Raw genomic sequence first — 144,179 nt, 5'->3', positions numbered from 1 at the left:
AAAATGCCACTGGTTAGGTTCACACCTGGTTCTTCCCCGATCATGGCGACAGTAAGGTTATCTCCCCAAGTTCTTGAGGTCAATCGCAGGATCTATCAGGAGTCTAGCCAGTGCTATCCCTACTCCAAGTTTGCTACCATCTAAGTCATCTTTTTTGCCCTGTTCAGCTTTGATGCTTGGTTTAGCCCTTTTCCTCATCATCACTGTCTTGCAGCTGCAGATCAAAGAAGATCTCGAACTCAGGGACATGCTGCTTCGAAGAATTCACCCAAGGCTCGGGAAAGCTGCAAAAAGGGAAGTCTTTTCCCTCCCGAACAAAGCGGTCATTCAGTGTCCCTCGGATTGGCCTATGGATGAGCTTATAGTGTTTCCCGACTTGCTTAGCCTTAGCTCTGCCTCTCATTTCATTTTTTTTCCTTATCCAGTCCGCTTTGGTTAGCACATAGTCCAGCCCAAAGGCATGTGGGTTGTGTGGCACATCTGTCAGTGTAGCAACACCTTTCCAACCACTTCTTTTGAGCCCTATTCCAGGAACGTGTTGCAATTTATCCATGAAATAAATGGATTGGGCGCTGACGTACAAGCCTTCGTTTGCAGCCAGAATGGTCTGCACTACCCGGGCTTCAGCTAGAGTGAATCCCGAGAGGAATACATCCTCCTCGCCATGGTTGATCTCTAGCACTGCTGTAGTTACCTCTGGCGGTGGATGGAGGATGAAGTCCCAAAAACAATCGCCACTCCTTCCCTATGAGGGTACTTCAACATCTGATGGAGAGTGAAGGAGATGACCCTTACATGATGCAACCAGGGCCTCCCTAACAGCAAATTGAAGGTAGCCAGCACATCTAAGATATGAAACTCAACCTCTTGCTTAGCTAGGCTCACATGGACTCTGACTTACACTGTGCCCATGACCTCTCTGCTTGTGTTATCATATGCCCAAATTACTTGGGATGTGGGAACAAAGTCCACTGGTTTAAGGCCAATTGCATAGGCAGTGTGAGAAGGACAAACATTGATGGCCGAACCAGTATCTACCAACGCCACCGGCACCCATTTCTCCCTGCATTCCATAGATATGTACAATGGTTTGTTGTGAGCAGAGCCTTCCGATGGCAGCTCTTTGTCGGAGAAGGTAAGTGTTGGCCTAGCACCGCTTGGAAAGACCAATCCTACTAGCTGTTCAGGCATGGTCTCAATGGATAAATTTAGCCTTGTCCATTGCCGACAACACTGCTTTTCGGTGTCCCCAGGAGGCCATGAGAAGACCCCAGAATGAGATGTTAGCTTGGATTTTCTTGAGTTGTTTCAATACTGCCTCTTCTAGTTGTTTCTCTTTCTATTTCTCGGCCTCTCTGTCTTTTCCAGACGCCTCTGCTTGATCCAAGTGCGACGACTTGAAATACCGCCCACTTCTTGTCAGATGGTCTACTTCCTCAGCATACCACATATTGTCCGGAAGGCACTCACCCCAGTCTTCGTCGGTGTGGACCAGGTGCAGATTGTCATCATCCCACTATTCGCCCACAGTGGCCGACAAACAGTTGTCTGACTTTGCTTGTATCACCTTCACATCATAAGTTCCCCCCACAAGGTGTTGTGAAATTACAATTTCCTGACCGTCTTCAACCCTTTCTCGTTCAAACTGCCATAGTGTAGCTTCTTGTTCAGCATCCACATTATTCACAGCGCCCACTTTCTGGGCTGGGTTTTCCACACCAGCACTCTCCAGCAGCTTTCCTTTCTCATCAGCCTTTCTGGCTACTACAGGGATCTTTGCTTCTTTTCCCTCTGGTTTCATTCCAATTTTTCTTCCTTGTCTGGCTCATCACTTAGCCATCCAGTGTTGTCCGTTGAACCATTCAGGTCAAACCACCCAATCTACACATCTCCCTGACCCTGCTCATCAAAGAGCTATAGTTTGTTCAAATCCTCCTCGAGTTTTGCCAAATCATCCAACCCCTAGCTTGGGCCATCTTCCTTGACCACATTGATGTCTACCAAGGTTGGCAGCCCCAATTCATGATTGTTTTGACCAGTTGACACAATATAGCAACTTGAATCATACACCCTATCAGGTAAGGTCTCAGAACATTCGGCAACAGACTAGTACCTTTCTCCAAGGTTGACTCTCCTTCCACTATAAGTCCTATCACCACAGGCTTGGGTTAAGGGTTGGACGTGTCCATCATGCACAAATCTGCACTTTTCAAAATGAACAACCTCAATTTTGGTAGGCGGGAGGGAGTAATATATATGCTAGGGCCATAAGGGGTGGCCAATGTATGGATCAGGTTGAGATTTTGAGGGGGGGGACTTGGTTATGGGCTAGGAGTGGATTTGTGGTCATGTTTGGTTTCTAAGGTCGAGCGATCACCTTGTTGTCAATGAGATCCTGAATCTCATGACACAATCCGAAGGAGTGCTTGATGTCATGACCATGCTGTTGGTGAAACGCGTAGTCTTTTGTGGGGTTGTGTTTGGGTAGAAGATGATCAGGCAATAGGTGGGGTTCTAAGGGTTTGAGGTGCCCTTTTTTGACTAGTACCTTCATATATTGAGAGAGAGTCATGTACAGTTGGTTGAAAGTTCTCTGGGATCGGGTAGGGTTGGATGGTGTTTGTGAGCTTGTGTTGGCAAAGGGGTCAGCAGTCTTGGTTGTGGTGACAACACTTACATCTGACTATATCACAGTTGTGCTACCACTGGCAACATTGGAACAGTAAACAAACGGCCTTTTTGCTGGCTCCTTCTCATCTCTAATAAACCCTTGCTTCATGGCGTCTTTGATTTGCACTCCCATTTCATTTAGCTATGTCAATGTGAATAGAGGTATCATTTTTTGAAGCAGCTTCCTCTATAGATTCCGAATGACCATCCTGATCTAGTCCGTCTCAGAAGGCCTCGTGGTCATCATCGAGGCTTTAGCTCTCCACTTTGTCACAAATTTAGAGAAGCCCTCCTTCAGTTTTTGGCATGTTGCCTCGAGATCACGAGTTTTGACCTCAATTTGAGTATTGTACAAATACTACACAATGAAGGCCTCGGCCATCTCCTCCTAATTCTGTTTGACAGAGTCTTCTAACTTAGCATACCATATGACCGCTATACCTGACATGGTATGGCCAAAGGGAGACAACTTCTGTAATCTAGTCAGGCCCATTAGTCATAAGATGTCTGAAAATAGCCATAGGTGAACCATCGGCTCTACGGAACCGTCAAAATGGTCAATGTGCAGCATTTTACACCGATCTGGTAATGTCACTGCAGAATCATTATATCCGTCCTCCATGTCCAGGATGGAGTTAACCCCTTATGCTCTCTTTTCTAGTTTATTGACCTTGAGTACAGTAGGGTCAACCTCAAACTCAAACAGAGCCTTAGTCTGATAAACAGGTGCTTTGGAGGCTTGTGTTGGGATTGGCTCTGCTGGATTGCCCGGTTTTTTTTTGAACATTGGCAGTATAAGTGGTGGCTTCGGGTACTGGGATACCTGTGGTAGGTGTATGGAATGCAGAGGCTGTAGCCAGCTGTTGATGCTATTATTGTAGCCTGGTTATAACCTCGGCTTGACGGGCCATGACCTCGGCCTGGCGGGCCATATCTTGCTGTAGGGTTTCAACTATCTGCTATAGATGATGTATTAATTCTTCTATACTGACTGGGGATATTGTGTCATTGGAATGGGCAAGTGATCTCATGCTGGGTTACAAGTAAATGATTGTCCCTGAACCAGACTGAACACAGGTGAGCTGAGAGTTGACTCCTGCAAAAACTGAACCAGTGAACTATGTCTGATTCTCCTCTGTCTTGTAACCGGTGGGAGTGAGATAAACACGGGTTGTCCCCGAACAAGATCCCCAGCTTTGCAAAATCTTCTGACTAGGGTCCAGAGTACTTGGGGGATATCTGAACTTTCTGAAGCTATGGTTTTAGACTACCTAGAAAAAAAAAAAATAAAGCAAAAGAAAATCAGTAATTAGAAACTGCACAGGACCTCAGCTAAGACGTTTATTAACACAGACATGATCGAAACTGTAGGACTGTACTCGACACTGAATTCTGCCCCCCAAAACAGATACCAAATTTGCAACTGCTATGCACATTCCTGTACAGTTTCACTGTAAGCACATACTAGTTAAGAGAGAGCGAAAACACCCCTATGGTGGGGCAGGGTTACCTTATCCTAGTTTTGTCAGGAATAAGGGTTTCACTAGTCAATCAAGCAGTTGTTACACAATCCTGTATTTTGGGTGAGCATCATGTCCTAGTTTGGATCAGTCACTAAGGCTTTACTATATGTAGCTAGGCCAAATGGTCAAAGAGGGTACCTCAGCAAGACTACCTAATATACCTTTCACACCTAACACTAAAAAGTGAAAGGAGGATCAAACGGTACAGTAGTAGTCCAGATCCGAGGGTTGTATTCCTATCATGGCAGAGCCCAAGACCGGTCAGCCTTTTAGCAAGATTTTGGGCAAGCCACCAGCAAACCATGCGGGAATAGCAGATGGCAAACACAGTGACTTAAACGCACCAATGCAAATGCAAATACAAAGAAACATATAAGTGTAGATAAAATTTCACATCATGAAGTTTGAGTCAAGTTCTCTAAATTTCCCACCAGAGTCTCCAGAAATTGTAGCTCGACTTGTCGTGCTCCTTTTGGAAGACAATAAGCCCTACAATATTGGACTTCCGCAGTTATAAATCTAATTTCGCAAGTTCAATGTGAAATAGGTAAACACCAAAGAGTCCAAATCTAGCAAATCTTTTGGAAAATCAATTTTGAATCAAAATGCCAAAAATGGACTACTTTGCTAAATATAGAGTCGCCACCTAAATATTTTTGGAAAATTTATGAAACCCATGACTCGTGCCAAAGGCCATGTGTCCATCCTCACCAAGATTGTCTCGGCTTAGGAACTTGGGTACGAGAGGGGAAGGTCATGAATTTAGCACCCCCTTGCCTGATCAAAGATCGGCCTCTACTAATCATCATGTGAATCTTATTTACATTATATGTTCTTGTTCTGATTTATTAGACTAACTTACTATGTGATGCGCACACAAGTATAGACTATTTTTCCAAAATTGGAACATTTGATTTCATGTTTGTTTTGAAAATTGTTTGGAATATGTACCACTTGAAAAAGTGACCGCATATGTACATCACTCAAATTATTCCAATTTAAGCAATTAGCCTTTATCCACAGGCATTCAAACAGTTTATCACTTAAGCACTTAGCCTCATCGTATCATGCTTGATATGACATGGAAACAATCACACACATGCAACACGCTAAAGCAGATAAAAGCTCACCTAGTAATCCAAGCAAAAAAAGATGACAAAGTTAGAATAATGCATGATCCTAGCTATGCAATATGACTAATGAAATGCATGTGATATGCAATTACTAGGCTCGGCTACTAATATGACATATGAATCAATTTGATAGCATACGGTCTAAGCACATATTCAAAGAAGTATTTAACGACAATGCTTGTTACAACGATGCTTCGAGCTCAATGCATACAAGACAATGGATGCAAGGCATGAGAGATGCTAAACAAAACATGATACCCTAAACTAACCATCATAACTAGTTAAATAAAAGGGAGAAAGACTTGGGGTTGGAAGACATGCACATTATTACAACTGTGCCCTCATGCAGGAGAGTCCTATTAAACTAACTAGCTAAGCTAATTAACTAGCTATTACAAAAATGAATTAATTAATTATTACAAACCAAATAAACTAACTATGATAGCTAGTTCTTACAAAACCAAGTAATTAATTAACTATTCTACGGGACTAACTAATTAATTACACTGATTAATTAATTACAAATTAGAATTAACTAATTAATTACAACATGAATACAACATGAAAGAAGTAATTAAGTTAACTAATTAGCCTCGGGAAGCGAGGAATGCTCATGCATGCGCGGATTTCCACGTGAAAAGCCTACTGTTATGTTGCCAGAATGCCTCTGTTGCACAGTTAGAATATCTTTTCACCTCAGCCTCTACTCTGTTCTGTTCTAAAAAGTTGTTACTCAATTTGACAAAAGTGGTCGGCAGGCCAGAAGTAGTGGCCAGCCAGCCGCAAATGGTAGCCTGCCATGCAACAAAAGTGGCCTGTCGGCCAGAAAAAGTGGCCTGCTGACCACTAAAGCCTGGTTTCTCCTGTTGCAACAAAAAGCATACAGAGCACAAACAGAGTATTCTTAAGGTATGTTTGTGCACCTTACCCGTCCTTGTCATCGAACGGCTCAAAGGAGTAGCAAGCTCAATTCACAACCCATCTATTGATGCAATTTCATTGCATGATGGCCTATGAACCAATGTGTACAATTTCAATAAATGCACAATAAAAGACTCTCAAACCTTCTCCCTATCATGAATTGATCAAGGGAAGTGGTTGACATTGACTCTTGAATCGTTTACATCACCAACAAGTATGAAACAACTCAAGACTCAATGGATTCAATTAACATCCGATTGAATACCAAATTGCTTATTATCTTGCATGAGTTTTAGTCCCAATTTTATTACTCCATTTTAAGTACCAATCATTCCTTAACCAATTGAGTCCAAAAGTGAGCTTTAAGTCCTCTATTGGAAAGGAGTACCAAACCAAGTGTTATTTTAGGCATGAAAGAAGTGTCATGCCGTTGGTAATGAACCCCCTAAAGGGATTATACCATTAAGCGCAAGACCTTAATCTCAAGCTTAAACAAGCAATTCAAAGCAAAGAAAAATCCAAGAAAGGAGGGAGGTTGCAGAGGTGATTAAAGATGAAAACAAGTATGGAAAGCTTGAAATAAACACTATCAACTAAAATAGGTTGGTGGCTAAGCCCTAAACCACCAAGCCTATGAGGACCAGTACACTACAAGCATGCTATACAAAGCTCAAATGCAATGAACAACCAAAAACAGTCCTAAAACATGCTAGAATTATGACAAAAATAGCTAAAATGATAAGCTACAACATGGAACAAGTTATGCTAGTAAACAAGCATAAGGAGGGGAGGCTACCCCCTCCATTTTTGGGACTTTAAAACATGGTTTTAGCCATTGAAAAACCTCTAAGATTCAGTATTAAAAAGCTAAAAAAAAGTTGACAAAAAGGTGCGAAACACAAGGGCAAAGGCTTGAGAAGTGAGGTGCAAAAAAGGGTAATCCACCCCTCCACCCCTAATGGCCTTAAACTACAAGTTTCAGCCCAAAAGTACAGAGTATAAACATCCCAAAAAAAGTCTAAAAACAGTAGGCAAAATAGCAAATAAAGCAAAGAAATAAGCCAAGCCTTATACCTCTTGAAGAGGAGAACCCTTTCTAATTGACAAACCAACACTTACACACCCTCAAGAGCTCAAAGTAAGCTCAAAAGAACCTCAGTTCAGATACCACAAGGTTTGGTTTAGAGTGTATAGAGAGATAATTTTGCTCCAAATTTTCCAACTCTAAAAAATGGAAGAGGAGGTCTTCTATATATAGAAGAAATGAAACTTCCTCAAAAATATCCTTATATACACATGTAGACAGGTGCATGCATATGTGAAAAGAGCTAGCACAGCTGGCCAAAATATCTGGAGAAACACACAAGTGGCCGGCAGGCCACTAATGTTGGCCGGCAAGCCACACAAATGGTCGGCAACCCACAAGGTTTTTAGGCTTGAAAAACCATGTTTTTAGTCCAAAATAAGGCAAAAAGGTATATAGGTTTTAAAGGCTCAAAGCTGTGGTATTCGGTTGAGGACTTCGAGCACTTGACATATACAAATTCATCATTAGGTGCGCAAGCGGTGGCGCCCAAGTCATGAGGGCGGCCAAGAATGGGGTGTCTACAGAACTGATCTAAGAACTCATGAAAGACTCAATTTATCAAGTCCATAAATGAAGCCAATGCATTGGTTAGCCCAAAAGGCATTACTAAGAACTCGTAATGGCCATACGATGTATGAAATGTTATTTTCTAAATATCCTCCTCCTTCGCTCTTAACTAGTGATACCCCAATCTCAAATCTATCTTCCAAAAATAACAAGATCCCTTCAACTGATCAAATAGATTATCTATTCTTAGCAGTAGGTATTTGTTCTCAATAGTTACCTCGTTCAACTTACGGTAATCAATACACAACTGCAATGTGTCATCCTTCTTCTTTGCAACGAGAGCTGGTACTCCCCAAAGCGAGGTGCTAGGGTAAATGAAGCCCTTATCTAATAAGTCCTACAGTTGCACATTTAACTCACACAACTCGACTCATGCAAACCTATAAGGTGCCATGGAAATCGAAGCTGTGTTTGGCGCAAAATTGATAGAGAACTTAATCTCCCTATGTAGTGGTAAGTAGGTAAGATCCTCCAGAAAGACATTTGGATACTCTCGAACTACTTTCTGCTAGTCACCCTGAACCATACTACCCTTAACAGCTACTGAGATGGAAAACAATGAAGCTCAACTATCCTCGACCCTTAAAGTCATACAATGAAGGAATAGAACTATCATCTCGGTCACACAAAAAGTAAAAACACTCTCGTGATGGTGTACACACTAACACCCTCCTATAATGGCAATCTATCGAAGCCTGAAAATAAGTCAACCAATCTATACCCAGAATTACATCAAAAGCATACATATCAAGAACAACAAAATCAAAAGAGAGTCGACGATCTGCAACCACAATCTCACAAGAGTGGCATACTTGACCCAATGCCACTCTACACATAATAGGTGTCTCAACAAGTAGAGAAGACTCTAATTGATCAAATTTCAATCCCAAAAAGATGCAAAAGAATATGAAATGAATGAATGAGATGCACCCGTATCAATCAACATATTGGCTAAGCAATCGAATAACATAAAGTTACCTCTTGCCATAGGAGGTACTGCTCTGGCATGGTAACAGCACACCCAAGCCCTAGAGGCCTCTGATCAACTTGCTTAGTCCTCGGAGCATATGCCTGAAGAACTGACTGAGCTGAAGTGGCTTCTTGATTGGTCGTCGAGGCCTGAGCTAACTATGTTGTCTAATGGTTCTAAGTTTGCCTTCTTCCAGACGTACTATATGTGCCACCCAACTGAGGGTAAAACCTCCTTAGATGCCCAGATTGCCCACACTGATAACAAGTAGGTGGTTACCCTCTCCCTTGGTTCTAGCTCTGAGAATGAGTCGAAGACTGTGCTAGTTGTTGCCCTCCTTCCCTCTGCGGGCATGCTAGAGACTTGTGGCCTAACTGACCATAGTTGAAGCACATGAAACCATCTTGGTTGCCTTTTCCCAAACTAAAACTCGACACGAGAAAGGTGGATCTAGACTACAAAGCTTGGGACTATTGCGAGGTAGAATCCCTCTTCCTTTCGTTGTGTCTCGCATACCCTTGAGACTTATGCCCTCTCTGGTTAGAGCCCTCATCCTTTCCTCCTTCGTCTAAATCACCACCTCCAAATGGGCCACCAATTCAACAAGGCGTCCATAGTCCCGAATCATAGACTAGGCCACCTTGAAAAGGAGCCTAGTCCTCAATATTTTCTTGAACTCGATACAACGGCGTTCCTTCGTCGTTATGAGTTTCAGTGCAAACCTCAACAGGCTAGTGAAGGTCACCTCAAACTCGATCACTAGTGTGTTTAACCGCTTGAGTTTCAAAAATTACTCTCTTAATTTCTCCATCGCTATAGGTAGTAGAAGCTTATCCTAGAAGGTATTAACGAAAGCCTCTCAAGTCACCACAATACAGCCCCTCACAAACTTCCACCATTGACCCGCGTCGCCTTTACACTGAATGGCTGCTAAGGTCACCCTCAAACCATCGTCGTCAATGCCAAACATCTTAAATGTCTTCACCATCTGCTTGAGCCACTCATGAACCTTCAGTAGCTTCTTTAGATTGCCCACAAACTTATCTGGATTCAACCCGAAGAACTCCATTTTTAGAAAAAATGGACTTTTCTCTGCAACATGGGCTCGAACTTGATTCTTAGGTCTGAGAACGTTCATGGATTCCCGTAATGCTCCTACCATTTCATGAGCTAAGGCATCCATGGTTTACTGGCCTATTAGCTCAGCCATGTTTGATTGACCAACACCCTCCTCTTGTGCCAGAATTTCATCCAGAATCGGAACTTCCTACCATCTAGCCTTACCACGCCTACCACCGCCACATCCGCATCTTGACATACTAATAAGGTAACACAAAATTTAGTACATTCAGAATGTTCCATAACTAATTCACACATGTCCCAATACAGTGGACAATGCACAATTCACTCTACGTAAGCACCGAATCACATACTCACATGAATTTCATTTCTAGATAACAACCGTTTCGCGACATTGCTAGAGTTCCTATTAGAATTAGTAGTGATCAAGTCCTCTTCTAACAAGACTTTTAGAAATTCATAGACATAATCAATATCTTAGAAACTAAATTCTATACTCACTTCATCACATAAGCATGTTATCACATAGCATACCAGATATACATTTATTACTTATCAAGCGAGACAAACTCATTATGGTAAGAACAACGTCCCATAAGCCCAAAGTATTCACTCCCGATAAGCTCTGATACTAAGTTGTAATGCCCCAAAATTATAACAATAGATAATCTCATAACCCATCAACAGATATACCGATGCTCATCAAATTCAATCATTCATTAAGACAATATTACCTGAACATTCTCTCTATCATTAATTTCTTTAATGTGGAACAAAGATGTCATCACATGAATTAATACATTCATTAGCCCTAAGCTATGAATCTATAGCATGTGACAGATATACATAGAACAAAAGAAGAAAAGAGAAGTTTCTTTCCCTCAAGGCTACATATTTCAAAGACAATACTTGGTTACAACGAAAGTAGGTCAAGCCCAATACAAATAAAAAGCCCAAGGCTTGTACAAAACATATTTTACAACACAAAAGTATATGAGCTTTCAGCTTCAAGATCTTCCAAGCTAAGGTGAGCTAAAGCCCAGTAAAGATTACTTTAATATACTGCATAATGCTTAACAAAGTCATATGGTGATTGCACATTAATGCTATTTAGCAAAACATTACATTTTCCTCTTTCAAAACAATGCAATGCCATGCTTATAAATTAGTTCATAAACTGATGCTTTCAAATCATAAAACAGGGCAGTGGATACACAACGCTGAGAATCTCTAAGTACGTATCTGCTAGTAGGCTATACAAGCACTACCAATGCCATTTTACCAGTACTAATCGGAATGATCGGCACCTAATTGTACGGATTTTCTGGACTTTCACCAAAGACACATAAACCAACATAGATAATACCACAACCACAGCCCCTAACCAGATTCACCAAGGTGTAGCTTGACTTTTTCGTGCCCCCTTTCGGAAAAAAGAATAAGCCCTACAGTATCGGACTCCCACGATTCTGAATCTGATCTCATAAGTGCAATGTGAAATAGATAATTACCAAAGATTCCAAATCCAACAAATGTTTTGGAAAATTGATTTGGAATAAAATTGCCAAAAATAGACTGCTTTGCTAGATATAGAGTCGCCACCTAAGTATTTTTGGAAAATTTGGGAAACCTATGACTCGTGCCAAAGGCCACATATCCGTCATCACCAAGATTGTCTCAGCTCGGGAACTTAGGTACAAGAGGGGAAGGTCATGAATTGAGCACCCCCGCTCACCCGATCAAAGATTGACCTCTACTAATCATGATATGAATCTTATATACATTATACGCTCTTGTTCCAGTTTATTAGGCTAGCATTATTATGTGATGAGCACACACACAAGTACAGACTAACTTACAATAATTGGAACACTTGATTCTTGTTTGTTCTGAAAATTGTTTCAAATATGTGCCACTTGAAAAAGTGATTGCATATAAACATTACTGAAATTATTCCAATTCAAGCAGCTAGCCTTCATCCGTAGGCATTCAAACAGTTATAGCAATTAAACATTTGGCCTCACGGAAAGCATGCTAGACATGGCAACAATCACACTCATGCAATTATGCTAAAGATAATAAAAGCTTACCTAGTACTCCAAGCCAAAAAAGATGATAAAGTTGGAGAGCTGCATGATCCTAACTAGGCAATATGACAAATACAATACATACGATATGCAACTCATAGGCTCGGCTACTAATATGGCATATGAATCGACTTAATAGCATGCGATCTAAGCACCTATTCAAAGAAGTATTTAAAACGACAATGCAGGTTAGAATGATAAACTGAGCCTCGATGCATGCAAAACAAGTGGATGTAAACATGAATTATGCTAAACAAAGCATGATGCCTTAATCTAACAATCATAAGCTAGTCAATAAAAGGGAGAAAGACACAGGGTTGGAAGACATACACATTATTACAACATTGCACCCTCGCACAAGAGGGTCCAAATAAACTATACTAACTAACTAGCTAAAGCAAAGCTAATTAACTAACTATTACAAACCCAAATGAATAACTTAGCTAAGCTACTTGACTAATTATTACAACAAATTAATTAACTAATTGAACTACCTATTTACATGAATACAACATGAAAAGAGTGCTAAGCTAGCTGTTCTAATTACTCCGCCTAAGGAAACAAAGAATACTCATGCATGCACGGATTTTCCACCCAAAAAAGTCATTGTTTCTGCTGCTAGATGCCTCTATTGCACAGTTGAACACTTACACTGTTTTTCACCTCTAGACCAACTATGTTCTGCTTCAAAAGTACACTGCTGGATTTTGCACTGGTGGTCGGCAGAGGGCCTGCCGTACACTGATGATGGCTTGCAGGCCACAAAAGATGGCCTACCGGCCACCAATTGTGGCCTGCCGGCCACTGCTGACTGGATTGTCCTGCTGCAACAGAGAGCAAACAAAGCAGGAACATGGTATTCTCAATGGTTGTTTGCACAACTTACCCCTCCTTATCATCAAACAACTCAAAGGAGTAGTAAACTTGATTCACAAACCATCAATCGATGCAATTTCATTGTATGATGGCTTATGAACCAAGTGTGCAAGTTCAATAACTGCAACAAATAAAGACTCTCAAACCCCCTCCCTATCATGGATTGATCAAGGGAAATGGTCGACAATGAATCTTCAACCGTTTTCATTACTAATGAGTATGAAACAAGTCAAGACTCAAGGGTTCAATTAACGTCCGATTGAACACAAAACCAAATTATTATCTTGCACCTTTTTATTCACCAATTTTATTACTCCATTTTAATTATCTCTCAATTCTTTAATCAATTAAGTCCGAATGTGAATTTAAGTCCTCTATTGGAAAGAGGGCCCAAACCAAGTGTCGCTTTAAGCATGAAAGCGACATCATACCATTGGTAATGAACCACCAAATTGATTAAATCATTAAGCATGACATCCCAGTCTCATGCTTAAACAAACAAATAATTTGAAACCATTTTCAAAGCAAAGAAAAAGCCAAGAAAGGTGGGAGGTTGCAGAGGTGATTAAAGGTGAGAACAAGTAAGAAAAGCACTAAATAAATGCAATCAACTCAAATAAGGTGGTGTCAAAGGCCTAAAACGCCAAACTCATGAGGACAATTACACTACAAGCATGCAATATAAGGCTCAAATGCAACAAACACTTAAAAATAACCTTAAAACAGTCTTAAATAAGTCCTAAAACATACTGGAATTAAGACAAAAATAGCTAGAATAATAAGCTAAAACATTGAGCATGCTAGGCTAGTGAACATGACACAAGGAGAGGAGGCTAACCCCTCTAATTTTGGACTTCAAAAAGTATTTTTAGCCACTGAAAAAACTCTGAAAATCAGTGTTTAAAAGCTCAAAAAAAGATAATGTAAGGGTGGGAAACACGAGGCTAAAGGCCTTAAAAGCAAGGTGTAAAGAAGGATGAGCCACCCCTCAACCTTTATTGGCCTTAAAACCCAAGTTCCGGCCCAAAAATACAGAGTTTTTATAGCCTAAAAATAGTTGGAAAATAGTAAGAAAAAGAGTAAATACAAGAAGTAAAGAGGCAAAGCTTTATATCTCTTGAAGAGGAGATCACTTTCAAGTAATAAAACAAGTCAAACACACCCTCAAGAGCTCAAACAAGGCTCAAAGATACCTCAACTCAAAGGTGGAGAGGTTTGGTTAAGAGTGTATAGGCAAAGGTGAAGAAATTTGCAAGCGAGAGAGAGAATTGTAGAGCGAGAGAGAGAGAAAACAAAAATTTGCTCCAAAATTTTTCTAACCTCTAAAGCAAGAGGGGAGGTCCTTTATATATAGAAAACATGAACCTCCCTCAGAAACATCCATCCATACACGCGGGGGCAGATGCAAGCATCTGTGCAAACAATTGGCACAGCTGTCACAAAATATCTACACAACACATTGGTGGCCGGCAGGCCACATCAGTGGTCGGAAGCCCACAGAAGTAGCCGGTAGGTGTAGACACCCCATTTTTGACCGTCCTCATGACTTGGACGTCATCGTTTGAACACCCGGTAATCATCCATGTTTGTGTTTGTTTGGAGTTCCCTGAGGCCTCGGCTACGCGCCTTGCCTCGGGATCTCCGAACTCGCTTGTTTAGTGTCTGGTTTTATACCAAACACTTGTGTTTTGCCTTGGAGGGGCAGGGAATGCCTTGTGAGGCATCCCCACACATCACCGGCGGTTCAGGGGTGCAACCAGCCTTGGTTTCTTAAAATCAATGGCCGGTCGGCATAATATAATGCCGATCGACAATTTTCTTTGCCGGTGACATCTTTTGCTAGCCGGTGTGACTCCTTTGCACCCTTGAGGCACGGTGCATGCCAGCTGTGCCAGCTGGAATGCACCATCACTCCTCCCCGTGCAGTTTTGACTGGTTTGAGCATTTGAACCCCTTGGTTCCTTCTAGAAGGATGAACCCTTGGCTAAGCTTCTTGGAGAAGCTTTGGTAGCTGTTTTAGCTTCTCCAAGAAGCCTAGACTCCTTTGCACCCTTTGCCCCTTTCACTTGGCTTCTTGGAGAAGCCAAGAACCATTTGCTTAGGCTATATATAGAGCCCTCCTCCTCCATTGTTGAAGGTTAGAGTTTTAAACCTAAAAAACCAGAGCTTATATACATATATGTGCTAAATATATCATCTCTCTTTATATTTCCCTCTCTCTCCTCCCTTAGTGTGTGTTTGGTAGCCCAAAAGTGCATTTTGGCCTTACTTTTGCACTAAAACACACACCATTACACCTTGCTCCGAGATTGAGAGGCTTGGAGGGTTGATTCTTGAGTTTTTGGACTGATTTTGATCAAAAGAAGAGGGCTGCATTGGCAGTTTTTGAGGTGTTCTTCAAGGGTAATCACTTTGCTTTAGTTTCCCCAAACTTGCACTAGTTTTTTACCTATCTTGCTTGCTGATTTAGGCTTTGTGCATAACATAAAAAAGGCTTATATTTTCATGATTAAGAACATTTATTGAGGTTGTTTTGTGGTTTGAATTCAAACTCACCCTCTTAGGCCTTATTTGGCCTTTTTGGTGCCTCCTTTGTGAGGCCTTGTTTGCTTGAGTATCTTGGTCTTCTCACCACTGAAAACCAGTGGATTTTCAGTGGTGAGGAAGGTGGTTTGAAGTCTTGTATAGGGGAGGGACACCCCTCTCCCTTCATTGCCTCATTTCCTTGCCTTTTGGCTTAAAGGGTAACATGCATGCTTGATCATTTTTAGCCTTATTTCAGAGGTTTTTGGGTGTCTCTAGGTCATATGCCATCTCTTTTTTTGGTCGGATTTGTGCCCTTTTGCATGCTTAACATACTTGCTTTACATTCCTCTATTTGGCCTAGAAATGCATCTTATGTTTAAGCCATGATTCTTGCATGTATTAGCCTAATTTCATGAAGGTATTGGCATCACTTTACCATGTTTAAGGGCTGTTGGCCATCTGTTTCAGTCATGCTTGCCATGTTTGGGGTCATTCTTTTGTGTTTTGGCCTCTAAGCCTTGAGTATATTGGCCTCTAGCATGTGTAGCTTAGACCATCCTCATGATTTGGCATCATTTGGGGTCGTATTTCAGTCCATAAATCATGTTTGTATGCCTGCATATGTGACCTCTTTCATGCTTTGAGGGTGTGCCCTTTTATGCCTAGAAATGAGTTTTGGTGCATGCATCTCATTGGAGCCACTTAAGCTGCCATATTAGTGGGTTTCGGAGTCCATTTTTGCATGCTAAAATTTTGTTTTTTTATTTGTCTAATTCATGCCATGAATGGTCATATTGGTGGAAGTAAAGTGCCTCTTTTTGTGCCTTAGCCTTAGGTCCATTGGCTTGCGTGTTGGTATGATTGTTTGTCCATCATCTTGGGCACTTTTGGCCGTTGTTTTGGGGTGGATTGAGGTCTGCCCCTTTATGGTTTAAGTCCACCATTGCATGCTTATCATATGCTTGTTGCTTATTTGGTTCATTAAGGTGTTGTCCCATGCTAGCCTTATGGCATATTGGTTCATATTTGTATCACATTTGCCTCTTGCATGCCTAGCATTGTATGTTTGCCATAGTAGTTGCATGGCATTTGGCCTGCCTTGCATAATTAGTATCATGTTGCATTTTGAGCCATGTTTGCATAACATGCATTGCATTACTTGGTTTGGGGTGTTAAACCAAGTGTGAGGGTTAAGGAGCGTTCATACTATGAGTGATGTAACGCGTCTTAACTCTCGGTCACCGGGCCCCTTGACTTTGGCATGATAGGGTCTTGGTCCTCATTTGTGTGTTGCATTCATTTTTATATCAAGTGGCAACCTTGATCTCTTAGGCTATTCATGCACAATTGATGGCTCGAGGATCGAGGGCCATGCTTTCCTGAGTTCAACACATGATGGGAAACATGACCATGCTCACATGTGCCTGAAACCCCATGCCATATACTGTCTGTCCTCTACTGTTGTCAAAACTGTCTTCTGCAGGAAGTCTCTGCCGACCGGCAGTGTTCAGTGCCGACCGGCAATCCTTATGGGCCGATAACTCCAAAAGCAGCCGATGAAAATTACATACGGCCGGTGGAAGTTTCCTCCAGCCGATGGTATTCTACAGTGTGCAAGGAACCTGTCCCAGCACTGTGGCATTTTTCAGAGAAGCAGGGCAGTGTAAACAGAGGCGGCAGTGGTATGGTATGGACCTTCCGGGCAAGACGGGTTCAAGCATGCATCATTCGCACATCCCAAGGTGGGGGCTGTGGCCACCCTTCTTTTTTTTTTTGCATTCATTCTGTTAATTAATTAGAAATTCTGTAATAATTTATGCGTTCATTATGCGGACTGTAATATTTATTTGGACCCTCCGAGCGAGGGCAATTATGTAATAAGCGCGCGTGAGTGTGTGTATGTCTTCCAACCCCACTTCTTTCTTCCCTTTTATTTACCTGCTTATGATGGTAGACTATGGCATATTTAAATTAGCATACCTTGTGCTATGCATGCGTGCATCCATACATTTGTCCTACATGCACCGGGCTCAGTACATCATGCTAACTGCATTTGTATTTCAATTCCAAATTGAATACATGCTACTTGTGCATTTTCACATACCATATTTAGGTTAGCCGAGCCTATTCTAATTGCATCCCGTATGTGTTGCATTAGTCAAATTGACATGAACTAGGACCATGCATGTTGGCTAACTAGTTTATTGTTTTGGCTCGGAGTACTCGGTAAGCATTTACGCTTTAGAATATCGCATGCGTGTGAATGCTATCATAACAGCATGTTTACCATGTGGCTAGATGCTTATGTGATAAACTGTTCGAGTGCCAATGGGTGAAGGTTGGATTGCCTGAGTTGGAAACACTCGTTGAAATCCGTGTTTTAGCCTACTTGCGGGTAGCAAATTCCAAAACATTTTCCCAAAACAAACGGATATGCAATACTTATTTCCAAATTGGGCGATCTAGTCTATACTTGTTTGTTGTGCGCATAACATAGTAATTCTAGGCTAATAAATGGAATAAGAACACATAAAGTTTTCAAAACAAGATATCACGGTTAGTAGAGGCCGATCTTCGGATCGGGCGAGAGGGGGTACTCGTAGCTGACCTTCCCCAATCGTACCCAAGCTCCCGAGCCGAGGCAACTTTGGTAATGACGGACACGTGGTCTTTGGCACCGAGTCAGGGTTTCCTAGATTCCCCCATAAAAAATATTTAGGTGGCGACTCTGTATCTGGAAAAGCAGTCCATGTTTGGCACTTCTTTTCAAAAATCTGTTTCTCAAAACGATTTGCCGGATTTGGACTCTTTGGTTTAGATTAAGAACCGTGACACAAATCGAGTCCGAACTGTAGCAGCGGGGCCCCCCACGCGGGCGCGTCTACAGTTTCTGGCGACTCTGCTGGGGATATTTAGAGAGCTTGACTCGAACTCGTGATATCCTGTTTTGATTTCATTTTTGTGTCTCTTTGCATTGCATGTGCATTGGTGCGCCTAGCAACACAGGGTTTGCCATCTGCCATTCCTGAACGGTTTGCCGGAGGCTTGTCTTGTCAAGGCATGACCATAAGGCTGACCGGTTATGGGATCTGACAATATGGGAACACAAACCCCGATTCTACCAAGGCACCCTTTTCGACCATTCGACCTAGTGCATATTCGGATCCATAGTGACCATTCCAAACTAGGACAGGCTGCTTACCCGATGTTAGGTTGTTTGAAAACTGCTACGTGCATAGTGAAACCCTAGCTCCTGACAAAATAGGACAGGGAAACCCTACCCCAACATAGGGGTGTTTTGGCTCTCTTTACTTGCTATGTGCTTTTTAGAGTGTATCTCTACAGGAACGTACATATCGGTTTACAAGTTTGAGTAACAGGCCCGAGGGCACCAGTATCAGTGTTACTGAGAATCAGTTATCTGCGGGTATCAGGGTTCAGTTTTGGGGACAGTGATTTCTGGGAAACAGTGATCAGCAGTAGAGTACAGTTGTTCCGCTACACCTGTGTTTGATCCATTTGGGCTGAAATGCTGCTTGTTGTTTCTTTCAAGGTTCGGACAGCTGGTACAGAATAGCTAGTGCTCCCCCTTGCTGAGGCAGGACTTATGATGACGCAGAATTCGGAAGAGATCGTGGTTATGACAGCTGCATTAGATCAAGGGATCACTCTGCAAAGTGAGACCGACATTGATATGTCACATCCACCCAGGTCGCCTATCGCGCACCCGGTCTGGGACCCCCAGCTATACCAGGCTCGCGAGCCTACTACATTTGAACTAATGGGGATGATAGGGGATCTCCAGAGGTCTGTGGCGGATCTCGCCTACAGAATGTCAGCCTCACCTCCAGCCGCACCATATGCCGGGAGTTTTGTACCCCAGGAGCCCCCACTGTTGGGGCGAATTGTGATTGAACTTAGCCAACCGGAGATGGCCTCTAGCTACGGTAATGACATATCAACATCAAACCAAACCCTTGACCAGGATGAGGCCAGAGGCAAGAACAAAGTGAAGGCAGATGCCGACCCTAGTGAACAACTGCTGTGGGCAGTCGAGGCTTTGAAAGCCGGGGGGATGAACAAGCAACAGATATCCGCAGTTGTGGCAAAAACTGTGGAGGATGCTTTCTCCACTCCACTGCATATTTCAATAACAGTAGATAACGGATTGTATGTCACTTTCAGATCACTTGACAGCCTTGGGCTCCGTTGCCGGCGACGATTCGGGACCGATTTGACGGTGCTGTGGAGACCTCGTGTTTCCGGATCTTATTGGAGGGCCCGGCCTGTCGGGCTTGGTACCTGGGTGAGCGTTTCCTACGCCAGACCCTAGGGTTACTGGAGCAGATAGTCCCGGTTCACCCTCCTGAGGATATGAGGGAGACCGAGAGGCTCATTACCAAGCAGATGGCCGATTATACTATCGGCTGGGAGTCAACCCGCTTCAGAGGCATCGGCGACTAGAGAGAGTACGTACAGACGTACATTATGCGGTCTCTGAGCGGCGGCCGTCGAGCTGAGGGAGCCAGGCCCATGGCACCAGCAGTTAGGGCAGGAGCGAGAGCTGGAGCAGGAGCTTCGAGGAGGGCTCGAGTCCGTGGCAGGGGCGGAGTTCAGGGAGGACGGGGGACCGGTTGGCCTGTTCTGCCCACTTCATTGACTTTCCGAGGGCAGGGTGGGGCGACCTATCAGTTCCCCTTCGCCCCTCCGCCGGCTGATCACGAGTTTGTCGGTGTCCCCGACTTGCCTCCGGTATGTATTACTGCATTTTTGTACAGTCATTTTATTTCAGTTTATTTGATATTCCACAGAATATTGATGCATCCGATACTTTTGCAGGCTTCTTCTGAGTACACCCGACAGTCATTGGAGATGAATGCCTCCATGATGGGGATGCTACAGCGGACCTTTGATCTCCTGGCCCTCTACAGCATTCCGGTATGTTCTTCTGATCACGGCCTCAAATCACTCACAAGCTGATTCACGTAATCTGATGCATGGCACGACACCTGATACACTGATCTCACAGCGTGTGATACACTGCATACACTGCATTCTACACTGTACTCTGCACTGATAAACTGCTCACGGCATTCATACATTGTACTCATACACTGCATTCTACATTGATAGATTGTCCACGGCATTCACACACTGTACTCATACACTGCATTCTGCACTGATAAACTGTCCACAGTATACTGATGCATTTGCCTTTTATGTACGTTTTCAGCCTCCCTTCCAGATTCCCGTGGTAGGAGGTGCTCCAGCTGGACCTTCCGTCCCCGCCTGAGGGAGAGATGAGGAGGGCAGAGTATTCCCCCGCACCAAGGCGGGGCGTACTCATGTCGGGAGTAGTTCGCGGGCTCCAGTCCCTGATGATGATGATGACGAGGAGTCGGAGGCGGAGGCAAAGTCGGAGGCGGAGTCATCGGAGGAGGAGACCGGAGGCAGCACTGGCTCGGGCTCTGATGACGATGTTGATGATGCTCCTGGACCTTCGTCCAGGAAGAGGACTAGGACAGACCGATAGCCCTCGGAGCCGCTTGACATGGATACAGATTTTTGTTATTTTTCTTCTTTCTTGTACTTTTCCCTTTTGTTGGTAGTCAGGATACTTTGTACTGCCGCGGGCAGATTTTTGTTTTCCTTGAAACTTTGTACTAAAAAAAGATTATGAAATGAACAAATTTTTTGCTTAAAAAGTGTTACATTTACATATCTCATGTATTGCATCGCATCACACCATATTATACCTCAATGTAAATGAAATTGATTGGTTGTCTGAGGATTGAACACTTGCACTGTAATAATCAGATAACTAAACAACCAACAGCAAAAATAACCCAAGCAATCCACTGCCTGATTCTGGACACACAGCCCTTACTCTACTGGGGATTAATTTGCATACAGCCCGTAACACAGCATTTGGCTCATTTTGCACACGGCAAACTTTGAACAAAACAGCCCAATCTGACAAGACGGCCTTTAAAGGTGAAACCGGCTAGGTTTGAAACATACTCGGATGCCCCAAATTTTCCCTTCCTTCTTTTAGTTCGCCCAGATGTAGAGAATGGCACAGCACTCTGAGCATAAATGATTTTTGAACTTAAATAAGGGTTTTCAACCGGGGTATCGAGCTTACAACTGGGCACAGCGGGGAGGACTCAACAAAGGTACACGACCTAAACACAACGAGACACTCTCGGAAGAAACCTAAAGCAAAGGTTGAGGTAAACAAAACAAAAGATACGACATACAGACACGTTAACGAAGGTGGGGGACCTCGGATCACGAGGAGCCAGTTCAATCTGGGTATAGTTTCCCACCCTTTTGTCATTTGTGATTCTCACATCACTCTGACACTCAAGCTCGGTTTTTCTCTCAAAACCCTTTGGCTCGCTTTTTCTCTCAACTTACACCTCTCTATTCTTTATTCTCTCATTTTTTGTCCCTCCCCAAGGTGATTAATGAATGAATAGGAAGTTGCGGGTTCATGTCCGATGCCGTTAGCTCACAGCTATTTCTTCTGGCGGGTAGAGTGCCCTCCTGGCAAGTATGTTGACGACCGGGGAAAGACAGAATGCCTGACTCAACTGTGCCCCTAGTTCATCATTTTGACCATTTTTTGTTTTGCTTTCTACTAAAACAGTTTTGATCAAGATAAGAGACAGATTAACGTACTTGTTCGATTTTTGATTTGAAAATCATGCAAGTCAGGCTGTAAGCACTAAAAATTTTCCTTTTTTGGTCTAAGAAAATGGTCCAGTTTTGGAAAGTGGAACAGTTTTCGAGAAAATAGTCAACCTTAGTAAAAATTTTCAACAACTTTTTTACAAACAGTCAATTCTCAACGAGCATGGAACTTACTCTTTGAGATGCGCAACCTCGGCTCGGAGGCAATGGAAAATTGCCCCTGGCTTAAAGGGGGTGGATGGCAACGGAAAGTTGCCCCTGGTTTGAATGGCGGCTCGCGACGGCTTGTGGCAACGGAAAGTTGCCCCCTGTTTGGATGGTGCCGCAGCGATCCGCAAGCAGTCTTCATTGGTGGTGGTCGAATTCTTGGAAACAGAGACGACGAAGACGGTCACAACAAATATATGGACATAGTCACATTGGAGGCGTCGGCGACTGGACTTTGGGATGAAATCGGAACCATTACATGGACTGAGACGCTATGAAAGCGTTGGGGGCTAGACTTCATGATGAAGTTGCCTACGTATCCCAAACATGGGAATCAAGCCTTACGTAGTTCCGGTTAAGGTACACTCGGGTATTTTAACCTTCACTTTTCAGGCTCTAACTTTTGCCAAGGTGCCCGATGCGGGTTTTCGACCTTGCGAGCTTCTTTTTATTTTCTCCTTTTTTGTTCATTTCTTTTTCTTTTCTTTTCCGCATTTTTTTTATTTTATTTTCTTTTCTTTTCTTTTCTTTTTTGCTTCTTTTTTTTTGTATTTTTCTCTTGCTCTAACTTTTGCCTGGGTCGCCCTTCCGGGTTTTCGGCCCAGCGAGCCTCTCAAAGAGTAAAAGTGTAACAAGTCCATGCCAAATGGTTTTTTTTTTTGAAGTTGAAGTCTCTCTGTATTTAGGAGAACGGCTGTTGTAATGATTTGTAGCAGACTCCGTCATGGTTGCCCCACAAACTTCTTCTGATGATATCTAATCTTCTTGATTGGCTTCCGGTGCCTCTTGCTCGAGGGCTGCTCCTGATCTGGCCATACAGACCTTGCATGACATTTGACCGTTGAACTTTCTGAACGGGCTCAAGGTTCGAAAACGAACGGGTTGAATCTTGAGGCTGAGAGCGATCCTAGGCTGCGCGATCTCAAGAGCGGTTCCACACAGGTCTTCACAGGGCCGTATAAACATTTGTTTTTGACAGTTTTTAAGAAAACGACAAATCGCTCGCGCCGAAGATAGTGTGGAACCAATCTGGATCAAGCCAGGGTCCTTCCCAGTACTCACGCTGACAAGCATGATTTCATTCATTAAGAGCTTAGCGCGTCTCTCTTTCTCTTAAAATGATCAAAATTTCACAAAACCCGAGGAATTGCTTCCTCTTCGTTTTTATCACCGCAGTGTTCAAAAGGGGTTTTTGAAAAACTTAGGTTAATGCAATGAGCTTGGCGCGCAGGAGAGCAGGCGAGATGTACTGTCAGCCCATTCAAATCCTCTGGCACTTATACTGAAAGCAAGCACGAAAGTGAGATAGCAACAGCTGTTTCATTCAGATTTGTTGGTGTAACTGGCCCCTCGGCAGAAACAGACTCAAAAACAAAAACAGGTAATTACAAGACAAAACGGTGTTCGGGACAAGAACCCCAGAATCACCTGGTATTCTATACAAAGGGGACTGACTCGCTACAACAAGACAAACCTTTAAGCGAAAAGACTGACTCAAGACAAAGAGACAGACTCAAAACAAAAGACTGACTCGATACCCAAGCCAGAATTTACAAAGCTAGCATTCACAAATGCTCAAAAATGCGTGCCGGACGCCACATTCAAAATATACTAGATGCCGCCCGCAGGTGGTTCACTTTCTGATTACATACTTGCAGTATTTGTGTCCTCAAAATCCAATAACTGGGTAGTAACGGACTTGGCTGAGGTGGGCGGGAGGATAACCTCGTTGTCAATCAAATCTTGCACCTCATGACGGAGGCGGAAACAATTGTCGGTAGCATGGCCTGTCTGCTGGTGGTACGCGCAGTACTAAGCAGCATCATGCATAGCAGGGAGATTCTTCGGGAGAGGACGAGGCTCCAAGGGTTTAAGGTGCCCCCTCTCGGCAAGGATCTGAAGTGCCTTGGACAGAGGCATATAGAGAGCATGAAAGGTCCTGCGCCCCCGGGGCAGGTACTTTGGAGTCTGAGCGCTCTTACTAGCCGCACAAGCGAAAGGGTCGGCAGGCGCCGCCTTAGCTTTCTGATCTTTCCCAGGTGCAGGGGCGGGAATAAGAGGAACTGTTCCGGCATGACGGGGCCCATCCTGATTTTCCGACTGACTTGAACTACCCTCAGGTGGAGTGGGGAAAGCATCCTCCACAGTTTTTGCCACAACTACGGATACCCGTTGCTTGTTCATCCCTCGGCTTTCAAAGCCTCGACTGCCCACAGTAGTTGTTCAATGGGATCGGCATCTGCCTTCATTTTGTCTTTTCCTCTGGCCTCAGCCTGATCGAGGGTTTGGGTTGATGTTAATATGTCATTACCATAGCTGGAAGCCATCTCCGGTTGGCTAAGTTCAATCACAATTCGCCCCAACAACGGGGGTTCCTGGGGTACAAAACTCCCAGCATACGGTGCGGCTGGAGGTGAAGCTGACATTCCGTAGGCGAGATCCGCCACAGACCTCTGGAGATCACCTATCATCCCCATTAGTTCGAATGTAGTAGGCTCGCGAGCCTGGTATAGTTGGGGGGGCCCAAACCGGGTGTGCAACGGGCGACCTGGGTGGATGTGGCATATCAGTATTGGTCTCACCTTGCAGAGTGATCCCCTGCTCTAATGCAGCCGCCATAATCACGATCTCTTCTGAATTCTGCGTCATCATAAGTCCTGCCTCAGCAGGGGGGAGCACTAGCTATTCTGTACCAGCTGTCTGAACCCCTTGAAAGAGACAACAAACAGCATTTCAGCCCAAACAGATCAAACAAGGGTGTAGCTGAACAACTACACTCTACTACTGATCACTGTTCCCCAGAAATCACTGTTCTCAAAAACTGAACCTGATGCCCGCAGATAACTGGTTTCCCAACAACACTAATACTAGTGCCCTCGGGCCCGGTATTCAAACTTGCAAACTGATATGTACGTTCCTGTAGAGATACACTCTAAAAGCACATAGCAAGTAAAGAGAGCCAAAACACCCCTATGTTGGGGTAGGGTTTCCCTGTCCTATTTTGTCAGGAACTAGGGTTTCATTATGCACGCAGCAGTTTTCAAACAACCTAACATCGGGTAAGCAACCTGTCCTAACTTGGAATGGTCACTATGGATTTCGATATGCACTAGGTTGAATGGTTGAAAAGGGTGCCCCGGTAAAACCGGGGTTTGTGTTCCCATACTGTCAGAGCCCATAACCGGTCAGCCTTATGGTCATGCCTTGACAAGACAAGCCTCCGGCAAACCGTTCAGGAATGGCAGATGGCAAACACGGTGTCCTAGGCGCACCAATGCAAATGCAATGCAAAGAGACACATAAATGAAATCAAAATAGGATATCACGAGTTCGAGTCAAGCCCTCTAAATCCCCAGCAGAGTCGCCAGAAACTGTAGACGTCCCCAACGCCCCGGGAGGGTGAGTCCCGTTCTGTTCATTTGGGGTCACTACAGCTCGGACTCTCAAATCGTTGCAGTTCTTAATCTTGAACCAAAGAGTCCAACTCCGGAAAATCGTTTTGAGGAACAGATTTTTGAAAAGAAGTGCCAAACATGGACTGCTTTGCCAGATACAGAGTCGCCACCTAAATATTTTTTATGGGGGAATTTAGGAAACCTTGACTCGGTGCCGAAGGCCACATGTCCGTCATCACCGGAGTTGTCTCGGCTCGGGAGCTAGGGTACGATTGGGGAAGGTCAGCTATGAGCACCCCCTCTCGCCTGATCCAAAGATCGGCCTCTACTAACCGTGATATCCGTTTTTGAAAACGTTATGTGTTCTTATTCCAGTTATTAGCCTAGAATTACTATATTATGCGCACAGCAAACAAGTATAGACTAGGTTGCCTAATTTGGAAATAAGCATTGCATATCCGTTTGTTTTGGAAAATGTTTTGGAATTTGCTACTCACAAGTAGGCTAAAATACGGATTTCAACGAGCTATTCCAACTCAAGCAATCCAGCCTTCATCCACAGGCATTCAAACAATTTATTATACATAAGCATCTAGCCACATGGTAAGCATGCTGTCATGATAGCATTCACACGCATGCGATATGCTAAAGCATAAATACTTACATCGTACTCCGTGCTAAAAAACAGGAACATGTTAGCAATCAATGCATGATCCAAGTCCATGTCAAGTTGACTAATGCAACACATCTAGGATGCAATTAGATAGGCTCGGCTAACCTAAACATGGCATGTGAAATGCAACCAATTGCTGCACGTATTCAATTTGGAATTGAAGTACAAATGCAGTTAGCATGATGTACCGAGCCCGACGCATGCAGGACAAATGAAAGAATGCACGCATGCATTGCATGAGGTATGCCAATTTAAACGTGCCCTAATACTAACCATCAAAGCAGGTAAATAAGAGGGAAGAAAGAAGTGGAGATTGGAAGATATACACACCACTCACACACACTTATTACAGATTTGCCCTCGCCCGGAGGGACCAAATAAGTAATACAAATTAATTAACTACGCAAGCTAATTAAATATTACAAATTGCCTAATCAGTTAACAAACTAATTTATACTAAGAAAAGCAGTAAACCGCCTCGGGAAGAGAATCCAATGCAATGTGTGCTCGGGTCTTGCTCGGAAGTGCACCGCCATGCATAGTCTGCCTCTGTTTTCCCTGCTCTGCCTCTCTGAAGACTGCCAAAGTCTCGAGGATGCTTCTCTGGATACTGGGAATCACCACCGGCTGAGTAGAATTACCACCGGCAGTGAATTGTGGTCACCGGCACAAAATGAATCCATCGGCTGGTGATTTACTGCCGGTCGGCAATGTATACTGCCGGTCGGCAAAGAATGCCTGCAGAACCTGCAACTCACAGCAGCAGAGGACAGAACTTGCATGGCAATACAATTCAAGCAATGTATGCACCAATCATGTCCCCTATCATGTTTGTGACTCAAACGGGCATGTGTCTCGATTCTCGGACCGCCAATCACGCATTTCCATGCATGATGGCCCAAAGAATCAAGTGTGCAACTTTCATGTCAAATGAAATGCAAACCAAACAAACGAACCAAGGCCCAATTCCTATCACCAAGTCAAGGACCAAGGCATGCATGCAAGATGCAATGCAACCTAGGCATGCAAGCTAAGGATGCAACATGGCATGGCAAGACACTTATGCAAGCATACAAGCAAACATGAGGCAATGCAAACTGATGAAAGGGTGGACTTAGACATGATTTAGGCAACTCTAAATAGGCCTAAAACAGTGGCCAAAAACCAAGGAATTGGGATCAAACATACATACACACATGCAAGTAAGTTGGACCAACACTTAGGCATTAAATAAGCAACTCTAAGGCACACTTGAAAAGGGATATCATGGACAATTAGCATGCAACATAAGCTCTGAAAATCATGTTAAAACATGGTGCCAAACCAAGCAACAAGGCAAGTTAAACATGCAACAATGGTCCAAGCATTCAAGGCTCACCAAAGAGGCAATGAACTACACTTAGTACAACCACACATGGCAGGACTTAGGCAACAAAAAACAGAGTTTTAACACATGAAACTAAGCCCAAAAGACCAACTAGATAGCATCTAGATGGTTTGAATTTAAAGGCATGCATAAATGCTAAAACATGGAGCATGCAAGGCAAGCTTCCAAAGCTTCAAAGAGGCATCCAAGGCAAACATATGAGCATGTCAAAGGGACTGAAATAACATGTAGGGTGGTTCCAAACCACCGAAATGATGCAAGCAACACATACTACACATTCACATACTTGAAGCATACAAGCTCAAATACAAAGGAGCTATACTACGCATGCCAAGATCAACCCAAACAACTATGGACAGACCTAAAACATGGCAAAATGAGCACAAAATCTTCACAAGGCTAAACCTAAAACATGCTAGAGCAAAGGCTAACAACCTAAGGCATATTAAGGCAATAACAAGGCATTACATGGTAGGTATGCTATGTATGCATGGTGTACCAAAACCAACAATAAGCAGAGGCATATTATGATATAATAGGCACAAAAAACAGCCAAGGCATGGTCAACATGAAGCTTAGCTAGATGCTCCCTTAAGAGGCCAAAAATGGTCCATTTCAAGGACAATAAGGAGAGGGGGTGGCCCTCTCCTTCTTGGGACCTCAAGGCACCATCCTCACCTCTGAAATCTCTCAAGATTTCAGTGGTGAGGAGGGCCAAACATCAAGGTCTCGGAGCTCACTCAAAATAGCACAAAATGGGGCCTTTCAAGGTCTAAGAGGGGTCAAACACCTCCAAACCGCAAAACACTCTAAACAAACTATTTAGAGGGCCTAAAAACAGAACTTTTTTATGTTATACACTAAGCACAAAAACAGTTCTAAGATAGGTAAAAATACAATGCAAAAATGGGGAATAAAGGGATTAGTTTCTTACCCTTGAAGACTCCTTCAACAATGGTGGACCAGCAGCCTCTTTTAGGTTGAAACCAGCTCCAAAACCTCAAAAACAACCTCTTAGAACCTCAGTAGCTAAGTGAAGGTGAAACACTATGTGTTTGTGTGCAATAGTAAGACACAAACACACTTTAACACACACAAGAGGGAGATATAGAGATAGGATATGTATCAATCCTAACCCTAGAACTCAAAACCCTAATATGGCTGTCCAAAATCTCTAAAGTGTCTAACCTTATAGCCAAGAGAGAAGACTCTCTCTTATAGAGCTTTTTGTCTTGTAAAGCTTACAAGACAAGCTTCTAAAGAGGGAGATCCCTCCATACACGTGTATGGAGGGGAGCCAAATGCAAGACAGCTGTAATAAAATATCTGCCAAAGCAGATGAACAGTAGTCGGCTGCTCAAAAATGCCATTTTGGCAAAAGTGAGTGCCGACCGGCAATATACATTTCCGATGGAAGCAAAACACTAGCCGGTGGCCTCTGGCCATGGCCGGTGATATGTGGGGATGCCTCACAAGGCATTCCCTACCCCTCCAAGGCAAAATGCAAGTGTTTGGTGCAAAACCAGACACTGAACAGTCAAGTTCGAAGATCTTGAGGCAAGGCGCGTAGCCGAGACCTCCGGGAACTCCAAACGAACACAAACATGGATGATCACCGGGTGTTCAAACGGTGACGTCCAAGTCTTGAGGACGGTCAAAAATGGGGTGTCTACACCTCCGATCCGGGGTTGTGCATCTCAAAGAGTAAGTTCCATGCTCGTTGAGCATCGACTGTTTGCAAAATAGTTTTTGAAAATTTTTACTGAGGTTGACTATTTTCTCAAAAACTATTCCATTTTCCAAAACTGGACCATTTTCTTGGACCCAAAAAGGAAAATTTTCAGTGCTTACAATCTGACTTGCATGGTTTTCAAATCAAAATCGAACAAGTGTGTTAATCTAACTCTCATTTTGATCAAAACTGTTTTAGTAGAAAGCAAAAACAAAAAATGGTCAAAATGATGAACTAGGGGCGCAGTTGGGTCAGGCGTTCTGTCCTTCCCCCGTCGCTAACATACTTGCCAGTTGGGCACTCTACCCACCAGAAGAAATAGCTGTGAGCTAACGACATTGGGCATTAACCCGCAACTTCCTATTCATTCATCGACCACCTCGGGGAGGGACGAAAAATGAGAGAATAAAGAATAGAGAGGTGTAAGTTGAGAGAAAAGTGAGCCGAACGATTTTGAGAGAAAAACCGAGCCTGAGGGCCGAGTGATGTCAGAATCACATATGAGAAAAGGGTGGGAAACAATACCCAGAGAAACTGGCTCCTCGAGATCTGAGGTCCCCTGTCTCCGTTAACGCGTCTGTGTGTCGTGTCTTTTGTTTTTGTTTGCCTCAATCTTTGTTTTGAGTCTTTTCCGAGTGTTACTCGATGTGCTTAGGTCGTGTACTCTTTTGTTCGAGTCCTCCTCACTATGTTCAGTTGTAGGCTCGATACCACGGTTGAAAACCCTTATTTAACTTCAAAAATCATTTATGCTCAGAGTGCTGTGCCATTCTCTACATCTGGGCGAACCAAAAGAAGGAAGGGAAAATTTGGGGCATCCGTGTATGTTTCAAACCTAGCCGGTTTCACCTTTGAAGGCCGTCTTGTCAGATTGGGCTGTTTTGTTCAAAGTTTGCCGTGTGCAAAATGAGCCAAATGCTGTGTTACGGGCTGTATGCAAATTAATCCCCAGTGGAGTAAGGGCTGTGTGTCCAGAATCAGGCAGTGGATTGCTTGGGTTATTTTTGTTGTTGGTTATTTAGTTATTTGATTATTACAGTGCAAGTGTTCAATCCTCAGACAACCAATCAATTTCATTTACATTGAGGTGTAATATGGTATGATGCAATGCGAAGCATGAAATGTAAAGATATACGGATGTAAACACTTTTTCAGATAAAAAGCCTGTTTCATTTCATCATCGTTTCAAGTACACAAGTTTTGGAAACAAAAATCTGCCTGCTGCAGTACAAAGTATCCTAACTACCAACAAAAAGGAAAAAGTACAAGAAAGAAGAAAAACAATAAAAATCTGTATCCGTGTCAAGCGGCTCCGAGGGCTATCAGTCTGTCCTAGTCCTCTTTCTGGATGAAGGTCCAGGAGCATCATCAGCATCGTCATCAGGGCCCGAGCTAGAACCGCCTCCGGTCTCCTCCTCCGATGACTCCGCCTCTGACTCTACCTCTACCTCGGACCCGTCATCGTCATCATCATCATCATCATCATCGGGGGTCGGCGCCCGAGAACTACTCCCGCCATGAGTACGCCCTCCCCTGGTACGGGGACGTGCAGTGTCTCCACGCCCTCCTCGAGCAGGAATAGAAGGCCCAGCCGGAGCGCCACCCACCGGAGGGATCTGGAAGGGAGGCAGAAAAGCACAAAGAGCAAATACATCAGAATACCGTGAGCAGTATATCAGTGCAGAATGCAGTATACAATGTATGAATGCCGTGGGCAGTTTATCAAGTGTAGAACGCCGTGTATGAATGCAGGGTATGCAGTGTATCAGATACTGTGAGATTAGTGTGTTAGGTGTTGCGTCGTGCATCAGATAATGTGAAGCAGTGTGTGAATGGTTTGAGGCCATTGTCAGAAAAACATACCGGAATACTGTAGAGGGCCAGGAGGTCAAAGGTCCGCTGCAGCATCCCCATCATGGAGGCATTTAACTCCACGGACTGTCGAGTATACTCGGAGGACGCCTGCAAGAGTATAAGATACATCAGTATTCTGCGGGATATCAAATAAACTAAAATCAAATGCAGATGCAAGATGCAAAATGAAGTAATACATACCAGAGGCAAGTCGGGGATACCGGCTAACTCATAACCAGCCGGGGGAGGAGCAAAGGGGATCTGGTATGTCGCCCCATCCTGCCCTCTATATGACAGTACAGTGGGCAAGGCGGGCCAGCCAGTCCCCCGTCCCCCCTGAGCTCTGCTCCTGCCATGCACTCGAGCCCTCCTCGATGTGCCCGCTCCAGCCCCAGCTCCCGCTCCAGCTGCCGGCGCCGCTGGCCTCTCCCCTTCAGCTTGGCGACCACCGCTCAAGGGTCGCATAATATAGGTCTGGACGTACTTTGCGTAGTCGCCCTCACCTCTGTGATGCTCCTCGCTCCAACCGACGGTGAAGTCCCTCATCTGCTGAAGAGAGAACCTCTCTGTATGCCTCATATGCGTAGGAGGCGGACCTGGAACTATCTGCTCTGGTAAACCTAGGGTCTGACGTAAGAAATGCTCGCCCAGGTACCAAGCCTGACAGACCGGGCCCTCCAACAGAATTTGGCAACGGGCAGTCTCCACCGCGCCCTCATAGTGATCCCTCACCACAGCCGGTAACGGAGCCCAGGGCTACCAGGTGATCTGAAAATGAAATGCAGTTTATTATCTACCGTTATTGAAAATATACGGTGCGAAGCAAAGCCAAAATAATAAACTCTAAAGTTGAACATACCTCCGCGGCGGTGATGGTGTCGAAGTATCGGCGGAAGAAAATAAGAGACTCCCGTGGCCTCCGCACGCATCGCACATCGAAGCGATGAGAGAAGGGGACGCCAAGCGGGATCTCCTCATCGGTTACTGGGGCAAGCCTAGGAAAGTAGGCATACACCCATAACTGCAGAACAGATATCAGTATGACTGTCAGATAAGGCAGAATACAGAATAAAGCAGAAATGGCAAAACCGTGTGTTGTGCAGTGTATTGTGCAGAGTGTACAGTGTGAGCAGTGTGCAGACAGTGTAAAGTAGAGTATATGTGTGTTGGGTGTGCAGTATACAGTCAGTGTGGGGCAGAGTGTACAGTGTGAGCAGTGTGCAGACAGTGTAAAGCAAAGTATATGTGTGTCGGGTGTGCAGTATACAGTCAGTGTGGGGCAGTGTACAGTATATGTGTAGTGTGTAGAATACAGAAAGCAGAAAGCAGAACTGTAAAAAGGGAAGAGAACGTACCTCCCAGGCTTGCCAATAGCCACCAAGGAGCTGTCCGTTGAGGCGGGAAGAAGAGCTCATATAACCGTACAAAGTGGCCAGAGCGGCGTCACCCCAGTCGTAGTGGTGGATCTGCCTGACGTCCACCAGTGCGCTCAACAAGCATAAGGGCACGGTGTTCGCCCAATCGGTGAAGAGAGTCGTCCCAAAGAGGAACATGATGAAGCCCCGCGCATACTGGTCCACCTCCTTCGGGGACATCTGCGCCTCCTCTTCCAAGGTCGGCTGGATCCGGAAGTGGCTCTCAAACCACGAGTACCTAACAAACCCCGATCGAGCGAGGGGAGGCTATGTACCGAGCAAGTATAGCTGGGCAGCGTCCCACTCGTCTATATCTGTGTCAAAGGGGATCGGATCACCCCCTACCCCAATGCCAGTAAGCATTGAGAAGTCGTAAGGGGTCATCGTCATATCCCCTGCGACGGAGAAGTGGAAGGAGTCGGTGGTATCCCACCACCTCTCTGCTAGAGCAGCGAGCAAGGGCTTGCAGGTAGTCAGTCGAGAGAGCCCCCTGCAGAAGATGCCAAAGCTGGCCTCGTCGACGATGACATGAACCGCATCTGGCAGCTCGAGGTACCAGTCCCGAGCACCGGTGTTCCCATACCCACGAATGGTATGGGAATCCCCCTGTAATCAAAAACAATAATTGCAAGGCAATATTCAAAATGCAGTTCTAAAAAGCATGTAGGTATACAGCATGTGTGCATGTTTTCGGATTCAAGCAAATACCGGGTGCCGGTGTGCTTACAGTGAACTACAGCGTGTGATGTGTCAGCGTGTTTGGGTGGTTCAGGGCAGATGTAGCATGCGTGCAAGTTTTAACAGATTCAAGCAAATACCGGGTGCCGGTGTGCTTACAGTGAACTACAGCGTGTGATGTGTCAGCGTGTTTGGGTGGTTCAGAGCAGATGTAGCATGCCTGCAAGTTTTAACAGATTCAAACAAATACTGGGTGCCGGTGTGCCTACAGCGAACTACAACGTGTGACGTGTCAGCGTGTTGGGGTAGTTCAGTACAGTGTAGCATGCGTGCATATTTTCAGACCCAAGCCAATACCCGGTAACAGTGTGTGTGCAGTGAAATACAGTGTGCGCCGTGTGTTTGGGTGATTTGAAGCTAGTGCAGTGTGTGCGCATGTGTCAATCTCAAGCAGATATCAGTTGCGCGTATGTTTACAATCAACTACAGTATACAACATATCAAAATTAAGCAGTTAAAGAGCATAACCAGCTACCGCAGTTTTGCATCCTACATTGCAGAAAGTAAAGCAGAGAAGGAAAGTTACCTCGGAAGCGCCGAAGGACAGGTGGGAGGTAGGCTCGCAAAGTAGTAGCTCGCGTGGCACGTGCCTCTCGAAGCTCCGGAACTGGCGTAGTCCGTCGGGGATCATCTCGTGAACTGCAGGCCTGTAGGTCTCCGGATCGAACGGCCGGATACGGAGTGGCAAGGGCTCAACCTTAGGGTCCATCTCGAGCTCTGGAGGAGCCCCGCCCTGTGGAAGATCATCTGCCATCTCGAAGGGGGTGTGAAAATGGCCGGAAGGCAGAAAGTCGGGCGAGAAGATGAAAAGTTAACAAAAAGTCAAACCCCGAGAGGGTCGGAAAAGGTCGAAAAAGTCGGAGTACGGAAAAGGTACGGATATTGAGAAAAACTCAAGGGAAACAAGCCCCGAGTGGCGAAAATCAAGAAAGAAACACCGAAACGAAGTTTCGTTTGGTTGAAAATGTCCGAAACGCGAAGGAGATCGCGAATCGAACGACGAAATGGGAGCTAGCATGCAAGAAAATGAGAGAATCAAGGGAGGAAAATGCTCTAAAGAGAGATAGAGGGGATTTTTGACCAAGGAGGCGTGAGGAAAATAGGGTTAGAAACCCTATTTTAAAAGACCCGTGCCGAAATGACAGTACTGCCCCAATACAGGAATTATTTGCCAGTCGGCCACGCTCTTTGCCGGTCGGCAAAATATTGTGCCGATGGAATTGTATGATGGCCGGTGGATGGCCGGTGATGCATTTTTATGGGCGGTGGACATCCGGTGGTCTCCTACAGTGATTTTGGAGCCTCCTACACCCTTTTTTGAGTTATTTGTGGGGTTCAGGGCCTTCATTTCTCAAAACAGTGCAAAACAGTGCATCCCCGACACTCAACCGGCCTCCGTTGTGACCTAGGGTCGTGTCTTCTGTGCGTGGCACTCGAATTCGTGCAAGGTGTATCCTTTCCATATCCTTTTGGCTTTTACGAAACTCAAAAGTTGCCTCCCTGTGCATCACATATCAATCGCACTGTCTTGTGCATTTCAAATCTATCGCACTGTCTTGTGCACTCGCGTTGTCTAACGCATCGCGCGGTTTTGCGCATCTTGTTGCATTCTGCATGCTTTCAAATCAATTTCATTACCTGCGTAGACCGCATGTTTTGCTTGCGTAGACCGCATATTTGTTCAAATTTCATTACCTGCGTAGACCGCATATTTGTTCAAATTTCATTACCTGCGTAGACCGCATGTTTTGCTTGCGTAGACCGCATATTTGTTCAAATCCATTACCTGCGTAGACCGCATGTTTTGCTTGCGTAGACCGCATATTTGTTCAAATTTCATTACCTGCGTAGACCGCATGTTTTGCTTGCGTAGACCGCATATTTGTTCAAATCCATTACCTGCGTAGACCGCATGTTTTGCTTGCGTAGACCGTATATTTGTTCAAAATCCATTACCTGCGTAGACCGCATGTTTTACTTGCGTAGACCGTATGTTAGTTACGTTACTTGCGTAGACCGCATGTTAATTTCATTACCTGCGTAGACCGCATGTTTTACTTGCGTAGACCGCATGTTAGTTACGTTACTTGCGTAGACCGCATGTTTGTAATTAATTTCATTACTTGCGTAGACCGCATGTTAATTTCATTACCTGCGTAGACCGCATGTTTTACTTGCGTAGACCGCATGTTAGTTACGTTACTTGAGTAGACCGCATGTTTGTAATTAATTTCATTACTTCCGTAGACCGCATGTTAATTTCATTACCTGCGTAGACCGCATGTTTTACTTGCGTAGACCGCATGTTAATTTCATTACCTACGTAGACCGCATGTTTTGCTTGCGTAGACCGCATGTTAATTACGTTACTTGCGTAGACTGCATGTTTGTAATTAATTTCATTACTTGCGTAGACCGCATGTTAATTTCATTACTTGCGTAGACCGCATGTTTTGCTTGCGTAGACCGCATGATTGTTCAATTTCATTACTTTGCGTAGACCGCATGTTTTGCTTGCGTAGACCGCATGTTTGTTCAATTTCATTACTTGCGTAGACCGCATGTTTTACTTGCGTGGACCGCGTTCTTATGTTCAATTTCATTACCTGCGTAGACCGCATGTTTGTAATCAATTTCGTTACCGGCATAGACCGCGTGCTCCACTTACATATCTGTGCCTTCACAGCATTGTTGTGCTTCCCACTTGCTTTACGTTGTCACGCATTACGAATACACCATTATGCATGTTGCTAACGATATTGTACCTATTAAGTTTGCTCTCTTTTCAGGCACGATATTGTATGTACGATTCATTTGAGGCTGGTGCAACCAGACGAGCCGCACAGGTATTGTATCCCCCGAGTGAGACGTATCGAGAACTGCATAATTCTCTTACATCCTTTCTGCATTATAGTGTAGTTTGGTGTATGCTAGCTTAAAACTGTTGCATGTGTGCTCCGTTACAGCTTTTCTTCGCATGATCATAAGTTATACTCGGCTTCGTGCATTGTCTTGCATTTTGCCCCTGCCTTCGGGCGCATATCTTGATTGTCTTGCATGTTTGTCTGAGTCTTCAGCCTTGTCAAAAATGGGTCGTCTCTGGGCTTTGACATTCACTCCCGTCATTGTTATGACTTTCGAGTTCTGTCAAAGAGGGGCAACTGTAGACACCCCATTTTTGACCGTCCTCAAGACTTGGACGTCATCGTTTGAACACCCGGTGATCATCCATGTTTGTGTTTGTTTGGAGTTCCCAGAGGCCTCGGCTACGCGCCTTGCCTAGGGATCTCCGAACTCGCTTGTTTAGTGTCTGGTTTTATACCAAACACTTGTGTTTTTCCTTGGAGGGGCAGGGAATGCCTTGTGAGGCATCCCCACACATCACCGGCTGTTCAGGGGTGCCACCGGCCTTGGTTTCTTAAAATCAATGGCCGGTCGGCATAATATAATGCCGATCGGCAATTTTCTTTGCCGGTGACATCTTTTGCTGGCCGGTGTGACTCCTTTGCACCCTTGAGGCATGGTGTATGCCAGCTGGAATGCACCATCACTCCTCCCCGTGCAGTTTTGACTGGTTTGAGCATTTGAACCCCTTGGTTCCTTCTAGAAGGATGAACCCTTGGCTAAGCTTCTTGGAGAAGCTTTGCCAGTTGTTTTAGCTTCTCCAAGAAGCCTAGACTCCTTTGCACCCTCTGCCCCTTTCACTTGGCTTCGTGGAGAAGCCAAGAACCATTTGCTTAGGCTATATATAGAGCCCTCCTCCTCCATTGTTGAAGGTTAGAGTTTTAAACCTAAAAAACCAGAGCTTATATACATATATCTGCTAGATATATCATCTCTCTCTCTATATTTCCCTCTCTCTCCTCCCTTAGTGTGTGTTTGGTAGCCCAAAAGTGCATTTTGCCCTTACTTTTGCACTAAAACACACACCATTATACCTTGCTCCGAGATTGAGAGGCTTGGAGGGTTGATTCTTGAGTTTTTGGACTGATTTTGATCAAAAGAAAAGGGCTGCATTGGCTGTTCTTGAGGTGTTCTTCAAGGGTAATCACTTTGCTTTAGTTTTCCCAAACTTGCACTAGTTTTTTACCTATCTTGCTTGCTTTTATTAAGGTTGTTTTGTGGTTTGAATTCAAACTCACCCTCTTAGGCCTTATTTGGCCTTTTTGGTGCCTCCTTTGTGAGGCCTTGTTTGCTTGAGTATCTTGGTCTTCTCACCACTGAAAACCAGTGGATTTTCAGTGGTGAGGAAGGTGGTTTGAAGTCTTGTATAGGGGAGGGACACCCCTCTCCCTTCATTGCCTCATTTCCTTGCCTTTTGGCTTAAAGGGTAACATGCATGCTTGATCATTTTTGGCCCTATTTCAGAGGTTTTTGGGTGTCTCTAGGTCATATGTCATCTCTGTTTTTGGTCGGATTTGTGCCCTTTTGCATGCTTAACATACTTGCTTTACATTCCTCTATTTGGCCTAGAAATGCATCTTATGTTTAAGCCATGATTCTTGCATGTATTAGCCTAATTTCATGAAGGTATTGGCATCACTTTGCCATGTTTAAGGGCTGTTGGCCATCTGTTTTAGTCATGCTTGCCATGTTTGGTGTCATTCTTTTGTGTTTTGGCTTCTAAGCCTTGAGTATATTGGCCTCTAGCATGTGTAGCTTAGACCATCCTCATGATTTGGCATCATTTGGGGTCGTATTTCAGTCCATAAATCATGTTTGTATGCCTGCATATGTGACCTCTTTCATGCTTTGAGGGTGTGCCCTTTTATGCCTAGAAATGAGTTTTGGTGCATGCATCTCATTGGAGCCACTTAAGCTGCCATATTAGTGGGTTTTTGAGTCCATTTTTGCATGCTAAAATTCTGTTTTTTTTATTTGTCTAATTCATGCCATGAATGGTCATATTGGTGGAAGTAAAGTGCCTTTTTTTGTGCCTTAGCCTTAGGTCCATTGGCTTGCGTGTTGGTATGATTGTTTGTCCATCATCTTGGGCACTTTTGGCCGTTGTTTTGGGGTAGATTGAGGTCTGCCCCTTTATGGTTTAAGTCCACAATTGCATGCTTATCATATGCTTGTTGCTTATTTGGTTCATTAAGGTGTTGTCCCATGCTAGCCTTATGGCATATTGGTTCACATTTGCATCACATTTGCATCTTGAATGCCTAGCATTGTATGTTTGCCATAGTAGTTGCATGGCATTTGGCATGCCTTGCATAATTAGTATCATGTTGCATTTTGAGCCATGTTTGCATAACATGCATTGCATTACTTGGTTTGGGGTGTCAAACCAAGTGTGAGGGTTAAGGAGCGTTCATACTATGAGTGATGTAACGCGTCTTAACTCTCGGTCACCGGGCCCCTTGACTTTGGCATGATAGGGTCTTGGTCCTCATTTGTGTGTTGCATGCATTTTTATATCAAGTGGCAAAAGATATAATTTGACAAAATGAATAAAATGATATATGGTACCAACCTCCGATTTACCTCTCAGAGGAGTTACAACATGTTCAAAAGGATACACCTCGTTCATAGTAGCAAGTGGGACACGTTCACACACTAGAATGTAGCTGTAAGCTTTCAAAATAGAACCTTCCATACACTAATCAGGAAGCAAAAGCACAGAATAGCACCTGAACCCACCTCAGAGCCACTAGCCACCTACCGGCCACTAGGAGAAGCAATCGGCCACCTACCAGCCACCAGAGGGCCTTACCAGCAACGGTTGGTGGCCTGCCGGCCACGGATGGCAGATTTGGGGTAACTTTGTCTTTTTGCTTTGGTTCTTTAAATATAGGACTCAAGGCTTCATTTCCTCACACCCACAAGACCAAAATAGCTCTCTCTCTCTCTCTCTAGACACTTTCTCTCTCTGGATATGTGCTTTGCACGTGTTTTCCAACGCCCCACGCACATTTTTTTCGTAAAACCCTCTTAGTTCTCTACATTTTGAACCGATCATATTTTGATTTCGTCTCTTTTTCTACATTTTCACCACTTTAGGCTTGTTCCCCTCAAGTTTCTTTCGGGTTTCGTGAACTTTCCTGGGTTTTGGCTTTTTTCTCTCATTTTCTCTCTCCTAGGGTTAATTTTTTTCCAAGTTTACCCTCTTTTCTTCATTTTTCTTCACTTTTCACCAACATTTCAACCATTTTGCAGGTGGCTGACGACATTGAGGTTGACCTTGAGGCAGAGTTTACACCAGAGTTTGAGACTGAGTCGCTACCATTGAGAGTGCAGCCCTTTGATTCGGCGAGATATCATCCCCGCACATACATATTACCGCCTGGAGAGATCAGGCGTCTCAGCAACTTTGCTCGCGGCGTTCCAAAGGACCTCCTACTGAGAGAGCCGGCCTCCCACCTTTCTTTCAACGCTACTGAGGTATGAACTCTATTTTTATGCATTCCTGCCTTTCCTTTAACTGGATTTCTTGCACTGCCTTTCATCTGATTTACCTATTCTTTGCCACAGTGAGACTCTCGTGCCTATAGGGGGTACGGAGCGATGACAGTGAAAGATTGGTACGACGAGCTCCCTGCCGGGGTCTGTGACATCGTCGATGAGGTTGGCTTCCACCTTTTCTACTCTGGACTGACACGCGTCATAGCGAGCCGTCCCCTTCTAGGAGTGCTAGTGGAGAGGTGGTGGGACACCACCAACTCCTTCCACCTCTCTACTACCGGGGAGATGACGATGACTCCCTACGACTTTGCCATGATCATAGGCTTTGGAGTAGGGCCGATCCAATCCCTTTTAACACAGACATGGGTGAGTAGGAGGCTATTTTGATCGATCTATTAGGAGCACGCCCACCTCTGTACCAGCCATCCATAGTGAGATACAGTTGGTTAGCCGAGCATTTTTGTGGGAGCAAGCCTGAGACGCTAGAGGAGATAGAGTAGTAAGCCTGAGGATTCCTTATGTTTGTCCTCAGTACCACCTTGTTTTCGAACAGGTGGAACACCTTGGGTTTATATTTGTTGAGCGCCCTGGTGACCCTCCCCGGGTGAGGTTCTATGACTGAGGCGGAGCTGGCCTTGCCAGCCTATACGGTTATATGAGCTCTACCTCCTCATGAGGGAAGACCGGATCAGAGGCTACTAGTGAGCTAGGGAGGTATGCATTTCAGACCCCTCTTTGCACTTTACACTTTCTATTTCAAATTTTTTGCTTTATATCTGTTCAACACATGTGCTTTCTGCTTTGTACTTTCTGTATTTGTTCATGCTCTGTGCTTTCTGCTTTGCACTTTATGTATTTGTTCATGCCCTGTTGATAACATCGTTGCCCTTTCCATACAGCTGTGGGTTTATGTAGATTTTCCAGCCCTCACTCTAGAGCCTATGAAGGAGCTCCCTCTTGCGGTTCCCTACTCGAGACAATACGATGGTCGGTGTCATCGCCGGAGTCGCGAGACCTTTGCCTTCTTCTGCCATTACTTTGATACAGTGTTCGCTGCTGAGGTAACACAAAACTCATAGTCATTTTTGCTTAAATACTGCTATGATTCACATATTGGCAACAGACGAGAACTAACAATCTATACATTTTCTATTTATAGATCGCGTGGCAGCCCTGGGCCATGATGCCGGCCGAGGTGAGAGACTAGTACGCCAGAGCTTGGGGTACATCGCGCTTTTGGATTCTGGTGGAGGGCCCTGTCTACCAGGCTTAGTTTTTGAACGAGAGATTCGTTTACCAGACTGTAGGGCTGCCTGATCTAGTTGTCCTGATGCCACCCCGGAGTCTTTGAGGACAATAGATGGCCTATCTATTAACATAGTCACACAATTCATGGTGGGCTTGGACACTTATTTCTTTAAAGGAGAGGGCAATTACACAACGTTTATTCAGACCCACCTTATGCCTTCTCTGACAGGCGCTCACGCAGGCGAGGCGGCAAGGGCTCCTGCGGCAGGTGAGACGACTCGGGTGACTAGGGCCCATACTAGAGGGGCTCCCCCTATTGAGTAGGCTATCCAATGGCCGGAGCTTTCCACTGCGCTTACGTATTGGTGGCCGACTGGGACTTCTTATCAGATTTTGATCAAGCTAGCCGAGGTAGGGCACGAGTTTGTCGGAGTTCGAGGCTCGTCCTAGGTATGGACCATTCTTTACAATTTGCACCCCACATTTCCATTTCAAATATGTTTATTCCAGACATTGATCATCCGAACGCACTTGCAGGCATCTATAGAGTATACCAGGAGCCTTCTCTAACTGGTGGCTTCTCTGATGGTATGGTGCAGAGGAGGGAGATGCTGCTTGGTTTCCACAGTATCCAGGTAATTTCCTTCAGTTCAGCATGCATTTCATTACTAACTCTGTTGTGCATCATGCTATCATATTTCCACTGATACACTAGCATTCCAACTGTAATATTTCCCAAACTGCACTGATACACTACATTGGCACGCTGTGCTCACACATTGTACTCATACTATATCTGATTTCTGCATGATACTTATTCTGCATTCTATGTTTGTATCAGATATACACACTGTAGCTGATATGTTGATAACTATTTCTTTTTAGATTTCATTTGCACCGATGGCACCAGCGGCAGCAGCAGCACCAGCAGCATTGACAGCACCTCCTCCAGTTGCAGGGAGGAGAGAGAGACAGGCCCCAACTCGTGGCTAAGATGTGAGCCGTAGCCGAGGCAGAGGTAGGAACACCCGAGGTCAGAGCAGTCCTTCAGATCCCATTTTGAGCCACGATGACGCTGAGACTAGTGACTCTGAGTAGGCAGTGAGTCGACATGCAGAGTCGTCTGAGAGTGGAGATGAGGATGCTGGCTCGGGGTCCGAGAGTGGAGGCGAGGCTGATACGGGCTCTAAGGTAGTGAGCGGAGATGTGTAGACACACCATTTTTGACGGTCCTCAAGACTTGGACGTCACCGCTTGAACACTCGGTGATCATCCATGTTTGTGTTCGTCTTAAGTTCCTAGAGGTCTCGGCTACGCGCCTTGCCTCAGGATCTCTCGACTCGACTGTTTTGTGTCTGGTTTTGCACCAAACACTTGTGCTTTGCCTTGGAGGGGCAGGGGATGGCTTGTGAACCATCCCCACACTCCACCAGCCATGGCTTGAGGCCACCGACTGTGTTTTGTTTCCACCGGCCAAATTCTTGGCCGGCCGGCACTATAGATGGCCGGCCGGCACTATAGATGGCCGGCCGGCTATCTTTTATTGGTCAATTTCATTTTTGGCCGGCCAACTACTGTGCATCTGCTTTTGCAGATATTTTCATGCAGCTGGCATGCACTTGGCTAGCTTGTCTTATAAGCTTACAAGATTGAAGCTCTATAAGAGGAGGCCTCCTCTCCCTCTTTTAGAGGTTAGACAACTTAGAGAACATGGTTAGAGAGCTCTGATTTTAGGTTAGGATTTGTATCTATCCTATATCCATATCTCTCTTCCTTTTGTGTTTTGTGTGTGTATTTAGCCTTAGTTTTACACACAAACACCCACCATCACACCTTCTCTTGGAGCTGAGGCCCTTGAGGGTGGTTTTGAAGTCTTGGAGCTGGTTTTGAGCTCAAAGAACCAGCTGGTCCACCATTTTTGAAGGAGGTCTACAAGGGTAAGACTTTTGTCCCTTTCTCCCGTATTTTTGCATAGCTTATTTACCTATCTTGCATCTGTTTTTGAGCTTAGTGTATAACATATAAAAGTTGTGCTTTTTTCTGCTCTAAATAGTTTGTTAAGGGTGTTTTAAGCTTTGGGGTCGTTTGACCCCTCTTAAGTCTTGTTTGGCCATTGTTTTGTGCCATTTTGGTTGAGCTCGGGAACCATTGTCTGTGGGCCTTCTCACCACTGAAATCTTGAGGGATTTCAGAGGTGAGGATGGTGCCTTGAGGTCCTAGGAAGGAGAGGGCCACCCCCTCTCCTTGTTGTCCTTGAAAAGGGCCCCTTTTTGCCTCCTGAGGGAGCATCTAGTCTAAGTGTGTGTTGGCCATGCCTGAGCTGATTTTCATGCTTATTATGTCATAACATGCCTCTATTTTTAGTTGGTTTGGACACACCTTACTTGTTTAGCATACATGTCTTGTAATGCCATATTGTAGCCTTAACATGCTTCTAGGTTTTAACCCTTGTTCAAGTATGCTTTTGGCCTAGCTTTGTGAAACTTTTGTACTTGTTTTAGCATGCTTAAGTTCTATTTTTGATTGCTTTGGTCGACCATGACATGCTTGGTATAGCCACCTTGCATTTTGGCTTGTTAGCCTTGGGTGTGTGAGGGTGGAGCATGCTTTACTTGCTTTGACTTAGTAAGTTGGAACCATTTTCCATGTCAATTCAGTCCACTTAGCATGCTTGTATGCTTGCATTTCATGGCCCCTCTGATGCTCCAAGAGGTTGTGTCCTATGCTCCATGTTTGGTCATTGGGTATGCTTCCATGTGTAAGTCATTAAGATGCCATCTAAGTGGTCTTTTGGCTTTGTTTTAGCATGCTAAAACTCTAGTTTTGGTCATTTAATTCATGCCATGTGTGGTTGCATTAAGTGTAGTTCAATCCCCCTTGGGCTTGCCTTGAATCTTGGACCATTGTTGCATGCCATGCTTACCTTGTTTCCTTGTTTTGGCACCATCATTAACATGATATTCAGAGCTTACATTACATGTCATATGCCCATGTTGTTCCTCTTTTAAGTGTGCTTAAAATTTGTCTCTATGTGCCTAAGTGTTGGACCTTACATGCATGCTTATTTGTATGTGTTTTGGCATCCATTCTTGAGCGTGTTAGCCATTGTTTTGGGCCTAGTTGAGAGCTGCCTAATTCAGTTTAAGTCCATCTTTTGCATGCTATTCAAATGTTGTTGCATTAATCCACGTTTGCATGTTTTGGTTGCATGTGTTGCATGCTTGAAATCACTTGCATTTGGCATGCATTCCCTTGGTCAAGTTGCTAGCATGTTTGCATGTCTTGCACACTTGCATGATTAGATCACATCTCGCATGCGTCATTAGCTTACATAGTTGTGACACGCTTGTTTGCCTTGTTTGCTTAGGTTGCGTACCTAGTGTACATTACATGTTTGCATGCTCCCCTCCATACCATATAGCATACTAGTTTGCATGCCCAGGTTGCATTCCATCTAGCATGCATGCCTTGTCCCTTGATCTAGTGATAGGGATTAGGCCTTTGTTTGTGTGTATGCATTGTATTTGAAATCAAAATGCATACTTGGTCTCTTGGGCCATCATGCATGGAAATGCGTGATTGGTGGCCCAAGAATCGAGGCCCATCCTCCTTTGAGTCACAAATATGACAAGGAGTGTGGTCGGTGCAAACATTGCCTGAAACGTGTTGCCATTGCCATGCCTGCCCTCTGCTGCTGTCAAACAGGTTTCTGCAGGAAGTTTTGGCCAGCCGGTCATATATACTGCCGACCGACCAAATATATTTGGCTGAGAGCTCAATGGATGGTCGATGACCACTTCAAAATGGCCGGTGATGATCCCACTCAGCCGGTGGTGTTCCACTACACTCGGAGAAGCAACCTTGGGAGTTGTGCAATTTTCAGAGAAGCAGAACAGTCAAAGCAGAGGCAACTTGTGCATGGCAGTGACTTTTCGAGCAGAGCCGAGCGCGCATTGCATTGGGCCCTCTTCCTGAGGCTGTTTACTGCTTTCATTAGATTAGTCAATTTGTTAATTAATTAATTGATTTGTAATATTTAATTAGCTTGTAGGTCAATTAACTTGTATTATTCTTTCGGTCCCTCCGAGCGAGGGCAAATCTGTAATAAGTGTGGGTGCGTGTGTGCATGTCTTCCAACCCCCACTTCTTTCTCCCTTTTACTTACATGCTTTTGATGGTTAGCATTAGGACATGTTTACTTTAGCATACCTTATGCTATGCATGCGTGCATCATTCATTAGTCTTGCATGCACCGGGCTCGGCGCATCATACTAACTGCATTTGTATTTCAAATCCAAAGTTGAATACATGTTAGTTGTAGCATCATCACATGCCATCTTAGAATAGCCGAGCCTATTGTAGTTGTATCTTGTATGTGTTGCATTAGCCATCTTAACATGAGCTAGGATCATGCATTGATTACTAACTAGCTTTTGTTTTGGCTTGGAGTACTAGGTAAGCATTTATGCATTAGCATACCGCATGCGTGTGAGTGTTGCCATAATAGCATGATTACCATGAGGCTAGTTGCTTATGTGATACAACTGCTTGAGTGCCTATGGGTGAAGGTCGAATTACCTAAATTGGAATAATGCATTAAAAACTATAAGTTCTAAAGCCCACTTGAAGGTGGCCAAACCTGCATTTTAGCCTACTTACGAGTAGCAAACCATTTTCGAAACAAGCATGAAATGCTTTGTTCCAATTTAGGCTATTTGGTCTATACTTGTTTGCTGTGCGCATAACATAGTAATTCTAGGCTAATAACCGGAATAAGAACATATAACGTTTTCAACAACGGATATCACGGTTAGTAGAGGCCGATCTTCGGATCGGGCGAGAGGGGGTGCTCATAGCTGACCTTCCCCAATCGTACCTAAGCTCCCGAGCCGAGCCAACTTTGGTGATGACGGACACGTGGCCTTTGTCACCGAGTCAGGGTTTCCTAAATTTTCCAAAATAAAAATGTTTAGGTGGCGACTCTGTATCTGGCAAAGCAGTCCATGTTTGGCACTTCTTTTCTAAAAATTTGTTTTTCTCAAAATGATTTGCCGGATTTGGACTCTTTGGTTCAGATTTAGAATCGTGACAATTTGAGAGTCCTGAACTGTAGTGAACCCAATAACGAACAGAACGGGACTCGTCCTCCCGGGGCGTTCGGGGACGTCTACAGTTTCTGGTGACTCTGCTGGGGAGTTAGATAGCTTGACTCGAACTCATGATATCTTGTTTTGATTTCATTTATGTGTCTCTTTGCATTGCATGTGCATTTGTGCGCGTAGGACACCGTGTTTGCCATCTGCCATTCCTGAACGGTTTGCCGAAGGCTTGACTTTGTCAAAGCATGCCATAAGGCTGACCGGTTGTGGACTCTGACAGTATGGGAACACAAACCCCGGTTTTACCGGGGCACCCTTTTCGACCATTCGACCTAGTGCATATCGAAATCCATAGTGACTATTCCAAACTAGGACAGGTTGCTTACCTGATGTTAGGTTGTTTGAAACTGCTGCGTGCATAGTGAAATCCTAGCTCCTGACAAAAATAGGACAGGGAAACCCTACCCCTCCATAGGGGTGTTTTGACTCTCTTTACTTGCTATGTGCTTTTATAGTGCATCTCTACAGGGAACGTACATATCAGTTTGCAAGTTTGAGTATTAGGCCTAAGGGCACCAGTATCGGTTTATAAGAATCAGTTATATCTGTGGGTATCCGATTCAGTATTTTGGTGGCAGTGATTTCGGGCAATAATGGTCAGCAGTAGAGTAAAGTTGTTCGGCTACATCTGTGTTTGATCCATTTGGGCTGAAACGCTACTTGTTTTTCCTTTCAGTTCAGAGAGTTGATACAGAATAACTAGTGTTCCCCCTTGCTGAGGCAAGACAGATATCTGATCTGTCAGTCACCGTTCAGTACAGCGGACTTATCATGACGCAGAATTCAGAGGAGATTGTGGTTATGACGGCCGCATTAGATCAAGGAATCACTCTGCAAAGCGAGACCAATGTCGATGTACCGTATCCACCCAACGCGCCTGTCGCGCACCCGGTCTGGACCCCCATGTTGTATCAGGCTCGTGAGCCCACCACATTCGAATTGATGGGAATGATAGGTGACCTCCAGAGGTCCGTGGCGGATCTCGCTTACGGAATGTCAGCTTCACCACCAGCCGCACCGTATGCCGGGAATTTTGTACCACAGGAGCCCCTACAGTTGGGACGGATTGTGATCAACCTTAGCCAACCTGAGATGGCCTCCAACAATAACAATGACTTATCAACATCAACCCAAACCCTTGATTAGGATGAGGCCAGAGGCAAGAACAAAATGAAGGCAGATGCCGATCCCATTGAACAACTGCTGTGGGCAGTCGAGGCTTTGAAAGCCGAGGGGATGAGTAAACAACAGGTATTCACAGTCGTAGCTAAGGATGTGGATGATGTTTTCCCCACTCCAACCGAAGGCAGTACAAGCCAGTTAGAAAATCGAGATAGGTCCCGTCATGCCAGAACAGTTCGTTCCACTCCTTACCCTGCACCTGGGAAAGATCAGAAAGCCAAGGCGGCGCCTGCCGACCCTTTCGCTAGTGCGTCTAGCAAGAATACTCAACCTTCAAAGTACCTACCCCGAGGGCGTAGGGTCTTTCATGCTCTCTATATGCCGCTGTCAAAGGCACTTCAGATCCTTGCCGAAAGGGGGCATCTTAAACCCTTGGAGCCTCGGCCTCTCCCAAAGAATCTCCCTACTACACATGATGCTGCCTTGTACTGTGCGTACCACCAGCAAACCGGTCATGTTACCGACAATTGTTTTCGCTTCCGTCATGAGGTGCAAGACTTGATCGACAACGAAGTTATCCTCCCGCCCACCTTAGCCAAGTCCGTTACTACCCAGTTATTGGATTTTGAGGATACTGATATTGCGAGTATGTAATCAGGAAGTGAACCACCTGCGGGCGGCGCTCGGCGTATTTTGGATGTGGCGTCTGGCACGCATTTTTGGAGCATATGCGAATGCTAGTTTTGTAAATTCTGGTTTGGGTGCCGAGTCAGTCTTTTGTTTTGTTTTGAGTCTGTCTCATTGTCTTGAGTCAGTTCTTTTACTTATGGGTCTGTCTTGTTGTAGCGAGTCAGTCCCCATTGTATAGAATGTCGGGTGATTCCGGAGCTGTTGCCTCGAACACCATTTTGTTTTGTAATTACCCTTTTGCTTTCTTTTGAGTCTATCTCTGTCGTGGAGCCAGTTGCAACCAGGGAATCTAAATGAAACAGATGGGGCTATCATGTTTCCTTGCTTACTACTGTTCTGAATTAGTTGTGCCAGGGGACTTGAATGGAACAGCAGTACATCCCACCTGTTCTCTTGTGCCCTGAAAATCATTGCATTGACCTAAGTTTTTCAAAACTTTTTGAACACTGCGGTGAAAACAAAGAGGAAGGAATTCCTCGGGTTTTGCAAACTTTGATCAAATTGAGAGAAAGAGAGGCATGCTAAGCCCTTAATGATTGAAATCATGCTTGTCAGCGTGAGTACTGAGAAGGACCCTGGCTTGATCCAGACTGGTTCCACACTATCTTCAGCGCGAGCGATTTGTCGCTTCTTTAAAAACTTTCAAAAATAAAATGTTTTGCGCGGTCTTGCGAAAACCTGTGTGGAGTCACTCTTGAGATTGTGCAGCTTAGGATCGCTCTCAGCCTCAAGACTCGAGCCCTTGTTTTAAAACCTTGAACCACAATTCGGAGTGTTCAACGATCGACCATCAAGAGAGGCATGTGTGGCCAGATTGGAAGCAGCCCTCGAACAAGAGGCACCAAAGTCAGATCAAGAAGATCAGATCTCATCAGAAGAAGCCTGTAAAGCTAGAATAGAAGCACCCCTCCAAACTAGGGGTAAAAATGTCCGATTTCCCCAAAGAGCCGAAGATGGGTCCTTCAGTAAGTCAATGCAACAGCCACTCTCCTGAATACGGATGGCTTCAAAACCCTAAAACCATTTGGCATGGACTTGTTACACTTTTACCCTTTGAGCGGCTCGCTGGGCCGAAAACCCGGAAGGGCGACCCAGGCAAAAGTTAGGGCAAAAGAAAATATATAAAGAAAAAAAGAGGAAAAACTATACAAAAGAAAAAAAAAGGGAAAAATATACAAAAGAGAGAAAAAAAAAAGAAAAAATATACAAAAGAGAGAAAAATACAAAAAAAGAAAAAATAATAATATACAAAAGAGAGAAAAAAGAAAGGGAAGAAAGAAAAAGGAAAGGAAAGCTCACAAGGTCGAAAACCCGCATCGGGCGCCTTGGCAAAAGTTAGAGCCTAAAAAGGTGAAGGTTAAAATACCCGAGTGTACCTTAACCGGAACTACGTAAGGCTTGATTCCCATGTTTGGGATATGTAGGCAACTTCGACCTGAAGTCCAGCCCCCAATGCTCTCATAGCGCCTCAGTCCATGTAATGGTTTTGATTATTCTTGCCCTCCCCGAATCCAATAGTTCGGTTGCGACAACCGGATATGTAGGCAACTTCATCCCGAAGTCCAGCCCCCAACACCTTCAAAGTGACTGTGTCCATATATTGGTTTTGACCATCTTCGTCTTCTCTGTATCCGAGAAAGTTCGGTCGGGATCATCACTAGTGAGGACTGTCTACAATGTGCTACGGCATCATCCAGACAAGGGGCAACTTTCCGTTGCCATGAGTCGCCGTTCAAACTAGGGGCAACTTTTCGTTGCCGTGCAGCGTCCTTCAAACAAGGGGCAATTTTCCATTGCCTCCGATCCGAGGTTGTGCATCTCGAGAGTGAGTTCCGTGCTCGTTGGGCAGCGGCCGTTTGCCAAAAAAAAATATAGTTTTTGAGAATTTTTACTGAGGATGACTAGTTTTTTTCGAAAATTGTTTTATTTTTCAAAACTGGACCATTTTCTGGGACCCAAAAAAAAAGGAAAATTTTCAGTGCTCATAGCCTGACTTGCATGATTTTAAATCAGAAAATTGAACAAGTATGTTAATCTGACTCTCATCTTGGTCAAAATTGTTTTAGTAGAAAACCAAAACAAAAATGGTCATAATGATGAACTAGGGGCACGGTTAAGTCAGGCTTCCTGTTTTTCCCCCATCGCCAACATACTTGCCAAGAAGGGCACAACTCAAGCTGTTATTAAAGGGCTGAAAGCTCTCTCAACCTCCGAGCAACGAGGTATCGAACCAAGTGCGAAGCACGAATCTGAAGGGATCAAGGTACTCCGTTCCCTTACCTAGGGCATCGACCAAGCACCACTGGAAGAAACAGCCGTGAGCTAACCATGTCGGGCGTGAACCCACAACTTCCTATTCATCCATTAAACATCCTAGGGAGGGATAAAAATGAGAGAATAAAGAATAGAGATGTGTAAGTTGAGAGAATGAGTGAGCAAAAAGGGTTTTGAGAGAAAAACCGAGCTTGAGTGCCAGAGTGATGTAAGAATCACAAATGAGAAAAGGGTGGGAAACAATACCCAGAGAAACTGGCTCCTTGTGATCTGAGGTCCCCCGTCTTCGTTAACGCGTCTGTATGTCGTATCTTTTGTTTTGTTTACCTCAACCTTTGTCTTGAGTCTTTTCCGAGTGTGTCTCATTGTGTTTAGGTTGTTTACCCTTTTGTCTCCACTGTTGAGTCATTCTTGTTATGTCCAGTTGTAGGTTCACTACCCTGGTTTAAAAAAAAAAACTTTTTCAATTTCAAAATTAATCATTTTGTGCTCAGAATGCTGTGCTATTCTCCACATTTGTGCAAAAACATGATTTGGTTCTTTCATACAACTGCAGGGTCCACTCCTGATAAGTGTGAACAGGAAAACCTGGGCCTCTTTGAAGCTTCTGCATTTGAGATCGCATCTGAGTGTGCTTCAACTTCAGTACATTCAACCTTCATGGTCCGTCTTGTCAGATTTGTGCTGATTGTTCAGGATTCGCTGTGTACAAAACGAACCAAGCGCTGTGTTATGAGTTGTATGCAGATTAATCCCCAGTAGAGTATGAGCCGAGTGTTCAGAATGTGCAGTGGTTGGTATGGGTTCTTTTGCTGTTGGCTGGTTCGTTATCTGATTATTACAATGCAAGTGTTCAATTTTCTGACAACAAATCAATTTCATTTACATTGAGGTGCAACATGATGCAATGCAATGCAATATATGAAATGTACAAATGCAACACTTTTTCAGACAAAAAGTTTGTTTCATTTCATCATCTTTTTCAAGTACATGGTTTTGGAAATAAAAATCTGCCTGCGGCAGTACAAGGTACTCTAGCTACCAGCAAAAGGTACAAAAGAAAAAGAAAAAGAAAAACTGCAAAAATCTGGATCAATGACAACGGATCTCAGGCCTGGGAGTCCGTCCTAGTCCTTTTCCTGGACGAAGGTCCAGGAGCATCATCAGCGCTGTCATCTGAGCCCGAGTCCGAGCCGTCTCCGGTCTCCTCCGACGACGACTCTACCTCCGCCTCCGCCTCCGACTCCTCGTCATCGTCATCAGGGACTGGAGCCCGCGAGCTACTCCTGACGTGAGTGCGCCCCGCCTTGGTGCGGGGGAATACTCTGCCCTCTCCATCTCCTCTGGCAGGAATAGAAGGCCTGGCTGGAACACCTCCCACAGTGGGAATCTGGAAAGGAGGCTGAAAAGTATAAGAGGCAAACGCATCAGTATGCCGTGAGCAGTTTATCAGTGCAGAATACAGTGTATGAGTACAGTGTGCGAATGCCGTGAGTAGTTTCTCAGTGCAGAATGCAGTGTATGAGTACAGTGTGCGAATGCCGTGAGCAGTTTATCAGTGCAGAATGCAGTGTATGAGTACAGTGTATGAATGCCGTGAGCAGCTCATCAAGTGTTGTGTTGTGCACCAGATTATGTGAAGCGGCTTATGTGTATGGTTTGAGACCGTGATCAGAAGAACATACCGGAATACTGTAGAGGGCCAGGAGGTCAAAAGTCCGCTGCAACATCCCCATCATGGAGGCATTCAGCTCCAAGGACTGTCGGGTATACTCGGAAGAAGCCTGTGAAAGTATCAAATGCATCAGTATTCTGCGGAATATCAAATAAACTGAAATGAAATACAAGATGCATAAAATGTAGTAATACAGACCGGAGGCAAGTCATGGAAACCAACCAACTCATGGTCAGCCGGAGGAGGAGCAAAGGGGATCTGGTAGGTCACCCCACCCTGCCCTCTGTATGTCAATGAAGCGGGCAGTGCAGGCCAGCCACCCCCCCGCCCACTCTGAACTCCACCCCTGCCGCGGACCCGAGCTCTCCTCGATGATCCTGTCCTAGCCGCCGGCGTCGCGGGCCTCTCTCTCTCAGCTCGGCGGCCACTACTCAGAGGCCGCATAATGTACGTCCGAACATACTCTGAGTAGTCTCCCTCACCCCTAAAGCCCTCCGCGTCCCAGCCAATTGTGTAATCAGCCATCTCCTCAGCAGTGCATCTCTCAGTGTCCCTCATGTGGGTAGAAGGCGAACCCAGAACTATCTGCTCTGGCAAGCCCAGGGTCTGGCGTAGGAAACGCTCACCCAGGTACCAAGCCCGACAGACCGGGCCCTCCAGCAAAATCCTGAAACGTGCAGTCTCCTCTACATCAGCAAATTCGATCTCGAATCATCGCAGGCAATGGAGCCCAAGGCTGCCAAGTGATCTGTAAATGACATGCAGTTTGTTATCTACTGATATTGAAAATATAGTGTAAAGCGAAGCTTAAATGAAACTCTAAAAGTTGAACATACCTCTGTGGGGGTAATAGTGTCAAAGTAGCGGCGGAAAAAGATAAACGTCTCCCGGGGCCTCCGCACGCACCTCACGTCAAAGCGGCGCGAAAATGGAACGACGAGAGGGGTCTCCACATCTGGCACGAGGGCGAGTCTCAGAAAGTAGGTGTAGACCCACAACTGCAGAGCAAATACCATAAGGGTTATCAGATAAAGCAGAACACAAAATAAAGCAGAAATTGCAGGACCGTGTATTGTGCAGTGTATTGAGAAGAGTGTACAGGGTGTGCAGTGTACAGTCAGTGTAAAGTAGAGTATATGTGTGCCATGTGTGCAGTATACAATCAGTGTGAAGCAGACCACAGTGTGTGCAGTGTACAGAGTACAGAAAATGTAAAGCAGAAATGAAAAGCAGAGGAGAAAACATACCTCCCAAGCTCGCCAGTAGCCCCCGAGCAGTTGTCCGCTACAACGAGAGGCTGAGCTCATGTACCCGTACAGAGTGGCCAAGGCAGGGCCACCCCAGTCATAGCGCAAGACCCGGGTGACGTCCACGAGAGCGCTAAGCAGGTAGAGGGGCACAGTGTTCACCCCGTCGGTGAAAATAGTCATCCCCAGCAGGAACATGAGAAAGTCGCGCGCGTATCGCTCCACCGCCTCCTGAGTCATTGGAGCCCCCTCGACTAAGGTTGGCTGAACTCTAAATTGGACCTAGAACCATGAATATCGAACGAAGCCGGGACATGCGAGAGGCAGCACCTCACCGAGCAGGTAGATTTGAGTAGCCTCCCACTCGTCCATGTCAGTGTCGAAGGGGATCGGATCACCCCCTACCCCGACGCCGGTGAGCATCGAGAAATCATAGGGAGTGTCATCGTCATGTCTCCCGTAGTAGAAAAGTGGAAAGAGTCGGTGGTGTCCCACCACCTCTCCACTAAAGCAGCAAGGAGAGGCCTGCTCGCAGTAAGGCGCGAGAGTCCCCTGTAGAATGCGCCAAATCCGGCCTGGTCAACAATGCGACAGACTGCGTCCGGTAACTCCATGTACCAATCCCTGGCGGCAACATTTCCATACCCGCGGACAGTATAGGAATCTCCCTGTTCAAAAGCAAATAGTTGCGAAGAATATAAAATGTACAGTTTTGAAGAGTATACAGAAGTGGTGGCAATATAGCGTGTGTGCACGTTTTCAGGTTCAAACAAACATCGGGTGCCGGTGTGCTAGCAGAGAACTACAGTATATAATGTGTCAATGTGTTTGAGTGGTTCAGTACAGATATAGCGTGTGTGCACGTGTTCAGATTCAAATAGGTACCGAGTGCCGGTATGCTCGCAGTAAACTACAACATGTGATGTGCCAGTGTGTTTGAGTGGTTCAGTACAGATATAGCGTGTGTGCACGTGTTCAGATTCAAATAGGTACCGAGTGCCGGTATGCTTACAGTGAACTACAACATGTGATGTACAAGTGTGTTTGAGTGGTTCAGGGCAAATGTAGTGTGTGTGCACGTGTTCAGATTCAAACGGATATCGAGTGCAAGTGTATTCACAGTCAACTACAACATATAGTGTATCGGTTTATTCAGGCTAAGCAATTAAAGAGCAGAATCAACTATGGCAGTTAAGTGTTCTACATTGCGGAAAATGAAACAGGGGAGAATATACCTCCGAGGCACCGTATGAAAAGTGCGTCTCGGGCTCATGCAAAAGAAGCTTTGGTGGCACACCTCTCGCAAAATCCCGAAACTGGCGAAGTCCGTCGGGAGAAAGCACGTGAATCGCCGGCCGGTAGGTCGCCGGGTCGAATGGGCGGACGTTGAAGGGGAGGAGCTCGGCCTCTGGGTTCGTCTCGTGATCTGGGGGAGTCCCACCCCATGGAATATCATCCGCCATGTCAAAGGTGGTGTGAAAATGACCGGGAAAGTGGAAACCGGATGGGAATACGAAAGGTCAACTAAAAATAGTCAACCCCGAGAGGGCGGAAGATGGCCGGAAAAGCTGGAATGTGGAAAAAGCACAGAAATCAAGGAAAACTTGGGGGAAACAAACCCCAAAAGACGGAAATCAAAAAAACTACACCGAAACGAAGTTTTGATCGGATGAAAGTGTTCGAAACGCGATAAACTTCGCGAATCAAACAACTAAATGGGCCCTAAAACCGAGGAAAGCAGCGAATGGGAGAGAAGAAAATACTCTGGAGAGAGGGAGAAGGAATTTCGGCCAAGTGGAAGTGAAAAGAATAGGGCTAAAGGCCCTATTTTATAAGACCCAAGGCGAAAGGACAAAACTGCCCCGATTCAACAACATTTGTCCGGTCGGCTACATTTTTTGCTGGTCGGCCAAATATTTGGCCAGTGAGATGTTTTGATGGTCGGTGGATGGCCGGTGACCTCCCCTAATGGCCGGTGAGCCTCCTATAACCTTTTTTGGGTCAGATGTATAGTTTGGGGCATTTATTTCTCAAGATAGTGCAAGACAATGCATTTTCGAAGCTCAACCGGCCTCCGTTTTGACCTCGGACCATGTCTTCTGTGCGTGGCACTCGAATACGTGCAAGGTGTATCCTTTTTGTATCCTTTTGTCTCTTTTAAGATTCGAAAGTTACCCCACACGCATTGTTTTGCGAACACATGTTGAGTTATATGTCATTATGCTTGCATTGTTATGCATTCGCTACGGTCTGGCAAGACCTTAAATACGCTCGGTCTAGGAGACCTTAAATCCTCTGAAGGTGCAAGTCCTTCGGTGTTTGTCGTGCCCGAATGACTTTTGATAAGTTGCATTGTACATGTATTTCAAGCGACTCGCGTCATCGCATATTCAAGTTCACATGCATTATCATGCATTTCAAGCGATGCGCGTCGTCGCGCATTCGAGTTCATAAGCATTTCGAGTGACACACGTGGTCGCACATTCAAGATCATTTGCATTATCATGCATATCAAAAGACGTGCATTGTCACGCATTTGCATCAGCATGCGTCAACATGCATCATTTGCATTACAAAAAAAAAAAAGCACAATCATGCATTATCATGCATTTTCAAAAGAAAAACAAAAAAAGAGAGCAACGTGCATTGCCATGCATTTTGTCTTTCATGCATCAACATGCATTTCAATCAAAACTCAAAAAAAAAAAAAAAAACAAAACAAAACAAAACAAAAACAAAAAACAAAAAACAAAAAAAAAAAACAAAACAACAACAACATGCATATGTCATGCATTCATTGTAGATAGTGCATATGTCATGCATCCCTTGTATACATTGCATATGTCATGCATTTCATTACCAATAGTGCATATGTCATGCATCACTGTAAATATCGCATTTACACCCATCCATTGCATATTGTAGATATTGCATTGTAGCTTGCATGCATTGATTGCATCACTTCCATCTAGGGTTTGCACCTTTCCTTGTTGAGCTTGGTCTGGAATGTGCCCATACTTTTCACGTCTATACACTCATAGTTCTGTATGACCATTCTATGTTTGACATGGCTTGTTTGTGTCCATGCCTTTCCTAGGCAAGATACGGTTTGGCCGTAGGCCTTATCCATTGAATATATTCCATTGCATATTGTAGATGTTGCATTGTAGCTTGCATGCATTCATTGCATCACCTCCATCAGGGGTTTGCACCTTTCCTTGTTGAGCTTGGTCTGGTATGTGCCCATACTTTTCACGTCTATACACTCATAGTTCTATATGACCGTTCTATGTTAGACGTGGTTTGTTTGTGTCTATGCCTTTCTTAGGCAAGATTTGGTTTGGCCCGCGTGCCTCATCCATTGTATATATTCCATTCCAGTGCATGTTGCATTGTAGCTTCCATGTATTCATTGCATCACTTCCATCCAGGGTTTGCGCCTTTCTTTGTTGAGCTTGGTCTGGTATGTGCCCATACTTTTCACGTCTATACACTCATAGTTCTGTATGACTGTTCTATGTTAGATGTAGTTTGTTTGTGTCCATGCCTTTCCTAGGCAAGATTTGGTTTGGCCCGCGCACCATATCCATCATACATATTACATTGTAGTGTAATTTTGGCATCCTGCATTAGGATCATGTTCTTTCGTTAGCGGATCATTCCCCACTTGTGTCATTCCACCCAATTACTTGTTCTTGTGTCCGTCTACATCACTCATAGTTTTGTGTGACCTTTTCTATGGTAGACGGACTTGTTACCTCCATCAATCTATTTGACATTTGTGTGGTTTTGAACCGCTCAGGATTTGATCATAACTCAATTGCATTGCATTTTCATTTGCATTGTTTATACATAGTTTTGTATATATTGCATATCATTTTGCATTCATTTTGCGTGTTATGCATGTTTCTAACGATATCGTACCTGTTAAGTTGCTTTCTTTGCAGGCACGATATTGTATGTACGGTTCATTTGAGGTTGGCGCAACCAGACGAACCGGACAGTTATTGCATCCTCCGAGTGAGACGTATCGAGAATTGCATAATTCTCTTACATCATTTCTGCATTGTAGTGTAGTTTGGTGTATGCTAGCTTAAAACTGTCGCATGTTATGCTTCGTTACAGCTTTCTTTGCATGATCATAAGTTATTTTCGGCCTTGTGCATTGTCTTGCATTTTGCCCTTGCCTTCGGGCGCATATCTTTATTGTCTTGCATGTTTGTCTAAGTCTTCGGCCTTGTCAAAAATGGGTCGTCTCTGGGCTTTGACATTCACTCCCGTCATTGTTATGACTTTCAAGTTCTGTCAAAGAGAGGCCACTGTAGACACCCCATTTTTGACCGTCCTCAAGACTTGGACGTCACAGCTTGAACACTCGGTGATCATCCATGTTTGTGTTCGTCTTGAGTTCCCGGAGGTCTCGGCTACGCGCCTTGCCTCAGGATCTCTCGACTCGACTGTTTTGTGTCTGGTTTTGCACCAAACACTTATGCTTTGCCTTGGAGGGGCAGGGAATGGCTTGTGAGCCATCCCCACACTCCACTGGCCATGGCTTGAGGCCACCGGCTGTGTTTTGTTTCCACTGGAAAAATTCTTGGCCAGCCGGCACTATAGATGGCCTGCCGGCTATCTTTTTTTGGTCAATTGCATTTTTGGCCGGCCGACTATTGTGCATCTGCTTTTGCAGATATTTTCATGCAGCTGGCATGCACTTGGCTCCCCTCCATACACGTGTATGGAGGTATTTCCCTCTTAGCTAGCTTGTCTTGTAAGCTTACAAGATTGAAGCTCTATAAGAAGAGGCCTCCTCTCCCTCTTTTAGAGGTTAGACAACTTAGAGAACATGGTTAGAGAGCTCTGGTTTTAGGTCAGGATTTGTATCTATCCTATATCTATATCTCTCTTCCTTTTGTGTTTTGTGTGCGTATTTAGCCTTAGTTTTACACACAAACACCCACCATCACACCTTCTCTTGGAGCTGAGGCCCTTGAGGGTTGTTTTGAAGTCTTGGAGCTGGTTTTGAGCTCAAAGAACCAGCTGGTCCATCATTTTTTAAGGAGGTCTACAAGGGTAAGACTTTTGTCCCTTTTTCCCCCATTTTTGCATAGCTTATTTACCTACCTTGCATCTGTTTTTGAGCTTAGTGTATAACATATAAAAGTTGTGTTTTTGTTTTCTCTAAATAGTTTGTTAAGGGTGTTTTAAGCTTTGGGGTCGTTTGACCCCTCTTAAGGCTTGTTTGGCCTTTGTTTTGTGCCATTTTGGTTGAGTTCCGGGACCATTGTGTGTGGGCCTCCTCACCACTGAAATCTTGAGGGATTTCAGAGGTGAGGATGGTGCGTTGAGGTCCTAGGAAGGAGAGGGCCATCCCCTCTCCTTGTCGTCCTTGAAGAGGGCCCCTTTTTGCCTCTTGAGGGAGCATCTAGTCTAAGTGTGTGTTGGCCATGCCTTAACTGATTTTCATGCTTATTATGTCATAATATGCCTCTGATTTTAGGTGGTTTGGACACACCTTACTTGTTTAGCATACATGTCTTGTAATGCCATATTGTAGCCTTAACATGCATCTAGGTTTTAACCCTTGTTCAAGCATGCTTTTGGCCTAGCTTTGTGAAGCTTTTGTACTTGGTTTAGCATGCTTAAGTTCTGTTTTTGATTGTTTTGGTCGACCATGACATGCTTGGTATAGCCACCTTGCATTTTGGCTTGTTAGCCTTGGGTGTGTGAGTGTGGAGCATGCTTTACTTGCTTTGACTTAGTGAGTTGGAACAATTTTCCATCTCATTTCAGTCCACTTAGCATGCTTGTATGCTTGCATTTCATGGCCCCTTTGATGCTCCAAGGGGTTGTGTCCTATGCTCCATGTTTGGTCATTGTGTATGCTTCCATGTGTAAGTCATTTAGATGCCATCTAAGTGGTCTTTTGGCTTTGTTTTAGCATGCTAAAACTCTGGTTTTGGTCATTTAATTCATGCCATGTGTGGTTGCATTAAGTGTAGTTCAATCCCCCTTGGGCTTGCCTTGAATCTTGGACCATTATTGCATGCCATGCTTACCTTGTTTGCTTGTTTTGGCACCATCATCAACATGATTTTCAGAGCTTACATTGTATGCCATATGCCCATGTTGTTCCTCTTTTAAGTGTGCTTAAAATTTGTCTCTATGAGCCTAAGTGTTGGACCTTACATGCATGCCTATTTGTATGTGTTTTGGCTTCCATTCTTGAGCGTGTTAGCCATTGTTTTGGGCCTAGTTGAGAGCTGCCTAACTCAGTTTAAGTCCATCTTTTGCATGCTATTCAAATGTTGTTGCATTAATCCATGTTTGCATGTTTTGGTTCCATGTGTTGCATGCTTGAAATCACTTGCATTTGGCATGCATTCCCTTGGTCAAGTTGCTAGCATGTTTGCATGTCTTGCACACTTGCATGATTAGATCACATCTCGCATGCTTCATTAGCTTGCGTAGTTGTGACATGCTTGTTTGCCTTGTTTTCTTAGGTTGCATACCTAGTGTACATCGCATGTTTGCATGCTCCCCTCCATACCATATAGCATACTAGTTTGCATACCCAGGTTGCATTCCATCGAACATGCATGCCTTGTCCCTTGATCTAGTGATAGGGATTGGGCCTTTGTTTGTGTATGTGCATTGTATTTGAAATCAAAATGCATACTTGGTCTCTTGGGCCATCATGCATGGAAATGCGTGATTGGTGGCCCAAGAATCGAGGCCCATCCTCCTTTGAGTCATAAATATGATAAGGAGTGTGGTTGGTACATACATTGCTTGAAATGCGTTGCCATGGCCTTGCCTACCCTCTGCTGTTGTCAAACAGGTTTCTGCAGGAAGTTTTGGCCGGCCGGCCATATATACTGCCGACCGACCAAATATATTTGGCCGAGAGCTTAATGGATGGTCGATGACCACTTCAAAATGGCCGGTGATGATCCCACTCAGCCGGTGGTGTTCCACAACACTCAGAGAAGCAACCTTGGGAGTTGTGCAATTTTCAGAGAAGCAGAATAGTCAAAGCAGAGGCAACTTGTGCATGGCAGTGACTTTCTGAGCGGAGCCGAGCACGTATTGCATTGGGCCCTCTTCCCGAGGTTGTTTACTGCTTTCATTAGATTAGTCAATTTGTTAATTAATTAATTGATTTGTAATATTTAATTAGCTTGTAGGTTAATTAACTTGTATTATTCTTTCGGTCCCTCCGAGCGAGGGCAAATCTATAATAAGTGTGGGTGCGTGTGTGCATGTCTTCCAACCCCCACTTCTTTCTCCCTTTTACTTACCTGCTTTTGATAGTTAGCATTAGGACATGTTTACTTTAGCATACCTTATGCTATGCATGCGTGCATCATTCATTAGTCTTGCATGCACCGGGCTCGGCGCATCATACTAACAGCATTTGTATTTCAAATCCAAAGTTGAATACATGTTAGTTGTAGCATCATCACATGCCATCTTAGAATAGCCGAGCCTATTGTAATTGCATCTTGTATGTGTTGCATTAGCCATCTTAACATGAGCTAGGATCATGCATTGATTACTAACTAGCTTTTGTTTTGGCTCAGAGTACTAGGTAAGCATTTATGCTTTAGCATACCGCATGCGTGTGAGTGTTGCCATAATAGCATGATTACCATGAGGCTAGCTGCTTATGTGATATAATTGCTTGAGTGCCTGTGGGTGAAGGTCGAATTACCTAAATTGGAATAATGCATTAAAAACTGTGTGTTCTAAAGCCCACTTGAAGGTGACCAAACCTGCATTTTAGCCTACTTATGACTAGCAAACCATTTTCGAAACAAGCATGAAATGTTTTGTTCCCATTTAGGCGATTTGGTCTATACTTGTTTGCTGTGCGCATAACATAGTAATTCTAGGCTAATAACCGGAATAAGAACATATAATGTTTTCAAATGGATATCACGGTTAGTAGAGGCCGATCTTCGGATCGGGCGAGAGGGGGTGCTCATAGCTGACCTTCCCCAATCGTACCCAAGCTCCCGAGCCGAGGCCACTTTGGTGATGACCGAGACGTGGCCTTTGGCACCGAGTCAGGGTTTCCTAAATTTTCCAAAATAAAATATTTAGGTGGCGACTCTGTATCTGGCAAAGCAGTCCATGTTTGGCACTTCTTTTCTAAGAATCTGTTTTTCTCAAAATGATTTGCTGGATTTGGACTTTTTGGTTCAGATTTAGAACCGTGACAATTTGAGAGTCCTGAACTGTAGTGAACCCAATAACGAACAGAACGGGACTCATCCTCCCGGGGCGTTCGGGGACGTCTACAAGATGATACAGGCTCCAGTTCAGAGTCTGATTCCGACAGTGTTGTTGGTGGAGACAGTGCTCTCGAGTCCCCTCTAAGGGAGAGAATGAAGAGGACCCGCTGATTTTTTTGTACTTTTTGCTTATTTTTTTTTCCCTTTCTTTGGTAGCATTAGCACATGTATAGCTTCAGATAGGTTTTATTTTTACTTTTGAAACTTGTACACCTCTTTTGTAAAAACCATGATCGGAATAAAACGTCGCAGTTTTTATGAAAAGTGTTGTCATTTTTTCATCAAGAGTACCACATTTGCATGAAATGGACATGGAATTGAATTGGCCAAGAGAGCGCTTGATTGAAACAATGTTCTTAATCGGGTAATGAGACGACCAACAACTGAAATACAACATACAACTCGATAAACAAAGCAAAGACAGCTCAAATACAAATAGACACACTTGCTAAAACCAAAAAGACTCAAAACAAGACCTTAAAACACTCAAAGATCGAAACAAAACACATGCTTCTAGAACTATCCAGCACACAGGTAGATGGCAAGCCAGAAAGGAAAGCTATCAGCCAGAGACAGAGGTTGCCAGCCACAAGAGGTGGCCCTACCAGCCACCACTAGTGGCCTACCGGCCACTAGTGTAAGTAACCTCCAAATTGTTAATAGTTGGCTTCCGTTCACAGCCTTATCTGCAGCAAAAGGTTCAGCTTCGTGATTTCTCCTCCAGAACCTCATTTTAGCAGCAATTTCTTCCACAAATGGAGATATTCCTTGCCGAGAAGCTCACGAATTGGATAGCTACTTTAGACGGCACGGAAAAGGTAAATTTTTGGGGTTTTGGCATAAATGCACTTTTTTCGTTAAGCCATACTCCACTTTGCTTTTCATTCCTCCATGTCGCGGCCCAATGCTGGGACCCAATTACACATGTCTTTCGCTTCGGGGGACAAGAAATATGCCCGAACCTTGAAGAATTTCAGGTGCTCATGGAATCCGGGCGAGGCGAGGAAATCATGCCTCAGCCCCATTTTGGTCACGCCTAAGCTTTGGGAGGGATGTGCGGGCTTAGTTTACACAAGGCTCGGTCATTGGCCCACAACGGAGAGCTAGACATACCAGCTTGATTCATCGATTTTCCCATATCGGTGACAGAGGGGACCTTCTCGAGCGGGGTTTTCGGCAACATGCCCTCTGCATATGTATGCTTGCACATTTCCTTCTTGCCCCTAGTTTTGGTGGATCCAACATTTGTTTGATCGAAGTGGCCCAAGGTCTGAAAGAAGGCAAGAGTTGCATTGGTTTGGCGTAGGTCGAGACCTTGATGGGCTTAGATGCCTTTCATTGGCAAGAGACTACCAGATTCACGGGGAGTCCACTACTTCTTCAGGTATTGCTTCCCACCCTTTCTCATCTGTGTTTCTCACATCACTGGGCACTCATGCTCTATTTTTCTCTCAAAGCCCTTTCCTTACTCTTCTCTCAACATGCATCTCTTTATTCTTTAATCTCTCTTTTCTTTCATCCCCTCCCGGGTGTGGCTTATGGATAAGTTGAAGGTAGTGGACTCTTTCCCTAAGTACTCAGCTCGAGGTTATTTCTTCTGCCACTGACTAGTGGATTTCCCGAATGAGGGATGGTGGTGCAACTAGATGTGCAACAGGTCTACTGCTGACATAGCTTGGTGTTACCCCTGGCTTAATCTGACCAAGATGAGTTACAACATGGCTCAGCAACTTGGCAAGCAATTGATTGGCCTCACACATTGTGTGTTCTATTTTCCTTTCAAGTTCAAACGTCAGTTCAGACATGATCAGACCCGCCTAAAGGAGGGGGTAGAGTTCCCAGTTTCATTCACCATCCGTGGTTCACGCATGGCTAGGTACCTCACTGCATGGAGGATGAGAGAGCTTCTGGCACCTTCCCCTAGTTTCAGTTATGCTCTTTCTGGCGAGTGTTTGGCTTAGCTCGAGGATAAGGCACAAACCGGGCCTACTTTGGCTTCAGAAGCTTCCGCAAGCATGAGTGGAGGACGCAGGACCTAGTTTATTGCTTTGACCTTTCTTTTAAAGTTTTTTCGATGTAATAAAAGTAACTTTGATTTGTATCAGAGTGTTGGAGAACTTTATGTTGAAATCAATGAAATTAAAGTTGTGAGCACTAAAAATTTTCCTTTCGATCAAAAAACAGTCTAAGTTGTAAAATGTAAAATTTTGAACAAAATCAACTTTTATTAAAAATTTTCAAAACCATTTTCGAAAAGGATCACCACCTGACATGCACAGAATCAATCCTTAAGATGTACAACCCTGAATCAAAAGATTAGAAATACCCCCGATTAAACATGACTGCTTTGCATTATAATCAGCTCTTCTTCTCAGAGTAAAGATCACAACTGAACTCTCAGATAAAGAACAAACAAAGATGACCTGATCAGACACATGAACAGAATAGTTGAGTTATAGATGATTACAGCCAAACTTCAGGATGAAGTTGCCTACGTATCCTAAAGATGAGAATCGAGCCTGACGTAGTTCGGTTCTGGTTCACTCGAGTATTAACTCTTTCCTTTTGCGCTCTAACTTTTGCCAAAGTCGCCCTTTAAGGTTTTCAACCTTGCGAGCTCAGTTTTTCTTTATTTCTAATTTTCATGCTCTAACTTTTGCCTAGGTCGCTCTTCCGGGCTTTCGGCCTAGCGAGCCTCTCAGGGATAGTATTTCTTCAACTTGTCCATGTTGATCAATTGTGAAAATTTCAGGCCATCTAAGTCTATGATAATAATAGCTCCACTGAACCAGATAGCCTTGATGATGTAAGGATAGTCCAATTGGGTATGGACTTGCCCCTAGGGTCATGAATGGGAGCTTGGTTGTCTTTCAGCACTATATCCCCCTAATTGAGATTCCGGGACTTAACTTTCTTGTTAAAAGCCCTGGTAATTCTGCGTTGGTAGCCCTGAACATGATACAATGCCTTTAGCCTTCTCTCATCAAGCAGCATCAACTCCTTAAATCTGCTTTATTGCTAGTTCACCTCTACTATCAGAGACTCAGCCATAACTTGTAATAACGTGACTTTTATTTCAATTGGAAAAACGACTTCCATCCCATAAAGAAGAGAATATTGAGTTGCCCTTGTAGAAGTCCAAATTGAAGTTCTGTAACCCCAGAGTGTGAGTGGCAATTTATCTGGCCAGTCCCTATAGGTCTCAACCATCTTCTGCAAGATATTCTTGATGTTCTTGTTGGTGGCTTCAACAGCTCCATTGGTTTGCGGCCTATATGTAGATGACTTATGAAAAGCCATATTGCATTTGTCCAACAAGTTTATCACCTCTTTCTTGAAGTGAGAGCCATTATTTGATATGATGTCGTTTGGGACTCCGTACTGGAAAGTGATATTGTTTCTGATAAACTTGGCCACATGCAATGCTTTCAACACTACATAAGACTGAGCTCCCACCCACTTTGTAAAGTAATCAATTGCCACCAAGATGTATTCATGCTCATTCAACCCTTTTGGTGTGACTGCACCAATAGCATCGATTCCCCAGACTAAGAAAGGCCATGGTGAAGTCATGTTGTACAGTTTTGACGGCGGGATGTTCATGCGATTAGCATGAATTTGGCATTTGTGGCATCGCTGAACAAAACCAATGCAATCCTCCTCCATAGCGGACCAATAGCAACCTTGTCTTAGAATCTTTCGGGCTAACATCACACCGTTTCTGTGCGCTCCGCATTCTCCTTCATGGATGGCCTCCATAAGCTGCTTTGATTCCTCTTCTTCAACACACAACTTATGCATTCCCAGATGACCTCTCTTATACAATTTTCCTCCGCAGATGATAAATTGGACGGCTATTCACCGTATTCCCCTTTATTCCTTGGCATTTTCCCTTGGTGGATAAATCTTCTATTCTAAGAAGTTCCAAATATCGTAGTTCCAAGGGTTTTCGTCTTGCGCTTCATCTATTGTGACAATAGTTTCATAAGCCAGTGTGTATTTCTTCCCAACGATAATCGGATGCATCCGGACTCCACGTCGGATATTGTAGACTCAAATTTCTTCGCGCGCCCCCTTTTCGAAGAAGCGCAAATTGGTCCTACAGTTTGGATTCCTGTCACGGTTTTGAATCAAATCTGATAAAGTGCAATGTGAGACTAATAAACACCAAAAAGTCCAATACGACAAATCATTTTGGAAAGTAAGATTTTAGATCAAATAATGCCAAAACGGGACTAATTTTCCCGATTACAGAGTCACCACCAAAATATTTTATTTTTAGAAAATTTAGGAAACCATGACTCGTGCCAAAGGCCACGTGTTCGTCATCACCAAAGTTGCCTCAGCTTAGAAAGTTGCGTACGAGAGGGGTAGGTCCTGAAATGAGCACCCCCGCTCGCTCGATCAAAGATCAGCCTCTACTACGCATGATATATTGTTTTATAAACACATGTGTTCTTATTCCAGTTATTAACTAACTTACTATGTGATGCACACAACATACAAGTATAGACAAAATCGCAAGATTTGGAACAAATCAACTCATGTTTGTTTTCAAAAATGGTTTGCAAATGCCACTCTCAAGTGGGCTAAAACGTGGATTTGCCATCAAACATGATGGGCTTAAAACAAGATTTGACACTTTGTAAAGTGGGCTTAAAACTCACAATTATCGAATTGTCCCAATTCAAGCAACAAAGCCTTCATCCACGGGCATTCATGCAGTTAAGCATTTAAGCAAACAACCTCATGGCAAGCATGTTGTCATGGCAACACTCACACTCATGCAAGTATGGTAAAGCGTAAAGACTTACAGTGTACTCCAAGCCAAAACAAAAGCTAGTTAGAAATATGCATGATCCTAACTATACAAAATGCCTAATGCAACATATGCAATAATGCAACTAAGCAGCCTCGGCTGTCTAATCATGGCATATGAATACAACAATTCGATAACATGCTTTGAAACACGTATTCAAACAAGTATTGAAATACAATGCAGTTTGAATGATGCGCCGAGCCCGGTGCATGCAAGACAGATGAATGATGCACGCATGCGTGCATAAGGTATGCTAATCAAAACATGCCATAAACTAACCATCGTAAGCGGTTAAATAAAATGGAGAAAGACGTGGGGTTGGAGGACATGCAAACACGCACGTACACTTATTACAACATTACGCCCTCGCGAAGGAGGGTCCGAATGAATAAGCTAAGTTAATATGAGCTAAGCTAATTATTACAAAACAACTAATTAACTATTTAGCTAATTAATTATATTACAAAACAAATTAAACTAATTAATTACAACACATGTATTATTAGCTACAACTAGCTAAGAAAGCAATAAAGTGGCCTCGCGGGCGAGGGAGACAAGCATGCTCGGTTGGCTTCTTCTCGAAAATCCATCGCCTTGCCATCGGTTGCCTCTATTTGCACTTGCTATGATTACTGAACATTGTACAAACTTCCAGATCACCTCTACTCCAACACATGAAGACATTGGAAAACCTTGGAACTGGTGGCCGGTCGGCTAGTGCAAATGTCCGGATGGCTACTGCCACTGGCCGGTCGGCCACCTCCTTTCCCAAACTCCTGGTTTTGCTGCAACAGAGAACAACAGAGGCAAGGCAATGTATTTGCAAGGAAATGTAGGTACTGCCACTCTTCTCATCATTTCTCAAGCTCAAATGAGTGTGGCGCTTGGCTCTCAAGCCACCAATCAAGCATCTCAATGCATGATGGCGAAAGGACCAAGCTTGTACAAGCTTAATAGATGCGCACATAAGACTCGAAGGACCACCACCCTATCATGCATGATGAAGGGTGACAGCGACCAGGAAACGTGGCACGTTTCATCACTTTGAGTATGAAACGTCCCTCATCTCTCGTGTTTGGATTAACGTCCAATCCAAGCACATGCAATGCAACACAAATGCTTATCTTGTCATGTTTTACTTGATTCAATTTTGTTTACACATTTTAGCATTACCAAGCCATTCTTTAGTTGGTTAAGTCGAATGTGAAAATCCTCAAATGAGAGAGGGGTCAACCAAAAGATGATTTAAGACATAAGAGAGCTCATGCCTTTGGCTAGGAGGAACCCTCAAAAGAGAGTTAAAGCCATTGAGCACAAGCTCCATCTCAAGCTTAAACACAAGCATAATGTCAACCAACCCTCAAAACAAATAGAAAAATGAAGAAATGATGGAGGTTGAAGACTTTTTAGTGCTGAAATGGCATGAGAAATAATGCTAAAACATGCAAGCAACAAATGCACAGCATGGTAAAAGCCAAAACCATTAAAGCTAGTGAAGAGCACTACACTAGGGGCATGCAATATCAAGCTTAAATGACCAAACCAGCTCTGGATAGAGCTTAAACATACCAAAATAGTGTGCAAAGCATGCTGAAATTTAGGCACAAAAGGCAAGAAAATCATGCACACATGTTGGCTCGCAAGCAAGACACAAAGCACAACTCTCAAAAGCAATGAAAGAGTAGTATATGTGAGAGTGTGACAAAGGTTTATGCACTTAAATCACATGTGAAATGATGCTATGGAATGCAACCTTCTCATGCAAAACACATTAGAGGTCTCAAAACAATGAGCTAATGAAGGCATTTGCACTATAGCTATACAATACAAGGCTCATAAGGGATAAATTGCCCAAAACAGTCCTAAAACAACTTAAATGAAATTCTAAAACATGCTTGAAGTAGGCTAGAAAGAGCTAGAATGAGAGGCTAACACATAGCACAAACTAGACCCTTAAGCACAATTGCACAACAAGCATACAAAGCAAGACTCAAAGGACCAAACCAACCCAAAACAGTCCCAAAACATGCCAAATCAGAGGCAAAAATATGCTGGAAAGAAGCTAGCTTAAGCCACAAAAACATGCTACCATGTGATGCTAGCTAAGTATGGAAACAAGAAACAAGGAGGGGAGGCCAGCCCCTCTATTTGTTGACTTCAAAACATACTTTCCACCAATGAAATACCTCTGAATTTAAGTGGTTTAAAGGCCCAAAAAGTTTGACTTTAATATGCTAGAAGACGATGCAAAGGCTCATACAAATAAGCAATAAGAAAGGGAGACAACCCCTTAACACAAAACGACCTTATACCACCATTTTTAGGACTGAAAAATAGAGGTTTTTGTAGTTGAAAACTAGGCCAAAAACAGTTTGAAAATGTGGCAAAAGAAGCATGCAAAACAAGCTTAAATAGGGTAAGTCTTATACCTTTGAAGCAATGCACACAATTGGCACAAATCTGAGATTAAATCACCATCTACAGCTCGAAGGAAGCTCCAAGAGAGCTTCAAGCAACCTCAACCCAAAGATCAACCACTTTCATCAAGGATGTCTAGGCAAAAGAGAGTTGCTTCTCTACTTGCATGCACAAAAGGCAAGAGAGAGAGAGAAGTCTAGAGAGAGAGAATTAGAGAGAGAGAGAGGCTCCCAAACTTTCTAACTTTCCAATAAGTGAGATATGGCCTCCATATATAGCAAAATAGAAGCCTTGGTCGAAATATCTGCAAAACAAGACAACTAGAGGTTGTGTAGAACAGCTGGAGGGAAAAGATCTGCAAATTATCTGAGTTTGGGACATTAGTGGCCGATCAGCTACTTTTGGTGGCCGACCGTCCACTATAGTAGCCGACAAGCCACTCTTCAGGCCGGTCGTCCACTTGTGGTGGCCGGTCGGCCACTAAAAATCTGCTTCCAGGCCCGACTTCAAACGGGCATAACGCTTTCATCTGGACTCCTTTTCAGGTCATTCTTGTGTCTAAATTAAAGCCCCGAAAGTAAGATTTTCAATGATGGTAGCCTCACATCAAAATTACAAGTGTGTAGAAAGTTGAGCCTCTTTTAGTGAAGACTGCTCAGTTTCGGTTCAACCAGATTGATGCCTAACTTCAATAAGCCATATCTCCCTCATCTGGCCTCGGCTTAAGGAGATTCTTGAGGCAAAATGAAGCCCCAGAAGTCTTATTTCCAATGGTGGTGGCCTCATAGCTGAAATCCAAGTGTATGAAAGGATAGGCCTGATTTAGCGAGGGCAGCTCAACTCTCTCTTAACGATTCGTGCCCAACTTCTTCCCCAACTTGGTTTCTTCTCTCCTCTCCTCTCTGATTCAAACCCAAACCCCTAAATAAGGTGTTTTAAAGATTTTCTTCCAAAGAGTTCACCTCTCTTTCATTCATTCTCACTTTGTCCTTGCTCGGTTTACCGAAAAGGGCAACATTTAACGAAATGCGAGCCTCGAAACATCATAGGAACTCTTTTTCAAAAATATTTAGAAAGAGAGGGTTTTAAGGTCTAAAATCTTTTTGGTCAAAATCATTTTGGTCCAAAAATGGGGTGTGAGGTCTGGATTTGACGCTCTCCTTGCCGAAGAAATCGAACCTTTGCATAGCATAGCCTGCACACCTTTCATCACCAAGTAAGCAATTAGTGGTGCCCAAGTCTTAAGGGCAGTCAAAAATGGAGTGTCTACAGTTGCCCCTCTTTGACAGATCTTAGAGTCATGAAATGACGTGAGTGAATGTCAAAGCCCAGAGACGACCCATTTTTGACAAGGACGATGACTTAGAAAAACAAATAAAATGAAGATGCAAAAACAAATGGTTGCGCCCGCAGGTTGACTACATATCCCTTTGCAAGGAATCAAACCAACGTAGGTCAGGGGCAGGATGCAAAATGATACACAATACAACGAAATATTGTAATGATATACAATGCAATTGAATTATCAAACCACAAGCAGTGCAATACCACACAAATATCATAAAGCGATGGAGATGAAAAATCAAACTACGTTTAACATAGAAAAGGTGCCGGAACCCTCAACCCACAATTCTCTTAGTGGAGCAGGCGTGTATACATGCAGAACTATGTGTTTCACAGAAAGACCACAAAATACAAGTAATTGGGTGGCATGATATAAGTAAGGAATGATCTACTGAGGAAAGATCATGATCCTAAATGCAGAATGCAACAAAACAAAGTATGATACAATGCAATGGATGCAATGGACGCGGTGAACAAGGCGCAGGCCAAACCACATTTTACCTAGAAAAGGGATGGACACAAAACATACCACGTCTAACATAGAAAAGGTGCCGACACCCTCAGACCACAATTCTCTTAGTGGAATAGACGCGTACACATTACCACAGAACCACGCTTCAACAAAGGAAATGTATGAGCACATGCCAAACTGAGCTTAACATGGAAATGATGCAAGTAAAATGGACAATGCAGTAAATGCATGTGGTAGATGCTCTATGCAATGCAATAGACATAATGCAATACTTATGATAGATATGATGATGTAGCTAAGAAGTGATGCTCTCGAAAGTACCTTACAGGGGCAATTGGTGATGACTCACCTTATGCTGTAGGGGATCTTCCTCTTTTGCATCTTGCATTTCCGAACCATAGGTATTACTTTTCTCCCTGGCTATGGTCGCAGCTTTCCCTATTTCTGCAACAGGGTGATAGACTAGGTTGGTGCAGTATCCAAAATCGAGGCGCATACACACTACCGCAAGCTATGGGGCAGCCGTACAGATTTCAAGATAAGGATACACCCCTGGGTATTTAAACCAGACTTTATTCTCGGAAATTCCAAACCTTTGCATTCTAAGCATCGGCCGTTCGAACTCTAGTTTCCATCGTCTCAATTGATCTCCTAGGAACTCACCGCAAACACAGACAGGTGGCTATACTAGACCACCGGAAGTCGTTCGGGCACGATAAATACCAAAGGAATTGCACCTTCAAAGGATTTAAGGTCTCCTAGACCAGGGAGGATGCACAAGACAGTGTGATGCAGAGTAAATGCACAAAACAGTGCGATGCAGGTGTGCACAACGTAGTGCAAGATAGTGCGATGCACAAGAAAGCGCGAGTGTAATGCACAAAAGAGTGTGAATGCACAAGACAGTGCGACGCAAGTGAATGCACAAAACAGATGTGAATGCACAAGATAGTGCAATATGCAAAGTGCACAAAACAGATGTTAATGCACAAGACAGTGCAAGTTTAAATTGCACAAGAAAGTGCGACGCACAAGAAAGCGTGAGTGTAAACTGCACAAGAAAGTGCGATGCGCAAGAAGGCGCGAGTGTAAATTGCACAAAAAAAGTGCGATGCGCAAGAAAGCGCGAGTGTAAATGCAGGATTTTAAGGTCTCCCAGACCAAAGAATGCACAAGACAGTGTGTGTGGCACACAACCACAAAGTGCACAAGAAAGTGCGAGTACATCCAAACGCGCCATACGTGAGTGGAGAAAGGTTGCGCAAGAAAGCGCGATGCAAGATGAAATGCACAAGACAGTGCGAGTACATCCAAATGCGCCACACGCGAGTGGAGAAAGGTAGTGGCATCGGAGCACGCCCCAATGTTCCTAACCAAAACAAGGTGCGGTGTAAACACTAGGCGTACCAGAGTGTTTCTAACCAAAGGGTGTGGTGTAAACACCAGCCGTACCCGAATGTTTCTACCAAAGCAAGGTGTTCGAGGGATTCGAATGATCTCACCCGGGATTCCTCTAAATGAACCGTACATAAAATATCGTGTATGTAAAGAAATACACTTAACAAGTGTGATATAGGAAGCATATTCCATGCATGACAAACAACCGAGATATAAAGGCAACGACACATTCTATGCGAGAATGAAAGCATGTTATGTGCAAAATAACAAGAGCATTTTCTATGCAATATTGAAAGCATATTCTATGCAAGAATCATAAACGATGAGCGGCGCATGCAACAAAAGTGTATATGAAAGTGTACATTCTATGCAAGAAGGGAGGCAAATATGTTCTTCAGTGCCTCCAATTTGCCTCTCGAAGGACTTTGCAATGTGCTTTACTCAAAAAGGACACACCCTGTTCATATTGGTGAGGGGTAACATCCACATGTGAAAACCACGAGTGCTGCTTGGACAGCGATTCTGACTTGAAGGAGGCTTAAACTTGGGATCGAGATACACTCATACTCCAGAGAAATGGCGAGGCCTGAGAACATGCACCTGGAATGTAGTCTTGTCATGTTTTACTTGATTCAATTTGGTTTACACATTTTAGCATTATCAAGCCATTCTTTAGTTGGTTAAGTCCAATGTGAAAATCCTCTAATGAGAGAGGGGTCAACCAAAAGATGATTTAAGACATGAGAGAGCTCATGCCTTCGGCTAGGAGGAACCCTCAAAAGAGAGTTCAAGACATTGAGCACAAGCTCTATCTCAAGATTAAACATAAGCATAAGGTCAACCAACCCTCAAAACAAATAGAAAAATGAAGAAATGAGGGAGGTGGCAGACTTTTTAGTGCTGAAATGGCATGAGAAATAATGCTAAAACATGCAAGCAACACATGCACAACATAGTAAAAGCCAAAAGCATTAAAGCTAGTGATGGACAATACACTAGAGGCATGCAATATCAAGCTTAAATGACCAAACCAGCTCTGGACAGAGCTTAGACATACCAAATTTGTGGCTAAAGCATGCTGAAATTTAGGCACAAAAGGCAAGAAAATCATGCGCACATGTTGGCTCGCAAGCAAGACACAAAGCACAACTCTCAAAAGCAATGAAAGAGTGGTATATGTGAGAGTGTGATAGAGGTTTATGCACTTAAATCACATGTGAAATGATGCTATGGCATGCAACCATCTTATGCAAAACACATTAGAGGCCTCAAAACAATGAGCTAATGAAGGCATTTGCACTATAGCTATACAATACAAGGCTCATAAGGGACAAACAGCCCAAAATAGTCCTAAAAAAACTTAAATGAAGCTCTAAAACATGCTTGAAATAGGCTAGAAAGAGCTAGAATGAGAGGCTAACACATAGCACAAACTAGACGATTAAGCACAATTGCACAACAAGCATACAAAGCAAGACTCAAAGGACCAAACCAGCCCAGAATAGTCCTAAAACATGCCAAATCAGAGGCAAAAATATGCAGGAAAGAGGCTAGGTAAAGCCACAAAAAGATGCTACCATGTGATGCTAACTAAGCATGGAAACAAGACACAAGGAGGGGAGGCCAACCCCGCCATTTTTGGACTTCAAAGCATACTTTCCACCACTAAAATACCTCTGAATTTTAGTGGTTTAAAGGCCCAAAAGTTTGATTTTTATATGCTAGAAGATGAGGCAAAGGCTCAAGCAAATAAGCAATAAGAAGGGGAGACAACCCCTTAACACAAAATGACATTAAACCACCATTTTTAGTACTGAAAAATAGAGGTTTTGTAGTTGAAAACTAGGCCAAAAATAGTTTGAAAAGGTGGCAAAACAAGCATACGAAACACGTTTAAATAGGGTAAGTCTTATACCTTTGAAGCAATGCGCACAATAGGCACAAATCTGAGCTTCAATCGCCATCTAGAGCTCAAAGGAAGCACCAAGAGAGCTTTAAGCAACCTCAACCCAAAGATCAACCACTTTCATCAAGGATGTCTAGGCAAAAGAGAGGTGTTTCTCTACTTGCATGCACAAAAGGCAAGAGAGAGAGAAGTCTAGAAAGAGGGAATTTTAGGGAGAGAGAGAGAGAGGTTTTAGAGAAAGAGGCTCCCAAACTTTCTAACCTTCCAATATGTGAGATATGGCCTCTATATATAGCAAAATAGAAGCATTGGTCGAAATATCTGCAAAACAGGACAGCTAGAGGTTGTGTAGAACAGTTGGAGGGAAAAGATCTACAAATTATCTGAGTTTGGGGCATTAGTGGCCGATCAGCTACTTTTGGTGGCCGACCGTCCACTTTAGTAGCCAAAAAGCCACTCTTCTGGCCGGTCGTCCACTTGTGGTGGCCGGCCGGCCACTAAAAATCTGCTTCCAGGCCCGACTTCAAATGGGCATAACTCCTTCATCTGGACTCCTGTTCAGGTCATTCTTGTTTCTAAATTGAAGCCATGGAAGTAATATTTCCAAGGGTGGCAGCTTCACATCAAAATTCCAAGTTTGCAAAAAGTTATGCCTCTTTTAGTGAAGACTGCTCAGTTTCGGTCCAACCGGATTGATGCCTAACTTCAACCAGCCATATCTCCCTCATCTGGCCTCGGCTTGAGGAGATTCTTGAGTGAAAAATGAAGCCCCAGAAGTCTTATTTCCAACGGCGGTGGCCTCATATCTGAAATCCAAGTTTATGAAAGGATAGGCCAGTTTTAGCGAGGGTTGCTCGACTCTCTCTTAACGATTCATGCCCAACTTCTTCCCCAACTTGGTTTCTTCTCTCCTCTCCTTTCCTCTCTTCTTCAAACCCAAACCCCTAAATAAGGTGTTTTAAAGATTTTTTCCAAAGATTTCATCTCTCTTTCATTCATTCTCACTTTGTCCTTGCTTAGTTTACCGAAAAGCGCAACATTTAACGAAATGCGAGTCTCGAAGCATCGTAGGAACTCTTTTTCAAAAATATTTTGAAAGAGAGGGTTTTAAGGTCTAAAATCTTTTTGGTCAAAATCATTTTGGTCCAAAAATGGGGTGTGAGGTTTGGATTTGACGCTCTCCTTGCCGAAGAAATTGAACCTTTGCATAGCATAGCCTACACACCTTCCATCACCAAGTAAGCAATTAGTGGCGCCAAAGTCCTAAGGGCGGTCAAAAATGGGGTGTCTATAGTTGCCCTTCTTTGACAAGGCCGAAGACTTGGACAAACAAATAAAGTGAAGATGCAGAAACAAATGGTACACCAGCAGGTTGCCTACGTATCCCTAAGCAATTAGTGGCGCCCATGTCTTAAGGGCGGTCAAAAATGGGATGTCTAGAGGTATCTACCATGGAAGATAGAGTTACTAAAGCATCAACGAACCTGTTATTCTCTCTTAGTAGATGTGTGAAAGTCATCTTTTCAAACTTAGGAATCAGAACATTCAGGGTCTGGTGGTGAACATTCATCTTTTCTTCTTTGACTTTCCAATTTCCATTCGTTGGAGAAACAACTAAGTTCGAGTCCCCGATAACATCTAATCTTTTTGCCCCTAGTTCCAGGTCAGCTTCTAAACCGGCGATACAAGCTTCATATTCTGCTTCATTATTGGACACCTTGAACTGGAGTTTGAAGGTTAAAGGTATATGGGAGTCGTCGGGTGATATCAGCAACACACCTATCCCATAACCATACTGATTAGCTACTCCGTCAAAGAACATCGTCCAAGTCTCCTCCTTAACATGTAGAATGGCTTCATCTAGGAACAAGTATTCCACCACCTCATCCCCTTCAACTCTTTCCTTGACAGATTTGCAGGTAACATATTTGAGATCAAATTCGGAGAGGACAAGCAACCAACGAGCTAGCCTACCTGTAAGTGATAGTTTCTCAAAGAGATACTTGATGGGGTCTAATCTTGAAACCAAGATTACAGAGTGAGCTAACAAATAGTACCTCAACTTCTGGGTGGCCTATACCAAGGCTAGGCTATGACGCCCTAAATTTGGATAATATAATACAATGATACACCGGGGTTTCCCTAGCGGATACACATCATTTTTAAGCACAAAATATAAATAATTACACTAAAAGAAAATATTAGTAATAGTTACAGATAAAATTCTTTAAGTCTTTAAATAAAGATTAGTTCCTTGATACAAAAAGATTATCAAAAATACAGGAATTATAAAATCTAATCTCTAAGGCATCCATGGTTCCGTAAAGCTTTTAAGGGTTCCATTCTTGGTGTAAAACTCGCCTTCACCTGGCATAAAACTCCATGAGCATGGAATGCCCAGTAAACACACACCCCGACCCCTTTCCCATTCCAAATACACAAGTAACATAACGGCACAATCATAACATATAGCGAAAGTAATAATTAAGCAGAGCTTATAATTAAATTTCAGTTCTCATGAATAAAAGTTAATTTTAGTTAGTTCTAGGCAACTCCCCGCAGAATGTCGTTCCTACCCAACCACTAACACTGCCCACGGGCAATTATGACTCCCCCTTGGTTAATAAAATACCAATGCGTCACTTACCGCACAATTACCAATGATGCACATGCACCTAGGTTACATACTCGAGTGGTGACATCACGGTCTGCCGCAAGGGAATGGGCTACCAGGGATACTCTCCCTGTGTGAGACCCTCACTACCACCCTTATGCCTTCCATTTCCGTTAAGCAGCCGGAATACCTCCCGTGCCAAGTTAGGGTTCGAAAACACACTTGCGCAAGACTTCAAAAAAATAGAACACATTCCACTATATCATACTCTTGAATCCATTTTTTCATTATCTCATAAAATTTAATACAATGATCGCAACCCATTACCATCCCATTTGATTTCCCCCTTTATTAAGTGCATTATGTTCTTAGTTATAGCAAAGCATTGTCAATATAATTATGAATCCAAACTAAACGACAAGTAATTTTTTCATGGTAAAGCAAGTTCACAATTTATCATAGATTACATATCAAGACTAAAACATTCAAGAAACATAGAATATAAGAGTTGTAAACCAAATAAGAGCATATTAACACAAATTTCCAGATTTTCAGATTTGAACCTGTTTGAAAATAATTATGAAAAAACTAATTTTATTGGCCCTAAGTACCTGGCCTCAAATGAGTTTGTAGATAAACAAGTCTAGTTTCAAACTCAATTTACCAAAGTAGGATCGGTATTTTAGATTTTAAGATAATTCAGAATTACCAAGATCTATCCAAATTCGTTGACCGTTACGCAAATCGGTTTTTCTCTCAAATCCCTCACTCACTTGAGTTCAAACAAATTTTAGTTAAAATATAACACTCAGATTAAGATTTTGACATAAAATTGGACTCAAGATTATTTTTCTGGAATTTTATAAAAATAGAGAAATTTGACTATTTTTCTGGTTCTGTGAGTAACAAACTCAGAAAAATTGTTTAGGTTATAAAAATGCATCCTTAGGTCCTACCAAAATTATCGCACACTCTAGACATACCAAATATTACACCATAAAAACAAATTTTGAGTTTATAGAGTTTTGACAGGAAAATAAATTCAAGAGAGGGAAAACATTTGCTGGTGGAAATTTAAGAAAGAAAGAGAAGCATACCATTTCTTGATTAATACACATTTATACAAGAGTGTAGGCCTAGACTACAACATATATATACAAAGATCATGTATTAGGAGGAGAAAAACAAGTGGTAAAAGAGCTTGAGAGAAGAGGTGATGTATATTTACCTTTGTTGTACAAGACTCAACAAAATTCTTTTTTTTTCTTCTTCTCCTCTTTCTCTCTCTCTCTCCCTCTCTCTCTATTTTTTTTCCAAGATCACTCTCTCTCACTCCTCTAGTGCATGGCTGAAAATGTGTAAAATGAGGGGGAGAAGTTTGCATATATAGAGAAACGTTTGGAAGGTTTCTTAGGGACCAAGGTCCATAGGTGTAATTGGTCAAAGTTCCCATCAATGCCATCAAGGCCATTTCCACCCTCACATGACTAGCTACTTGGGCTCCAAGAAATACATATATATATATATATATATATGAGATTTTTGTATGACAAATTTGTATTCATGAACATAATATAATAGGCACAAGTACCTTAATTATTAAAATATCACAATTAAGGATGGGAATGAAATAAAATAAAAGTATATAGGGACCAAGTCTAAATTTATGAAACCTTGATATATGTTATTAATGTACTAACATTAGAAAATAGTTAAAATAATAAATTTGGGTCCTGTTAAATTAAAGCGCAAAGAAGGGCGAGAAACCAAGCGAAAATGGCGTTATCTGGAATTAAGATTTTAGAGTGATTAATATATAATTATAGGGTCTAATAATTAATAATATGGTTTTAAAGGTGACTATTAATCTACCGGGATCGATTAGGGTTTACTCGAATTAATCCGTGATGCTTCTTGATTCGAGGGTTTAAAATGCAATTAAGCGAAAATTCAAGGGCTTTGAAATAAACTCAAGGTTAGAGATTTAATGGTAATTACAAAAATTAGGGCCTTTACAACCTATCCCCCTTAAACAAATTTCGTTCTCGAAATTTTAAGCCGTCGAAAAGTTGTGGATAATTTACCCGCATTGCATCATTGTGCTTCCAAGTAGATTCTGTCAACGTATCTTAATAAATTTTTTTTCCCAAAAATTATAAACTACCCGTTGTTTAGGTAATGATGTCGTTGCTTCCTTGTGAAAACCCCTGTTTCCATATTCTAATGTGGTAGTACACGTACTCACTGTGAATCTGATGATCGTTCTCTAGGTTTTTGATGTCGTTACGTTCGTTGATTTGTGGTAACCAGGGAAGTTGGTCTATCCCCCTTAAATAATAAAAGCGTCCCAATGAATGTGTAACTCGTCTCATTCTTCTAGTTACCATTGATCACGATTGGTATACAAATGATCAATCTGTGTCCAAGATGATTTTAGAGTTGGAGATTGAAAATCAAATGCACAAACAATTCTTAAAGGTTTGCATCCACACAGCAGATACGAAAGAATATGATGAAATAAGCATGTACTCAAAAGTTCTAAAACTATATTAACAAAAGGAAATTTACATCGTCTATATTCACTTTACAAAAGGTCATCCAAAAGAGTTATAACTAATGTCCTAGTTACATATTTCCTAAGTTATCCATGGCTCGTACTGCGGCTCCTTTGGTTCCTATGTGTTGTACTGCTCTTCCTCAAGATATTGCTTAGTGAGATGCTCATTTTCTTCTCCTTGAAGTGCAAATATTCTTCTTGTTGGCCTCTGATTGTTAACCTGTCCAGATTTCTGATTGCTCTCCACCTTGTAATTTTGTTGCCTAGTAGCACCCGACTTAGTTACCCATGGTTGCTGACCGCCAATAACATGCGCATTTGTTCCCGAGCGCTCTCCTCGATTCACGGCCAGGTGGGGGCATTCAAACCTCCTGCGTCCCATCTGTTGACAATGATAGCACTTGATCAACCCTGCTGGTCTTGCTTGAAAACTCTTCTTCAGATTTTGCTGCTGTGATTGTTGGGGTTGTTGGGGTTCCCTAGAATACGGCTTTTGTGCTACATGTTTTCGACTATTTCTTTCTAGTCCCATATTGGATTGATTGTTTTCTTTCCTTAAACTCCAAATCCTCTTGGAATCTGCCACTTCCCGTTCTGAATCTAGTGTCAAACACATCTGCAAAAGTGGAAAGTCGCATGGGCAAAACTCTTCCTCGAATTGTAGGGTCTAGACCCCATTCAAATTTTCGTGCTTTGTCTTCATCATTTTCTATGTATCGAGTCGCATAACGTGCCAACTCCTCGAACGTTGCCACGTATTGGGTCACTGTCATCGTTCCTTGTTCTAGGTTCAAAAATTCGCAAATTCTTTCTTGTTTGACCGTGCTCGAAAAGTGTTTCCTCAAAAATAGCTCCTTAAACTGCGCCCATGTCATTGCGGCGATGTCCCTAGATTCCCGAATCAGATCCCACCAATGATCTGCTTCCTCTTCAAGTTGGTAAACTGCTAGATCAATCCTATCAATGTGTTCAGTTATTCCCATTGTGTTGAACATCTTTTCAATTTGTCGGATCCAATTTTCAGAAATTTTAGGATCGGGCTCGCCAATGATGATCGGCGGTCTCTATTTGCGAAACTCAGAGAATAGATGTACCCTCTCATTCTAACGCATTCTCCTCAGCCTTCCTAATTCTTCCAAAATTTGATTTCTGACATTCCCCTATAAGTCGGCAGCGGATGTAGGGGCATGATTGTGATTGTTGACCCTAGGTGCCCCATTCCTGTTTATATTGACGTCGTCGTTGTGGTTGGTGGCATTGTTGTTGCTTACGTATTTGTTTGCTCTTGTATGGTTCACCATCTGCCAAACGTGCAGTTGAGTACAGGTTAGGGTTTTGTTAATGCGGTTAGTGAAGAGAATTAATAAAGTGAAATGCTCTACTGGAAACACAATCCAAGTAACACTTAATAAGTACCTAAGTTATCGACTCCATCACCACTCTCGGTCGCTCTGGGCAACTGCATGTTTCGGTTCGCTGATTGAACCTAACCTTTCCTTTCTTTATTATGAAATTCTAGTTCCACTGCTCTTATCTAAAAGGCTTTCTTCAGCACCTGGTACCAATACTAGAATCGTTGGCTCACGACTGTATACTTTCACGAATCGACATTGCCATGCCCGAAATTTGATGAAACGTCCTAAGGTTGGTCAGGAAAATTTTAATTTTTGACATCTTCTAGTTTCTAGACTAAGTAGTGTTATCATAATGTAATATAGTCAGTGGCAAGGTTGTTTCTAATTGCAAGTCGAAAAGCGTGTGTAAGGGTTGAACCTAAGAACTGATACCAAGTTGTGATGCCCCAAATTTTGATAATATAATACAACGATACAACCGGGGTTTAACTAGCGGATACACATCATTTTTAAGCACAAAATACAAATAATTACACTAAAAGAAAATATTAGTAATAGTTACAGATAAAAATTTTCAAGTCTTTCAATACAGATTAGTTCCTTGATACAAAAAGATTATCAAAAATACAGGAATTATAAAATCTAATCTCTAAGGTAGCCATGGTTCTGCAAAGCTTTTAGGGGTTCCGTTCTTGGTGTAAAACTCGTCTTCACCTGGCATAAAACGCCATGAGCTTGGAATGTCAGGTAAACACACACATCTCGACCCCTTTCCCATTCCAAATACACAAGTGACATAACAGCACAATCATAACATATAGCGAAAGCAATAATTTAGCAGAGCGTATAGTTAAATTTCAGTTCTCATTAATAATAGTCAATTTTAGTTAGTTCTAGACAACTCCCCGCGGAATGTCGTTCCTACCCAACTACTAACACTGGCCATGAGCAATTCTGACTCCCCTTTGGTTAATGCAATACCAATGCGTCGCTGACTGCATAACCACCAGTGAGTCGCTTACCACATAATTACCAATGATGCCCACGCGCCTAGGTTACATACCTGAGTTGTGACATCACAGTCTACCCCAAAGGAATGGGCTTCCAGGGATACTCTCCCCATGTGAGACCCTCACTGCCACCCATATGCCTCCCTCTTCGTTAAGCAGCCAGAATACCTCCTGTGCCATGTTATGGTTCGAAAACACACCTCCACAAGACTTCACAAAAATAGAACACATTCCACTATATCATACTCTTGAATCCATCGTTCATTATCTCATAAAATTTAATACAATGATCGCAACCCACTACCATCCCATTTGATTTCCCCCTTTATTAAGTGCATTATGTTCTCAGTTATAGCAAAGCATGGTCAATATAATTACGAATCCAAACTAAACAAAAAGTAGTTTATTGATGGTAAAGCAAATTCACAATTCATCATAGATTACATATCAAGACTAGAACATTCAAGAAACATTGAATATAAGAGTTGTAAACCAAATAAAAGCATATTAACACAAATTTCCAGATTTTTAGATTTGAACCAGTTTGAAAATAATTATGAAAAAAATACTTTTATTGGCCCTAAGCATCTGGCCTCATGTGAGTTTCTAGATAAACAAGTCTAGTTTCAAACTCAATTTACGAAAGTAGAATAGGTATTTTAGATTTTAAGATAATTCAGAATTACCAAGATCTATCCAGATTTGTTGACCGTTACACAAATCGGTTTTTCTCTCAAATCCCTAACTCTCTTGAGTTCAAACAAATTTTAGTTAAAATATAACACCCAGATTAAGATTTTGACATAAAATTGGACTCAAGATTATTTTTCTGGAATTTTATAAAAACAGAGAAATTGACTATTTTTCTAGTTCTATGAGTAACAAACTTAGAAAAATTGTTTAGGTTATAAAAATACATCCTTAGGTCCTACCCAAATTATCACATACTCTAGACATACCAAATATTACACCATAAAAATAGATTTTGAGTTTATAGAGTTTTGATAGGAAAATAAATTCAAGAGAGGGAAAAGATTTGCTGCTGGAAATTTAAGAAAGAAAGAGAAGCATACCATTTTTTGATTAATACACATTTACACAAGAGTGTAGGCCTAGACTACAACATATATATACAAACAGCATGTATTAGGAGGGTAAAAAGAAGTGGCAAAAGAACTTGAGAGAAGAGGTGATGTATGTTTACCTTCGTTGTACAAAACTCAACAAAATTCATCTTTTTCTTCTTCTCCTCTTTCTCTCTCTCTCCCTCTCTCTCTGTTTTTTTTCTCCCAAGATCACTCTCTCTTACTCCTCTAGTGCATGGCTAAAAATGAGTAAAATGTGGGGGAGAAGTGTGCATATATAGAGAAAGGTTTGGAAGGTTTCTTAGGGACCAAGTTCCATAGGTGTAATTGGTCAAAGTTGCCATTAATGCCATCAAGGCCATTTCAACCATCACATGACTAGCTACTTGGGCTCCAAGATATATATATATATATATATATATATGAGATATTTGTATGAGATATTTGTATTCATAAACATAATATATTAGGCACAAGTACATTAATTATTAAAATATTACAATTAAGGGTTGGAATGAAATAAAATAAAACTATATGGAGACCAAGTCTAAATTTATAAAACCTTTATATATGTTATTAATATACTAACATTAGAAAATAGTCAGAATAATGAATTCGGGTCCTGTTAAATTAAAGCGCAAAGAAGGGTGAGAAACCGAGCGAAAACGACGTTATTTGGAATTAAGATTTTAGAGTGATTAATATGTAATGATAGGGTCTAATAATTAATAATATGGTTTTAAAGGTTACTATTAATCTACCGGGATCGATTAGGGTTTACTCGAATTAATCCGTGATGCTTCCCGATTTGAGGGTTTAAAAAGCAATTAAGCGAAAATTCAAGGGCTTTATTGAAATAAACTCAAGGTTAGGGATTTAATGGTTATTACAAAAATTAGGGTCTCCACAACGGCAAGCTTTCTCCAACGGAATATAGCGGGTCTTATAATCCAGCATTTTCTTGCTCAAATAGTAGATGGCTCTCTCCACCCTATCGTCAGGTTCCTGAATGAGCATGCATCCCATAGTCGTGTCTGTCACTAATAGGTACAGAATCAAAGGCTTTCCCGACTCTAGCAATGATAACACAGGCAGATTCTGGTGGTACTATTTAACCTGCTTAAAGGCAAATTGACATCGATCATCCCATCGAAATTTCTTCCGTTTCTTTAGGAGACCAAATAGTGGTTCACAAGTCAAGGTTAATTTGAAAATAAATGGTTTTATGAATTGCAGTTTACCGAGAAAGCCTCACACCTCCTTTTCAGTCCTTGGTGGTGGCATTTCTAGGATGGCCTTGATTTTGGAAGGATCTACTTCGATGCCCCTCTATGTGATCAAAAAGCCTAGCATTTTCCATGTTATTACACCGAAGGCGCATTTCTGTGTGTTTAAACTCAATCTATATTCTCTAATCCGTTGAAAAAATTTCTTCAAGGTGGTGTAGTGGCCCTCTCTTTCTTTGGACTTGATAGTCATGTCGTCTACATATACTTCGAGCTCTTGGTGGATCATATCATGCAGAATAGTGGTCGCAGCCCTCTAATAGATAGCCCCGGCATTCTTCAGCCCAAACAACATAACCCAGTAGTAGTAGGTACCCCACGGCGTAGTGAATGCGGTTTTCTCTCTGTCCTCGGGCGCCATCAGAATCTGGTTATACCCGAAAAATCTGTCCATCAAGGATAGTAATGCATGGCCCGCTGTGAAGTCCACTAACTCATTAATGTATGGTACAGGAAAGTCATCATTTGTACTAGCTCTGTTCAAGTCCCAGAAGTCTACACACACCCGAATTCTACCATCCTTTTTCGGCACTAGGACGATGATGGCCAACCAAGTCGGATACTTAGATACTAGCAAGAAACCTGCCTCGATTTGTTTGGTGACCTCTACCTTGATTTTCAACGCCCAATCTGGACAGATTCTACGCAACTTCTGCTTAACAGGTTGGGCCTCAAGGTCAAGAGGGACCCAATGTTGTACAATCTCAGGATCAATTCCAGGCACGTCTTCACAGAACCATGTGAAAACATCTTCGAAATCTTTTAATAAAGCGACTAAGCGCTCGCGCTCCTCCAAAGACAACATGGGCCCAATCTGGACCAGAGGTGGATCCTTTTTAGTACCCACATTAATAGCCATAATTTCATCAGAACAGGGTTTTGCAAAACCTCTCCTCATCTCAATCAATCAAGTTTTTCAAAGCCAGAGGAATTCCTTCCTTATCATTTTCATTAAAATTCTTAAAATCTTGGTCAATACAATAAATAAGCGGCACAGAGAAATACTCAAAATCGGTAGCGTTCTCATTCATAAGTTTCGGCTCCTCGGTTATAACTGACTCAAAAGAAAAATAAAAAGAGGACCTAGACAAGACCTTGGTGTGGACACCCCATTTTTAACAGCCCTTACGACTTGGACGTCCTCACATGTACACCGGATGATGAGTCCGTTTTCTCGAAGTCCTCAGCGGAATGCCATAACTTTGAGCCTTTCAAACCCTACATCCTTTTTGTCTCATTTTTGGACCATGCCTTGGTCTTTCCAGCCTGCAACCTCTGGTGGCCAGCCAGCCATCCCTAAAGGCTGCCGACCATCACTTTTGGGCTACCGGCCACCACTGGTGGCCAGTCAGCCACCAGTGTTTTCTGCAGATATTTTATGCCAACTGCGTCAGCTGCTTACGTAGATGCATGCATTTGTCCACATGTGTAGGGCCGGATCTCCTTGAGGGAATTTCATGTTTTCTATATATAGGAGACCCCTCACTCTTGCAGAAAGGTTAGAAAATTTTGAACTCAAAAATTTTTCTCTCTCTCTACAAATTCTCTACACTTTAGCCTCCAATTCCTTAACCTTTGCCTATACACCCTTAACCAAATCTTCTCAACTTTGAGCTAAGGTGTTCTTGAGCTTGGTTTGAGCTCTTGAGGGCGTACTTGCCTGGTTTTATCGCTTGGAATTACTCTTCTATTGAAGAGGTTTAATACTTGTTTGTTTAGCTTGCTTTACATACTTGTTTTCCTATCTTTTTTCCACTAATTTTGGGTTGTTTTGGGGCTATAAAAACTCTTTCTTTGTGGGCTGAAATTTGTGGTTATAGGCCATTTAAAGGTAGAGGGTGATTCACCCTTCTTTGTACCTTGCTCGTAAGGCCATTCCACCTTTGTTTCCCACTTTCAAACTATCTTTTTCCAAGCTTTTAAAAACTAAATTTAAGAGTAATTTCAATGGTGGAAATCATGTTTTGAAGTCCAAATTTGGAGGGGTTAACCTCCCCTCCTTGTGTCTTGCTTGCTAGCCTAGATAGCTCTATTTGTTAGCTTATTTTTCTAGCCATTTGTAGCTTAATACCAGCATGTTTTAGCCTCTGATTTAGACTATTTTGCCTCTATTTTGGGCTGGTTGTGGCATTTGAGTCTTGTTTTGAATGTTTATAGTGTAATAGTCCTCATGAGTTTGGTGTTCTAAGCCTTAGACATCATCTCCTTTGAGTTGATAGCATTTATTTATGTTTTTCATGCTTCATTTCAACATTAATAATCTCTGCAACCTCCTTCCTTTCTTGGATTTTAATTTTTCTTTGAAAGTGGTTTCAAGTAATTTGTTTGCCCAAGTATGAAATTGAGGTTTCATACTTAATGGTTTAATCCCCTAGGGGGTTCATTACCAATGGTATGATGTTTTTTTCATACCCAGAGCAACTTGTGTTTTGAGCCCTCTTTCCATTAGAGGACTTTAATTCACCTTTTGGACCTAATTGGATTAAAGAATGGATGGTAAATTAAAATGAGTAACTAAAACTTCGAACTAAAAGTGAGAAAGATAATAATTGGTTGTGTTCAATCAGACGTTAATTGAACACATGGAACTTGGACCATTTCATACTTGTTACTGTTGAAATGATCCAAGTCTCCAAGGTCAACCACTTCTCTTGTTCTTTCATGAAAGGAAGGAGGTTTGTGTCTTGTTTTCCATTTATTAAACTTGCACTCTTGGGTTCACAAGCCATCGTGCAATGAAATTGCTTGAGTTGGTGGTTTGTGGCTTAAGTTCACAACTCCTTGGATTTGACCATAAAAAGAAGAGGTGAATTGTGCAGACAATCTTTGAAAATACCTTGTATATGCTCTGTTTGTCCTCTATTGCAACAAGATGAAACCGTGCATCAGTGGCCAGTAGACAGCCATCTATGGCTGGCATGTGGCCGACAGTTTTTACCAGTGGCCGGTTGGCCGCCAATGCAAATCTCAACAGAATGTTGGTAAGGTGGAGCAAAATGGTTCTGGAAATGTTCAACTACGGAAAAAGAGGCATTCGACAGCAAAACAGTGGTCTTTTCGGTTGGAATTCGAGCACACGCATGCACATCCCTCATTTCCTGAGTCGGAATCGTTAATTGCTTAGTTTAATTATTAGTTGCAATTGTGTTGTAATTATTTAATTAGTTAGTTAACTAATTAGTTCATTTGTTGTTGTAATAATTAGTTAAATAGTTTAGCTAGTTATTTGTTTCATTATGGTTTGTAATAATTAGCTTAATTAGTTAGTTTCTTGTTAGCTTAGTTTATTTATTCGGACTCTCCTGCATGAGAGAATAATGTAATAATGTGTATGTCTTCCAACCCCACATTTTTCTGCCTTTTATTTACTAGCTTTTGATGGTTAGATTAGGGACACCATGTTTTGTTTAGCATATTTCATGCTTTCATTCATTTGTATTGCATGCAGCGAGGCTCGGTTCATCATTCTAACTTCATTGTCATTTCAATACCTTGTTGAATACATGTTTAAACGCATTCTATGAAATTGTTACGAATAACATGTTAAATAGTCGAGCCTATTTTAGTTGCACACTGCATGTGTTGCATTAGACATTTTGTATAGTTAGAAATCATGCATTTTTTTTTTAACTCTTTTGTTATATCTTAGCTTGGAGTACTAGGTGAGTATTTTACTGCTTTAGCATACTTGCATGAGTGTGAGTGACTAGCATGACTAGCATGCTTGCCATAAGGCTAAATGCTTACTTGATAAACTGTTTGAGTGCCTGTGGATGAAAGCTTGTTGCTTGACTTGGAAAAATTCAACAAATGTACGTTTAAGCCCACTTTGTCAAGTGGCAAATCCACAAACTTTAAGCCCACTTTGTTAAGTGGCAAATTCATGAGCTTTAAGCCCACTTTGTTAAGTGACAAAATTAAACCCTTTTCGAAAAACAAACATGAAATTGAATTGCTCCAAATTTAGGCAAACTAGTCTATACCTTGTGTGTGTGCATCACATAGTAAATCCTAGCCTAATAAACTGGAACAAGAGCATTTAATGTACATAAAAATCATATCATGATTAGTAGAGGCCGATCTTTGATCGGGCGAGTGGGGGTGGTCAAATGTATTTATGACCTTCCCCTCTCATGCCTAAGTTCCCAAACGGAGGCAACTTTGGTGATGACGAACACGTGACCTTTGGCACGAGTCATGGGTTTCCTAGATTTTTTAGAAATATTTAAGTGGCGACTCTGTATGTAGCAAAGCAGTCCATTTTTGGCAATTTGATTCAAATTTGATTTTCCAAAAGATTTGTTGGGTTTGGACTCTTTGGTGTTTATCAATTTCACATTGCACTTGTGAGATTAGATTCAGAACTGCGGGAGTCCGAACTGTAGGGCTCTTTTCAAACTTCCGAAAGGGGCTGTGAAAAAGTCGAGCTACAGTTTCTTGAAACTCTACTAGGGATTTAGAGAACTTAACTCGAACTCATGATATGTAATTTTATTTACACTTATGTGTTTCTTTGCATTGCGTTTGCATTGGTGCGCCTAAGTCACTATGTTTTCCATCTATTATTCCTGAACGGTTTGCCTGAGGCTTGCCTAAAAGCTTGCCAAAAGGCTGATCGGTCACGAGCTCTACCACAATGGGAACACAACCCTTGGATCTGGACTACCACTGTACCGTTTGATCCTTCTTTCACTTCTCAGTGTTAGGTGTGAGAGGTATATTAGGTTGCCTTGCTGTGGTACCCTTTTTGACCAATCGACCTAGTTGCATATTGAAAGCCATAGAGGTTGTTCCAAACTATGACAAGATGCTTGCCCGACTACAGGATTGTGTGAAACCACTTTGCTTGAATAGCCAACCCTAGTTCTTGATGAAATTAGGACTGGGTAACCCTATCCCCTCATAAGGGTGTTTTGGCTCTCACTTACTTGGTATGTGCTTTTAGAATGAAACTCTACAGGAATGTACGTATCAGTTGCAAGTTTGGGTATCAGATTTGGAGGCAAAAATCAGTGTTGAGTGCAATTTTGTAGCTTTTGATTACAACTGTGTGTTGTTAACATCTGAGCTGAGGTACTGTGTGGTTTCTGATTATTGTTTTCCTTTTTGCTTTATTTCTTTTTGCAAGGTAGTTTATTACAATTGCTTTGGACAGTTCAGTTACCCCCCAAGCACTTTGGACCTATGTTAAGAGGCTTTACCGATCCAGAGATCTTGTTAGGGGACAGCCTGAGTTTGCTTCACTCCCATCGGTTACCAGAAGGAGAAGAGTTAGGCATAATTCACCAGTCTAGCAGTCACCCTTTACTTCACCTGCATCTAGCCAGGTTTAATCTTCTACATCTAAGCCAGCAAGAGGTCATTCACCAATTCAGATGACTCCGTACCCTACAGTTAGTATAGGGGACTTGATTCATCATCTCCAACAAACAGTGGAAACCATGCAACAAGATGCTGCCCGCCAAGCTGAAGTTGCAGCCTATCAAGCCGAAGTGATAAACAAGTTGTAGCAACAGCAACCACAGTTGGCAGCAGCTTTTGCTTCCCCTGCACCTCCTGTGGGTATCCCAGCACCCGGAATTACTACTAATGTCCAAGAGAATTTCGACAATCCGATAGACCCCATCCACCGCAAGCCTTCAAGGCACCAGTGTACCAAACCGAGCCTCCATTTGAATTCGATGTTAACCCAACTGTTCTGAAGGTCAATAAGCTGGAGAAGCATCTTAAACGAGCACAAGGTGTGAACTCAATCCCCGACATCGAAGATGGATATATCGACTTTGCGGTGACTTTGCTGGATCGGTTCGACGGCTCTGGGGATCCCATGGTCCATTTGCGGTTATTCTCAGACATCCTACGGCTAATGGGCCTTACTAGACTCCAAAAGCTGTCACTTTTCAACTAGACCTTGTCAGGAATAGCGGCTATCTGGTATGCAAAGCTGTAGGACTCCTTAAAACGAAATTGTGAGGAAATGGCTAAGGCCTTCATCGCATAATACTCATATAACACACAGATCGAGGTCACTACCTGTGACCTTGAGGTAACCTGTTAGGAGCCAAAGGAGGGCTTCTCAGACTTTGTAATGAAGTGGAGGGCCAAGGATTTGATAATGACTACCAAGCCATCCGAGAAGGATCAAATCAAGATGGTGGTCTGTAATCTGCAAGGGAAATTATTGCAGAAGATGATCGTCTTACCGTTGTTCACATTCACTGACTCTATAAGATAAGGGTTCAGATTGATGATGCAATGAAACAGGGGTTGATAACCAATGAGAAAGAACAGGCCAAGAGGCCTTTTATGCGCAGTTGCAATGTAACCACTAGTGAAAACACAACTACGCGGTCGTCTGATGTGAGTGGTGTCACCACCACAGCCAAGACCGCCAACCCTTTCGCCAGCACAACTCCACAAACCCTAAACAACCAGGCCTGATCCCAAAGGGTCTTTACCTCACTCTACATGCCTTTATTCCAAGCCATTAGGGTACTGATCAAAAAGGGGCATCTTAAGCCATTAGAGCCTCGTCCACTACCCGATCCTCTCCCACCTAAACACAACCTAGCCAAATACTATGCTTTTCACCAGCAACATGGTCATGACACCGACCAATGCTTCAGGCTGCATCATAAGATTCAAGATCTCATCGATAACAAGGTGATAGCACCACCCCAAAAGCCAAATATAACCACCAACCCTCTCATGGCCCACAATTAAGTTCCTCCACCCCAACACTTAAATCTAATACATACACTGGCCATCCCCTATGACCCCAGTGTATACATTACCCCTTCCCACCTACCCAAACCAGCTATGTTCATTCCTGAAAGCACGGACTTGTGCATGATGGACACATCCACGTTTCAACCTAAACCCGTGGTGGTGACAATGGCAGAAGGAGGAAGGTTGGCCTTGGAGGAGAGTGTCAGTCCATTACCTGAGAGCTCTATGGACTTATCTGAGGGGGTGTATGATCCATGCTATTACATTATGCTGATCGATCAAGCCAAACCAGAAGTGGTATTGCTGACAGCAGTGGAGGTCAATGTGGTTAGAGAAGATGGCCCAAGTCAAGGACTGGATGATCTGGCGGAGCTAGAGGAGGACTTAGACAATCTGTAGCTCTATGACGAACAAAATCAAGGGGACGTGTAGATTGACTAGTTTGATTTGAATGGGTCAACAGACAACTCTGGGTGGCTTAGTGATGAGCATGACATAGAGGAAGAAACTGAAACACAGCCAGATGAACAAGGAGCAAAAATTGCTGCAGTGGCCGGAATGGCCGAGGAAAAGGGAAAACTACCAGAGAGCACCGGCATCAAGAATTTAGCTCAAGAACTGGACGCCATGAGTACCTCACGAATATTGAGCAAGAAGCTACATTGAAGTAGTTTGAACGAGAAAGGGGTGAAAGCAATCGGAAAGCTGGAACAGCTCAACTCCCCGCGAGGGATACTTGTGATGAAGGAATGATCAGAATAGAGCCGGACAATTGTTTGTCGGCTACCGAAGGTGCATGGTGGGAGGACGACGATCAACTTTTGGCACACTGATGAGGATTGGGATGAGTCCCTGCCAGACAATACTTGGTATACTGAAGAGATTGACCACATGACGAGAAGTGGGCTGCATTTCAAGCCACCGCACTTGGACCAAACTGAAGCCTCCGGGAAAGATAGAGAGGTTGAGAAGCAGAAGGAAAAACAATTGAAAGAAGAGGCGGTACTGAAACAGCTAAAGAAAATTCAAGTCGATATTTCAATCTAGGGTCAACTTATGGCTGTACTATCAGCAATGGACAGAGCCAAATTGTCCATTGATACGACTTCTAAACAGCTTGTGGGACTTGTACTCCCAGGAGGCACAGCGCCAACTTTAACCTTCTTGGACAAAGAACTGCTACCAAAAGGCTCAACACACAACAAACCTCTATACATATCAATTGAGTGTAGAGAAAAATGGGTACCAGTGGTGTTGGTCGATACTGGGTCGGCTATAAATGTCAATCCGTCACGCACAACTTATGCCATCGCCCTGAAACCAGTAGATTTTGTGTCTATAGCCCAGGTGATTCGGGCTTATGACAATACGAGCAGAGAGGTTATGGACATGGTATAGATCAGAGTTCAAGTGGGCCCAGCTCAACAGGATATTAAGTTCCATGTCCTGGATGTGCCGACCACTTTCAATCTATTGCTAGGGAGGCCTTGGCTGCACCTTGTGAAAGCAGTCTTTTCTACCCTCCATCAAATGTCGAAATACCCTCATGGGAAAGGAGTGGCTATATTGTTCAGGAATTCATCCATCCATCCTCCGCCAGAGATAACTACACCTGTGCTGGAGATCGTTCATTGTAAAGAGGATATATTTCTCTCAGGGTTTACTTTGGCTGAGGCCTGGGCAGTACAGAACATCTTAACAGCTGATGAGGGCTTATATGTCAGTGCCCAATCAATCTACTTCATGAACAAACTCTAACACGTGCCAAAAATGGGACATGGGAGAAGTGGCCGAAAAGGTGTCATAACATTGGCCGATGTGCCATATAATCCACACGCCTTTGGTCTTAGCTATATGCCCACCAATGGGATTGGACCAGGAAAATGGAGGAGATGGCAGGCAGAGCCAAAGCTAAGCAAACCGGGAAGCGCTATGAGCTTGTTCACAAGCCGACCCGTGGAACACTAAATGGCCATTTTGTTCGGGAGGGTGAAGACTTCCCATTTTGCGGCTTTCCCGAGCCCTGGATGAATTTTGAGAAGCAGCGTGTTCCTGGGTTTGAAAATTACTTTGACTTATAGCTACAAGACAATGATACAGAAGAAAAGATTGGACCAACTACTGAAGCTGAGAAAAGCATGGAAAATGACTCAGACAGCAACGAGTTGGAAATAGGAGCAGCACTGGCATGTCTCATTTCGGATCCTCCGGTCAACTCAGAGAGCTTGGGGGATAACCTGACCGTTTCCATGATCGGGGACCAACCGGGTGCTAACCCATCTAACAGCATTTTGGATGCATTTGAAGCACCATCTCTCATTTGGCAACTGGAGGAAGGCTACCTATCTAGTAGTTCTGAGTCAGGTAGTGAGCCAGAATCTGATTCTACAAAGTCTGTGGAGTCAGAATCAAATTCCAGTTCTTCTGAGTCCGAGTCCGGTATTCCTGGGGGTGATAACCCGAATGCCAAGGTCTTGTCCAGGTCGTCCTTTTCTTTTGCTTTTGAGTCGGTTGTAACCGAAGAGCTGGATGAGCTAAACCTTATGAATGAGAATGCTACTGCAGATTCTGAGTACTTCTCTGTACCGCTTGTTTATTGCATTGATCAGGATTTTCAAAATTTTAATGAAAACGATAAGGAAGGAATTCCTCTGGTTTTGAAAATTTTAATTAATCAAGAGGAGGAGAGGTTTGCGAAACCCCTTGCTAATGAAATCATTGCTTTTAATATGGGTACTGGGAAGCATCTGCGCCTGGTCCAGATCGGGTCCACGTTGTCTTCTAAGGAGCGCGAGCGCTTAGTCATTTTATTAAAAGATTTCAAAGATATTTTCACGTGGTCCTATGAAGACATGCCTGGAATCAATCCTAAGATGTACAACATCAGATCCCTCTCAACCCTAAGGCCCGACCCGTCAAATAAAACTTGCAAAGAATATGCCCGGATTAGGCTTTGAAGATTCAGGAAGAGGTCACCAAGCAGATTGAGGCAGGGTTCTTGTTAGTATCTGAGTATCCAACTTGGTTGGCTAACATTGTCCTAGTGTCGAAGAAAGATGGCAGAATTCGAGTGTGTGTGGACTTTAGAGATCTGAATAAGGCCAGTCCGAAGGACGACTTTACCTTGTCGCACATCGATGAGTTAATGGATTTCACCGCGGGTCATGCATTGCTCTCCTTCATGGATGGATTTTTCAGGTATAACCAGATTCTGATGGCTCCCAAGGATAAAGAGAAAACTGCTTTCACGACGCCGTGGGGAACCTACTGCTATAGAGTGATGTCGTTTGGGCTGAAGAATGCCAGGGCTACCTATCAAAGGGCTACAACTACAATTCTGCATGATATGATCCACAAAGAGGTCGAGGTGTACGTGGACGACATGATTGTCAAGTCCAAAGAAAGAGAGGGCCACTACACCGCCTTGAAGAAATTCTTTCAACAGATCAGAGAATACAGACTGAGGTTGAATCCACAGAAGTGTACTTTCAGCGTAATAGTAGGGAAAATGCTTGGTTTCTTGATCACACAGAGGGGCAACGAGGTAGATCCTTTCAAAATCAAGGCCATCTTAGAAATACGGCCACCAAGGACTGAAAATAAGGTGTACAATTCATAAGACAGTTTATTTCAAAATTAGCCTTAACTTGTGAACCACTTTTTGGTCTCCCGAAGAAAGGAAAGAAATTCTGATGGGATGATCAATGTCAATTCGCTTTCGAGCAGTTCAAGCAGTATCTTCAGAATCCGCCTGTGTTGTCGCTGCCAGAGTCAGGGAAGCGTTTGATTCTGTATCTGTCAGTCACGGACACAACGATGGGATGTATGCTTGCTTAGGAATCCGAGGATAGGATGGAGAAAGCCATCTATCATTTGAGCAAGAAAATGCTAGAATACGAGGCCTGTTACACCCCGCTGGAGAAAACTTTCTTAGCCTTCGTATGGGCTACAAGGAAGTTGAGGCACTACTTGTTAGCTCACTCCATAATTCTGGTTTCAAGATTAGATCCCATCAAATATCTCTTTGAGAAACCAGCGCTTACGGGTAGGCTAGCCCATTGGTTGCTTCTCCTTTCCGAATTTCATCTGAAGTATGTTACTCATAAGTCGGTCAAAGGGAGAGCAGTAGTAGAGTTTCTGGCAGATCAGCCGGTAGAAGGGGATGAAGTGGTAGAATACTTATTCCCAGATGAAGCCATCCTGTAAGTTGAGGAAGAGATTTGGAGAATGTACTTTGATGAAGCATCTAATCAATATGGTTATGGGATAGGTGTGCTGCTGATAGCACCCGACAATTCCCATATACCTTTAGCCTTCAAACTCCAATTCAAAGTATCCAATAATGAAGCAGAATATGAAACATATATCGCTGGTATAGAAGCCGCCATGGAATTAGAGGCAAAAAGGTTGGACATAATTGAGGACTCAAACCTAGTTATTTCTTAAGCAAATAGAGATTGGAAGGTCAAAGAAGAAAAGATGAAGATCTATCACCAGACCCTGGACGTTCTGATTCCTAGGTTTGAAAAGTTGACTTTTATATATCTACTGAGAGAGAACAATAGGTTCGCTGACACCTTATCAACTGTATCTTCTATGATAGACATCCTGCTTGGAGTCCGGATGCGTCTGATCATCATTGAGTAGAGATATACGTCGGCCTATGAGACTATTGCCGCAATAGATGAAGTGCAAGATCAAAACCCCTGGTACTACGATATCTGGAACTTCTTGGAAAATGAGGTTTATCCACCAGGGGCAAATGCCAAAGATAAGAGGGCAATACAATGGATGGCCATTCAATTTATCATTTGCGGAGGTAAACTGTACAAGAGAGGTCATCTTAGAATGCACAAGTTGTGTGTCGAAGTAGAGGAATCAAAGCACCTAATGGAGGCCATCCACAGAAGGGAGTGTGGAGCGCACATGAACGGATTAATGTTAGCCCAGAAGATTCTCAAGCAAGGTTACTATTGGTCTACTTTGGAGGAGGATTGTATTGGTTTTATTCAGCGATGCCATAAATGCAGAATTTATGCAAATCGCATGAATATCCCACTGTCGAAGCTGTACAATATGACTTCACCATGGCCTTTCTCAGTCTAGGGAATTGACATCATCGGTGTAGTCACACCGAAAGGGTCGAATGGACATGAATACATTCTGGTGGTAGTTGATTACTTTACAGAGTAGGTGGAAGCTCAGTCTTACACAGTGTTGAAAGCTGTGCATGAGGCTAAGTTCATTCGAAACAACATCATTTGCCGATATAGAGTCCCAAACGAGATCATTTCAGATAATGGCTCCCATTTCAAGAAAGAAGTGATAGACTTGTTGAAGAAATACAATGTGTCTTTTCATAAGTCATCTACATACCGGCCGCAAATCAATGAAGCTGTTGAGGCCGCCAACAAGAACATCAAGCATATTCTACAAAAGATGGTTGAGACCTATAAGGACTGGCCAGATAAATTGCCATTCGCACTCTAGGGCTGTAGAACTTCAATCCGGACGTCTATAGGGAAACTCCTTTCTCCCTTGTCTATGGGATGGAAGCTATTATGCCAATCGAAATAAAAGTCTTTTTGCTGTGAGTTATGGCTGAGTGTCAAATAGCAGAGGCGGATCAGCATAGAGCAGGTTCGAAGAACTGATGTTGTTTGATGAGAGAAGGCTGAAAGCATTGTACCATGTTTAGGGTTATCAACGTAGGATTGCTAGGTCTTTTAACAAGAAGGTTAAGTCCTGGAATCTCAAAGAGGGGGATTTGGTGCTGAAAGAGAACCGAACTCCCATCCATGACCCTAGGGGCAAGTTCAGACCCAATTGGATTGGTTCTTACATTATCAAAATTATCTGGCCGAGTGGAGCTGTTATTCTCATGGACCTGGATGGCCTAGAATTTTCCCAACCGATCAACATCGACAAGTTGAAGAAATACTATCCCTGAGAGGCTCACTAGGCCGAAAACCTGGAAGGGCGACCGAGGCAAAAGTTAGAGCATGCAAAATTGGAAATAAAGAAAAACTGAGCTCGCAATGTTAAAAACCCTAAAGGGCGGCCTTGGCAAAAGTTAGAGCACAAAAGGAGAGAGTTAATACTCGAGTGAACCCGAACCAAACTACATAAGGCCTGATTCCCATATTCGGGATAGGTAGACAACTTCACCCTGAAGTTCGGCCATAAACATCTCAAATTCGACTATCCTGTCCAAGTGTTTGATCTGGTCATCTTTTTCTATTCTTTACCTGAGAGTTTGGTTGTGATCATTACTCTGAGGAGAAGAGCTGGTTACAGTGCTAAGTAGTGTTAATCAGTCAAGGGGCAATTTATCATCTTTTGATTCAGGTTGTACATCTCGATGATAGATTTTGTGCACATTAGGTGGTGATCCTTCTCGAAAATGGTTTTGAAAAGTTTTTATAAAAGTTGATTTTTGCTCAAATTTACCTTTTACAACTTAGACAATTTTTGGACCAAAAGGAAAACTTTCAGTGCTCACAACTTTAATTTCATTAATTTCAATACAAAGTTTTCTAACTCTTGATACAAATCAATGTTGCTTTTATTACATTGAAAAAACTTGAAAAGAAAGATCAAAGCAATAAACTAGGGGCATAGATGAGTCAGGTGCTCCTGCGTCCCCCGCTTGTGCTTGTAAAAGCTTCTAATGCCAAAGTGGACCCGGTTTGTGCCTTATCCTCGAGCTAAGCCAAGCATTCACCAGAAAGACGCTACTGAAACTAGGGGCAGGGTCCAAAAGCTCTCTCATCCTCCAAGCATTAAGGTACCTAGCCAAATGTGAACCTCGGATGGGGAATGAAACTAGATACTATACCCCCTCTTCTAGGTGAGTCTGATCATGTCCAAACTGATGTTTGAACCAAAAAGGGAAGTAGAATACACAGTGTGTAAGGCCGATCAGTTGTATGCCAAGTTGCCAAGTCATGCCATAGCTCATTTCAGTCAAATTAAGCCAAGCGCAACGCCAAGCAATGCCAGTGGTAGACCCGTTGCACATCCAATGGCACCACCATTCCTTATTTGGGAAATCCACTAGTCTATGGCGGAAGAAGTATACTCGAGCTGAGTATGCAGGGCAAGAGTCCAGTACCTTCAGCTTGTCCATTAACCAAACCTGGGAAAGGATTAAAAAAAAAAAAAAAAAAAAAAACGGAGCATGAGTCCTGAGCGATGTGAGAAACACATATTAGAAAGGACGGGAAACATTATCTGAAGAAGTAGTGGACTCCTTGCGAATTTGGTGGTCTCTCGCCGATGGAAGGCATCTAAACCCATCAAAGTTTTGGCCAGTACCAAGGCAATGCAACTCTTGCCCTCTTTCAAACCTTGGGCCACTTCGACTAGTTGAATGCTAGACCCACCGAAACTAGGGGCAAGAAGGAAATGAGCCAGCATACATAAGCAAAGGGCGTGTGGCCTAAAACCCCGCTAAAGAGCATAGTTGAGGTCACCGGCACCAGAAAATTGATGAATTAAGCTGGGAATATCCAAATCTCAATTGTGAACCAAAGATCGGGCCTCGTGTAGAGTAAGTCCACACATCCGTCCCAAAGCTTGGATGTGGTTGAAACGGGACTGAGGTATGACTTCCTCATCGTGCCAGGATTTCCATTAGTACTTGAAATTCTTCGATTGTTGGCCATATCTCTTGTCCCATGAAGCTAAAGTCATGTGTAATCGGGTTCCAACATCTAGCCGTGGCATGAAGGAAAGGAAAACAAAGTGAAGAACGACTCAGCAAGAAAAGTGCATTTATGCCGAAACCCTGAAAATTCACCTTTTCTGAGCCGTCTAAAGTCACAATCCAATTCGGCAGTTTTTCAGTGAAAAATGGCTCCATTTGTGAAGAATTTGCAGGTGAAATGTAGATATAACGAAGCTCAACCTTTTGTAAAAGATAAGCCAGTGAGTGGAAGCCAGGTGTCAACAATCTGGAGGTCTTTCACATTGATGGCCGGCAGGTGGCCGACAAGCTGCATTGGTGGTCGGCATGTGGCCGGCAACCCCTATTTGTGGTCGGCAGTCTCTCACTCTAACCTGCTGTCCACCTGTGTGTTGGGCAGTGTTGGAAGCATGTGTTTTGTTTTCATCTTCGAGTGTGTTAAGGTCTTGTTTTGAGTCTTTTCGGCTTTTAGCAAGTTTGTTGAGTTGTATTTGAGTTTTTTTGCTTATCGAGTTGTTGTTGTGTCGTTTATCGAGTTGTATATTGTTTTTTGTATTTCAGTTGTTGGTCGGTTCATTACCCGATTAAGATTTTGTTTCAATCAAGAGTGCTCTTGGCCGTTTCAATTCTATTTCCATTTTCATTTAAATGTGGTGCTTATGATGCAAAATACAACACTTTTTTTTTTTTATAAAAACCACGAGTTTTATTCTGATCATGGCTTTTTACAAAAGAGGAGTACAAGTTTTAATGAAAAATAACACTTGTCTGAAGCTATACAATGTGCTAATGCTATAAACAAAAAATAAACAAAGAAAAAATACAAAAAATCAGCGCTGGTAGCCTCAGGCTCGAGAGGCGCTCTTCGTCCTCTTCCTCGGGGAAGAAGACTCCGAGGCACTGTCTCCATCAGCACCACTGTTTGAACCTGAACCAGAGCCCGAGCTAGTGTCATCTCCGCTCTCCGCCTCAGAGCTCACCTTGGTATCACCTCCGCTCTCGAAACCCAAGCCGACATCGCCTCCACTCTCAGATGACTCCGAATACTGACTCACTGCCTCCTCAGAGTCACTCATCTCAACATCATCATCACCTAGAATGGGCTTGGAAAGACCGATCTCGTCTCGGGTGCCCCTAGCTCTGCCTCGACCGTGTATTGGAGTCTGTCTCTCTCCCCTTCCAGCTGCTGGAGGAGGTACTGTTGGTGTAAGTGCTGTAACTGCCGCTGGTGCCATCGGTATGGGTGGGATCTGAAAAGATAGTTGTCACATATCAGTTACGACATGTATATCAGATGTAAGCATATAATGCAGAATGAGTGTATGCAAAAATCATATACAATGTATGAATACAGTGTGTGAGTGCAGTGTGTCAGATGCGATGTATCAGTACAGTTTGGGGAGTTTTTAGTTGAAATGTCAATATCAGTGTGTCAGGAAATTTGATGCCTGGAGTGCAAATTGAAGAACTTACTGGGATGCCATGGAGACCAAGTAGCGTCTTCCTCCTCTATACCATTACCATCAACGAGGTTATCAGCTCAAGAGCTCCTCCTATGTACTCAATGGATGCCGGCAAATGCATTTGAATGATCAATGTTTGCAGTGAATATATCTAAAATGAAATGTGGAGTGCAAGTGGCAAAGAGTAATCCATACTGGAATCGGGCCTCGAACCCCGACAAGCTTGTGCCCAACTGCTGCAGGCTTAATCAGGACCAGGAAGCCCCTCTACCATGGGCCCTGGTCACCCTGGTTGCCTGGGTCACTCTAGGCGCCTCTCGCACAACAGGAGCTCTCGTCTCCTCACTTCCACGAGCACTGGTAAAAGGTGGCATTAGATGTGTCTGGATAATGGCCGCATAGTCTCCCTCTACTCAGAAGTAGTCGACATCCAGGCCCACCATGAACTGACTGACATCCTCAATGGATAGGCCATCTGCAGATCGCATGGACTCTGATGGAGCCATTAGGATGATCGGGTCAGGCAGGCCCACAATCTGGCATACGAAGCGCTTGCCCAGGAACCAGGCCCGGCAGACTAGGCCCTCAAGTAGAATGTGGTAGCGGGAAGTGGCCCAGGCCTCGGTGAACTGGTCTCGAATCCTAGTAGGCATTATGGCCCATGGCTGCCACATGATCTATAAATAGAAGTTGTACAGATTATTAGTTGCTGTCGGTTGCTAAATCGAAAATGACTTTTCTTTGGGTTACCTTATGGGCAGCTACCGTGTCAAAGTAATGCCTGAAAAATGTGAAGGGCTCACGGGTCCTCCGCTGGAGTCGGCCGTCACATATCCGCGAGTAGGGGACTACCAATGAAAGCTCCTCTACAGGCTCTGGGGCTAGAGTCAAAAAATATGCATGGACCCATAGTTATGGAAAAAATGTAGTGATATGTGATCAATACAGTATGAGCAGATGCAAAACGTGCAAAGCACAAAGCACAATGTATGAACAGATGCAGAAAGTGCAAAGCAGAAAGCACAGGTGTTGAACAGATGTAAAGCAGAAACTGTAAAGTAAAAAATGTAAAGTGCTAAGATGGAACTGAGATGTGTACCTCTCAGGCTCGTCAGTAGCCTCTGATCAAGTCTCCTCTCGGATGGGAGGTCGAGCTCATGTAGCCATATAAGGTGGCGAGGCCAGCTCCGCCCCAGTTATAAAAAGGAACCCGAGGAAGGGTCACCAGGGTGCTCAGCAAATGCAAGCCTACGGTGTTCCACCTGTTCGAAAACAAGCTGGTACCGAAGACGAACATCAGAAAGCCCTTGGTGTACTACTCTGTCTCCTCTATCGTTTCGGGCTCAGTCCCTCTAAATCGCTCGGAAAACTAGGTATATCTAACCATGCCTGCCCGATATATGGGTGGATGAGCCCCTAGCAGCTCGAACCAAGTCGCCTCTCACTTCTCTATGTCTGTTTCGAGAGGGATCGGATCGCCCCCTACGTCTAAGCCGGTGATCATGGTGAATTCATAGGGAGTCATCGTCATCTCCTCTGTGGTGGAAAAGTGGAAGGACTTGGTGGTGTTCCATCGCCTCTCCATGAGCACTCTTAGGAGAGGACGGCTCCCGATGACCTAAGTTAGGCCAGAGCAGAAAAGGCCAAAGCCAGCCTCATCTATGATATGGCGAACTCCACCGGGGAGCTCGTCGTACTACTCAGGAGTGGTCGTAGCACCGTACCCTCTGAAGGCACGAGACTCGTCTAGTGGCAGAGAACAGATGCAACAGAAAAATGGATGGATTATATAAAGCAGTGGTGATAGAATAGTTGAATAAAAGGCAGTGCAAAAAATGCAAGTAAAGAAAGGCAAAAATGCATGAAAATAGAGTTCATAACCTAACGACAATGGCTGACAAATAAGAATCCAGCTCCCTCAGCAGGAGGTCCTCCGGTGCACCGCAAGCAAACTCAGTGAAGCGTCTGATGCCTCCAGCAGGCAAGATATGTGTCGGGGGATGGTATCTCTCCAGATCAAAAGGCCGTACCCTCAGTGGTAGCGGCTTTGGCTCGGCCTCAGGCTCGAACTCTGCCATGGTATCTCTATAGTTCGGACTCCTGTCATGGTTCCGATTCTAGTCTCACAAGTGCAATGCGAAACTGATAAACACCAAAGAGTGCAATTCGGAAAATCATTTTGGAAAATCGATTTTGAATCAAATAATGCCAAAACTAGACTACTTTGCCAGATTACAAAGTCGCCACCTAAATATTTTGATTTTGGGAAATTTAGGAAACCCTGACTCGTGCCAAAGGCCACTCGTCCGTCATCACCAAAGTTGCCTCAGCCCAGGAACTTGGGTACGAGGGGAGAAGGTCATGAAATGAGCACCCTCGCTTGCCCGATCAAAAGATCGGCCTCTACTAATCATGATATGTTGTTTTATAAACCTCATGTGTTCTTATCCGGTTATTAGCTAACGTTACTTTGTGACGCATACACAAGCAAGTATAGACTAAAATCGCAAGAATTGGAACAAATTTAACTCATGTTTGCTCTCGAAAATGGTTTGAATTTGTCACCCTCAAGTGGGCTTAGAAATGCGGATTTGCCAACTCAAGTGGGCTTAAAACATGATTTTGCCACTTCGCTAAGTGGGCTTAAAACTCACATTCGTTGAACTATTCCAATTCGAGTAACAAAGCCGTCATTCACAGGCATTCATGTAGTTTAGCCAGTAAGCACATAGCCTCATGGCAAGCATGTGAAACATGGCAATATGGCAATCACACTCATGCAAGCTATGCTAATGCGTAAAAGCTTACCGAGTACTCCAAGCCAAAACAAAAACTAGTTATAAATATGCATGATCCTAACTATGTTAACAATGCCTAATGCAACACATGCAACATGAAATTGAATAGGCTCAGCTACCTAATCATGGTATTTGCAACACATTGATAGCATGCTTTGAAACACGTATTCAAGTAAGTATTGAAATGACGATGCGGTTTGAATGCTGCGCCGAGCCTTGGAGCATGCAAGACAAATGAATGGATGCAAGCAAGCGAGCATATGGTTTGGTAATAGAAAAATGTCCCTAATCTAACCATCGAAAGCGATTAAATAAAATGGAGAAAGATATGGGGTTGGAAGACATGCACACACGCACGCACGCACACTTATTATAACATTGTGCCCTCACGAAGGAGGGTCCGAATAAATAAGCATTAACTAGCTATGCTGATTAAGCTAACCAAACTAATCTAATTAAACTCATTATACTAATTATTACAAATCAAATGAAGGACAAGCAAATTAATTACTAACTATTATAACACTTAACTAATTAACAACTAATTAATTAAAGCAAATGTACATCAACTAAGCGTGTGAAGCACTGAACTACAGTGCCACTGCTCCGCATCGGGATGTGAAGGATGCATGCACTCGATTTTCGCCCCGAAAAGCCACCATTTTGCTCTTGAGAGGTCTGTTTGCAAGGTTGAGTACACTTCAAAACCTTTCTGCTTCACCTCACCAAAAACTTTCTAAGGATTGCACTAGTGACCTGCTAGCCATAGGAGGTTGCTACTGGCCCCCTGCCGACCAAAAATGTGCCTTGCCGGGCAAGAGTGAGCCACTGCCGGCCACCAATGAGCGACTGCCGGCCACTGGTGCTCTGAGTCACCACACTGCAACAGAGCACAAACAGAGATAAATGAAGGCTTTTCTAGGGGTTTTTTTGTATTGTGCCTCTCCTTATCATCTCAAAATCTCAAAGGAGTGGCACTCTTGGATCCAAAACCACCAACCAAGCATCTTCAATGCATGATGGTCAAAGAACCAAGAAGTACAATTTCAATAAATACACAAAACAAGACTCGAGGCCATCACCTTATCATGAGTGATCAAAGGCAATGGAGACAAAAGAGATTGGCTCATTTCATCACTTTAAGTATAAAATACTCCAATCTTCCTTGTGTTCAATATAACGCCCGATTGAACACATGCAATGCAACACAACATGCTTATCTTGCTCAAGTTTTACTTATCACTTTTGTTTACTCATTTTAAGTTACCAACTCATTCTTTAGTTGATTTAGTCCACAGTGAGTGTCCTCTAATGAGTGAGGTGTCAACCAAGGGGTGATTTAAGGAAAGAGAAAGATCATGCCGTTGTTTAGTAGAAACCCTGAAAAGAGGATTAAAACCATTGAGCACAAATCTCAATCTCAAGCTTAAACACAACCCTAAGGCTAACCAACCCTCAAAGCAAATGAAAAAGTGATGAAATGAGGGAGGTTGCAGATATTATATGTGCTGAAATTGCATGCAAAATGACACTACAACATGTAAGCAACTCATGCAAATCATGTATAAAAGCCGAAAACACCAAACTAGTGAGGATCACAACACTATAGGCATGTAATACAAAGCTCAAAAGGTACAAACACTTCAAAATAGTCCTAAAATAGCCTAAGAGGAGTCCTAAAACATGTTTGAAGTAAGCTTAAAAAAGCTAGAATAAGAACCAAAACATAGCAGAAGCTAAACTATTAAGCACATTTGTACTACAAGCATGCAAAGCAAGCCTCAAGTGACCAAACCAGCTAAACACATAGCTAAAACTAGTCAAAACAGTAGCAAAAAACATGCTGAGATTAAGATACAAAATGCTAGAAAATCATGCTCACATGTTAAGCTATCTAGGCTTACAAACAAGACACAAGAAGGGGAGGCTACCCCCTCCCATTTTGGACCTCAAAAGCAAGGCTTTTACCATTGAAAATCCCCTAGAATCCAGTGGTTAAAAGGGCCAAAAAATTTGGTTTAGAAAGTTTTGAAAGATGGTACAACAACTTAATAATCAAGCAACAAGAAGGGTAGACTACCCCTAACTCCAAACAAGCCTCAAACCACCATTTTAGACCATGAAAACAGAGATTTTCAGAGGTCAAAACCAGCCTCAAAATAGTATGAAAAGATGGCAAAATAAGTATTTAAATTAGGCTTAAAACACAAGTATTCTACCTCTTGAAGACAAGATACAATTTAGGCACCAAAATCAAGCCAAACCAAGCCAAAATCCTCTTCTAGAGCGCAAATAGGACCTCAGGCAACCTCAACTCAATGGTGATCAAGTTTGATCGATGGCTTATATACAAAAGCAGAGAATTTGGGCTATAAGGCACAAAATATTTAGAGAGAGAGGATTCTAGAGAGAGAAATTTTTTGTCTTCAAAAATTTCTAACCCTTGCACGTGCAAGAGGGGGCCTCTATATATAGAAGATGCAAAATCTCCTCATAAAGATCCAGCCATCCACGTGCCAGAAGATGCTTCAATCTATGCAAACAACTGGCACAAAATATCATAAAATATCTGCTGATGCACTGGTGGCTGGCAGAGCACATCAATGGCCGGCAGGCCGAAAGCCATGGCTGGCAGCCCTCAATGATGGTCGGCAGGCCATCCATAACATCAAGCTGCAAAGACCTAGACATGGTCCAAAAATGAGATAGAATGGATGTGGGGTTTAAGAAAACTCAAACCTGTGGCGTTCTGCCGTAGACTTCGAGTGCTCGACGAGCAACCGGACTCGCCATCGGATGTACCTGCAAGAACATCCAAGTCTTGAGGACGGTCAAAAATAGGGTGTCTATAATTGCCCCTCTTTGACAGAACTCGGAGTCATGAAATGACGTGAGTGAATGTCAAAGCCTAGAGATGACCCATTTTGACAAAGCCGCAAGACTTAGACAAATATTCAAGATAGCAATACATAGTTGTGCCCGCAGGCTGGGCCAAGATGCAAATGGTATGCACGATGCAAAAACAATAACTTATGATCGTGTAATGAGGCTGTAATGAAGCATTCGAATGCAAATGTTATGCAAGGAAAATGCCACATTTTAAGAAAACCAACAAGGTACAGTAATCTCATACATGAAAAGAAGTAAGTAAATAAACACGCCACGCGTTAGAATCACAAACCGAACCGTATTTCATACAGAAAAGATGCAAGAAAATTATCCAATCTTAACGACGTCTCATGCAGGAAAGGCCAAGAGCAACCGTCGGGCGCAACCGAGGTCTCAAACAAGATTCTGACGCGTTCCATGCGAAAGGAAAGAAAGGATGATGTGAACATCAGGACTCGCCCAAATGTTTCTAAAGTGTAACGTCCTAACACGTCGCACGCAAGAGGAGAAAAGGGAGTGGTGTAAACATCGGAGGGACGTATAAACATTAGAGCACGTCCCAATGTTTCTACCCAAAACAAGGTGGTATAAGCATCGAAACACGTTCCAAACGCCTCTAACCAGAGGGGTGGTATAAACATTGGAACACGTCCCAATGTTTCTAACCAAAGCAAGTCGTCGGTGTAAACACTGGGCGTACCCGAATGTTTCTAACCAACAAGGAGTGGTGTAAACACCGGGCATATCCGATTGTTTTTAACCAACAAAGGGGTCAAGGAATAGGAATGACCTTACCTGGAGTTCCTCTGAATGAACCGTACATACAATATCGTGCTTGGTTGCGCCAGCTTTGAATGAACCGTAAATACAATATCATGCCTGCATAAGAAAGAAACTTAACAGGAATAATGCAATGAGAATGCATGTTTCATGCAAGATGAAAAACTGTGACGCAATGTTAGAGGCACGTTTTATGCACAACGTGCAAGAAACAAAACAGAAGCATATTCTATGTGGTGTAAGCGAGAACATGTTCTATGCAAAAATAACAACAATGCATTTTCAATGCAACATGCATACTTTAGGTAAACATGGGGATGCATGTTCTATGCAACCATACAAAACGCATGTTCCATGCAACGACAAAGAAATGCACATTCTATGCAACAACAAAAGCATATTTGAGAAAGACGACTCAAAGGCTACGTCTGATTTACCTCTCGAAAGAGTTGCAGTATGTTAAAAAGAATACACCTTCTTTATGTTGATGAGCGATGACCATCACACACTGGAAATGTGATTCCGAACTTCCGTGAAGACATTCTAAATCAAACACTGAACATCCCTTGCACTTCTTGGAATCCAAGGACACGAAACAGAACCAAAGATGAAGGGGAAACTTGTAGAACCTTGCCAGCCACCAGGGGAGGCCGCCGGCCACCTATCGGCCACTAGTGTCGGCCACCAGTGTACCCCTGCCGGCCATCGATGTGCCCCTACCGGCCATCGATGGCAGATTTGGGCAATTTGGACTTTTTACCTTCGGGTCTTTAAAAACAAGGCATGCCACTTCATTTCCACACAACCCCACATCCGAAATTCCATCATCTTGCTCTCTAGGTGCTCCTTCTCTCTAGATCTGCGCTTTTTACGCGTTTTCCAACACCCCAAAGACATTTTCTTCGCTAAATCCTTCTAGTTCCATTCACTTTGAACCGATTGGATTTTGATTTCATCGCTTCTTTCTTCATTTCCACCATTCTAGGTTCATTCCCCTCAAGCTTCTCTCAAGGTTTGTTCACTTTTCCCAGCTTTGACTTTCTTTGACTTTTTCTCTCTCCTAGGGTTGACTTTTTCAAAGTTTTCCTTTTTTCTTTATTTTTCCTCATTTTTTACTCATCTTGCACCTATTTCAGATAGCGGACGATGTTCCTCATGACAAGGATCTCCCCAAGCTTCCTCTAGAAGATTTTAAGGCAAACATTGAGGCCGAGCTGGAGCCATTACCGCCGAGCATACGCCCCTTTGATCTAGTGAGGTACCATCCTCAGACTCACATAGTACCCATTGCAGGAGGTATCAAATCCTTTACTGACTTTGCTGAGGACGCGCCAGAGGACCTCCCACTGAGAGAGCCAACGTCTCATTTGTCAACCATCGCCGTAGAGGTATGAACACTATTTTTCCGCAATACTAACCTTAATTGTTTGCATTTCTTGCACTGCTCTGATCTGATTGCATCTCATGCATTGCCTTGATGCAACTGCACTATCATCACTGCTTTATATCCGAATGTACTTTTCATTGTCTGATTTGATTGCATCTCATGCACTACCTTGATGCAACTGCACTATCATCACTGCTTTATATTTGACTGTACTTTTCATTGTTTGATTTGATTGCATCTCATGCATTATCATAGGACGGGTCCCGCGCTTTCAGAGGCGATGGCACGACGACCACTCGAGATTGGTACGGTGAGCTCCTAGCTGGAGTTCGCGACATCATTGATGGGACAGGATTCGGCATTTTCTGCTCCATCCTGACTCGGGTCATAGCAAGTCGTCCTCTCGTAGGGGCTCTGGTGGAGAGGTGGTGGGACACCACCGACTCTTTCCATTTCTCCACCATGGGGAGATGACGATGACTCCTTACGACTTTGCCATGATCACTGACTTAGGCGTGGGGGTTGATTCGATCTCTCTCGACCCTGATATAGGGGAGTGAGAGACAGCATGGGTCGCGCTACATGGGGCGCATCCACCGACACTCTGGTCAGGCATGGTCCGGTACAACTGGTTTGAGGAGCAGTTTAGGGGGACAAAGTCCGAGATGATCGAAGAGACAGAGCAGTATGCCAGAGGCTTCCTCATGTTCATTTTTGGTACCACCTTGTTTTCGAACAGGTGAATACCGTGGGCCTGTACTTACTGAGCGCCTGGGTAGTGCTCCATCAAGTTCAATTCTATGATTGGGGTAAAGCCGGCCTCACCACTTTGTACGGATATATGAGCTCGTCTTCCCGCATGAGTGGGAGCTTGATTGGAGGCTGCTGGCGGGTTCGGAAGGTACACAGCTTAGTCCCTATTTTTTACTTTACATTTTCTGCTCAGCATTTCTTGCTTTACACTTGTTCAACATATGTGCTTTCTACCCTGCATTTTCTGTATCTATTCATGCACTGTATGTTTTCTGCTTTGCATTTTCTGTATCTGCTCATACAATGTATTGATCACATATCGTCACACTATCCCTACAGCTATGGGTATATGCGTATTTCCCGGCTCTCGCTTCAGAGCCTATGGAGGAGGTTTCAACGGCAGTCCCCTTTTCCCGAGAATAAGACGGCCAGCTCTGCCGTAGGACCCGGGAAAGTTTCATGTTTTTTTGCCAGTATGCGGTGCATGAGGTAACCCAAAACAAAGTCGTCTCACTTTTGAACCACTTTAATCCACACATTAACAACCGACAACAACTAATAATCTGCTTACTTTCTCTTTCAGATCACATGGCAGCCTTGGGCCATGATACTGTCAGGGGTCCGAGCCCAGTATGATATAACTCAGGTCATCACCTGCCATCACATTCTTCTCGAGGGTCCGATTTGTCGTGGCTGGTTCTTGGGAGAGAGCTTCACGCACCAGACTTTGGGCCTGCCTGCCCCATTCATACCGATGGCATCTCCAGTGTCCATGAGAGCGACACATAGACTGTCTGCCGACGAGGTGATCCAGTTCATGGTAGGGCTGGAGGCAGAGTATTTCCGCATGGAGGGCGATTATGTGGCCTTCATTCAGACACACTTGATGCCACCTCTGACCGGCGTTCATGGGAGCGAGGGAGTGAGAGCTCTTGCTGTGAGGGTGACACGCAAAGTGAGCCGGGCAAGCATAGCCCGTGGCAGAGGGACTCCCCAAGTAGAGCAGAGGACTTGTTGGCCGAAGCTTCCGACCGACCTGGCAGGTTGGCGGTACTCCGGAGTGGCTTATCTGATTCCAATTGAGCCTTCGTTGTCTGGTCACAGATATGTCAGGGCGCCTAATGTACCTTCGGTATGCACTTTAGTTTTCATTTCATTTTACATTCATGTTTAGATACTCAGACATTCATTCATTCCAGACACTGATTATTTCAAATTGCATTTATAGGCCTCCACAGAGTACGTTAAGGGGTTACTCGAGATGTTGGCCTCATTTGAGGGTATGATCTTGAGGAGGGAGGCGTTACTCGGCTTCCTTAGCATTGAGGTAAAAATTTCAATCTCCTTGCATTTCGATCATCAAATCTCTTCACCCTGCACTAATACACTGCATGTATAGATCACATCTGACACACTGCATTCTCGCATTGTATTCATACTCTACATGTACCTATTCTACACACCACACTTGCATCTGATACACATACTGTGGCTGACATATACCAACTACCTTTTTAGGTCCCACCTTTACTGACAACAGCAGCGACAAAAGTAGCAGGTCCTTCAGTACCTCCTCCAGCAGCAGGGAGGAGAGGAAGACAGGCTCCTGCACGCAACCAAGGCAGAGCCAGGGCCATCCGTGATGAGAGTGGCCCTTCAGAGCCTATCCTAGACGATGATGATGATGATGAGACGAGCAAGGATGAGGAGGTAGCGAGTCTATAGTCAGAGTCATCTGAGGACAGAGACGATGATGCCGGATCGGATTCTGCTAGTGGTTCGGCTGTGGAGGTTGAGGAGGGCTCCGATTCAAACTCTGATTCAGATTCAGACAGTGGCGCTGATGGAGATAGTGCCACAGAGTCTGCTCCATCGAGAAAGAGGGCGAAGAGGTCCTCTCGAGCCTGAGATAGCTGGCAATGATCTTTCTATATTTTGACTTAGTTTCTTTTTGCTAGTAGTATTGGCACTTTGTACAGTCCAGACGAGTTTTATTTCTTTAAAAACTTGTACTCTTCTGCAAAAAGTGACCATGATCAGAACGAAAATAGCTTTTGATTAAAAAGTGTTATATTTTGCATTCTGAACATCCCATAACATCCCACAGCATAAAAAAATGAGATTGATCTTGTTGGAAAACTGCACATTCTATTAGCATTATCTTAATCAGGTAATGAACCAACTAACAACTGAAATAACAAACAGAGTAAAACAACTCGACAAACAAAACAAGGACTTGATAAACAACACAAATACAACTCAATAAGCAAAACAAGATAAGTACAACTCAAACAAACATGCTCAAGCCCAAAGGGACTGAAAACAAGACCTCAAAAGACACGAATAATAGAATACAACTGCTGGAAGCAACTGGATCTTCACAAAAGAGGACGGTGGGCATAAAGAGGAGGCCGTCAGCCATGAAGGATGGCCTGCCGGCCATTGATGAGCCTCTGCCAGCCATCAATGAGCCCTACCAGCCATCAATGTGCAGAACCTCCGAAATGTTGATACCTAGCCTCCACTCAATGCCTTATCTTCTACAAAAGCTCCAACTTCATGATTTCTTCATTTCAGCTCTATTTTTGCCACAAATGGAGCCATTCTTTGCCAAAAAACTCTCAAATTGGATTGCAATCTTGGATGGCCCAAAAAAAGTGAATTTATAGGGTTTCGGCATGAATGCACAATTCCCGTTAAGTTGTACCCCACGATGTTTTTCATTCCTTCATGCCGTGGCTAGATGTTGGAATCCAATCATGCATGTATTTAGCTTCGGGGTACAAGAGAGGTGTCCGACAGTTGAAGAATTCAAAGTTTTGATGGAATCCCGGTGTGACGAGGAAATCTTGCCTCAGTCCCGCTTTAGCCACATCCAAGCTCTAGGAAGAATGTGTGGGCTTACTTCTCATGAGGCTAGATCCTTGGTTCACAACGGAGAGTAGGACATTTCCAACCTCATTCATCAATTTTCTGACACTGGCGACCGCAGCGATCGTCTTCAGAAAAGCTTTCGGCAGCACGCCCTTTGCTTGTGTAGGTTAGCTCACTTTGTACTTGCCCCTGGCTTCGAAGGGTCTAGCATCCACTTGATCGAAGTACCTCAAGGCTTAAAAGAGGGCAAGAGCTGCATTGGCTTGATGCTAGCCAAGACTTTGATAGGCTTGAACGCCTTCCATCGGCGGGAGACAACCAAGTTCGCAGGAAGTCCACTACTTTTGCAGGTAATGTTTCCCACCCCACCTTACATGTATTTCTCACATCACTCAGTACTCAAGCTCTGTTTTTCTTTCTCTAAAACCCTTTCTCACTTTTTTCTCTCCATATACACCTCTCTATTCTTTACTCTCTCTTACTTTCCATCCCTTCCCAGATATGGCTCATAGACAAGTTGAAAGTAGTGGACTCTTGCCCCGCATATTCGGCACGAGGCTATTTCTTTCGCCAACGGCTAGTTGATTTCCCAAAAGAGGGATGGTGGTGCCATTGGATGTGCCACAGGTCTGCTGTCGACATCACTTGGCATTGCTCCTGGTTTGATCCGCCCAAGTTGAGCTACAACATGTCTCAATAGCCTAGCATTCAGTTGATTAACTTGACACACTATGTCTTCTATTTTCTCTTCCGATTCAGGTGTCAATTCGGACATGACCAGACCTGCCTAGAAGAGGGGGTAGAGTACCCGGCTTCATTTCCAGTATAAGGTTCACAACTAGCTCAACATCCCACTGCTTGGAGGACAAGAGAACTTCTAGCTCCCGCTCCTGATTTCAGTTGCGCCCTTTTATCGATGCCCCAAGTTTATTGCTTCAATCTGTACTTTCAAGTTTTTCCTTTTGAATGTAATAAAAAGCAACTTCGAGTTGTATCACGAGTTGGAGAACTCTATATTGAAATCAATGAAATTGAAGGTTGTGGGCACTGAAAGTTTTTCTTTTTGTCCAAAAATGGTCTTAGTTGTAAAAGGATTAATTTGAACAAACTCGACTTTTATTAGAACTTTTCAAAGTCATTTTCGATAAGGATCACAACTGGACACACTCAGAATCTATCCTCGAGATGTACAACCCTGAATCAAGCAAACAGAAAGTTGCCCCTTGTCTGAATAGCACTACACTGCACTGCACTGTAACTAGCTCTCATAGTGAAAACCACAACTGAATTCTTGGATGCAAAAAAGACCAAGATGACCAAAACAGTTTCATGGAAATAGTTGATTTGGAGGTGTTTATGGCTGGACTTCAGAACGAAGTTGCCTACGTGTAGACGTTCCCGAACGTCCCGGGAAAAATCCCATTTTGTTCATTGGGCTCACTACAGTTCGGACTCAAAGTCACGGTTCTTAATCTGATCTTGCAAAGTGCAATGCAAGATTGATAAATCACCAAAGAATCCAAATCCGACAAATTATTTTGAAAAACTTATTTTTAGAAAGAAGTGTTAAACATGGACTGCTTTGCCAAATACAAAGTCGCCACCTAAATATTTTATTTTTGGGAAATTTAGGAAGCCCTGACTCGTGCCTAAGGCCACGTGTCCGTCATCACCAAAGTTGCCTCAGCTCGGGAACTTGGGTACGATTGGGGAAGGTCATGTAATGAGCATCCCCGCTCGCCCGATCAAAGATCGGCCACTACTAAACACGATATCTTGTTTTTGAAAACATATGTGCTCTTATTTCAGTTATTAACCTAGAATTACTATGTGATGCGTACAACATACAAGTATAGACTCTATCGCCTAAGTTGGAACAAAACATCTCATGTTTGTTTTTTAAAGCGGTTTGCTACTCGCAAGTAGTCTAAAATGCAGATTTTGCCACTCTCAAGTGGTCTTAGAAAACATGGTGATTTGCCACTCTCAAGTGGGTTTAAAACTCGCAATCAATGAATTGTTCCAATTCAGGTAATCCAACCTTCACCCACAGGCATTCAGGCAGATATATCACATATGCAGTTAGCCTCATGGCAAGCATGCTATCATGGCAGTCACTCACAGACATGTAAGGATGCTAAAGCATAAACACTCACCGAGTACTCCAAGCCAAAACAGAAACTAGTTAGTAATCAATGCGTGATCCTAGTTCATGTTAAGATGGCTAATGCAACACATGCGAAATGCAACTCAGATAGGCACGGCTATTCTAAGATGGCATATGAGATGCTACAGATAACATGTATTCAACTCGGAATTGAAATACAATGCAGTTAGTATGATGCACCGAGCCCGGTGCATGCAAGACAGATGAATGAATGCAAACATGCGAAGCATAAGGATGCTAATTGAAACATGCCCTAAAACTAACCGCCGTAAGTTGGTAAATAAAAGAGAGAAAGACGTGGGGTTGGAAGACATGCAGCACACACACGCACACTTATTACAAAATCCGCCCTCTCGACGGAGGGTCCGAATGAATAATACAGAACCAACTAGCTAATCTAATTAAACTAGTTATTACACACGAAATGAATAACAAGCTACAGCTAATTATTACACAACTCTAATTAATCAACAAATTAACTAAGTAAGCAATTTAAATAAGCATGTAAACCAAATGAAATAGGCTGCCTCAGCTCTGCTTTGGATGACAAAGGATGCATGCATGCTTGAATTGCCTTGTTCGGAAATCCTTCGCGATGCCCCAGCTCGCCTTTGTTTGTAATTGATCTCAGAAACTTGCACAAAGCTCTAGAGAGATGAAACTCCACCCTGGGAATATGTGGGAAGGCTGCCGACCAACTTATGGGCATGGGAGACCACCTGCCGACCACCTTTTGTGGTGGAAACCAAAAAAGTGGTCGGCCTGCCAGTAAATCTGGTCGGCCGACCAGTTTCCTCTCCTGGTTTTTGGTTTTCTGCAACAAAGGGAAAGAGAGATGCACGGCAAAGTATTTGCAACACATGTGTGCACGACCACTCTCCTCATCTTTGCATAAGCTCAAAGGAGTGTAGTCCTCAACCCTCGGGCCACCAATCATGCATTTTGATGCATGCTGGCCGAGGAGCCGAATTGCACGACTCAATGTGAAATGAATGCACACACAAGCACCTAAAGCCAACAACTCCGTCACGGGTAGTCAAGAGTGTCAGCGACAGGGAATTGAGGCACGTTTCATCACTTCAAGTATGAAACGTCCCTCGCTTCCCGTGTTCGGACTAACTCCTATTCCAAACACAATGCAACACATAACATGGCATGCACCAATGCGACTCTAGCATGCAATCGCAATGCAATGCAACTAAGTCATGTAAACATGCAAAGGAGAACATGCAAACATGCAACTAGCATACACAATGCTATGAACTAAAAAATGGCATACTCAATGCACATGACACTTAGCATACACAATGCACATAGAAACTAACATACATAATGAGATGAACAAGGCATGCACAATGCAATGATCAATCATGCAACAACATGGCATACTCAATGCTATGAACTACAATGGCATACTCAATGCAAAATGGACTTAAACCAAAATGGATGGGCCTCAGCCACACCCAAATCAGTGGCCATTGGGATGAAATGAAGGCACAAAATACAAAGCATGCATGCACAATGCATTGGCCAATACAAGCGGCCCAAGAGCATAACTCTCAAGAGTGCTCAAAGAGTGACAAATGTGCAAGTGTAAAGACACTAAGTACACTGAAATTAAGTAAGAAATGATGCCAAATCATTCAAACAAAGCAAGTAGATCATGCAAGGGTCCTAAGGCATGAGAGCTATCAAAGAGGACTACACATAAGGCATGCAATGCATGGAAAATATGCATGAACTAAGCATGGACAGAGTTGAAATAAGTCTTAACAAAGACCAAAATGTGCTAAGATGAGGGCCCAAAGTCCTAGGCATGCAAGCATACACACTAAGGCATTCAAAACATGAACGAAGTGAGAACATGGAAAGTCCATGTGTTCTGAAATGTGATGTTAAGTGATGCCAGATCAAGTACACAACACAAATAAAGCATGCAACGGTGCTCAAAGCTTGAGGCAAGCAAGGGCATTTACACTACAAGTATACAAAACATGAAGCATGTGATTAAGGCAACCAAAAATAGTCCTAGTACATGTTAATATGAGACTAAAACATGCATGGATAGAAGCCAAAATGTGCTAGCATAAGGGGCATGAGGCATAATGCATACAAGGCAAATAAGGTGGATTACACTACACCTATTAGGACCAAGCATGGGATGAGACAAAAATCAGAGTTATATAATGGCAAAATAACCCCAAATAAGCACTAAAATGATGGCTCGCAAGCAAAGGCATGAATGCATACACAATGGCTCATGTTAAGACATAAAAGGGGAACCCTCCAACGCGTTGATTGAGTGACAAATGCAAGTGCACGGCCATGAAACCTGGACTGACATAGCATAACTAATGATGCCAAATCATTGAAATGAGCCAAGTAATGCATGCTAGTGGACCCGCTGCACAAGGCAAACAAGCTAGGTTGAACCAAAGGTATACAAAGCAAGTCATGGATGACCAAGAAAACCAAAGTCAGACCTTAAACATGGAAAAACATGAACAAAGTCTTCTTGTAGTCAAGCCAAAAGCAAGCTAAAAAGACATGTGCCAACATGATGCATGTTAGGCTATTTCATGGGATTGCATGGCCAGTGTATGGAGCATGCAAAGGCCAACCGAACCAAACCAAAACAGAGTCATGACATGGTAAAACATCACCAAAAACATGCCGAAATGGGAAGAAAACAAGCTAGAATGACATGTCAAGGCATGAAGCATATAAAGCTAGTTTAAGGGATTTACACTACAAGTATATTAGGCATGCAAGAGCCAACCAAACCAACCCAAAAAAGATCTAAGGTATGTTAAAAAATCACGAAAAACCTACTGAGATGGCTCAAAATCAAGCTAGAAACACATGCTCAAACATGAGGGATACAAGACTAGATTGTGTGATTTACACTACAAGTGTATTAACCATGCAAGGGGTGACCAAACTAAGCAAAAAACTTGGTATGCCTCAACAAAATAGCCACAAATACAAGCTAAGACATGGCCAACACACACTTACCAAAGGTGCTCAAACATGAGGCCAATGAAGCATGTAAAGAGGACACAAAGGAGAGAGGGTGACCCTCTCCTTCTTAGGACCTTAAAACACCATCCCCACCACTGAAATCGCTCTAGATTTCAGTGGTGAGAAGGCCAATACAAGGTGGTCCCGAAGCTCACAAAGATGGCACAAAAATGAGGCCAAACAAGGCCTAAGAGGGGGTAAACAATCCCAAACACCAAAGTGATCTTAAACAAAGATCAAAAGCATGCAAAAACACAACTTTTATCAGTTATAAGTTAAGCTCAAATCAGCATGCAAGATAGGCTAAAAGCTTAAGCAAGAAAGGGGATTTTAATGTTCAAAAACTCACCCTTGATGAACTTCTTCGAAGCTGCAACTCCAGCAGGTTTTTTTGAGCTTAAACCAAACCAAAAACTCCAGAAACAACCTAAAGATGCCTCAGCAATAAAAGGGTGGTGCTTGGCTAGGAGGTTGTGTGCACAAGTGAAGAGACAAAGCACTTTAAGGTACAAAATATGGAGATATAGAGGGAGATATATGCTCAAGCCTTAGCTAAAATCTGAACCTACGCAAAAGAGAGGGAGGGCCGCTCTTATAGAGGTTTGAAGCCAAAGCTTCCTCAAGAAGCTAAAAGCTTGGATGCAAATCCTCCATACACGTGTATGGAGGATACAATATGTGCCTTCCAGCTGGCACAGCTGGCATCCACACAATCTGACAAAACAAGAAGAAACCAGCCGACCAGAAAAGGTGGTCGGCCAACCACTTTTCCTGGTCGGCCGACCAAGTCAAGTGGTCACCCAGATAAAAAGTGGTCGGCCAATGCAAATGGTGGTCTCTACATTGAAACCAAGCCAATAGTGGGGTGGGAAACCAGAAAATGTGGCCCAAAGATCAAGAAAACCAGCTTCCTAACAAGAAAACCGGTTGGCGGGGAAAAGTGGTCTCCAAGGAGAAAAAGTGCTCTCCCACCCTTGTACCACCTCCCAAACAAGGAAAAGAAGGTTCATGCAAAAAATGAGCCAACATAGATATGCAAAACGAGAGTTAGGAGGCAAAGCGTGCAGCCGGGGGCCTCGAAAATTGGCTGTTGAGCACAAAAAGTGGTCTCCCGGGCCACAGCGTCCCTCTAGACAAAGGAAACAAGGTATGTTCCAAAATCCATGCCAAACGGAGAATGTTAAGCAGTCCTGAGCTGAGGCGTGCGGCCGACGGCTCCGAAAATTGGAAACTAGTCTCCAAACGGGAACAGTGGCCTACGACCACGAAAGGTAGTCTACGAATGGTCTACAAGACCTCTCCCTCCCTCCGGGAAGAGAAAACAAAGCTTAGTCCGCAGACAGAGTCAAAGTACAAAGAGTCCCGAGGTCCGGAAGTGAGGCTCTCAGCCAAGAACCCCAAAATCTCGACACGAGCACAACATGCGCGATCACCGAGCGCTCAATCGATGACGTCTGAGTCTTAAGGTCGGTCAAAAATGGGGTGTCTACACTACGTATCCCAAAGATGGAAATCAAGCCTTACGTAGTTCGGTTTGGGTTCATTCGGGTATTAACACTCTCCTTTTGTGCTCTAACTTTTGCCAAAGCCGCCCTTTCTAGGTTTTCAACCTTACGAGCTTAGTTTTTCTTTTTTCTAATTTTTTTTTGTGCTCTAACTTTTGCCTAGGTCGCCCTTTCGGGTTTTTGGCCTAGCGAGCCTCTTAAGGGTAGTATTTCTTCAACTTGTCCATGTTGATTGGTTGGGAGAATTCGAAACCATCCAGGTCCATAAGAATGACAGCTCCACTCGACCAAATAGATTTGATGATATAAGGACCAGTCCAATTGGGTCTGAACTTGCCCCTAGGGTCATGGATGGGAGCTCGATTGTCTTTAAGCACCAAATCTCCTCATTCTTTCAGATTCCTAGACTTAACTTTCTTGTTGAAAGCCCTGGCAATTCTACGTTGATAACCTTGGACGTGATACAGTGCTTTCAGCCTCCTCTCGTCGAACAACATAAGTTCCTCGAACCTGCTCTGCTGCTAATCTGCTTCTGCTATCTGGCACTCAGCCATGACTCGCAATGATGGAACCTCAACTTCAATTAGTAGAACAGCTTCCATCCAATAAACCAGAGAATACGAAGTTGCCCTAGTAGATGTCTGAATTGATGTCCTATAGCCCCAGAGAGCAAATAGCAATTTGTCTAGCCAATCCCTGTAGGTTCCATCATCTTCTGTAGAATGTGCTTGATGTCCTTGCTGGCGGCCTCAACAACTTCGTTGGTTTGCGGCCGATATATGGATGACTTATGAAAAGCCACGTTTTACTTCTCCAACAAGTCGATCACTTCTTTCTTGAAGTGGGAACCATTGTCCGAGATGATCTCATTCGAGACCCCATAACGACAGATGATATTATTTCTGATAAACTTGGCTACGTGCGACGCTTTCTGCACTGCGTTAGGATTGGGCCTCGACCCACTTTGTAAAATAGTCAATTGCCACCAAGATATACTTTTGTCCATTTGACCCGTTTAGAGCAACTGCCCCAATAACATCAATTCCCCAGACCAAAAAATAGCCATGGCGAAGTCATGTTGTACAACTTCGACGGCGGGATATTCATGCGATTTGCATGAATTTGACATTTATGGCATCGCCAAACAAAACCGATACAATCCTCCTCCATGGTTGATCAGTAATAACCCTGCCCAAGAATATTCCGAGCCAGCATTACTCCACTCATGTGCGAACCACGCTCTCTTCCGTAGATGGCCTCCATTAAGCGCGTCGACTCTTCGGCCTCAACACACAGCTTACGCATTCCCAAATAGCCTCTTTTATACAATTTACCCTAGCAGATGATAAACTGAGAGCCATTCGTCGTATTGCCCTCTTATCTTTGGCGCTTGCCCCTAGTGGATAAGCCTCCTTCTCCAAGAAGTTCCAGATGTCATGATACCAGGGGTTCTGATCTTGTACATCATCTATTGTGGCGATCAACTCGTAGGTCGGCGCATAACTCTGTTCGATAATGATCAAACGCATCCGGACTCCCAAAGGGATGTCTATCATGGAAGATAAAGTTGATAAAGCATCAGCGAACCTGTTATTCTCTCTTAAACAGATGCGTAAAGGTTAGCTTCTCAAACCTAGGAATCAGAACGTCCAAGGTTTAGTGATAGATTTTCATCATTTCTTCCTTAACCTTCCAATCACCTTTTGCTTGAGACACAACCAGGTTCGAGTCCCTAATAACATCCAACCGTTTTGCCCCTAGTTCCAGGGTGGCTTCCAAGCCAACGATACATGCCTCGTATTCTTCTTCGTTGTTTGACACCTTGAACCGGAGTTTGAAAGCTAAAGGTATATGAGAATTGTCGGGCGCTATTAGCAACACCCCTATCCCATAACCGTACTGGTTATATGCTCCGTCAAAGTACATGGTCCAAATCTCTTTTTCAACCTGCAGAATGGCCTTATCTGAGAACAAATACTCTACTACTTCATCCCCTTCCACTGGGTGATCGGCTAGGAACTTTGCTACCGCTCTCTCCTTCACAGACTTGCGAGTCATATACTTCAAATCAAATTCAGAGAGAAAAAGAAGCCAACGAGCTAGCCTACCCGTAAGTGCTGGTTTCTCAAAGAGATATTTGATAGGATCTAATCTCGAAACCAGAGTTACGGAGTGAGCTAACAGGTAGTGCCTCAACTTCCTGGCAGGCCATACCAAGGCCAAGCAAGCCTTCTCGAGCGGAGTGTAATAGGTCTCATATTCTAGCATCTTCTTGCTCAGGTAATAGATAGCCTTCTCCACTCTATCCTCAAATTCTTGCGCAAGCATGCAGCCTATTGTCGTGTTGGTTACTGACAAGTACAAAATCAATGCCTTTCCCGACTCTGGTGGTGACAACACGGGTGGGTTGTGAAGGTACTGCTTGATCTGCTCAATAGCAACCTGGCATTGGTCATCGCATTGGAATTTCTTTCCTTTCTTCAGGTGACCAAATAGTGGTTCACAAGTCAAGGTTAATTTTGTAATAAACCGTCTTATAAATTGTACTTTACCCAGAAAGCCTCGCACCTCCTTTTCAGTCCTTGGTGGTGGTATTTCTAGTATGGCCTTGATTTTGGAAGGATCGACTTCGATGCCCCTTTGTGTGATCAAAAACCCCAGCATTTTTCCTGTTATGACACCAAAAGTGCACTTCTGTGGATTTAGCCTCAGCCGATGTTCTCTAATCCGTTGAAAAAATTTCTTCAAGACGGTGTAGTGGCCCTCTCTTTCCTTGGACTTGACAATCATGTCGTCCACATACACCTCAACCTTTTTGTGGATCATATCATGCAAGATCGTGGTTACAGCCCGTTGATAAGTAGCCCCAATATTTTTTAGACCAAACAGCATCACCTTGTAGCAGTAGGTTCCCCATGGCGTGCTGAAGGCAGTCTAATCTCTATCTTTGGGTGCCATCAAGATCTGGTTGTACCCGGAAAATCTATCCATAAAAGAGAGCAATGCATGGCCTGCGGTGAAGTCTACTAATTCGTCGATGTGCGGTAGAAGAAAGTTGTTCTTTGGACTAGCTTTGTTCAGATCTCTGAAATCCACACACACCCAACTTCTACCATCTTTCTTCGGCACCGGAACAATATTGGCCAACCAAGTAGGATACTCAAATACTAGCAAGAACCCTGTATCTATCTGCTTGGTGACCTCTTCCTTGATTTTCAAAGCCCAGTCTGAGCGTATTCTTCGAAGCTTCTGCTTAGTGGGTTGGGCCTCAGGGTCAAGAGGGATCCGGTGTTGTACAATCTCAGGATCGATTCCAGGCATGTCTTCATAGGACCACGCGAAAACATCTTTGAAATCTTTTAATAAAGCGACTAAGTGCTCGCGCTCCTCCGAAGACAATGTGGACCCGATCTGGACTAGACCCAGATCCTTCTAAGTACCCACATTAATTGAAATGTATTCATCAACTAGGGGTTTTACAAACCTCTCATCCTCTCAATCAATCAAATGTTTTAAAACCAGAGGAATTCCTTCCTCATCATTTTCATCAAAATTTTGAAAGTCAATATACAAGTGGCATAGAAAAGTACTCAGAAATAGCAGTGGTACCATTCTCATTCACAATATCTAGCTCGTCTAATTCCTCAGTAACAACCGACTCAAAAGAAAAGGAAAAAGACGACCTAGACAAAACAACGACATCTGGGTTATCAACCCCAAGAAGACCGAACTCTGACTCAGAAGAACTGGAATATGATTTCTACTCCATAGACTCTGTGCAATCAAATTCAGGTTCACTACCTGATTCAGAACTGCTGGACAAAATGCCCTCCTCGAACTACCAAACAAGGGAGGGTGCGATAGATGCATCCAGAATACCATTGGAAGGGTCCACGGCCGATTGATCTCCAATCATGGAAACAGTGAAGTCATCCCCCAAGCCCTCTGGTTTGATCTGAGGATCTGAAAGGAGACAAGCCAGCGCTGCTCCCAGCTCAAGTTCACTACCATTGGACTCATCCTCTGTACCCCGTTCAATCTCAGCTAGTAGGTCAGTATGCTCTTCTGTAACTTCATCCCCTTGCAGCTGTAGGTCGAAGAAGATCTCAAAGCTAAGCAATCATCGCATCTCAAAGTTTAGCCGTGGCTTAGGAAAGCCGCAAAATGGGAAATCTTCCCCCTCCCGGACAAAGCGGCCGTTCAGGGTTCCCTGAATGGGTCTATGCACCAGCTCATAGTGCTTTCCAGTTTTCTTAGCTTTGCGTCTTCCTACCATTTCCTTTCCTTTCCCTACCCAGTCCTCTTTGGTAGGTGTGTAACCTAGACCAAAAGTATGAGGGTTATGCGGCACTTCGGCCAACGCAGCACCGCCCTTCCAGACGCTCATTCCCAATCCCATTCCGAGTATATGTTGTAGCTTATTCACGAGGTAGACGGATTGAGCACTGACGTACAACTCCTTATCAATAGCCAGGATATCTTGCACTATCTAGGCCTCAGCCAAGGTGAACCCAGCTATGAAAACATCCTCATCGCCGTGTATAATTTCTAGTACCGGTGTTGTGACTTCCGGCGGAGGATATTCAGAAGAATTTCCAAAAACAATAGCTACCCCTTTCCTTTGGGGGTACTTCAGCATCTGATGCAGAGTGGAAGAGACAGCTCTCACTTGGTGCAGCCACGACCATCCAAGAAGTAAGTTAAAAGTGGCCAGAACATCCAAGACATGGAACTCAGTGTCCTGTTGTGCCAGGCCAACCTGCGTTCTGATCTAGACTATCCCCATCACTTCCCGGCTTGTATTGTCATAAGCCCGAATCACCTGGGTCGTTGGTACAAAGGTTATTGGCTTCAGACTGATAGCATAGGTCGTGCGTGACAGACACACATTAATTGCAGACCCGGTATCAACCAAGATAACTGGTATCCGCTTCTCTTTACATTCAACAGAGATGTATAGTGCCTTGTTGTGCTTAGAGCCCTCAAGCGGCAATTCCTTATCTATGAAAGTCAAAGTCGGCGAAGCCCCTTCCGGGAAAACCAATCCCACTAACTGCTTGGGGGTTGTGTTGATAGAGAGCTTAGCCTTATCCATTTAGGACGACTTGTCTGTGCACCCGGGAAGCCATGAGAAATCCCCAAATGGATATGTTTGATTGAATCTTCTTAAGCTGCTTCAGTACAACTTCTTCTTCTACCAGTTTCTCTTTCTGTTTCTCCACTTCCTTATCCTTCCTAGATGCTTCTGGTTGGTCCAGGTGTAGGGGCTTAAAGTACCACCCACTTCTGGTCATGTGATCGACTTCCTCAGAATACCAGGTATCATTTGGCAAATTTTGTCCCTAATCTTCATCCGTGTAGCAAGATGCAAATCATCATCTTCCCACAACATTCCTCTGGCAACTCACAAGCAACTGTCCGATTCCGTTGTAAGTATTTCCGCATCCACATCATGGTCAATCCCCGTAGGGCCATTGGCTTTTCTAGCCTTCTGATCATTCTCAATTCTTTCATGTTTGAACCGTTTTAGCACGGCCTCCTCTTCTGTATCGACTGTACAAATGCTACCCAATTCCTGAGCAAAATTCTTAGTACTGGTGCTCTCTGGCAACTTTCCTTTATCGTCGACTGTTCTGGCCGTTGCAGCAGTTCTTGTTTCTAGCTATTCTTGCTTTGGTTGAGACCCCTCATCAACATCTGGTTCATCACTAAGCCACCCCGTATTATCTGTTGATCCATTCATATCAAACCAGCCAATCTGTACATTTCCCAGATCTTGTTCATCGAAGAACTGCAGATTATTGATGTCCTCCTCAAGCACGGCTAAGTCATCCAGTCCTTGACTTGGTCCGTCCTCTCGAACTATATTAACCTCCATCCCCGTCGGCAATTCCATCCCTGGTCTGGCTTGGCTAGTTTGCACAATGTGACAGCACAGGTTGTACTCCTCTTCAATCAAGCTCATAAGCCCTCAGGCATGCCTTCTTCTATCATAGCCACCACCACAGGTTCGAGTTGGGATATGGACGCGATCATCATGCACAAGTTTGTGCTTTTCGGGATGAACAACACCGGCTTGGGTAGGTAGGAGGGGGTGATGTATATACTGGGGTTATAAGGGACGGCCAGGGTTTGGATAAGGTTTATTTTCTTGGGTGGAGGGGTTTGGTTGTGTGGTGGGAGAGGATTTGTAGTGACGTTTGGCTTTTGAGGAGGCGCTATCACATTGTTGTCAATGAGATCCTGAATCTCACGACGCAATCTAAAGCATAGGTTGGTGTCGTGACCATGCTGTTGGTGAAAGGCGCAGTACTTGGCTAGGTTATGTGTAGGAGGGAGAGGATTAGGCAATGGGCGTGGCTCCGAGGGCTTCAGATGCCCCTTTTTGATCAGGACCCTCAAGGCTGCAGATAAAGACATATAAAGTGGGATGAAAACCCTTTGGCCTTGGGGTTGGTGCTTTGCAGGTTGTGAGGTAGCTTCAGTTGTACCGGCAAAGGAGGTGGCAGTTTTCGATGTGGTGGTGACCATACCAACATCAGAGGTCCTTGTAGTTGCATTACTACTCGTAGCCGCATTGGAACTTCGTGTAAAAGCCCTCTTAGGCTGCTCTTTCTCATGGTCTATCAGACCCTGTTTCATCGCATCCTCTATCTGTACCCCTATTTCATGGAGGTCGGCAAATGTTGGTAGAAGTAAGACTATCATCTTCAGTAGCAGCCTCAGTTGCCGATTACGTATGACCATCCTGATCTAATCCTTTTCAACTGGCCGAATGGTCATCGTGGAGGCCTTGGCTCTCCACCGAGTGACGAAATCGAAGAAGGCCTCCTTCGGCTCTTGATGAGTTGCCTCGAGATCACGAGTTGTGGCCTCGATTTGAGTGTTATAGGAGTATTGAACAATAAAGGTCTCGGCCATCTCTTTCCAGCTCCTTTTCATAAAATCCCAAGTTCAGCATACCAAATGGTCGTGATACCTGACAAGGTCCGACCGAAGAGGGATAACTTCTACAATCTAGTTAGGCCCATCGGCCACAAAATGTCAGAGGATAACCGCAAGTGGACCATGGGATCACCTGAGCCGTCGACGCGGTCTATATGTGGCATTTTAAATCTATCCGGCAATGTCACCGCCAAATCTATATAGTCATCCTCTATATCCGGGATTGAATTAACACCTTGAGCTCGTTTGAAGAGCTTCTCAAGCTTGCTGACTTTGAGAGCAGTAGGGTTGACCTCAAACTCAAAGGGTGCCTCTGTTGGGTAGACCGGTGCTTTGGAAGTCTGGGGTAGGACTGGCTCTGCCGGAATGTCTGCATTTTCCTGGACATTAGTAGTAACCCCGGGTATTGGAACCCTAATTGGGGGTGGATATGAAGCAAAAGCTGTTGCTTGTTGTGGTTGCTGTTGCTATTGGAGCCTAACGATCAACTTAGCCTACTGGGCTGCAATTTCCACTTGGCTGGTGGCGACTTCCGCTTGGCGAGCAGCATCCAAGTGCATTGCCTCAATGGTCTATTGAAGTTGACGCAACATATAATCCATGTTGTCTACGAGGTGCTGATCTATCAGAACTGGTGTGTAATCTCTTTCTGATGTGGAAACGGAAAACTAGACTTCACTAAAGGAAGGTAGTTGCCGAACTGGTGAATTTTGCCTAACTTTCCTCTGTCTCATAACCGGGGGTAGCGAAGCAAACACTGGTTGTCCTCTCATAAGATCCCTAGATCGGTAAAGCCACCTTACTCTGGTCCAGAGTGCTTGACGGGTAACTGTCTCATCGAAAGTAATTGTGAAACATTACCTTGCAAAAAGGAAATAAAGAAAAAGAAACAAAAATCGGAAAACGCACAGCATCTCGGCTCAAACAAAGACAACACACAGTTAAAATCATAAGCTGGACGACTGTACTCAGACACTGATTTCTGCCCCAAATTTCTGCTTCAAAACTGATACCCTCAAACTGATACCCCGACTTGCGACTGATACATACATTCCTACAGAGTTTCACTCTAAAAGCACATACCAAGCAAGTGAGAGCCAAAACACCCCTATGATGGGGTAGGGTTACCATGTCTTAATTTCGTCAGGAGCTAAGGATTCACTACGCAAACAAACGGGTTCATACAATTATGCATTCGGGTGAGCAACATGTCCTAGTTTGGAACAGTCTCTATGGCTTCCGAGCTTTCGATATGCAACTAAGTCGATTGGTCAAAAAGGGTACCTCCGCAAGACCACCTACTATACCTCTCACACCTAACACCGAGAAGTGAAAGGAGGATCAAACGGTACAACGGTAGTTCAGATCCAAGGCTTGTGTTCCCATCATGGCAGAGCCCGCAACCGGTCAGCCTTATGGCAAGCTTTTCCAAGCAAGCCTCCGGCAAACCGCTCAGGAATAGCAGATGGCAAACACTGTGACTTAAGTGCACTGATACAAATGCAATGCAAAGAAACACGTAAGTATAGATAAAACAACATATCATGAGTTTTGAGTCAAGTTCTCTAAGTCCCCAGCAGAGTCGTCAAAAACTGTAGCTCACCTTTTTCGCGTCCCCTTTCGGAGAGCTCGAATTGGTCCTACATTTTGGACTCCTGTCACGGTTTTGAATCTAGTCTCGCAAGTGCAATGCGAAACTGATAAACACCAAAGAGTCCAATTCGGCAAATCATTTTGGAAAATCAATTTTGAATCAAATAATGCCAAAACTGGACTGTTTTGCCATATTACAGAGTCGCCACTAAAATATTTTGTTTTTGAGAAATTTTGGAAACCCTGACTCGTGCCAAAGGCCACGCGTCCGTCATCACCAAAGTTACCTCAGCTCGGGAACTTGGGTACAATGGGGGGAAGGTCATGAAATGAGCACCCTCACTCGCCCGATCAAAAGATCGGCCTCTACTAATCATGATATGTTGTTTTATGAACCTCATGCGTTCATATCCGGTTATTAGCTAATTTTACCATGTGACGCACACACAAGCAAGTATAGACTAAAATCACAAGAATTGGAACAAATTTAACTCATGTTTGGTCCCGAAAATGGTTTTAATTTGCCACCCTCAAGTGGGCTGAGAAATGCGGATTTGCCACCTCAAATGGGCTTAAAACATGATTTTGCCACTTCGCAAAGTGGGCTTAAAACTCCCATTCGTTGAACTGTTCCAATTCAAGCAGTAAAGCCTTCGTCCACAGGCATTCATGTAGTTTAGCAAGTAAGCACATAGCCTCATGGCAAGCATGTGAAACATGGCAATATGGCAATCACACTCATGCAAGCTATGCTAAAGCGTAAAAGCTTACCGAGTACTCCAAGCCAAAACAAAAATTAGTTAGAAATATGCATGATCCTAACTATATTAATAATGCCTAATGCAACACATGCAACATGAAATTGAATAGGCTCGGCTACCTAATCATGGTATTTGCAACACTTGAAACACGTATTCAAGTAAGTATTGAAATAACGATGTAGTTTGAATGATGCGCCGAGCCTCGGTGCATGCAAGACAAATGAATGGATGTAAACATGCGAGCATAAGGTATGCTAATAGAAAAATGTCCCTAATCTAACCATCGGAAGCGATTAAATAAAAGGGAGAAAGACGTGGGGTTGGAAGATATGCACACACGCACGCACACTTATTACAACATTGTGCCCTCACGAAGGAGGGTTCGTATGAATAAGCATTAACTAGCTACGCTAATTAAGCAAGCCAAACTAATCTAATTAAACTAATTAGACTAATTATTACAAATCAAATGAATAACTAGAAAATTAATTACTAACTATTACAACACTTAACTAATCAACAACTAATAAATTAAAGCAAATGTATACCAACTACGTATGTGAAGCACTGAACTAGACTGCCACTGCTCCGCTTGAGGAAGTGGAGGATGCATGCGCTCGGTTTTCGCCCCGAAAAGCCACCATTTTGCTCCTGAGAGGCCACTACTACAAAAACAGATAAAGATCACACTTTTTTTTGTGTGATCTATGTTATTTAATCACACTTTTTAAGTTTTGTCAAAGTGTGATCTTTGGGGGTGTGATTAAAAAGAGCCAATTTTAATCACACGTTTTAAGTGTGATTAATAACATTTAGATCACATCTTTTAAGTGTGATTAAAAACATTTAGATCATTTCTATTAAGTGTGATTAAAAACTAATAAAACATGTGATAATAAACATTTAGATCACATCTTTTAAGTGTGATTAAAAACTAATAAAACCTGTGATAATAAACATTTAGATCACAGATTTTAAACGTGATTAATATCTAATAAAACGTGATTAATAATGAGATAAGGTCACATGTTATATGCATTTGCCATTACAGTTAATGCATGTGATAAATAAAATGATTCAACATATTTGAAGAATAATCAATACTGAAGAATGTAATACACACTATATACTATCCTTGAATCACAACCATAACCACATATTGAATGGAATAACATCATATATTTCATAAATAAAAGTTGAATGTTCAAAAGTACATACAAAGGAATTAATAAAAAGTTTTTAACTGTGATTACATATATTAAAAAATGAAAAAAATTGACACACAAACTTCTTGAATTCTTTGACTATATTTTGCATCTCTCTAAACAATTTCTAACCTGAAAAATGAAAACACAAATTAATTCAGAGTTCGCTAAAAACACAAATTGACTTTTAGCAATTCCAAAACCAAACTATCAACCTATATGAGAATCAATCAACTCTGCTATGGTTATGCATCAACTGACAGTATATGTGATGATCAATATCAAGCAAGCGTGACATGTTAAGAGTGACACACACATTCACAAGAATTATTGTATGAATGTTAAATCAAATATCATAATACCCAATCCCTCCATACAAAATTTTCCAACATGCAATGATATGACATTGAATGTGTTTGCTAGCAATTCATAGTATTGCTTTAGTAATAATAATGCTTGGGCAAATCATGAAAATCATAGAGAGAAAGTCACAAACTAATAAGATCAATAAAGTTAGTACTTGTGAGCTCTAAACTTCATACTTGAATTTGGACAAAGTGGACTCCTGAATGATTACACTACAGAAAAAGCACAAAGCACCCACAAAAGAAAATCAAATTAAAACAAGAAAAATTTCTAACTTTCAAATAACCCAAAAATAAAAAATTCATGAATAAATCAGAAGTATCATACTTTTTGCATTTCAGACTAGGAAACAAAAGATTGGTCCACATTTTCCGAGCTGCCCTTCAAAACTTCAGTAATGACTTAGGCATGTCAAACCCTTGTTCAGAATAATAATCTGTGGTAGCCGAATAAAAGCAGACGCAGATAGGCAGTGTATATTTTCCCTATCGGTGTATAGTATACACTCGGCCCCGCCCTGACGTTTCAGATGTTGAATAAGTTGAGCAGGGGGCCGATTAAAAGTTATAATACAGCATAATGGGGGGCCGAGTACATAAGTACATGACAGATCAAAAGCGGGCCCTGCCTAGAAGACCAGGAGCATATATAAATAGAAGAACGACGAACAATAAGAGGTATGTGAGAATTAGTATGCTTAACTTAAGACACACGCAATCTAGAGAGCATGCACTGACTTATCCGTCGGAGTGCTAGTTCCGGCACCCCCGACCGGTGTGCTCATTCTTTTTAAGGCTACCAGCTAAGGATCTCGAGCGTCCCATTGGATCCAAAGAGTATTTCCAAACCACCCTCCCCACATAATCAAAATACAAAAGAAATTTACATCTAGAAACTCCAAAAAAAAAAAATTCTTATCACCAGAATCAATTGAGTTAGTTTCATATCCATTTAAACAATACTTCCAAGAAAATAATTTTTGTCAACCTCTATGTCTAAGAACTTTACTAATGGGACATTTTGTCATAAATTACTTTGATCAACAAATTAAACAAATCTATAAGTTAGATGGGCACTAGACTACCTTGTTCTTACAGCAACAGGATCTGGTATCTTTTTTATGTGGTTTGGTTGTTTGTTTATAACTTATTTTTACAAATGCTACCATTAATTTTGTCAAGTGCACTTATGGATTCTCAACGTCTTAGAAAAATTACCTTTTTCTAGGGAAGTCCTTATGCTTTTAGATTCCAGCACTATTAACAGGAAAAATTGTGGTGGTTTTTTCACCTTTGATAAGTTTGATACACAATCAATGCTTAAAGCTAGCAAAACATGGCGTGTCAGCCTGCTTTCTTGGTTCTGGACAAATAAGTGGTTGGGTAACTTTGAACTGCAAATCATAGGTGGAGTGGAACCAATGTTACCAATCATTGCACAATCATAAAAGTATAGAAATTTTAAAGGTGGACAAACTAAATAAATGCATAGAAATTATTCTCTGTTCATGCATGTATATGAACCTCATACCATATTTTTAAATTGAGTCAATCATAATCAATCCCACCTGCCCTACACATACAAGAATTGCACCACATAGTCGCTAGTGACAATCACTAGATTCCCAAGGTAATTGTACTACTCCATGCATTTGTTTACAAAAGATCCAAATAGTATCATGTCTGTCTGTACAAGTGACATGGACTAGAAACACCAAATGATATATTCAGGAGGATAGAAAATATACACCTGTAATCGGGTTGAAAATCATGACCCCACTTATAAACACAATGGACTTCATCGACAGCAAATAGTGTTATTCTGCAGCTTTCCACAAGGCTTTGAAAAGGTTTTATCAGCCTGCAGCAGAATGTATACATCTTTATTTATTAAACATAATTGCAGGCACCTTTTTAAAATACGTAGGATCACATAAACCTTTTACCTTAAAATTGTCTCTGGACAGACATAGATAATGTCATACATGCCTCTCATTAATTTCTGCTCATTGACATGTAGCAAGACAACAACTATCCGTAATACAAAGAAAGCTAAATAAACTTCCTCAGGTTCCGAGGGACATAAGCTTTAAGTGGTAATGGCTCAAGGAAGAAGGTAGCTACAAACAAGAGGGGCAAAGGGCAGGGCTAATAATGAAGGAAGAGAAAAAGAGAGCCTTCGATGTATTATCAGTCAAAACCATGATTTTTTTTTTTAATGAGTAATATTTATGATAGAGATTGTTGATGCAGAAGGCATGCTTTCCTACACAAGCATAGTAAGGAATACCCAATTTTCTAATAACATCTATTATGTGTTCACATCTGCCACTCAGTTCTTCAAAATCCATTACTTCAAGTTCCAAAATGGGACTAAAAGTGTACTGTTGAGAATTCAATCCATATCCTCTGCAGCCTTAGTCTCATTGCATGCAGACAAATGATACTTTTATGTACACTAAGAACCATGAAAAGAATTGTCATTCCCACTCACAGAAATCAAGAATTCGATATAGACACTCAAAATAATATTGAGTCTACGAAGAATGTACCTTTTGGATGCTGCTGCAGAAACAAAAATTGGTTCCAGAGGGCTGCATTTTAGATCCAAAATACTGCAGTACACCAAATGCATGAAGCTAAGCATAGAGCAAAAAGTTAATCACTAAAGTTTTTTTGAGCAGGTCCAAATTATCCAATCATAACCTTGGAAATGCTTCAGTTGTGCTGAGATCATAAACAACTCTCTTGCATCAACATTCCATGCTTTAATGCCTCCATCAGCAGTGCCTATGAGAAACTTTTGGCCCCCCCAAAAAAGAAGAAGTTAAAATTACAACCATGAATTTCTAGTTTCAGACAATTAAACACCATCCTCCAACATGAAAATGAATAAACATGTTCATATGATGTTGAATTAAATACCAAACGGTCTGATTTCCAATCCCACTCAAGTGACATGATCTTTGCTCCACAGTAGATGGTCGCATTTCTTGATGTTGGAGTTGATGGGTCATATGTCCATATCCTTTATCATAACAAACAGAACACGTTAGGCAATTGTGGCCACAACATGAAATAAACCTTATACGAGGCCTCATCTAGCATGCGTCCAATAAATGCACCACCACTAAGGTTTGATGGAATCAAAATGCCTTATTTTAGTACACATCTGTTCCAGCCACATTAAATTGAATTGTTGTAGACGCGCCCATAGGGTTTACTACTACAGTTCGGACTCAGATGTCACGGTTCTGAATCTAATCCCGCAAAGTGCAATGCGAGATCGATAAATCACCAAAGAGTCCAAACCTGGAAAATCGTTTTGGAAAACTGATTTTTGTGAAAGAAGTATCAAACATGGACTGCTTTGCCAGATACAGAGTTGCCACCTAAATATTTTATTTTGGAGAAATTTAGGAAATCCTGACTCGTGCCCATGGCCACGTGTCCATCATCACCAAAGTTACCTCGGCTCGGGAACTTGGGTACGATTAGGGAAGGTCATGCAATGAGCACCCCCGCTCGTCCGATCAAAGATCGGCCTGTACTAAGCATGATATCTTGTTTTTGAAAACACATACGTTCTTATTCTAATTAATTAGCTAATCGTACAACGTGATGCACACAGCAAACAAGTATAGACTAGATCGCCTAATTTGGAACAAAACATTGCATATTTGTTTGTTTGGAAATGGTTTTGAAGTTTGCTACTCGCAAGTAGGCTAAAACACGGAATGCGATGAATTGTTCCAATTCAAACAATCCAACCTTCACCCACAGGCATTCAGGCAGTTATATCACATAAGCAATTAGCCTCATGGCAAGCGTGTTGTCATGTTAACACTTACATGCATGCAAGATGCTAAAGCATAAGCACTTACAGTGTACTCCGAGCTAAAACAAGAAACTAGTTAGTAATCATGCATGATCCTAGTTCATGTTGAGATGGCTAATGCAACACATGCAAAATGCAACTAGAATAGGCTCGGCTATTCTAAGATGGCATATGAGATGCGACAATTCGATACATGTATTCAAGTAGGGATTGAAATACAATGCAGTTAGTATGATGTGCCGAGCCCGGTGCATGCGATACAGATGAATGGATGCAAACATGCGAGCATAAGGATGCTACATGAAATATGCCCTAGAACTAACCATCGTAAGTGGTTAAGTAAAAGGGAGAAAGAAATGGGGTTAGAAGACATGCATCACACACACGCACGCTTATTACAACAATTGGCCCTCTCGACGAAGGGTCTGAAAGAATAATACAAATCAACTAATTAACTAACTAACAAGCTAATTAATTATTACAAAACCAAATCGAAATAAATAACTATTCTAAGTTATTAAAACACTGAAATGGCCTCAAGATGAGGGATGAATGCATGCTCGAATGGCTTCGCTCGGAAATCTATCGCCATGCCTCATGTTGCCTCTGTTTGCACTGCTTTGCACCTCTAAAAACTGTGAAAAGTCCTGTGATGCTGTAGAACCACTTCATGGACATGTTGAGAGTCCATTGGCCAAATGGAAAGGCCATCGGCCAAGAGATGAAGGTCATCGACCAAAAATAAGGCTCTCGGCCAAGTATTTGTTGCCGATCAGCACTAACTATGGTCGATCGACCATTTCTTCCTGTGAAAAGCTCATGTTGCTGCAGCAGAGGACAAACAGAGCATGGCAATACATTTACAAGACAATGTATGCACAACTACACCCCTTATCATGTTTAATACTCAAAGGGATGTAGTTCTCGACCTCAAACCACCAATCACGCATTTCAATGCAAGATAGCCAAAGGAGCCAAGTGTGCAATTCAATATCAAATGAAATGCACAAAAGAATACATAAGGGGGGCCCCAACCTCTATCATGCTTGATCAAGAGGCAAGGGAATACACACATAATGCAATGCAAACATGCAAGCATGATACGAACAACTCAAGCATGCAACAAGTAAACATGCAACAACATGAAATCCAAGCATACAAACATGCATGCATACAATGTAATAGGTATGCAACAACAATACCAACAACAAGCATGCAATGACATGTAATCTAGCAAGTATGCAAGGTGGTTTAGCATGCAACAACATGTCAATTAGTAAGCATGTAATAACATGTAATGGACCAAGGATGCGACAAACATATAAGCATGATGTAAAGTAACAACTTTGAACAACATGGTAAGATGCAACATGAACATGCAAACATGCAAGGCATGTAAAGATGGACAAGTATGCAACAACATACAAAATGAGACAAGCATGCGACAACATGGTAAAATGGACTTAAACTAAAGATGGATAGACCTCAGCCATGCCCAAAATCAGTGGCCGAAATGCTAAGAAATAATGGACAAAAGCATATACAAACATGCACATGTAATGGCCTATCACCTAGGTATAAAGGGCAACTTTCAAGAGCACTTAAAAGGAGACGAATATGGGCATGTGACAAACATGGTAAGCCCTGAAATTATGTTAGGAAAGGTGTCAAACCAATCAAACAAAGCAAGCAAATTATGCAAATAAGCTTAAAACTTAAGGTTAGCCAAGGGACTCAAACCATGGCTATGCAAGGCAAGCCTCAAAGGGCCAAGGGCACTCAAAACAGTCCCAAAGGAGGTCAAGACAAGACCAAAAACATGCTTGAAACTAGCCAACACAAGCTAGAACACAACACCAAAAGCATGAAGCATGCAAGGCTATAAAAGGGGTGTTACATTACACCTATCAAAACCAAACATGGCATGAATTATACAATGAAAAACAGAGTTATGGCATGGTAAAATAAGACCAAAAACCCACTTAGATGGCATCCCAAAGACCTAAGCATGGAGGCATGCACAATGACCCATTCATGAGGCATAAAATATCAACTCTTTGAAGCATTAAAGGAGTGACAAGTGCAAGTGTTTGAGTGTGAAACATAGACTGAAATAGTATAACAAATGATGCCAAATCATTGAAATGTTCCAAGTAAAGCATGCTAGTGACTTGGACACTTAAGGCTAACAAGCTAGAATGCCTTATGGCCATACAAAGAATGGCATATATGGTCAAAACAGCTCAAATTAGAGCTTAAGCATGTTACAACAAGGCTAAAAGCTTCATGGAGTCGAGCCAAAATCATGCTAGAAACATGGCTTAAAGCATGATGCATGTTAAGGCAAATGAAAGGATTGCAAGGCAAGTACATGAAGCATACATGGTATGTCCAAACCAAGTCAAAACAGTGTTATATCATGGCAAAAAAAAAGCCTAATACATACTGAAATGAAGCTAAAACACGCCAAGCAAACATGCTACCAATATAAGCCATTTATACTAGCATTCAAGACAATAAGCGGAGGGGATGACCCTCTCCTATTTAGGACTCCAAAACCACCTTCACACCACTGAAAATCCTTTGGATTTCAGTGGTAGGAAGGTCATGCAAAGCCAAGAACAAGGGCCAAAAGGGATGGCCTAAAACAAGGCCTAACAAGGCCTCGGAGGAGGTAAACAACCCCAAACCAAAAAGAGACCTTAACCAAAGATTTAAAGTACCAAAAAATAGAACTTTTATCAGTTAAGAGCTAGGCTTAAAACAATAAGCAAGTAGGTCTAAAAGCTTGAGCAAGAATGGGGTATTAAAAGCAAGAATGCTCACCCTTGAAGAACACTTTCAAGAACAAAGCTCCAGTAGGTTTCTCTGATCAAAATCACCTCAAGAACCCTAACACTAACTCCCTAGCACCTCAGCAACCAAGGATGGTGTATTGCTAGGTGTTCTAGTACAAAAGTATGAACAAAATACACTTTTGAGCACAAATACACACACAAATATGTAAAGATAGGGAAATATAAAGATAGATAGATACAACTTCTCTAACCCTATTTTTTTCAGAACCTCTGAGAAGGGAGGAGGAGCTCCTTTCTTATAGAATTCCAAATTCTAAAGCTTCCTAAGCAAGATAATCAAGGGGCAAATCCATCCATACACGTGTATGGAGGGGGGAAATTGTGGATGCCAGCTATGACAGCTGACCTCAAAGAAGGCGAGTGAAAAAACCAGACTCTGCAAGAAATGCCATAATTCATACCAAAGTTGTGAGTCTTTGATTGACCATGAACAATGAAAAAAAATTAAAAATTTACAGAGTCTTGAGAAGCAAAATTAAGAATTTGCAAGTATAGGAAAAGGTTTTCAAAAAGAAGTAATTTAGAGGACACAAAGAACATGCAAAAAAGTTAATACGCAACAATAGGTACTAACCTCACCATCAATAAAAATAATTAACAAAAAACAAACGAAGAAGAAAGAATATAACCTGGCCCTTCTAAAATAGTGCACAACTTTCCGATTCATTTTGATTACCACATCACAAAAGTATAACAATAAATAAAATCATCATTTTTGCCAATTCTTTTATGGCTTTCCTAAATTCGCTCACTGCCTTTTCTATTTCTTGGTTCTTCTCTTTATAGACAAATTTTTCTTCCACAATAATTAATTTAACACGTCAGCAACTTAATTTCTTGCCTAAAGGTATCTGGTTAAAGCAGAAATCCCCAAAGAAAATCAATGAATAAGAATGGTACCATTGCATGTTGGAGAAATTATGGAATCCCAATAATTTCAGTTATGAATAGATACATACAAACAAGATTTATATTAGAATTCAGGCCTCTGCATAATTGTGAAAACAGTGCAATAGTTTGTATCACGCCCTTAAGCTTTGACAGATAACATGAAAAATAGGACTATCAACTTCCACCACATGAAATGCCTCTAGAAATTAAAAAGATTTATATTAGAATTCCAGAACATTATTCATCATTCTTATAAATAAATAAATAAAATGATACTTTAGATTAAAACAACAGAATTCAAGCTAATTGAAAAGGACTCGGTAGTCTTAAAATCAATCAAGTGTTGATTAATTTGGGAGGAAAGGTGACTGCTGACAATGGGTTTTTTTTTCCCATAAATTAAAATGATGAACCATCTATTCTATTTTATTATATAAAGCATACAGTCTAATTTGCTTGTCATTGTTTTGTATATGTTAGCAGATAGATTTTTGGGTAATCCATAGGGGTAGATCAGAAGGCATAGAGGCAGAGTCCCCAAATTTGTATCATGTTAAACACAAATACGAATTAAATCAAATTTATTTTCTAAAAGCATTACAAGAACCAATCAAACAAGCTAATGAGCAGTTCCAATATCAAAAAATATATATATATAAATCAAATAAAATCAAATTGTTCATCTATTGGAAATCAAATGAATATATCCTTATTTCTAATATTAAACACATATATAAGGAAACAAAATATCTTCAGTTTTCTTATTTTCATCTTTTTGTGTCCCAAACCCTAAATTCCTCATTCTTGTAGGAAAAATGAAGGAGATTATATAAACATACATATATATATATATATATATATAGGAACATGTAGAATACACAGAGAAAGAGAGGCAAAGAGTGCTTACTAGGAAAAGAGAGATGAAGGCGGTGATGATGGTGCAGAGAGAGAAAAGAGAGATTGCCGAGAGGTCGAATCGTTCGATACAGAGGAGTGTAGAGGTACTAGAGGCGGTGGCGACCGGCAAGGCTACTAGAGGTAACGGCAATGGGGATCGGCGAAGTGGAAGAGAAAGAGATGAGTGCGATGTAGTGGAGGAGCAAGAGATGAGTGTGAGACAAATGTTGAATGCGGTGAGATATAAGGGGTGGGTGTGTTAGGGTTTAATTTGGGAATTGATTTTGTGTGTGTGTGTGTGTGTGTGTGTGTGTGTGAGAGAGAGAGAGAGAGAGAGAGAGAGAGAGTGTAGTAAAATAAATATATATAATCACACTTATTTAAAATGTGTGATTAAAAAAAAATATTATCTCACTCATTAAATTAAGTGTGATTAAAAAATCATTTTAGTTTTTTTAATCACACTTTTAATAAAAGTGAGATATTTTTAATTCTTCTTATGTGATCTTTAATCACATGTTAATTAGAAAGTGTGATAAATGTCATGACCCGAACCCGCCCTCGTGGGTTGAGGACATAACTGGCCAGTAATCATGAGACTACCTGGCCTCAAACCAAACCTAAAGTATGTTAACAGAGTTAATGGGGGCCAAACGGAAGCAGCTTAAAACTTTGTCCATAGAGTTGTGCTTACGTTGCACATCATAGCAAACCATACATATGCATATTAATAACTCACAACAAGTTATGTACTACACAAAGTTATGTACATACAGGATCATATAAGTCTAAGTCAACCCAAGAAAACTATATACAACATATTCAAAGACTTCGCCCACTTGACAAAATAAAACAGAATGACAAAAGGCGAAGACGGGTCTTGTGCGTGAGATGCAAGGGCTGACTCTTCAAAACCTTTATTGTTCCACGCAGACATCACTGGGGCTGGGTCTGGACTTCTCTTGGCTCACCTACAAACACATGAATAAGTGTGAGCAATAGCCCAGTGTAGACGCGCCCTCGGGGCCCTCGCTACAGTTCGGACTCGATTTGTGTCACAGTTCTTAATCTGAACCAAAGAGTCCAAATCCGGCAAATCGTTTTGAGAAACAGATTTTTAAAAAGAAGTGCCAAACATGAACTGCTTCGCCAGATACAGAGTCGCTACCTAAATATTTTATTTTTTGGGGGAATATAGGAAACCTTGACTCGGTGCCAAAGGCCACATATCCGTCATCACCAAAGTTGCCTCGGCTCGGGAGCTAGGGTACGATTGGGGAAGGTCAGCTATGAGCACCCCCTCTCGCCCGATCCGAAGATCGGCCTCTACTAACCATGATATCCATTTTTGAAAACGTTATGTGTTCTTATCCCGATTATTAGCCTAGAATTACTATGTTATGCGCACAGCATAAAAGTATAGACTAGATTGCCTAATTTGGAAATAAGCATTGCATATCCGTTTACTTTGGAAAAATATTTTAGGATTTGCTACTCGCAAGTAGGCTAAAACACGGATTTCAATGAGCCATTCCAACTCAGACAATCCAACCTTCACCCACAGGCATTCAAGCAGTTATATCACATAAGCAGCTAGCCTCATGGTAATCACGCTATCATGGCAACACTCACACGCATGCAGGAATGCTAAAGCGTAAATGCTTACATCGTACTCCGTGCCAAAACAAAGAACTCGTTAGCAATCAATGCATTATCCAAGTCCATGTTTAAATGTCTAATGCAACGCATACGGAATGTCACTAGAGTAGGCTCGGCTATTCTATGAATGACATGTGAAAATGCACAAGTAGCATGTATTCAAGTTAGATTTGAAGTACTAATGCAGTTAGCATGATGCACCGAGCTCGGTGCATGCAATACTGATGAATGATGCACGCATGCATAGCATAAGGTATGCTAAATTAAATATGTCCTAATACTAGCCATCAAAGCGGGTAAGTAAAAGGGAGAAAGAAGTGGAGGTTGGGAGACATACACACACTCACCCACACTTATTACAAATTTGCCCTCGCTCGGAGGGACCAAAAGAATAATACAAATTAACTAACTCGCAAGCTAATTAATCATTACAAATTACCTAATTAATTAACAAATTAACTAAGCATAAGAAAAAACAGTAAAAGGGGGCCTTGGGTAGAGGGTTCGACGCGCGCGTGCTCGGTTCTTGCTCGGAAGTGCACTGCCATGCATAGGCTGCCTCTGTTTTCCCTGCTCTGCCTCTTTGAAGACTTCCAAAGTCTCAGAATTGCTTCCCTGGACATTGGGAGACACCACCGGCTGAGTAGAATGGCCACTGGCAGTAGTATGTGATCATCGGCTGTTGGTGAAGCTATCGGCCACCAATGTATTGCCGGTCGGCACTGAACACTGCCGGTCGGCAAATAATGTCTGCAGAATATGCAATTGACAGCAGCAGACGGCAAGGCATAGCATGGCAATGCAATTCAAGCAATGTATGCACCAATCCTATCCATTATCATGTGTATGACTCAAAGGGACATGGTCCTTGGTTCTTGGACCATCAATCGCGCATTTCCATGCGTGATGGCCCAAAGAATCAAGTGTGCATTTTTGATATGGAATGCGATGCACATAAACAAACCAATGGGACTCAACCTCTATCACAAGCATTTCAAGAGGCCAAGCATGCATGCAAATGGAATGCAATCCTAGGCATGTGAGCTAAGGATGCGACATGGCAATGCAATGCAACTATGCAAGCAAACATGCGAGGCAAACATGTAAACAAGCAAAGGGTGGACTTAGGCATGGTTTGGACAGCCCTCACTAAGCCTAAAAACAGTGGCCAAAGTGCCCAAAATGAAAGACTAATGGCATGCAAACATGCATGCAAATGATCTCCAACACTTCAAGCATTAAAGAGCAATTCTCAAGCACACTTAAGAGGATGCAAACATGGACATATAGCATGCAAATTAAGCTCTGAAAATCATGCTATAGGAGGTGCCAAACCCAACCTAAACAAGACAAACATTAGCATACAAATGGTCCAAGCATCTAAAGCAAGTCAAAGGGGACTTAAACCATGGCTAAGCCAACCAAGCCTCACAAGGCCAAGAAGGCTTAAAACAGGTCCAAGGCAGACCTAGACCATGCAAAAGGACCCCCTAGATGGCATCTAAGTGGCTCAAATTCAAAAGCATGCACAAGGGCCAAAACATGGAGTATACAACATAAGCTTTCAAAGCATTAAAGAGGTGTCCAAGGCAAGCATACAAGCATATCAAAGGGACTGAAATAACATGGAAAATGATCCCAACCCACTAAAAGCGAAGCAAGTGATGCATTCAACACACTCATACACTTAAGGCCAACAAACCAAAAACGCAAAGGGGCTATATAATGCATGCCATGGTCGACCAAAATGGCTAAGGGCAGACCTTAAACATGGCGAAATAAGCATGAAAGCTTCACAAAGCTAAGCCTAAAGCATGCTAGAATAATGGTCTATAACCTAAGACATGTTAAGGCAACAAAATGGCATTATAAGGCATGTATGCTAAGCAAGCATGGTGTACCAAAACCAACTAAAAAAAGAGGCATATTATGACATAATAAGCACAAAAATCAACTAAGGCATGGTCAACATGAACCTAAACATGGTGCTCCCTCAAGAGGCAAAAATGGTCCTTTTCAAGGATAACAAGGAGAGGGGGTGGCCCTCTCCTTCTTGGGACCTCAAGGGACCATCCTCACCTCTGAAATCCCTCAAGATTTCAGTGGTGAGGAGGCCCAAACACCAAGGTCTCGGAGCTCACTCAAAATGGCACAAAATGGAGCCTTACAAGGCTTAAGAGGGGTCAAACAACCTCAAACCACAAAACACTCTAAACAAACTATTTAGAGGGCCTAAAAACAGAACTTTTTTATGTTATATACTAAACACAAAAATAGTTGTAAGGTAGGCAAAAATACAATGCAAGAAAGGGGTAAAAAGGAGCAAGCTTCTTACCCTTGAAGACCTTCTTCAACAATGGAGCTCCAGCAGCTTCTTTAGGTTGAAACCAGCTTCAAAACCTCAAAAACAACCCTCAAGAAGCCTTAGTTCCAAGGAAAGGTGTGGTAGTGTGTGTTTGTGTACAATACTATGAACAAACACACCTAGAACACTCAAGAGAGAAAGGTATAGAGATAGAATATATATATAAGCCCTAACCTAAAACCAGAGCTCTCTCTGAATATTTTGTAACCCTAATGCCAAGAGAGGAAGCCTCTTCTTATAGGCAACTCCCTCTTGTAAGGCTTCCAAAACAAGCCATCCAAGAGGGAAATCCCTCCATACACAGGGGAGCAGAGTGGGTGCCAGCTGTCACAGCTGGCACAAAATATCTACTAAAAGTAGATGAACAGTGATCGGCCATTCAAAATTGCCATTTTGGCAAAATAAATGGCCGACCGGCAACAAAGAGTGCCGACCGGCAATATACATTGCCGATAGCACAAAATCACTGACCGGTGGCCTCAAGCCATGGCCGGTGATGTGTGGGGGTGCCTCACAAGGCATTCCTTGCCCCTCCAAGGCAAAACACAAGTGTTTGGTGCAAAACCAGACACAACACGGTCGAGTCGAGAGGTCCTGAGGCAAGGCACGCAATCGAGACCTCCGAGAACTCAAGACGAACACAATCATGGATGATCACCGAGTGTTCCAACGGTGACGTCCAAGTCTTGAGGACGGTCAAAAATGGGATGTCTACACCCTGTGAATAGTATCAAATAAAGAAGTTATACAAACGATATGTAGAACAACATACTTCAAACGGCCTTCGGCCCAATTCATATTTTCATTTATGTCAATTGGCCTTTGGCCCATTCATTTACTCGTATCAAACTGGCCTTTGGCCCATTCATTTATTCATGTCGAAACGGCCTCTGGCCCATTCATTCATTCATGTCGAAACGGCCTTTGGCCCATTCGTTCATGTCAAAACGGCCTCCGGCCCTTCCATTCATGTCAAAACGGCCTCTGGCCCATTCATTCATGTCAAAACGGCCTTTGGCCCATTCATTCATGTCAAAACGGCCTTTGGCCCATCCATTCATTCTTGTCAAAACGGCCTCTGGCCCATTCACTCTATCGATCAAATCAAACTGGCCTCTTGCCCATTCATTTGGCATAGCAACATTGTCCACCAATCGAATCAACGAACTTATAAAACTTACATAGAAGTAAGTAATTTGGACAACAACATATTTCAGATATCTTTGTTAAGATATTACTCACAGTGATCAGTTGATTGGTTGGCCCTAGAGCTCGACCCTACACATTCCATGAACACAAAAGGACCACAAAGAATTCAATCCGTTCTAAATTCACATTTTCCTTTTTAGGCTTCATTCTTACCTCTTTAACTCAATTACAATGCCTAATGCATGCCTAAGAGTACTTAGAAGTGAAAGAGGACGGAAAATGAAACTCCGAATGCCTTTTGAAAATTTCTGAAAACAGGGTCCCCGCTCGAGCGTGGACTTCCCCGCTCGAGCGGACCCATGAGATCTACAAAAGTGCTGGATGCATCACAATTACGCTCGAGCATGAAGTCTGGCGCTCGAGCTGAAGGTCTGTCTATATAGCTCCCCGCTCGAGCGTGAACTTTCCCGCTCGTGCGGACATCCAAGTCTGCAAAAATACTGGGAGCACGAAATTCACGCTCGAGCGGTGGTTTCCCCGCTCGAGCGGACATCAAATTTTCAGGATTTTCTAGAACATGTTCTTGAGCTCCAATTCGACATTCAATGGTGCTAGATGCATGCTTTGGGCTCAAACTTCACATAATCATATACTAACATGGTACCAACACCAAATTACAACACAATGCAGCTCAATTTCACAAATTAATCACATGAATGTCCCAATCTACACCAAATTCACTTTCAACATAACAATTTCATGCACTCAAGCTCATACTTCTTATGAATGGTACATGCATGTGAGATGTAACTTCCATTTCAACTCAAATTGTACAAATGGTGGTCACAAGCATCGATTCTAGCCACAATTCTACATGGATCATACTTTTCATGCTCAACTATACAAATTCACGACTATTATGCACATGCATGCATTCCATGACTTCAAATACAACCAAAATCAACTCAATTTCATGTCAAGCTTACTCTTGATTACCCAACTAGCTTGAATACACAAAATTATAAACTAGAATCCATGAAATACTCACCTAGGAGCTTTAATTCTCACAATCTATAGCAAATTCTTGAGAAACCTTCAAGGTTTCCAAGCTTTGAGCCAAACTTGCACAGTTTTTCTCCCTTTCTCTCTCTATAGCCGGCCCTCTCTCTTTCTAAGGCACAAAATCTGATTTTGAGCTCAAGTGTATCAATTGAGTGTATAGTGCCTCTCTTTACAAGTCCCACTAACCATAATTATTTAATATTAAATAATTTAAGCACTATGCCATTAATTAAATCAATTTAATCTGATCCAAATCAATTTCTAATTAAACTTCATCGTAGGCTCTAAAAATTATGCCAATCACAATGGCGTGACCAATTTCAGTTTGGTGGCTGATAGGGCCTTCAATTTAATTTCCAAAGCAGATAATCAAACAGATATTCCTATGGTGAACAGATAGAAATTCAAAACCACATATTTTCACATAATGGCACACAAAATCATATGAAACACATAATCACATTCATGTTAAGGACCAATTAACATATTACGGAACAGGGATATCACAATTAAAAATATATATATATATATATATATAATCACACTTAATTGAACAGTGACATAGAAAATAAATATTATCATACTTAGGGGTTGTTTGGGGTGTCCTAGATAAGTGCACTTTT

Source organism: Camellia sinensis, chromosome 9 (genome assembly GCF_055761805.1).
Source record: "Camellia sinensis isolate YWXY chromosome 9, ASM5576180v1, whole genome shotgun sequence".
Lineage (NCBI taxonomy): Eukaryota > Viridiplantae > Streptophyta > Magnoliopsida > Ericales > Theaceae > Camellia > Camellia sinensis.
Note: the sequence above shows the minus strand (reverse complement) of the source record.